The sequence below is a fragment of the Coptis chinensis genome, chromosome 4 (assembly GCF_015680905.1).
Source record: "Coptis chinensis isolate HL-2020 chromosome 4, ASM1568090v1, whole genome shotgun sequence".
Classification (NCBI taxonomy): Eukaryota; Viridiplantae; Streptophyta; class Magnoliopsida; order Ranunculales; family Ranunculaceae; genus Coptis; species Coptis chinensis.
This window is the reverse complement of record NC_141459.1, coordinates 106,877,131-107,021,309: the sequence shown is the minus strand read 5'-3', so window position 1 is coordinate 107,021,309 and position 144,179 is coordinate 106,877,131. Positions and strand designations below refer to the sequence as shown.

The window sequence follows — 144,179 nt, the reverse complement described above, 5'->3', positions numbered from 1 at the left end:
CAATGACTAATGGGTGTCACCAAAGCCGCGATGGAAAGACCTTTGCGGTAAATGAAGATATCGTCGGGAGATTTTCTCTAAAATACAAAATCAGAGCATCGAAAAGGATTCAAACAACGGACCTTCCTACGCTCAACGGCGAGGAGACCCAAACGATCATGTTATGGAGTTTAAAAGCGGGGTAATTCTATGGCGCAAAGATGACCCCCTCATGTGCAAACTTTTTCCGTCCACGTTAAAAGGAGAAGCTCTACGTTGGCTTTCCAAATTGCCACTCAATCTATCGCGTCATTTCAGAATTAGCAAACCGGTTCCACGATCGGTTTAAGCATAATTGGACACGTCCCTAAGGATGTCAACATCTTGCTCAACACCAAGCGAGCAAAAGGATGAAGCATTGGCAAAGTTAAGTAATTAAGTTTCCGCCAAGTGCAAGCAGAGGTCACCGATGTCCCTGACGTAATGATTATTCATGCATTCAAGGAAGGAGTCCATTTCGATAAAAACGGAATTTACAACTCCCTTGTACGGGACCCCCACAATCAAAATCCGATTTGTTTGCACGAACAAAGCCGTTCATTAACGGTGGAGGAAGATGTTAGATCAAAAGCCTCAAGAGACAAAGACTTCCGGAGTAAAGACTCAAACGAAGGTAAAGGCAAACAGAAGCAAAACATATCGGAAGGACCACAACAGAAGTTAGAATACAACAAGGTTAACACAGTTCGTGAGGAAATGAAGCTCACTCCATTAAATGCCAAGTACAATGTGATATATGAAAAGATCAAGGGGCGCAACTTACTTTTTCCACCACTACCCTTGCACCTGAAACACTAAGTCTACACGCATGACAAAAATCTTTGGTGTCACTTCCACAATGATTTCGCCATGAAACGAGGAGAGTGCAGATCCCTCAAGGGAAAAATACTGAGGGCTAGTCGACAAAGGGACAATTAGATGAGTTTGTGCTTTCAAAAAAGCAATGAAACAAAATGTAGCAATGATCGCCACAATGTCATACTAGCTGGTCATGCCAAAATCAATGATGTTTCACGAACAAGGCAAAAGTGTGAACAACGAGCAAAGTTTGGTTTCTTACGGGAATTTTATCACGTCAATAACATTGATTTTGTTGAAGGAATTCGTTCATAAAACCACAGAGCTTGGTCCCCTATGTTTTAGTGATAGAGATCTAATTGGCGTCCATCATCCTCATTATGATGCTGTCGTCATTTCAGCTTTCGTTGGATTATGGCGAGTTCAGCGCATCATGATAGATACTGGAAGCTCTCGGTAAACATTTTTTAGGTTGCTACAAGAACATGTAGTCATCGAAAATTTAATTACTACAGAAAGTACTCCAATCATTGGGTTTGACGGAACCGCAACAACTCCAGTAGGAAGAGTCTCTCTACCAGTCACGCTCATGGACAAGTCTATTGACATTGAATTCCTCCTGATGAATTGCAAGTCCCCGTACAATGCAATCCTAGGAAGAGATTGGCTCCACAAATGGGGCGCGAGTCTCTACCTTTCACCGATAAAAATCCCATCTCGACAAAATTTGTAAGGTCTTGGCGGTGACCCGGATGGCTTCCCACACTGTCACGAAAAGTCTTGGATGAATATCGTCGATCGGATATGCGGGAAATACAATTCTCGAATTACATGGCGATTAAAAATCGAGTTAGCCACGCCGATTTATCTTGCTAGTTCACAAAATGAAGGACCGCCGACTATCGACCGCCTCTTAGAAGTTCAAATTGGGAATTTAGGCGGACAAACAACTTTCATTTCGGAACCGACGGAAAATGAACAAAAGAAATGGTAGCACTCCTCCTCGGAAAAACAAAAGATCTTTGCTTGGTCGGTCGGCGGATGCGGGATCGACCCGAAGTTGCATGCCACACACTTGACATGGATCCTACCATCAAGCGGCCGCGAAGCCTAGGCGCATGGCCCCAGATAGAAAACTCAAAGTCAGAGAGGAAATTGATCGGTTACTCTCAACTCAGTTCATACGACCGGTTTCATCCGCGGTGGTTGTCTAACGTGGTTGCGAAGGCCCAAGAAATATGGTAAAATGAGAGTGTGCATTGATTTCCACGAACCTTAACAAAGCTTGCCCGATTCATCCCTACCCTCTTCCACGAATATCGAATTGGTAGATGCCACGTCCGCTACCCACGCTTATCATTTATGGATGCGTATTCGATACCACCGGATCCCGCTAGTCGTTAAAGACCAAGAAGCAACCGCATTCATCAGCGACCAAGGGATTTTTGTTACCAAGTTATGCCTTTCGGTTTAAAAAACGCAGGGCTACGCATCAAAGGATGATCAACACCATATTCGAGATATGTTGGGCAAGACAATGGAAGCTTACATTGATGACATGGTTGTAAAATCCAAGCACGAATCGATCACATCTCGACTTACAATCGGTTTTTGGCACGAATTGACCAAGAATTCAACATGCGGCTAAATCCTTTGAAATGTGCTTTCGGTGATATCGTGAAAATTTCTAGGGTATTTGATGACTAGTCGAGGCATCGAAGCTAACCCGAACAGATCCGATCCATTCAATCCATGCCCTCCAAAAAAAAAAAGGAGATTCAACAAACTCACGCATGCTTTAGCGACTAAATCGTTTCATCTCTAAATACTCTGACCGGTGTCATCCTTTCTTTCGGGCGTTAAAAGACTTCGAGCAAAGTGGAATGATGATTGTGAAAATGCCTTTCAATCAATTAAGAACTACCTTGTCGCACCACCAATCTTGGCGGCCAATTCTGGGGGCAACTTTGTTGGAGCTTACTTGGCGCTACTGATACTGGCGATAAGTGCAGATCTGTTCATCGATGGAGAAGACGGTCGTCCAATCTTCTTCATTAGTAAAACATTAACGGGCGGAAAGCGGATATTCGAGAATTGAAAAATTGCTCTAGCCTTGGTTCATCTTTGCCGGGCATTTCAAAGCCATATTTCCAAGGAAGACTGATCAAAGTGTACACGGAATATCCTCTACGCAAAGTTTTCCGAAGTGCCGAGGAATCAAGTAGACTCGCGGAATGGGACATCTACTTAAGTGCTTATAGCATCAATTTTGAACCTCGCATTTCAGAAAAGGGTCATGCACTTGCATCCCTAATGGCAGATTTCCCTATCGACGATTTTGTCCCCGAAGTCAACCAAGACAGCAGTATCTATAGTGAAACGGCTATAGTTGGGGGCGAGGAAGCCCTGCCAAAGCATACTGACCCTTCATCCGATTCATGGATTGTTTACACGGATGGCTCACACAACAAAATCCGCCTTGGATTAGGATGTGTTTTATCAAAAGCCGGATAAGTCAACCATTGAGCTTTCGGTTTTTTTGGGTTCAAGGCCTCCAATAATGTAGCGTAATATGAAGTCATATGTACGCAAATGCGCCTGACTTTGGACTTAGGAGTTCGAAAATTACAAATTTTCACCGACTCACCGGTTGGTGGCGGGGCAATTCTCGTGCTCTTTTGAAGCCCGAGGACGATAAAATGGCAAAGATACCTAGACCTAATTCACGACTTGCTCACCAGTTTGAAACCATCCGAGATTATACAAAGGCCTCCGAATGATGTTCGACATGCAGACGCTTTAGCATATCTATCCGCAGCAGTAGACATTGATGGACCAAGACAAGTTAACGTTGATTTCCAGCAAGACCCGAGCATTGACTTGTCCTTAGAACAACTCACATACATCTACATCAACGCGTGTTGCTTTTTCAGTATGGATAGGGAACATCTACCATCGGACATTAATATTGTCAATACGAGGAAAAGGAAGTATGATATTCCCCTACAAGACAAGCCCAGTGAAGACGCTTCCCAGAAAGATGGAAACATGACTCTTCAAGAAAATGATGCAGACTCCTGCTCTATACCTGAAAGTAACGATCAAGGTGACGACGAAATTACAGAAGATCCCGACAACTTCACTTACCCAAATATCGTGGCAGACATCGACGATTGGCGCACACCGGTCATTGCATTTCTACGCAATGGCATAGTCCCTGCAGAGCCCAAGATCGCAGATAACGTCAAAAAGACTCATGGAAGTTTATACTTGATCTTCATCCACGGGAACTCTGCAATTGTACGAAAGAAAGGTAATTCATTGTCTCCTATGCCGAGGTGTCTCACAACACACGGAAGAACAGCCGTGCTACAAGAAATCCATGCGAGGGATATCGCGGAAATCATTCGGTGGTCGGTTTGGCTCATAAGGCAATGACGCAAGGATATTGGTGGCCTCATATGCAATTGGATCTTAAAAACATTTCCCGGACATGTATTCCTTGTCGAAACACTATCATTTGGGTACTCTTCCAACCCATCGAGCTACACCCAATTTTCTCCCATGGCCATTTGCAAAATGGGGTTTAGACATCATTGGGCCCCTACCTAGAGCTCCGGGAATGTTAAACTTTCTCCTCATAGCTACTGATTACTTTACCAAGTGGGGCGTAAGTACAACCTTTGGTGCACATACAAGCTTCGGACGTCGACGGTTCCTATGGAAGGATATAATTTGCGATTTGGTATCCCCACCGAGCTAATATCGGACAATGGAAAGCAATTTGATCGCGAAGAAATACCGCGACGGGCTTTGTGCTAGTCTCCATATTCAGCAATTTTTCTGCACCCTATCACCCCAAACAAATGGGCAGCCGAGGCGACAAATAAATCCATCTTAGCAATCCTCAAACGCGTCGACTCGAACAAAGCAAAGGCAAGTGGACAAGGGAGTTACCAGCCGTTCTATGGGCTATAGAACAACTCCAAAGCTCGACAGGAATGTCACCATTTAACCTTTGGCGTTATGGAGCGTACGGTATTACCCACGGAAATTTTTCTTTGACGACGACCAGCACCGCTGCCTTAAATGATGGCCATAATGACCGAATTAGTAGCTCATTCAAAGGCCAATCTAGATGAAGTCTTGAGGAAAGTATTGCTCGTCTCCTCCATTACCAAGCCGCAATGAAGAAGCAATATGACAAGAAGCTTCGGCGAAAGTTTTTCATCCAGCGTATTTCTCTTGTGTAGACAATCAAAGATCATCGAGGCGGGGAAGCTAAGCTTAAAAACCGGGAAGGACCTCTTTATCATTGACCATTATTGCCTCTAAAGCTTATATTTCCTTCGCACAATTTCGAACCCTCTCCGAAACCATGGAATCGCGCTCCATCTTAGGCGTTTTTATCGTTAAATTAGTTTCCCATTAGTACAAATTGGTAGCTTGAGTGACGGCTCCTTAGTGTTTGTCCATGAGACGGACTAGCTATGTTGTTTCAAATTTGAAATCATCAATAAAATTTCATTCTTCCATATTTGACTTCCATTCAAGAAGACACATACGGTGTATATAAATTCCTCAAAAGCAATGTACAACAAAGCACTCTAGTTCAGTCACCACCACCTTAGTTTAGGTGAGGTTGGTATTTAACCTACACAAATTCAAAGTCGTGGAGTTTTCGTTTGCAAAACCTTACTCCACGCATCAAAAAGTAAATTGGAGTTTTGCGTTTGCAAAACCTTACTCCACGCATCAAAAGTCGTGGAGTTTGAGTTTGCAAAACCTTACTCCACGCATCAAAAAGTCGTGGAGTTTGCGTTTGCAAAACCTTACTCCACGCATCAAAAAGTCGTGGAGTTTGCATTTGCAAAACCTTACTCCACGCATCAAAAAGTCGTGGAGTTTGCGTTTGCAAAACCTTACTCCACGCATCAAAAAGTCGTGGAGTTTGCGTTTGCAAAACCTTACTCCACGCATCAAAAAGTCGTGGAGTTGGCGTTTGCAAAACCTTACTCCACGCATCAAAAAGTTGTGGAGTTTGTGTTTGCAAAACCTTACTCCACGCATCACAAAGTCGTGGAGTTTCGTCCGCAACACCTTACTCCACGCATCAAGAAGTCCGCGGGACTTGCATATGCAATATCTTGACCCACGCTTATCAGAAAATCGTGGGGTTAGCATTTACAATACCTTACCCCACTCATCACAAATCACATAGCAATCAAGCGGGAATGACTATATAAATGCAAACCGGTTTATCGTGTCTATCAACAAAATGAAATTTCTGTTTCCCAAATTTTACATTATCACCTAGGTGTTCTTCAGTATAAAAGAGGTTGTGCACGCATCGACACTTAATTCAAAGCATTCTAAGTTAAGTACCTTAACTAAGTTATTCGCGTGGCATCGCAGAAATTGTGACCACACTGTTTCATTCTTTTATAGTAATATGATGTCTATTCTTCGCCGTAAGGAACTAATTCCATCCGCAAAGAGGGGCGTGTATGTACCACCATGTACTTGTACCCTACGAATCCACAATCATTGGGTACCACTATAAGAGCCGCCATTTCACTAATGAGGCGGGCTTGCTAGCCCGCCATCGCGTGGCAGCCCCGCTTGTCTACTAATGTGGCATTCGGGCATGCCCTCTATTAAAGCAATGACAATCGCCCACTAATATGACACCCAAGTTATATATAGCGGGTCGGAGATATGTCAAGGGATTTTTTCCATATGAAGCTTTAGGAAAGATTTCATACAAAGAGAGAAATATCTCGTCAAATAAGAAAGGGTATTTTTAGCAATAAGATTCCTATAAATACCCAACAATCATTTCAAACAAAGAACTACGTGCATTTTTGAGACTTGATTCCAGAGAACAATTTGGATACGTAGGCAGCCATTGGTGGTACAGTCTCTCTCACTCCATATCAACCTCTCCAACAAGATCATTAGTGTGTTTGCGTGAGTTCTCACCCAAACACATGGCTCATGGGCTCATGACCAAGGTAATGGTTCGGACCCAACTGGCCGAGCCCAACCTTAGAACCCGAAAGTTTAAACGTTTAAAGACCCAAGTAGATCTATTTTAAGTCCTATGGACTGGCCCCAAACAATATTAGAAACGGGCCCAAAAACTTTAGACTGAACTGGCCCAAAACACAACTGAGTTCGGTCCGAAAAATAGAACTGAAACCGGCCCAACAAAACAAATAAGAGGTTGGCCCAAACAACTAAAACAAACCGGGCCTAAACAAAATATTAGAATGAACTGGCCCAACATAAAATATGGGGTTTGGCCCAAAAACTTTAGACTAAACCGGGCCCAAGCCTCAAGAGAAACCGACCCAGGCCCAAGCCCAGCCGGTCATCTTCTCCAACAGGCTCCTCCACCACCAGCAGCCCAAATCCGGCCACCACAAACCTCCACACAACCACCCATTTCAACCAATCGGTTTTACTCATTTCAACAACCCCTACAACTTTGTCAAACACCAAAAACCTCAAATCATCAAATTCCTATACTCCCTCAAAACTAGATCTAGGAATTTCGGCCTCCATTAAAGCTTGTTTCAAGCTTCACCCGACCCCATACAAACCCAACATTCAACCCAACTACCACCATCAACAAAACAGTTCATCACAACCAAAAACATAACGGTTCAACCAAAAATTACTGGAGGATGGGCGTGCCGCCATTAATGGTGCTTCAAGCTCCCCACCAACGCTCTCCAGCACCCACTCATCCCCCCACTACAACCAAACGTGAATCCAACCCAAAAACAACATCGTCAACATTTCACACTACAAAATCGTCCCACCCCAATATCCCAGTAATGGCAGTAACTGATAGAAGAGTGATTGAGAAGAAAAATCAGTTTATTCTCTTCTTACATAAACTATTACATTGCTCTTATATACTAAAGTCGATTCTGAAGATTAGTTACTAATCACTACTAAACGTAATTAATTACGATTCTTTGGTGTCATAACTTTGATCGTGCTTGGATTTTTTCCTTTGACTCACATATATCCTTAATATCCCCCTTCAAGCTGAAGGGAGATGGTTGAACTGATAGCTTGAAAAGTAAAAACTGAAATCTCTGACATGATAGACCCTTTGTAAAAATATCTGCCAATTGATCCTTCGTGCATAAATACTTGACTTCTAAAAACTTGGATGTAACCAACTCTCTAACATAATGATAGTCAATCTCAACATGTTTTGTTCTTGCATGGAAGACTGGGTTATTGGCTAATGAAATAGCACTGATATTATCACAATGGATGATAGGTCTCTGTAAGAGTGAAATCTGAAGATCCTTGAACAAAGTGCATAACCAATACAATTCGGCAGATGTATGAGCTAAAGCTCTGTACTCAGCTTCTGTTGAGGACCTTGCCACTGTATGTTGCTTCTTTGCAGACCAAGAAATAAGGTTGGAGCCAAGAAAAACACAGAACCCTGTGATGGATCTTCTGTCCATTGGACAGCCTGCCCAATCAGCATCAGCATAAGCATTCAAATGCAGTGTTCCTTTAGTAAACCAAAGACCATGAGAGATAGTGCCTTTGAGGTATCTCAGAATTCTTTTCACTAAACTGAGATGAGTCATTCTAGGTTTATGCATGAACTGACACACTAGATTAACAGCAAAAGAAACATCGGGTCTTGTCCAAGTTAAATATTGTAGTCCACCAACTAATGACCTATAAGATGTAGGATCTGCAAGCAATTCTCCACTGTGATCATCCAGTTTACAAGAACTTGATATAGGAGTAGATGATGGTTTGGCATTTAACATATTTGCCTTCCCAAGTAGATCATATATGTATTTTGTCTGAGAAAGAAATAACCCATGAGAGTTTCTTTTAACTTCTAATCCAAGAAAGTAATGAACTGAACCAAGATCTTTCATAGAGAAAGTACTACTAAGCTGTGTTATAATCCTCTGATAAGTGTTAGGGCAATTTCCAGTGATAAGAATATCATCCACATAGACCAGCACATATGTAATAGACTGAAAATCCTTGAGAATGAATAAAGAATGATCAGCTTCTGAAGTAGTAAATCCAAAACTGAGAAATGCCTGATAAAGTTCTTCATACCAAGCACGAGGTGCTTGTTTTAGACCATAAAGAGACTTTAACAATTTGCACACATGATTAGGTTTCTGAGGATCCACAAACCCTTGAGGCTGAGTCATGAACACTTCTTCCTTTAGATGGCCATGAAGAAAGGCATTTGAGACATCAAGTTGTCTGACATCCCAATTGAAGTGAACAGACTAGAGAAAGAATGATTTTGATGGTTGCGAGGTTTAGCAACCTGGACTAAATGTTTCATCATAGTCCAACCCACTTTTTTTCTCAAAGATATCCCTTTGCCACTAACCGAGCCTTAAACTTATCTATAGAACCATCTTCTTTCTGCTTGAGTCTGAATACCCATTTATGTTTTAAAACATTCTGCTCAGAGGAATATGGAACAAGAATCCAAGTACCAGTTTTAATTAAGGCATTAAATTCTTGTACCATAGCTTCTTTCCAATTTGAATCTTTGATTGCTTGACTGAAACATGTTGGAGTAGAAGGAATAGAGGTCATAGTGGCTTGTAAGGCAACAGAAATAGGATGTTTTGTAGAAATAAGAGTTTTAGGTTTAAAAATACCATGTTTTGATCTTGTTGTCATAGGATGAGAAGTTGGTGAGGATAAACTTGAATCAGGAGATATAATATTTGATGATGATGATGTTACATGAGTAGAAGGAATAGAAACAGATGATGACAATGAGGGTGATTGTAAGACAGAATCAGAGGGAAATGTGATGTCAGTAAACTCTGGAGTGCAAAAAGATGAAGTAAGAAATGAAGTGATAGATGTGGAATCAGTTGAAGAAGATTTGAACGGAAATTCATTTTCATTGAATATGACATGCCTAGATAGAAAAATACGACCAGTTTCACTATCTAAACACTTGTAGCCTTTATGATGTAAGCTATACCCTAGAAATACACATGGCTTTGATCTGAGTTCTAACTTATTTGAAGTGTAGGGTTTTAACCAAGGATAACATCTACACCCGAAGGCTTTTAGTATAGAATAATTTGGCTCACTGTTATAAAGCTTTTGCCATGGTGAAATATGAAGCAGAGAAGAAGAGGGTAATCTGTTGATGAGATAAACCGAGGTAGAAAAGTTCAACCCAGTATTTAGGTGGAATATGAGATTGAGAGAGTAAAGTTCTAGACATGTCAAGAATATGCCTATGTTTTCTTTCCACTACACCATTTTGTTCTGGTGTATGTGGACATGAAAACTGATGAATAATACCACAAGTGCTTAAAAAAGTTTCAAAAATGGTACTAGTAAACTCTCCACCAGCATCTGTTCTTAAACACTTTATTTTGATGTTAAAATTATTTTCAGCAAATGATTTGAAGTTTTGAAACACAACAAAGAAATCAGACTTCAATGCCATAGGAAAGATCCAACAATATCTAGAAAAATCATCAACAATACTTGCATAGTATCTCATGCCATTTACAGATAAAATTGGTGAAGGACCCCAAAGATCCATGTGAAGTAATTGTAGAGGATGAGTACTTTTACAAGTAGAGATAGTAAAAGGCAACCTAGTACATTTCCCTAATGCACAATCAGAACAAAAAACATTATTGAATGAGCCTTGAATGTTGACACTCTTAGCTTGAATGAGCTTTTGCAGGGTGGAATAAGCAGGATGTCCCAGCCTGTGATGCCAAGTAGCAGCAGAGGCTTTTGTGGATATGAAAGCAGTAGAAGAAGGATGAGCAGAAAGTTTGTGAAGATGAATTGGATATAATCCATTTTCAGTTGGACCTTGGTATAGCATCCTCCCCGAGGCAATGTCCTTAACATAGAATGTATGAGGTGCAAAAATTAGAACACAATGATTATCCTTGACAAATTTATTGACACTTAATAGATTGTGTGTGATATGAGGAACATGAAGAATGTTATTGAATTTAAATTCATGAGTGGAATGTAAAGGAGATAATAGAGAGGAACCTGAGTGAGAGATTCCAAGTCCTTGACCATTACCAACAAGAATTTTATCTGAACCTTTATAATCAGAGTGAAATGATAAGTTGGAGAGATCAGATGTAATGTGATTGGTTGCACCAGAATCAGCATACCAAAGAGAATCCTTCTGATTGTAGGAGCAGGATCCATTATAATCTGAAATATCTTCATTCATACTAGCCATCATTGCTAGTTTGGCGGGGAGGAATCGACCAACAAAAGAATGATTCATTCTATTGTACGATCAAAAGGCAACATGTCCAAATTTATTGCATATTTGGCACCGAGGTCTTGATGTGGTAGGATTGATCGAGTTGTTAGGTCCCACTAGTATTTCCACATACGACCGATAACCACCATTACCACTTGGCTGATATGAAGAACCATTGTTTCCTCTGCCATTGTTATATCCTCTACCCCTGTTATTGTTTCCTCTGCCATTACCTCTTGCATTATGATATTTCCCATTTCCTCTACTGTAACCACTATTTCCAGAATTATTATAACCATTATTACCAAAGCTGCCTCTGTGTGAGTCTTGCCCAGCATAAAAGACTTGATGTGAGTTTTCAGTGTTAGCCATTGTAACAGATTCTTCTAAATGTAACTCCTCACTTAACAACAAATTATGCAGATCTTCAGGTCGGATATGAGCATGCTGTAAATGAACCCTGATTGATGTTTTAAAAGCAGCATACTCATAACCTAATCCTTTTAAGATATGAAAGATTAAATCCCTTCATCACCGGAACTCCGGAAAAGTTAACTTGTCTGAGATACTCTTGATCTTTTGAAGATATTCATGCATTGTAGAACCTCCTTTCTTAATATCTTGTAATTGGCCTTTTAACTGAATAACATGAGACCTAGATATTGTAGAAAGTCTAGCTTCTAAAGCTTCCCATAGTGCTTTTGAAGTTGTCAATCCAACAACATAAGGTAAAAGTTCTTCAGACAATGTAGCACTTATCTAGATTAAAAGCATTTGGTCCTTTTTAACCCAAGCAATATATTGAGGATTCACTTGAGATGTACAATTTCCAGCATGATTAATCAAATATTTAGATGGACAGGTATCAGTACCTTCAATAAGACCAAGAAGATCATAAGTGTTGAGAACGTAAAAGAAAAGAGTCCTCCATAGCAGATAATTCTCCTTGTTGAGCTTGATTGTAACAAGATTACAAATATTCTGAAACGAATAGGAATTTGTAACTGGTGGTACGGCCATTGGATAAACAGTTTGATTTTGCTATGAGAAATCTTGATTCTGCTGTGAGAAACCGTGATTCAGTGAGAAACCTTGATTCTGCTGTGGTTGTGAAGAATTTAGGTTTGGAGCTTGAGGAAATTGAGAAAACTGAAAGATTGGAGATCGATTTGAACTCGTGTTCATAGGATTGAAACTTGTTGTATTGCGATCAACAAGATTAGGGTTTGGTGGAAGTTGAGCTTCAACCAATAAAGCTGGAATTTGAGCATCAGCCATTAAAACTGAATTTGTTGATTCAGTATTGTTTACTGGAATGTTAGCATCAGTAATTGAATTAGGGTTTGTTGAATTTATAGCAACACCTAAATCAGATTGATTGTTCATCATTGTAGAGGGTAGATTTGTTTGGTTTGTTCTTGTCATTTAGATTTGAAATGAATATTGAATTGATGATGATCAATTGGGTTTTGAGGATAAAGAAATTTTAATGGCGGATCGAACACCAATTGGTGATGCGCTCTGATACCATGATAGAAGAGTGATTGAGAAGAAAAATCAGTTTTTTTATTCTCTTCTTACATAAACTATTACATTGCTCTTATATACTAAAACGATTCTGAAGATTAGCTACTAATCACTACTAAAAACAAATTAGTTCTGATTCTTTGGTCATGTCATAACTTTGGTATGCTTGACGGTTTTCCTTTGACTCACATATATCCTTAATATACCCATGAAGAAAGGCATTCTTGACATCAAGTTGGCGAAGACTCCATCCTTTTACGAGCAACAATGAGAACAACAATTCGATTAGTGGCAACTTTGATGACCCGGACAAAATGTCTCCGGTGAAATCAAAACCTTCTTGTTAATTGTACCCCTTGGCTACCAATCGAGGTTTTAATCAATCCAAAGACCCGTCAAATTTGAGTTTTGCTCTAAAATCCATCGACAATCAATGACATTCATTTGAGGGTGTCTTGGAACTAGAACCCAAGTCTAATTTTGATGTAATGCTTTCATTTCATCAACCATTGTTACACGCCATCCAAGGTGGTTTAGGGCACTTTTGTGGTTTTGGTTCCAGGTAGAATAAGTGGAGTTGTGGCGGTGGTGAGTGCATATTTCGGGTTGGGTTGAAATATACCGGTTTGACCACGAGTAATCATGGTGTGTGTTAGATTTGGGTTGAGTTAAGTAGGTGGTTAGGTTGAAGCTTGCTCATGAAGTGATATAGGTATAAGGGATGGGTTAGAGATAGTTTCAATAGGATGTATGTCATGGAGAGGAGGAATGTAAGGGTGTTCGGTAGTAAAGATGTGATGTCATTAGAGTTACTTGGGTTTGTAGTAAGTTCTAGGTCAATGACAGAGTGGATGTAGATGTGTTTGGTAGTGAGGATGTGATGTTATTAGAGCTACTTGGGTTTGTATTAGGTTCTGGTTTAATGATAGAGTGATGGATGCGGGTGTTGGTAGCAGGGATGTGATGTTATTTCGGTTTGAAGTAGATTGTGGGACAATGATAGGAGTGCGTGTAGGTCAGGGTGTTAGGCAGTAAATATGAGGTTGGATAGGTTCTTGCTTAAAAGACTTGCATGATTTTGGTCAATAGATGGTGATGATTAGTTAGGAGGTAGCAACAGTTGGTAAACTAGGAGATGATAACCAATTTAGAAGAGTTGTCTTGTCGCAGGAGTGATAAAGTGAAATTAACCTTTTACTCCTACTTAGCTAATTATACTAGGAAGAAGTAACTATATTTTCATTCTTTTTATATCAAAGTTCTCCTATCAATTATCATGTAATAAACTAGAGTAAGAATTGATTCCACTCCTAATTGCTTAGATAATACTAATTCCACTAATGATTAACAATTAAACAGCATGAGAGTAATGATTCTAATATGGTGAAAACTAATATTGAAGATATTCTAAATTACACTAAGACAAATAAATATTAAGATGTGAATATGAAGAAGGAATTAATGAGATTTGAAATCTACCTTGATTAATCCCTAACATGATAGTATAGAGTTTGTTGCAACCCTAATCTTTATGTTTTCACACAAGGTTCAACATAAAGGTTAGGTCTTTTTATCCCTAATTATTCATAGTATCTCTAGCCAACTAATAATTAGCATGAGAGAAAGTTGAAACTCATTCTCATGGTGAATGAACTAACCTCTAGTCTAGGTTTATTTTACTTATTGTTAAATAGAAAACCCTATACTTGAAGGTCTTTAATACAACTATTCTATACTAACACATTAAGTCTTTCTCAAAGCTTCAATCAAACCCCTCTAATGAAGGTTTAGCTATGGTTCATTAGACTATCATGGAATAAATAATGAGAAGAAGAAGACATAATTAAAGGAATACTTGTATTAAAATAATTTGAATTGTATTAATGGTGGCTAGGCTAATAAAACATAAACTAGGTTAAACTAAAGAGAAGAGGTTAGAGTTCCTTGGAGTTTTATCTTAGCCCTCTTTATATAGGCAAGGGCTAGGTTTACAATTTTGTGCATGGGCTTTGGAGCTATGTTTTGGGCCACTAAATCAAGCCAAAAACCTAATTACTTAAGTCCAAAAAGGGTTTCTCTGTTGAAAATTACTGCAACAATATTTTCATCCACTTTTACTCCTTTTATTAGATTAGATATTATACCATTATAAAGTTATTTCCGAACCGGTCGTTTTGACATATAATAGGCCCAGTTCTGAAGTTTGAGTCCAAAGATATGGCCTGCGGAAGTTCTATTGATTTTTATGCTTTATTTCTGCCTGCGTTGACTTTGACTTTTAAGCTTTGACTGGGCTTTTAAAATGTTTTTTCTCCTTGAAACTTGGGCTTTAACCATAGCATTTCTTAGCAACCAATTTTTGCTCCTTTCTCTTGCAAAAGTGACATATTTCTTCATATAGTTAACTTCAAGACCTGGAATACACAAAAGTACGTAAACAGTACTAACTCTCATTTATTATAAACATAAGGGGTTAAAACTACAGTTTTTGGCTCTTATCAAACCACCCCCAAACAGCATTTTGTTTGTCCTCAAGCAAAGATGAGAAATTAAAATAAGTGACCAAAAATGGAGTTCTAACTAATCTCGTTTCGCCGAGTGCGATTGCATTAACCATATGCAATAAGGCCTTAAACTACTAGGATTTTCCTATTGGATGAGTTATAGTCTCGTGAGAGTTTTACAAAGAATATACTCACAAACTTCATTTATACTATAACGACTAAAAAATAAAATTAATGTTTCCTTATTTATTCTCAGATATCTATACATATCACTAGCAATGAATAAAGAATAATCAATTCAAAACCTAAGCTAATACGTGCATAATAATCAATCATCTATGGATAAACATATATATAATGAACTATGTTATGAAATGCAATAACATATCCGTTTCTGAAACTTTGGAATAGCGTCCTTAAATAGGTCCTCACAAATATGTCAAGACAAAATACTCTGATTTTTCTACTCAAGTTTCGCTCACTTCAATGTGCAGTGGGCACACTTTTTCTCACAATCTCAATGACGTACAAGGGAGCCAAGGTCGATCAAATACATCTGCCACTTACTATCACACCAGCTTATTCCTAATTAAGCAAGAGGTCTTTATTAGGTGTTGGGGGGATTAGGTGATGGTTTAAGAAGGAAGGAAATGAATATTCAAAAGAACAAGTCTGAGATAATAGGATCTTCAAAATATGTAGAGAAAACCTTGTTCTTACTTTGCTTCCACATTTTTAGCTATTTTTTTTTTCTTTTCTTTTGGGTTTTGACTCCTTTGATTCTGTTTTTGGAGTTCTAACTTTTTTTTTCTTTTCTTTTCTTTGGATGGAAACTTTCTTTTCTTTTCTTATTTGAAGCAACTAACAAATTCTTGGTTTTCCACAGGTTTTTCTCTTTTCTTTTCTCTATTTCATCCTACTTCTCAGACTCATTCAAAAATGGGTAGGCTAATTTTATTTTTATTTTTATTATGTTTTTATAAAAGGGTAAAGGATTTGTGGTTTATGAAAAGGCTAAGAGGGGCGACTAGCAGAAAATAATTTCATATAAGTTTGAATTTCTGGCTATATCGATCCAAAAATGGCCTAAATTCTCGCTTAGGATATGGTATAGTGATCAAGCAAGTGGATGTGTGATTTCTCTATTCGGAATTTACTTCTCCCTTGTGTCATTACTCAGATATTTCACTCATATAAGGCTTTTAGGCTATATTCTCACAGGATTTGTAGAATAAGTATTCTAGCCTAGGTTTTAAAAACTTATTGCCAATACAAACACAGATACTCATACAATATATTTATGGAAAGATGCAATGACTATTACCAATATATTAACCTAAGTTTCTAAAAACTATTCTAATTTAAGAGCTAACGTGAAACTTCTAAACCACTATCATCACAGAAAAAGAAACAATACCAATATTCCTAAGTGCATAGTATAAATACTTTTTATTTATATTTTTTTAATTTTTTGGGCGTGTTCTTTTCTGATAAAAGAAAATTCTGCGATACTGGAATTACAATGTGGGTGCACTCTATGTTAATGCAATATAAGGGTGTGTGCGCTTTGAGCAAGACTTGTGATATGAATTTGAGAGGTGTAGAGTGAAGTACATATATGGCGTGCCATGTATTTATAGAACACTAGTTTCTTAAACAAAGGTCCCTAAGGTTCCCAAATTGATAAGGAAAGATATGGAATAAGAAAATGGCTTCTAAAACCAAAATAGAAACAGCCGAGAGCAGACTCCAGTACCAAACCTACATGGTTTTAACATCCTATCAAAATAGCAATCTTAATGTTTCTAACCCTTGAGGTTGCACCAAACAACAGTAGCTAATTCTAGCTACACTATATTAGCAGGATGCTCATATAAACTATATTCCTTAAGCATTGTAATATTAATTCCAAAAATATATGGATATGGTAAAATACAGTGCTAAACAAATAATGTCACCCCCAAAAAAATTGGAAGGGTGGGATTCATGAAAAATAAATAGCATGCATAGACAAAAAGTAAACCAACTTAAAATTCAAATAACAACCAACTTACATAATCCAATATTAACTACTTAACTAACAACTGGGAATACGAATTCTACTGAACAAGGAAATTGTTCTTAAATAACAACAACAAGGAACTAGCCACGAGAGAAGGAAGGGATAAGAATAGGAAGTTGAGTGATCAAGAATAGAAAGACCAAACACCCCACTCCCAAACAAATTTTTGAAAATAGGGTTCAGAAAATTTGTTTTAAACGTGGGTCTTTTAAAGTCAGATTCCCGAGACTTACTAGACTAATGTTTATCGGATTTAAATATTTTTTTACTCTTTATGAATAAGGTTTAGTATAACATAAAACAATAAAGCAATAAGGACGTAATTCACTCTGTAGAGAAACACGACTTAAAAACAAGAAAACATGCAAAAGTGGAGAACGTAAATTATGTTGGGTTTGGACTTAGGATCTGGTACTTACAGCCACACACTCCAAAGAGAGGGTCCGGTTACCTTAATGGTGCACTCCCATAATATAAGATTGGAATGGAGTACACCGAAGAATAAAATGAGTCTTTTATAGTCAGATACTCGAGACTTTATCTAAAACATGTATTAACATGTAGTTTACCATATATAAATAATCTAAAGAGTTGTGGGTCTGTCCATAAATAATTAACACAGACTGCAAACCCAAACAGAATTAGGCACCAAGATTTCCTATGACGTGGCGTAGCGGAATAAGAGTGAATATTTATGGATCTAGAACCTAACCTAGCATACAATTTCTTCTTCTTTCTCCAACGAAAGGGTGGCTAAGTGAATGATCGTGAAAAAATGGATGGTTGTAGAAGATATGTGGGATATGGATAAGTTTTAGAAGGAAGGAATGGAAAAAATGAGAATGTGGGTTTAGCACAAAACTCATTGATGGCGTGGGTTGGTATAATCACACATCTTAAAATGAAAGGGTCGGGTGGCTTGTCCTTGGGTAGTATTTTCTTACTAGGAGGGTTTAGAAAATCATGAAGCACAAGAAAAACAAAAGGGAAAGTGCAAACTCAAGGTTCCTTTGAAAAGGTGGAGGGCGGGGAACATAGATGGAAGGTGAATGAGTGGTAGGATGATGTGAGGTGGGTAAATGGTGCTCAGCTAGTGCTTTCAGTTTTAGATCATCAGAAGCTTTGATATATGTAAGACATTCCTCAATAGGTAGGTTAAAAGAATCACCGGAATAGCGGGTGAAAAATTCTTCTTCTGTCATGGCGTCATGGGATGAATGAATGTTGATAGGGGGACTCGCGAGGTGGAAAAAGAGAGTTGCAAAAGAGTCAAAGGAAATCTTCCTCGATTTCATCAACGTCCAGGGAGTCATAGTCGAAGTCAGAACTTCCGAAGGAAAGGAATTAGTACATCTGATTCTCTAAAAACGTGTTGTTGAAATAATCTTGAGCTAAGCTCCCGATCATGCTAACTTCTCCATCGATTGTCGTTTTAGGTAACTATTGCATCATTTTGAAAATATTCACCTCAACAGAAAGGTGTCCAAAAGACATGGACATAGAACCATAGTGGCAGTTTATGAGCGCGTTGGCAGTTGCCAAGAAGGGACGCCCTAAGATGATAGGAACAGAGCCTTTAGCGACTTCTGTGTTAAGGATAACGAAGTCGGCTGGGTAGTAAAAATCTTGAACTTTAACAAGCACATTTTCAACAACACCCTTAAGATACTTAATAGAACGGTCAGCTAATTGCAACGTCATTTTAGTTGGTTGCATCTCTTGTAGACCTATTTGTTTATATAGATAATAAGGGAGTAAGTTAACACTTGCCATTAGGTTTAATAGAGCAGTTGTAGTGTGGGTATCCCCTAAGATGCATTGTACAGTAGGACGACTAGGGTTCTTGTACTTAACGATTCCATTATATTCAGATAAAGTGGGAAATTGTTTAGTTAAAAAGGCGTCTTTTGGAATGTTTGTTTTCCGCCTAGTAGTACACAACTCTTTCAGAAACTTAACATGCTGTGGTAATTTTTTAATAGTTTCAAGAAAATATAGGTTTATCGTTAGATTTTTAAAAATTTCCCTAATCTCATCAAAATTTGTATCATTTTCTAACATTGGTAGTCTCTGGGGAAACGGTGGTTTCTCTCTATATTTAGCATATAGGTCAATAGGATTTTTAACCTTGGCAACTTTTTTCTTGGGTTATGGTTTAACTGGTACCTCTATAGGGGTATGATCTTCAGTTTCTATTTCGGTATCTAGTAAATTTTCATTTGCAATGACCACTGGTGGTGTATCAACAGGCATAGTGACGATGTTAACAACCACTCTGCCAGAACGGAAAGTGGTGATGGCATTTAACTCACCTACATTTAAATTTTTGTTACTAGTATTACCGGTTACTTCAAAGGCTGTGTTTGGTGTTTTAGGATTAGGTATAGCTTGACCTGGAAACACACCTTTTGGTTGGGCTGTATCTTGGGTTAACTATTGTATGGATTGTTGAATAGATTGTAGAATCTGTTGTTGAGCTTGCATCTAGGCATCGAAACTATCCAGTTGTGAAGGTGTAGTGACCACAGGTGGTGTGACAAGAACTATCTCACGTTGATTATTAACGGGTGGGTTGTGATAGTTGTTATTAACGGGGACGATACCTCTATTATTATTATTATTATTATTATTATTATTATTATTATTATTATAATTACCTGGTCCTTATACTTGTCTTGGTGGAGCTGGGTTATAGTTGTTTGCTGGCCTAACATTTTGATTATTAAACCACGAAGGTGTAACGGGTTGATTATTACGCCGACTGAAGTTGGTACGTTAGGAAGGCTATTTAAGGAGCAAACATTGTCCAGCTGTGCGGGTGGTTGTTCATAGATGAAAGGACAATAGGAGTCAGTATGCTCAAGACTAAAACAGAAATTACATTGAAGAGAGTTGATATTCATGACAGGAGTAGGCTTATGTTGAATAGAAATTGCTTCTATCTTTTTTGTGAGGAATTCGATTAGAGTTCTAAGCTCGGGATTAGGTTTAACCTCAAACATACTGGTAGCCTTGGCTATGAAAGAAGAAATAGCAGAGCAGGGGATGTCGTTAACCCCCCCCCCCAGTTATTATTACACTTGGATTGATATTCTAAAAACCTATAAGCCTCTGAGGCTCCTTTACTAAGGAAACTACCCATTCATTATATCAAGAACCTCCTTATGATGATGTGAAAGCCCCTTGAAAAAGGCACGAACAAGCGTGTCTTTCACAAGGTTATGATGTAGACACTCTATAAGAAGATCAGTGTACCGGTTCCAGGCCTATGAAAAGGATTCATGAGGGTTTTGGCGGAAGAAATGAATCTTTTGAATCATTTCATCTATCTTCAATGGTGGGTAAAACTGTTCCATGAACAATTGAACAAATTTGACCCATGAGTGCACGGAATTAGGCATTTGGGCAGTTAACCAAGACACCGCCTTATCGGCTACCAACTCAATTGTAGAGAACCCAGATATATCCAGTGTGTCTACGAGATGGAACCAATCACCATATACAAATGCTGAGAAGGTATATACCATCATATACTATTCACGGTCCTTTCAAAATTAAATTGAAGCATAATTAGGGCTTGCATCCTTTACAGTCGGCACCATCCGTATCAACACTCTGAGAACCGGTTGTTTTACGATTTTCAAGATTTACATGAGCTTGTCTTTGCTTGTGAAAGAGGGTAAGTGTGGTTACGCGAACCCCGCAACACACCGATCTGACATTGGTAAACAGTTCTCCAAAGACTTTTAGTAGCTTATCTCGAGCTTCTATGTAGTGAAAGAGTGAGGGTTTTGTTAAGAACAACGATTTTGCAGCAAAGAAGCTTGACAACGGAATGGGTCTATTAGACTGGCCTTTTGCCAAAGCTAACCATGTATCCGTAAGTCTTCAAACATGCTAGTGATCCCCGAAAAAACGTACCTCCAACATAAGAATCAGAAATCGGTACAATAAACCAAAACATGGATTATTTTTTAAAAAACAAAAATTGTATCTTATGAGGTACTAAAACAGTTGGTAAATGGTATACACAAAAGCGTAGAAAACTATTTAGTTTACTTGTCCTCATGTAGTCATCCATCAAGTAACACAATATGAATGTTTTACAAATATTTTCAATATTTTCTTTTTTGGAACATGATAAAGTTCCAATAGATAGGAATACTCACGGGCTAACAACTCTTCCCAATCTCCTAAGTTAATACAGAATTTAAAAGTGGTAGGTCTTTCCTATTCAAAATCCCTTTTATAGTAAGACTAATCGATCTATTATCTAAAACACACGCAGACAGTTTCCATGGCATGTGTGTTTTCTACAAAGTCTACATCGTAAAGTATCTTTTCTTACAGAGCCTACCTGGAATGTATCTTTTCCTACAGAGTCAGTCGTAGACAACATCAACTCTTTTGCCTGATGTTATCGTGTTGACCATAGCAACAAAATCCTCATGAGTGTAGATTATGATGTGGTGGCTTCCATCTTCTTTGGCTTGAGTTGCCTTCTCTTCTGTTGATACAGTTCCAATTACAGTGGCGCCAAGGGCATTTGCCCACTGGTACAAAAGATACCCGACTCCTGCTGCTACTGTATGAATAAGGATTGTGTGTCCAGCTTCTACCTTCATAAACATAAACCACACATCTAATAACAAAAAGATCACTAACTAAACTATCTAGGAAAAACATTCAGGAGGAGAGCACTATAAGCAGAAACAATTCATTAAAGGAAACACCCTCAGTTTAATTTGTTCAGAACCTACGTTAGGATGATGGAATATAGTGAGAACTTGTTCTATCCTACGTATATGCTGATAAGGCTTTTCATGGTTTAAACCATGAAAACGGGTAACAAATTAAAAATATTGGAGGAATTCAGAAATCCCCCACTGGGTCTGCAAGAACGATGCATGACTTAGGGCCATCGTTTAGGGCATTATAAAAATTAGAGTGAGGAGTCTCTGCTTCTTCAGCCATTGATGTAGGTGTAGTGTGTGATATTCTAGATAGGCATGTGCATTGACGTTTACAATAGATAACGTTAGATGGTTTTCTCTTACCATACCTTAATCTCATGCAAAGCTAAGTCCAATATAAAAGAAACATGACAGCAGTCAAACAACAACCTGATATACTAGAATTAAACTCCTCTCATAGAAGAGAGTACGAGGAGTGAAAGAAGGAGAACTTGAATGCCTCCTTGCTACGCTTATGAATAACGTCTTTAATACGAACCTCAGTGTTCTGTAGAAGCTTGGAACATTGAATCAACAATTATTTCCAATGAAAAGATTACCTATAACTAACCTGTGTAAATCGAGCTTTCTTTAGAGGGGCGCGGGCGTGCTCAATTATAAGGTAACAAGGGCTCGTACGCGCTCTGTAAATTTATTTAGAAACAAAACTTCACGCAATTTCTTAATGGGCTGGGCCTTAAAACTGGAAAAAAAAACAAAAAAAAACTTACTAGAAGGCGGTATGTCGGCCATCCCGAAAGTGTACTGACTTCAAAAATTTCCATGGAGACTTCCCGTGAGGCCAGCTGACAAAAAATCCTATTTTTAGGAAACAGAAAACACAGTCAGAAACACAAACATTTTCGAACAATAGGGTGGGTGGGTGAATTGGGCTATTTGTAAAATTGAAAAAACTAAGAGAATTTAATTATAAAGGCAACTAAGATGGCAGCGGCACCATTTGATAAAGTAGAAATTAACTTTTTACTCTTACTTAGCTAATTATACTAGGAAGAAGTAAAGTATACTTTCATTCTTTTTGTATCAAAGTTCTACTCTCAATTATCATGTAATAAACTAGAGTAAAAATTCGTTCTACTCCTAATTGCTTAGATAATACTAATTCCACTAATGATTAACAATTAAACAGCATGAGAGTAATGATTCTAATGTGGTGAAAACTAATATAGAATATATTTTAAATTAAACTAGGACAAGTAAATATTAAGATATGAATATGACGAAGGAATTAGGGAGATTTGAAATCCACCTTGATTAATCCCTAACATGATAGTATAGAGTTTGTTACAACCCTAATCTTTATATTTTCACACAAGGTTTAACATAAAGGTTAGGTCTTTTTATCCCTAATTATTCATGGTATCTCTAGCCAACTAATAATTAACATGAGAGGAAGTTGAAACACATTCTTACGGTGAATGAACTACCCTCTAGTCTAGGTTTATTTTACTTATTGCTAAATAGAAAACCCTAGACTTGAAGCTCTTTAATACAACTATTCTATACTAACACATCAAGTCTTCCTCAAAGCTTCAATCAAACCCCTCTAATAGAAGCTTAGCTATGGTTCATTAGACTATCATGGAATAAATAATGAGAAGAAGAAGACATAATTAAAGAAATACTTGTATTAAAAATAACTTGAATTGTATTAATGGTGGCTAGGCTAATAAAACATAAACTAGGTTAAACTAAAGAGAAGAGGTAGGAGTTCCTTAGAGTTTTGCCTTAGTCCTCTTTATATAGGAGAGGGCTAGGTTTACAATTTTGTGCATGGGATTTGGAGCTATGTAATGCCTGTATTTAAAATACGTATTTATTTATTAATTAATTTATTTATTTATTTATTTAAAATTTGTTAGATTGGATTTGGGATGCGTGGGCCTGATTTCTAGGCCCGAGTCTGTGTTGGGCTTAGGTTTCAAACCCAGATATATATATTAATATTTTTTTTCAGAGAATAGGGTTTTTTAGATAAAAATAAAATAAAATGGAGGCGGCTCACTTGCTAGAGAGTTGGAGCGCAACGATTCGGACGATGAGGGATTCGTGGAGTTTTTAATACAAGTGAGTAGATATTTTATGGATTTTTATTTTATAAAATTCTTGTTACCATCAATTTCTTTTCTGTTCACATACTGTATTAGGATTCTATTTTGGTGTGTTATGGTTCTGTTTTAGTATGGCATGTTATTTCGGGTTAACTACGTTTACCATATTGATTATTGTTTAAAGAACCAACTCTATCTCCAGAACTCTGTCTCCGGAAAACTTGTCTACAGCTATTGATAAAATGCGAGACAAAGAAGTCGTCCCTATATACTGTTTGAACTTTTATTATGTTTTGTATGTGGTGTGCTGGTTGGACGTCGGGATTGAAATTGGATGGGCTGTTGGAGCTTGAAAGGCCGGTAATGGCGTCGCAAGAAATCGTCCAGATTATGATTTGAACTCCTTTTTTTGTTGTTTGGTTGGTTATTGGTTGTTGAGGGTTGATTGGGGGCTGGACAGTAGGGCGGATTGAAGCTTTGAGTCCGGTGTTAATGGTGGCACGAAACCAGGTCTAGATTTGATGAAGGGGGATCGAGGTAATGAATCGAGTTTTTGTGTGTATTAAAGTGGTAAGGTTTTTCATGAGGGATAAAACCGGTAGAATGAGGAAGTGAGTAGAGGAGGAGAAGAATCGATGGTGGCGGGATTGAGCTGGTGCACTGGTTTGGGTGACCGAGATCGCGACCCAGTGCACCCAGTCTCACTTCCAATTTTCAGTGTCTTTTGGTTGGGTTTTTCCTCCTGAGTGGTTTTGGTTAGTTGGAGTGCCGGTGGGTGGTCAATGGTGGCTGGTGGAGGATAGCTGCTAGAGCTACTGGCGCTGGTGAGGTGAGGGAGACAACTGTTTGGCTGGTTGGGCCTTGGGCCAGAATCTATTTGGTTTGGGCCGGTTTCAATTTTTGGGCTTTAGTTTTAGTTGTTGGGCCGAACCAGTTTAGTTAAGTTTTGGACCAGTTTTAGTTTAAGTCTTGGGCGAGTCTACATTAGTTTAAGTTGTTTTGGGCCAAGTTTCTTTTGAGTTTGGACCAGTTTGGTTTAGTTCTTTGGGCCCGATTCTATTTGGTTTGGTTGGGCCAGTTCTATTTTGTTTGGTTGGGCCGAAATAAGTTAGTTGTTTGGGCCTTTTCAGTTTAGTCTTTGGGACAAAATTTCATGTATTCTTTGGGCCGGTTTCTAATTTTATGTGGGATGGTCATTATGTCCCCAATTGGGTCGGGTCGAATAAATAAGTTGGTTTTAGACTTTTGGGCTTGGGCCACAACTAACTAGTGTTTTCTTTGGGCCAGTTTCTAAGTTTGTGTTGGGGCCGGTTCATATAACTTAATATAGATCCAAATGGGGTCTTTAAATATTTAGATTTTTGGGTTTTGATTGTGGACGGTGGACTATTTAATTGTGCTACATTTTATGTTGTAAATTGTATGGACAAAGCAAATGCTAAAATTTTATGGAAGCATGTATAAATTGGTTTGTCATTATCTACTTGAGATTTGACGTGAGTAGTGTGTAAAGCATATAAATATTGGACGTAACAAGAGGAAAATTCTTATAAGACTTAGATATATACGTTTTTATGATAATTAAATTATATACGGACTTTAGTATTGGGCTTTGATGGTGAATTGAGTTCACATAAATATATTGAACGAATACATTACATGATTGATTACTTTTATGAGTTGCTACTTAAATGAATTGTAGTATTTATGAAGGCTTGAGATATTCCATATGGTGTAGTGCAATATATGATTGGCACGTGAAATAATAAGTTTCAAGATTTGATATAGAGATACTTGGATATCGTGGAATGAATAGTATTGGCACGTAATAATGTGGATTGTATTATAACGAGAAACGCTGAGCTTCAGTACAATTAAGTATACTTGCATGAGATAGAACAAGAATTATTCTGAGATATAAATGTATGACACCTGAATAAATTACGTAACGAAAATCCTAGAACCTAGCTACCACAACTCATGTGATTGGCCCATGTGAAGGGCGTATGTGATATGATTGGCCCTTCTGGCGTTTCAGTGAATCTGAATGGCCCTTCTGGCGTAGCCGAATAGTGACTTGATTATTTCGTTCGCAAAACTAGAACGAGACGCGCTATATTTTATGCTGAATAGTGGTAGTACTCACATAATGGCTTTCGTGTGAAGGTTACCTAGTATGCGATATCCCGCTTAGGGTAGCTGCGCACGGAGTGGTTCATTATGTGAGGGGAGGCATGTGGATGTACTTGTTCGGCGTTGGGAAGCGATTGTGGTAGCCAGGGAAACTAGGTAAGACATAGATACGACGTGATTTTAGGGACACGCAAAGAAAACCTTAAATAATATAATTATGGTAATATGTTGGTTAATGATATATCTTTAAATATATAATGGTATATGGTTTTGCATAAGAGTGGGTCAAACTAATTACTTGTGCGAGAGGCGACCCACTCAGAATTGAAAGCATGAAATCGCGGTAAAGTATAGACTATGCTTGGTCGGGTTATTAGTTTAGTTAGAACCTAAAAGCGTTCGATTGGAGGAACTAAATGTCTTTGTATTATTGTTGGGAAGCTAAAGCCTCAATGGAGGAACTACAGGCCTTATTTATTATCGCGATGGTATGTTGTATTAGTCGTTGGAAGTTAAAGGAGGAACTAAATGCCTTATGGATTATGTATACATATGTATAAGTATAATTTATATTTTAGGGCTACTCACACCAAAGATTGTTTATAATCTTGACCCGATTTGCATGTTCACTTATCGGTGTGTTCATTAAATGAACATAGTTGATAAGTTTTAAGCGGGGATTAGTGTTAAAGAAGGTTGGTTCTGCTTGTGGTTTGTATTAGCGTCGCATTCAGGATATGTTTTGTTTTCCCTTAAAGTGTAATAGATTTTAGTTAAGACAAATATTGTTTTGTATTTTCAGTTGTAATTATAATTAAAGATGGTTGAAAGAAGATTTGTAATTTAATCCTATTTGTGAGTTCTTGGGAAATGAAGAGGACTTTTGTTTATTTGAAAATTTTTATTGGTTTTTAATTATCCACGTATTTAAACTGATTATGGGTTTTTGAGAGTTGAGAGTGCATCACACCTCGAAAATCGAAGAGTCAGGAACAAATATTGTTTTTTCCGAATTCTGTCGAAATTCAGGGTGTGACAAGCTATATTTTGGGCCACTAAATTAAGCCCAAAACCTAATTACTTAAGTCCAAAAAGGGTTTCTCTGCTGGAAATTACTTCAACAAACTTTTCATCCACTTTTACTCTTCTGTTTGGATCAAGTTATGAAGCATTAGAAAGCTCTTTCCGAGGCGGTCGTTTTGACATATAATAGGCCCAATTCCGATATTTGAGTCCAAAGATACAGCCTGCGGAATTTCTATTGACTGGACTTTAAAAAGGATTTTTCTTCTTTAAACTTAGGCTTTCTCTCAGAAACCAATTTTCACTCATTTCTCTTTCAAAAGTGACATTTCCATGATCTAAAATACACAAAAGTACCAATTTTCACTCCTTTCTCTTGCAAAAGTGACATTTCCATGATCTGAAATACACAAAAGTACCGTAAATACTACTAACTCTTATTTATTATAAACATAATTAGTCTAAATGTAATATTATTAAGGGGTTAAAACTACAGTTTTAGGCTCTTATCAAAGAGGTAGAAATTGGTGAAGATTGCTAGAAAGGAAAAGTATTCTCATCGAACACAACATGTCTTGTTATATATACCCCCTGTGGGAGAGGTTCGAGTTTATCTTTTGCGTAGTTTTGGAGATAAGGATAGCATTGGCAACCAAAGGTGCGTAAGAAGTCATAAGTAGAATGTTTTTGATAGAGAAGATTGTAAGGTGTGTTCATGCCAAGGGACGGTGAAGGTAGTCTGCTTATAAGGAATATGAGGAAGGCTTCCACCTAAAATTTCTTAGGCATCGATGCATGCAGCAACATTGCGAGTCCTAGTTCAACCACATAGCGGTGTTTTGTTTCAGCCACACTGTTTTGCTCAGGAGTACCAGGACATGATAATTGATGAAGAAGCCTTTGTGAAGTAGGTGATCAATAAATTCACGCTTCAAAAATTCTCCACCATAATCTGAGTGAAACACCTGTATTTCTCTTTGAAATTGTTTCTCAATCATAGCTTGAAATTGAAAGAATATCTTGTAGAAATCTGATTTATTTTTAAGGGGCTAAATCCATGAGAAACGAGAGAAGTCATCAACAAATAAAGATAGCATAATAACGAAAGCCTTGATTAGACAAAAAAGGTGCCCTTGGCAATTGGCACACATGCCCTGCTACTTAAAGGTAAAAATGGAAGCTTAGAGCTTTTGCTTAATGCACAACTCTTACAGAGGCCAATAGTCTTTTTATAAACAGAAATGAATTTATTGTGCTGCAGATAATTCAAAACTCGAGGTTGGGGATGTCCTAGCCGTCCATGCCAAGTATTTGTATCCACCACACGAAATCGATTCGAGAAGAAAGCTTTGGCTCTGGCATTCTCTAGGACATACAATCCAGCTTTCTTACTCCCTGATGCCATCATCTGATGTGTCTTTTGATCTTTAATAAGAAAACCATGATCATTAAATATAACATAACATGGATAATCGCATGTAAGCTGAGAAATAGATATCAAAATTTTCTTCATGGCAGGAACGACAAGCACATTATTTAGAGATAATCGGGAGTCATTCGAAAATATATTAGCTTGTCCAGTGTGGGTGATAGGTAATTGTTCACCATTGCCCACCATAATAGAGTCGGATCCCATATATGGCTTTATATTAGAGAGTATACCTGGATCATCAGTAATGTGAGTCGTAGCCCCGCTATCTGGGAGCCATTCACTTTCAGTAGGTGAATTGAGATGAAGTGCAGCTAGAGATTGAGGAACTTGATCATCCTGATAGCTATTGTCAAAGCGATACCAACACTTAAGGGCGTTATAACCTCTCTTTTTGCAAACCTGGCAGTAAACATCATTGGTGGGTGCACGTTCAATTTGTGGTGGTGCATTGTTTGGCTGAGAATTGCGTTGGTTATATGATGGACGTTAGCTAGACTGAGTGAAGCCTCGTCCTCTTGAGGTAAACGAAGGATTATATCCGCCACGCTTATTCTGATAGCGTGAACTAGAACGTTGTCCAACAAATGCAAGTGCAAGATTTGCATGCTCAGTTCATGACTATGCAACAATGGAATTAAATCAATATAAGAAGGAATTAAGCATACAGTGGAAAAGGATTCATACCGTGGCCCTAGACCATTTAAAATCCAAAATACCTTATTCTGATGAAATTAAGCATAGCAGTGGAAAAGGATTCATACCGTGGTCCTAGACCATTTAAAATCCAAAATACCTTATTCTGATTTGGTACTGGTTTACCTATGGCATTGAATCGATCACAAGTTGACTTAAACTCCTTGATGTAGTCATTCAGTGAGGTAGAATCCGTCTTCTTCTCTTGCAGTTTGACAAGTAATTCAAATTCACGAGCCTGAGAATTTTGCAAGTAAGCACTAGACAGTGCCTTCCAAACATTGCACGAAGTGGTAAGGCAAACAACTGTTCCAAGTGCTTCTTCTGAGATGGTAGCTATGATCCAAGCTTTAACCAACCTAATTGCGCATATCCATGCCACCAGATCTGGGTTTACAACACCATCAATCTCTCTTTCTGATGGATCGTACTCTTTAGAGTTTAGAAGACTCTGATACCATAAAGAAAACAATAAACTGAGAAAGATTTATTTGTGATTGACTTGGATAGAATTTACATTGGCTGAGTCTAGTATATATAAACTCTTGTACATATCACTTTCCAAGGATACTCTCAATGTAGTTTGTTGTTACAGAAATCTCTCACGTTTTTACAAGGAAGTGGGAGAGATTGCCACCTGTTTGATGTCTATCATATTGTTGCAAATACTTAGGAGATACTACCACCTGTTGATATTGCTTGTACGTCATTAGAATGCGGCTAGACAGTTGATGCCTCCACCTAGAGATGCTTTATTCCGAAATTCCAAATGGTGGAGGCCAATAAGCAATTGATGCCTCCACTTATAGATGCTCTAAATAACAATATCTAATTTTAGGCTTGCGTGCTCTTAGGTGTTGTAATCCTAAACCTTTCTGCTTAGAAGCTGTGTGGTTGAAACATTCCATAATCCTGATCCGTCCAATAATTAGACTCTGTTACGAAAGGCCAAAAAAATAAGCAAAACCCATTAGGAAAGCCCATACCATCTAAATTATTTACACCGTAAAAGAATTAAAGACTAGACCCATAAGTGTGTCTGTTGACGACCCTCAGATAACAGAGGCCTAGAAGGGAGAGGCACTGGTTAAATGTCAACATAATATTTTCCATTAGGGGTGGGGGGTTCAAACAATGCCAATGTCAGGAAGATTGAATACATTTGATTGCCTAAAGGATTCAGGAATCACATCATATTGTGATTGTGCAACTAATTTTATTTAGTTTCATACTTTCTATTTTTTTTTATTTTTTTCAATAAACATTTGTTTTTTATTGATAGAGAATATTATGGTTGTACAAACAAATATCAAGACCAAGATACACATGGAATATTAAAGCAATTAAAAACAAAACCAAGACAGCAACCATGTAATCTTGAATTTCATAACCAAGATCCACTATCAACCACCAAGCCCATTTCTTCACTTTTGCTACAGCAACAAACCTTTCCATTTGTGAAACACAATCCTCCAAGAAGAAGTCTCATTACTGGAACATGTGTCGGATTAGTACCTCTATAGGAAAGTGCCCCACCAGATACACAACAACGGCGCGGTAGTGGCCCAACAAGACCACTCAAGGCACCAATACACCAAGAGATAAGATATGTAGGAGCAGAGGACCCATTCCACTATTTTTCGATTATGGAACCAGTAACTATAGTGAAGATACAAGCTAACAAGATCTTTTGGCAAATCTAAATGGCTACATCTTGATACCACAACCAACAACCAAACTCTATGATAAAAAACAACCAGAGATTGCGTTTAATCTCTTTGCTTAAAAAACCGGTACATTAAAACCCCCTCAAATCCTAACCACTCACAAAACCTCCCTGTTTTTTTTAAAATAAGAAGCTGACAAAAATACCCCCCTACTTAATGTAACCCGTGAACACCTGTGAATCCTTCTATTTTCTCTCTTCCTTCTCTTTAGCTTTTTAGATCTAAAATTTCTTCTCCTACAAATCTAAATTCACATAGTTAAGATGGCAAAACAAAAGAAATAAATGGTTGAATCACCAACAAAAACTATGAAAGCAACAAAAGAGAAAATGAAGAACTCTACAATCTCGAAAAAAGCTGGAAAAAAAAAAAAAAATCAAACTTTCAAGTTCTAGAAGAGATGGAGATGAAATTGAGAAGATGACTGCTCCAAAAACTTCGGCGAACAAACCAAATCCGGTGAGAATCTTCAACCTTTAATCATATTTCTATAAATTTGTATGAAAAAAATAAATTTTCATATGCTTGTAAATACGAATTTACGTTTGTTTAGTGATTTTACTATGTATTTTCTAGTTTTCATAGTTTTGCAATTTCATTATGCATTTTTATGTTTGTGTATACTTAAGGAGGAGAGAACAGCAACCATGGCGGGCAAAGCATCTGATGGACGAAATCCAGGAGTTGATAGGGAGATTAGATGTTTTTTCAGTTTGCCATGTATATAGAGAGACAAATAGACTAAGCTGATGCATTAGCAACTACTATTCCCACAGTTAGTTACATAGAGATAGTACCCAGTTCTTTTTCTGAGGATGTAAAAAAGATTATTTATAAAGATGCCACGGGCAAATAGTATTTAAGAATGTAACCAAGACATATGATTATTTCTAATAAAATAGGGGTAAGGGACCTCTCAAAAACCCTGTTTGCCTTTCAAAAAAAAAAAAACATGCCATCGATTAATTCACATATGAGTGCACATTTTAAGTGATCTAACTACGAAAAATTGATACCCCCAAATGTAACTGATAATAAGTATAAATACATGCCCAAGGATCCAACACTAGATAGAATGCAAAGCAAATAGACATATAGAATACCCAAATATAGGATGGAATAATTACATAAGCAAAGACCAACACAATCTCAAACAGAATCCTCTAAGAACTAAGCAAATCTTTATGTTTGCTAAAATATGTGCACTTAATCAGAACTTCGATATCAGTTTTAGGAAGGCTCCAATCTAAATATAAAATAAAGGTACTAATCTCACAATTCAAAGCTTGAAGATTAGGCCGACTGCGAATCTGTGATAAGCTAAATTCCGTTATCCAATCCATTTGCAATACCCTGGGAAATAAAATGAATGAAACAAATTGCAGTCCTAGTGAATGCATACGAGTTGGAAAACCAAATCAATTATAAACGAATAAAAAAAAATGAAAAATAGCATTCATACCAAGTGGAATAAAAGACATACTTTAGAAAAGAGTGCTACTAGCTTACAATGTTAGCCTAGCTAACTTAATTAGGGCAGTCAAAATAGTTACAGGTCATGAGCCCCTTGGTATCACCAAAGGTCTTGATTCCTGTTTGTTTTTTTTGCAATTCTACAACTCTACTGAAACTTATAAGTTCTTAGATAGATGTCATTTAGCAATAAGCCTTTCACATAAATGGAATCATATATACTAACAGCCCCCACCCCCACCCCCACTTCCATCCTAACTGAATAAGTGGAACCAAGCACGTTTTAGTTAAAACATAATTCTATAAAAGATATGAACAAGAGTGCATTCAACGTGGAACTCTAACAATTACTTGGTGCGACTAATTAACGTAATCTAGTATAAGTCTCATAAGCATATAAACACTGCACCATGAGCTGAAATTTGGATAAATAGAGACTATTAGATAAGAAATTTTCAACTACACAATTAAACGAATCTATCTTAGTGTGAAATGTAACTAAGAATTAATAACCCGGCCTATACAAACATCCAAAGTTGCTGAAAGTGTAAACTTGGGAAATAAGAATGATACTTGCTAAAGCCGATCATTCCTCATCAATAAAAGAACAATATGAGCCTTAAGAGTCTTCAAAAGTTCAAACTTGACAATGAAATCAAGAAATAAGTTGAAAAGAAACTTGAACTCACCGTTGTTTAAACAAACGAAAAATCAAGAGAGAAGATACACAAAAAAATATTCATACCTAAATTGAAGAGTAATTGGTGGGATATCTTTGTCTTGAGCTCTTCATCATCCTTCGTCTCATTGAAAGTGGCGAGATTTAGGGCTTGCTTAAGAGATTTTCTTTTTTGTACTAGTTATAGATGATTCATCCTAATTAGTAGGGTCAAAACTTTACTAAAATTTTCTAACAAGCAGGACTAAAAGAGATGTATCAGAACATCAGAATATCACAAGACATCCTTTTTCACTTATGTAACTCATACAACTCCCATTTAATCATCAGATCATGTTGCCAGTTTGTTTTCTAGAGCATTTTTTTTTAATAAAATTTATTTTCCAAATAGCATACACTTATTTTGATGTATTTTTTCCATCTATAATTAACGGAAAATTTGAGTCGTCTGTATAGATATTGCTGCTAATTTGTTTAATTGTACTCACCTAAAGGTCTAAAGAATAATTATTTGTTTCAAAGGGCAATTGGTAAATCAAAGTGGGGATGAATTGCATGTTGCAAAATAGCATAACTTTGTCTATTGTACTTCAATTCTAAAGTCGGTTTTACACTGAATATATACTTTGGAGATATAAAAGATGAAAGAGTAAAATTGAGTGAGTTATACCTGGATACTCATAACTTTCTTGTTAGCTTCCAACTGACTTCCTGTCAAGCACAAGTAAAAATAGATAAGTTTCAATCCAAAAGAAGAGTATCTCACAACAAGTTAAAAAAAACTACAGATTACCCTTGCCCGGTGACCTTTTGCTTCTCCAAGTTCTTCTCATGAGCCATCTTGGCTTCGATCATTCCTCCACCCATCGGATCAAGATGGCTGTGGTGTGTGGTGAGAGAGAGAGGGTTGAAAAAATATTGATGAAGAAGAGAAAAGAGACGCAACTTTTAAAAGAGATGATCAGAACATCAGAAGAAAATTTGCCCTAGTTTAAAAATAGCACAGTGGCAGTGAGAGACAAGAGAAAATACCCTAGTTTAGAATAAAACCGATCCAAAAAAGAGAGAGAGAGAGAGAGAGAGCGAGAGAAGAGGGGTACCGTTGAGAGAGAGGTGGAGGAGACCCGAAAAGCCTTGTGTGAGAGAGAGAGAGAGAGAAAAAGTAAAAAGTTATGTTTTATATTTCGATCGAAATAATAGAGCATTTCAAGTTTTTAATTTGTAATACTTCTCACACGATTTTTAAGCGTTAGAAATTAATTCTTGAAATTCACCCTAATTAAAGTAACACTTTACAACATTCCTAACGCTTATATGGCGTTGGCAACTTGCTAACAGTAAATAACCGTTACAAAGCAAAAAAAGTGTGTGTTACAAATATCCTGTTATGGTGTAGTGGTAGTAGTTATACTATGCATTTTTATATTTTCGTAATAGTTTTTACTCTGCATTCTTAATTTTTATTGTGTTTGTTTTTTCATGTTTGTGTAATGTGTGGTGATAGTTTTACTCTGCATTTTTAAATTTGCGTAGTAGTTTTACTATGCATTCTTAAATTTACATAGTAGCTTTATTCTGCATTTTCATGTTTGTGTTGTAGTTTTACTTTGTATTTTTAAATTTCGCGTAGTAGTTTTACTATGCATTCTTAAATTCTAGTGTAGTAACTTTACTTTGCATTTTCATGTTAGTGGACACTAGTAGGCTAGCAATGACTTAGGTCTTAGACTAGTAAGGCTACAAAAGCTAAACTCCGATCCACTATGTTCCAGTCCAATCCTCTCTCTCTCTCAATCGATCGATCGAAGCGAGAACCCTACAATTTCAAGCCTCGTCTACTCCAATTTCTAGTGAGATATCCACCAAAACGAAGTTCTCTTTTGGGAGGGGTACTATGAAGTCCACAATTTCAAGTTTAGTTTTTAGGTGTTTGTAGAAGTCTTGGAATGAAATACTATGAAGTCCTTTTACTCTCTCTCTATTTCCGACACCACCATAAACCCTCGCCTCTCTTTACTCTCTCTCTATTTCCCGACACCACCATAAACTCTATTTACTCTCTTTTTATTTCCCAACAAAAGATTACTCAAATCTTTTGAAATGAAAAAACTTGCAATTTACTTATTTTTCTTACTGTTTATGGTAGATTATTGATTGGATGTTCTCCACCAAAGTGTCTATATTTCCTATCATTTGCATGGGTAAGCATCTTCCATGTAATTTAATTACTGAAGTTGAATGGGTAGTCTGTAGTTAGTCTGCATTCTTATATTTGCAAACTAAATTCACAAAATCTCTGAAGATGTAGTCTGTGGTTACTCTGCATTCTTATATTTGCGTAGTAGTTTTAGTCTTGAAGTTGGATGTGTAGTCTGTGGTTACTCTGCATTCTTATATTTGCATAGTAGTTTTAGTCTTGAAGTTGAATGTGTAGTCTGTGGTTAGTCTACATTCTTATATTTGCAGACTAAATTTACAAAATCTCTGAAGATGTAGTATGTGGTTACTCTGCATTCTTATACATTTACATAGTTTTGGTATTTTTTTTTTTTTGTTCAATTGAATGCAGCAAGAGAGGGTGGTGGAATCTATTAGATGTAGGCGGCAGGAGCTAAGGTTGCTAGATGTGGATTTGATGAAAGATATCAAAGTTGGAGCATGCCCACAACAAGGAGCATCGTAAGAACTTCACTTCCCAAACTTAAATGTCTTTTTAATCTCTTATCTCTTATTTGAAACTTCTTTTTTGGCATTTTCAGTTCAGATTGTGGATTATTCATCATTATGTTTGTGAATGCTATAATATGTGGAAAAGTTATGCAAGATATAACGGTAGAAGACGCGAGACAATTGAGGGTTGACCTGACATATGAGATTGTATCAGCCAACAAGAAAAATGGGATCCAAAAGAAGAATGCAAGAAATGAAGAGCTGATTTTCCGTATTTCTAGTTGATTACGTTGTGTTTATTTGTGGTAAAATATTGGAACCATTCTAACTTAGGAGTGTTCGATTATGATGTACTATTACTGTTAATGTGTTGGAGTTGTTTAGTATTCATGTTATGCATATTCAGTCTTTGCTGGATTATACTTTTTTGTATAATTACTTTGCCAAAACATTTTATTATGATGGATGAAATGTTTATAGCTTTTCTGGAAATATTATGTGTACAGAGTCCCTTTCTCTATCAGGTTAAACACCAATATAATTATCTATATTTGTGAATCCAAGATTACTTGAAAAATCACTTTTTGTCATAATAACATACTTCATTATGGTAGTTATTAAGAAGCTATTTATTGTCGTCGCAAACACATAATCTCCAAACAACCGATCACCATTTCATCCTCTATCGCTAAATTGGATAGCAAAGCTAGCTTAAACATCTACTAGTTGATGATATGTAAATTTAACTAGTGTTTGATTTATATATATTGACTATGTAAAAATACATTTACATAGTTTCGCAATGAGAGTAATCCAGAAAGTTAAAAAAATTACTATGTAAATTTAAGTTTTCATAGGTCAAGTTACTATGTAAATATAGATTTACATATATAATGACTATGTAAACATACATTTACATATATTACATCAGTGTCACGGCGTTAATTTAATTTCCAAAAATTACTATGTAAATTTAAGTTTTCATAGCTTTAGTGACTATGCAAATATAGTTTTACATATATTTATGTATGTAAAACTACAGTTCAATTAAAACCTTAGGCATCACACATTCGCACCCCACCAAAACTCACACTAGACTCCATTCACAGTCCATACCCGCCCATCAAAAGACATAACACACGACACATTGATACAAACACAACTACAAGTCATAACCAGTACTGCGAGAAATATCTTCACACATTAACATTCTCGGCCCGAAATTTTAAGCGATTTCACTTTTAGACTTCTTGACTTCTTCCTTGGGAATGCGATGCTTGATTAAAACTCCATTTTCCATACTAGCTTTCACTTCATCAACCTTAGCATTTTCAGGCAACCTAAACCTCCTCAAGAAACTTCCACTTTTCCTTTTCGGTACGCGATGCCAAGTGTCATTTTTTCTTCTTTCTCTTTATTTCTCTCTCCACTTATCCGTAACACCCTTCCTTCTTCTACTTCCACTTTCACTTAATCTTTCTTGAATCCGGGAAGATCCGCTTTGAATATATGTATTACGGAGTTTCTTTCCAAATCAATCTGAAGTGTTCGCAAACCTGGGTTGTCTTGTTTGAGCGAGGAAATGATAGTGATGATGAGTTGAATGGGAAGTTTTGGAAGGGGTCCCAAACATCAAGTGAGAATGGATCATTTCTTCGACCACCAAAGAAGCTTGGAATTAGAGACATTGTGGTTTTTTGGGCTTGTAAGGAACTTTGTTTTGGATATAAAGAGTGTTTGAATTGAGATTACTTGACGATGAATTAATGGGATTTGAGGTGGGGTTTTTATAGAGAGTTGTGAAGTTGTGAGGAGCAGTTCAATTAGAAATCGGTGTGTTATTTGTGTCATTGTTGGTTAAAAATGGCGAGAATAAAAACCCCAAAACAGAGTTGTGTGCTGGAAAAGAAAAATGATAAAAAAGGAAATAGATTTTGTTTGGAATTTAAAAGTAGACCGAAATTTTATTACTTTAGCAAAAACAGAGAGTTTATTTCATAAAAGCTTAAAAATATGGGGGTTTAATGGGTTGGGCCAGCACGGGGAGGTTTTGAGTAATGGGTTAGGAAGGCAGGGGTGTGAGCCACATTTCTTGAAAAAACAACACACAAAACATTAAAAACTACAAACAAAACAACAAACGGATCTGGCATAGTATAGGTCTTAGCAAACCCCAAAGTGATGAAGAAAGAATTCATAAAGAACCCCTTCAAACAGCCTTGAGTTGGGCTGCAAAAGGAACCTTGCCGATCGACATACATATCAACGAACCGAAGAAGAAAAGCGTCATTTTTTCCTTTTCTTCTTCATCTTCACAACAACTATCTAAAGAGGGAGAGTAGATCTGGAAAGAAAGGGAGAGACTTTGCTCTAGATCTAGAAAAAGATGGACTTTGCTCTAGATTTAGAAAAAGATGGACGTTGCTCTAGCTCTTACTAATTCATACTTATTCAATAACGATAAAGCTGCGACAAATCAGATTTGAAAACATACATAGAAGAAACCAACCAAACTTTAGAAGATTCAAAACCAACCCACTTCACATAATAAGTCATGACTCATGACTATGGAATTTAATCTACTACATAGTTTAAGCCAACAAGAAAAAAAAAAGTACCCTTCTTTCAGGCAAAAGCCCATTGGTGGTCTTTTCTGATTTGCTCTTCTTCTTCAGGAGTGAAATCATTCTTGATGTTTAACGTCTTACGAATCTCGTCCAGTTTTTTCCCTTTAATCATGTCAGCAACTTTTTGGCAACATATGTTCATCAAACTCTTGATATTGAGATAACTTGAAGCCGATATAAGGTCATAAAGGGTTTCTTGATCCACCTTCATAAACCTCTCATGGTTCTTGCAGTGATCTTCCTTCTTCAATTCTTCATTATCCTTATAACCAGACTTTTCAGCATTTTTCTTGCATTCAGCATGTTGCTTGCAATACACGATCACTTTGTCCAAGATTTCCCCAGTCACGTTCGCCAAAGAGATACCATCGTCTGCGCAGTCATCTTCAATAAGGTGCTTGATTGTCTGAGATTGAATAATAACATCCTCTTCAACCTCGAACACCTTTCCATCTGAACTTTTGAGTGTTACTTTCCTACGAGTCGACATGATTGCAGCAAAGAAAAACTAAACAGAAAGAATAATAATCTTAAAGAACAATGAAGAAACTCGAAGGACTGATAATGAGAGCAAATCCTCCCTTATTTATAGAGCGCTTTGTTAAACTTTGTTAAACCAATACTAATACGTTTGGAATTCTTATTTGGTGCTCAAGTTTATTTTGGAAAACATATCTGTTAAGATTAGTTTCTAAAACTACTTGGAGTTCAAGTTTGAATAGGTTGGTAAATGTTCTTAATCTAAGTTTCTCAAACTGAACTAGAATTCTGAAAGTCTATCGACCAATGCTTTTAACTAGATTAGGAATTTAGCGCAGATAGGAAGTTTGGATTTAAATGAATTTTCAAAACATCGAGTTTTTCACGTAACACTCTGTAATATTTCAAGATGCCATCACCGCCATCACGCTTTTCATTCATAGGTGTCATATATCATACTTTTAATGCAGCATTCACTGATCAATTTCACACACCCTTGCTTCGGTTAAAGTTTAAAGAAATTTGTGACAGTTAAAAGTGAAGAAGTAAAGACCTCAAAACAGGATCAGCAATTGGCAACCAGCTAGTAAACAGAGGACTGAAACAGTTGTTTGTAACAATATAGACCAGCTTCTCTGATTGTGTTGTTATTAAGGATCAGGGTTAACTAGATCTGTAGGCGTGATGTAGCTACATGGAGATTGCAATGTGGAGCTCAAAAAATAATGAGATCATGAGGATGCCCGGTAAAGACAATAGCTATAGCTAGAATACCAACTCGTAAACAAAACTTAAAGATGCATCAAATCATCAGTCTCTCAGAACTCGTTATCTGCTTTCATCGGTAAGAAAAAATATTAGAGAGAGGGCAAGTGAAGTGAGCAAATGACCAAATGTGCGGTAATAATGTTTTAGATTGTTGAAGGGAGCTAGCAACCTCACTACTGAATAAACATCAAGGTTGTTCCTCGGGTATATATAGAGTGTGGACACGAATAAATTCATGCTTGTTAAATTGTGAATTGAATCAATAGTATGTTGACAGTAGCGGTGGCCCCTTGCTTGTCTGTGCCAAGTGCCGCCTGAGTAGGGGCAGTAAATGAGTAACAACCTTGAGAAGAGGCCGGCTCTCAGGGATATATGCAAAACTTAACTTCCAACAAAAAACATTAGATCTATACAAGTTTCCTAGGATTTTAGTTCATTATATTGTTTAAAACCTGCAAATATTTCAGTTTACTGTATAGTGGTCATTGACTCGTCTCATGGAGGATTTCCATGGGTATTCATCATGCGCCAAGTGTATGAGGGTTTGGTCATAATACTAACAAGTGCCCTAATATGTAACCCCTTCTGCAACCACCACTTTTAGGATAGAACATGGAGTGGGTACTAGTACTTCAATTGTGGTAGGACTTACAGAGCAACCACGTTATCATTCAAAATTCCCCTTGTGTGGAGGAACCAACTGCACCCACAACAGTGGTGGTACTACCAGCTCCAGTAGCTTTTAAAATGGTCAGGTAGTGCCCAAGTGGCCAAGTTGCTGCTCCTGCAGCTCAGATAGCGATGCCTGTGCATGTAGCCCCTTACTACTAATGGTGTTGAAGCTATTATTGAAAACACACCTTTTAGGAAAAACTCAAGTGGCGCTATTAGAACTTCTGCCAGTACTGCCTCAAGTAACAGACAAGGTGGAGATCACCTTAATATTGAAAACCTAGTGCAAGTTAGTTTTTTATGCAAATATTGCTAATGGAAGCTTCTATACCCAATTTGTAGTAGCTGAACCAAATGGTAGGACAAGTGCACAGCAGAATAGTAACCTTAACAGCCCTGCAAATCGGCAGCAAATAATTAGTGCAACTGCTAGTGATTTGGATGTGCAACAGCAAGCAGAAGGATGTCATGATCAAGTGGTAGTTGTTCCAGACAGTCAGGAGCAATTGATCAATGAAGCTCATCACATTCTTCATTCTTGGTAGATTGGCAGCAGCGGTTTCCCACTTTCACCAGCTCAGCAGCAAATTGTTCATGGAATCCTATTAGTGAACTCATCAAGAATATCGAAGCTCATAGTTACTTTTGCAGAAAAAGGCACCCAACTCGGTTAAGTCTCATTACTCATACCAACAAGGCCTATAGTGTACCGCTTTACTGTCACATATATAAGAAACCTAACAGGATTACTTATACGTATACTAGTTGTGGTATGCTTTCCAAAATGCTTCTGCATTCAATACCACCCCAATTCTATGGAGAATGTTCGGTGGTGATATATATGAACAAACTATGAAGAAGAAGAAGAAATGAAGAATGAGACTGAGGAATTTTTTCTCATTAGTTTCACTGAATGATTACAATCTCTTTATATAGACAGAGTTCTCTGATGTAAGAATATGGTTACAACTAATTCTAATACGGTTATAACTAATTCTAATATTGTTATAACTAATTCTGTTAGTTTGTTATAACTAACTAATTAGGTGGTTGTTCTAGAAGTAGCTGAACTAGAGCAATACGTGGCAACTGAAGGTCTTCATACTCTAGTCTTCTATACACCCCCTCAAGCTTTGATGAGTATTCAATAAAGCTTGATAGCAGCTGAAGGTCTTCATACTCTAGTGGAAAAACACCCCCTCAAACTGAAGTGATTTCTATCAGTTTTGCAGTAGGAAGAACATTGAGTCTTTGTTGTAACATTATATATCTCGTTGTGGACAATCCTTTTGTAAAGATATCAGCAACTTGGTCTTCTGTGCCCACATACTGTAACCTGAGAACTTTGTTAGGAACTTGTTCTCAAATATAATGAAAACCAACCTCTATATGTTTTGTTCGTGCATGAAACACTAGATTCATGGAAAGGGCAATAACACTCAGATTATCACACCATAAAATAGGTGAATCCTGCAGAAAAACTTTCAGTTCTTTTAGCAATATACACAACCACTAAATTTCAGCAGCTGTATATGCAAGAGCCCTGTATTCAGCTTCGGTTGATGATTTTGAAACTGTTGTTTGCTTCTTAAAATTCCAAATTATAGGATTTGAACCATAAAAAACACATAGGCCAGTGGTAGATCTTCTATCAAAACGACATCCTGCCCAGTCAGCATCAGAAAATGCTCTGACTTAAGCATTTCCTTTCTGTAACTTGATACCATATAGTGTATAGTACCTTTTAGATACCTAAGTATCCTCTTGGCTGCAGCAAGATGAGTACTCCTTGGTTGTTGCATAAATTGACAAACATGGTTAACTGAGAAACTAATGTCTGGTCTTGTCCAAGTAAAATATTGCAGTGCCCCTACTAGAGACCTGAATTCAATAGGGTCATGAAGTTCTTCTCCACTAGTTTTATCAAGCTTAGTTGAAGTAAAACAAGAAGTAGAACAGGGCTTTTCTCCATCCATCTTAGTTTTCTTCAGAACATCCCAGACATACTTTGTCTGTGTTAAGAACATGCCATCCTTATCTTTTGTTACTTCTAATCCCAAGAAAAAAATGTAAGTCACCTAAATCCTTCATGACAAACTTTGTACTTAACTGATCAATCAAAGCTTGACAATAAGATTTAGAACTCCCTGTCACCAGTATGTCACCAACATACACTAGAACAAATGTAATGTCATGAGCCATGGATCTTATACATAAGGAAGGATCAGCTTGAGATAAGGTAAATCCTATATCAACCAGAACATTCATCAAAGCTTCATACCATTCTCTGGGTGACTGTTTAAGTTCGTATAAAGACTTATGTAGTTTACAGACATTATGAGGTTTCAGAGGATCAATGAAGCCAGGTGGTTGAACCATATACACATCTTCTTTGAGAGTATCATGCAAGAAATCTGAATGAGAGCATTGTACTCTGCTTACATTGCTTGTCTCCACTCTAAATGTTTACCTACTTAAGTATAGCATGTAGGAGTTGGTACTTTAGTTTCTAGATGTGAAACCAGAGCAGATGGTAAATGATGCCTTGTAGCATTCAAGTTAAAGATTTTCTTTGGTTTAGATATTCCCGCCTTTGATCTTGTATGAACTGAGGGATTGAGTAAAGTGCTTGACACCTGATTAGTAGAAGATTGTAGTTGACTATTGGGATATGATGTTTGAGCGATAGGAATTGATTCTAAGATTTGAAGATGATTATTTTCAGACAATTGAGAAGGATTGTCTTCTGACAGTATAATAGGAATAGTATTTGCAGAGGAAATTATTGCAGTAGGAGTGGAAATAACTTCAGTAGGAATAGAGGTGACTACAGTAGGATTTGAAGTATAAATAGGAAGAGTATTGGATTGAGAATTGGCAGAATGAAGAAAATTGAAAGTTGATGGAACAATCATAGATGATTTTGTTGTTAAAGGAATTGATGGAATTGAAACTGGTAATAATGTTTTGAAAGGAAAATTTGTTTCATCAAAAACAACATGCCTGGATATGTATATTTTTCCTGTTTTGGAGTCTAAACATCTGCAGCCTTTGTGGTCTAAAATATAACCTAAGAACACACACTTTGTACTTCTAGGTTGGAGTTTGGATGAAACATATGGTTTGAGCCATGGGTAACAAGCAGACCCAAAAAAATTTAGGAATGAGTAATCTGGTCTTTTATTGGTGAGTTTCCCAAAAGGTGTAACTGACAAGGTTTGAGGGATCATTCTATTTATTAAGAAAACTGAAGTTTGAAAAATATCAACCCAGTACTTTGGAGAGACATTGCTTTGAGCAATTAAAGTTCTGGTAACTTCCGTAATATGTTTATATTTTCTCTCAGCAGTGCCATTCTGCTGAGGAGTATGAGGGCAAGAATACTGCAAATTAATGCCATGAGTGGTTAAAAAATTGCTGAAAACATTACTCTTGAACTCACCACCTTCATCACATCCGAAACTTTTATTTTTGTATCAAACTGATTTTCAACACTATTTTTAAACACTTGAAACATAGAGAAAAAATTAGATTTTCTATACAATGGAAAGATCCATGTATACTTTGACCAATCATCAATAAAAGAGACATAATATAAGAATCCTGAAATAGAATGAATAGAAGATGGCCCCCACAAATCACTATGAATCAATTGTAATGGTTTTGAAGTACATTAATAGAAGATTGAAAAGGAAGTCCGACATTCTTTCCTTTATTACATGCGAGAACAAAAACAAGATCGAGAGGTTTTACCAACAACAAAAACTATATGTAGTCATTATTTTGGAAAAGGAAACATTATTTGGATGCCCTAGTTTGTGATGCCAGTTTGAGCAGCAGTCTTTACTCCAACAAAGGCAGCCAGACTTATCGCGAAGCGAGGTAGAGTTGATGAATGATGCATGAACTTCATGATGGTACAGTCCATTCTCATGATTCCCTTGGAAAACAGTCTTCCCCAAAGTATCCTTCACAAAGAATGAAGTTGGAGTGAATGTAATAGAATAGTTATTGTCTTTGACGAATTTATGAACAAATAGCAAGTTTTGTGATATGTGAGGCACGTGAAGAATATTTTTCAAGTAGAAGGAGGAATTTAAAGTATGAGCATAGGAATTACCAATGTTGTTGTAGAGAAAAAAGATGTTTTCTCATTCTGGTATGAAGGGCCGACCCGCTCTTATACCTTTCGGGACTTCATTAGGCTCTTCAGTAATTCACCAACTTTGTTAAGTCGAGGGCCAATTCGCCCACACCTATTTCAAAGACGAATTTGCCCTTTTTAAAGTTTTTGAAATAGTATAAATATAAGTTTTTCCAGAGAAACCCAACTTTTCCAAAACCAAGAAAGAGAGAGATTCTAAGAGAGCAATTCTTTGTGAGTTGAGTGTTCATTCTTTGTGAGTGGATTGAGAGACTTGTAATTTGTTACTCCGACATCTAGTAAAGCTTAGAACTCAGTAATGTGGAAGTAGGCAAATCGTCAACCATAATATATCTCGGCCTTGTGGTTTGTTCTTCTTTTACATTAATTGTTTTACTTTATATGCTTATTAGTTGATATTGAGAAGTGTTGGGATATTACTTAGAGGGTGTTGAAGTCTTGTCTAGTAAGAATGATTGATCATTGTGTAGGATTGATCTATTGTAGTGGGTAACGTTGTTTCCGCAGTATTATATTCACAACAATTGGTTTCAGAGCGTAGGTTTACGATCTAGGATTTTGAGTTTAGTGCTCGAAATTTGTGTAGACAAGGTGTTCGATTAAATTCCGAAGTTAAATTATTTTTGGGTTATTATGTGTAACTTGAAAGATAGCTCCCAAGATGTCAAACGCAAGGTTTGAAGTAAAGAAGTTTAATGGGAAGAATAACTTTGGGATTTGGCAAGTCCAAGTAAAGGGCATCCTCATCCAACAAGGTTTGCACAAGGCTTTAAAGGGGATTAAATCTAAGACGGCGAATATGAGTAATGATGATTGGGAAGAGTTTGATCTTCAGGCTTGTTCATCAATCCGGTTATGTCTTGTTAATGAGGTCATGTATAGTGTAATGGAAGAAAATACCGCTTCCGGTATTTGGCTCAAACTAGAGTCTATGTATATGACCAAGAGCATGACGAACAAGATATACCTTAAGAAGCGTCTTTATCGGTACATGGTGGTTGATGGTTCAACGATGCAAAAGCACGTTAGTGAGTTCCGTCGACGTCTAGCGAATTATTTGAATGTTGGTATGAAGATAGATGATGAGGATCAAGCAGCATGTTTGATATTCTCCTTGCCAGAAAGCTATGAGCATCTAATGACTACATTTATGAATAGAGAAGTCGTTGATCTTGACAAAATTTAGAGTGCACTTCTTTCTTATGAGTTGATAAAGAAGACACGTGTAGAGAATAGCATTGATGCAGGTCAGGGGCTAGTGGCAAGAGGAAATTTGTATGAACAAAATTCTACAAGTAATGAGAATTCTAGGTCCAAGTCAAAGAAACCTTTAAAACATGTACAGTGCTACAATTGCAATGAAAATGGACATTACGCAAGTAATTGTTCTCACCCGAAGAAAGAGAACAAGAGAGATGGTCAGAAGAAAGGTAAGGCAAAAATTGAGGCAAGTTATGCTTTAGGCTCTGAAGAGGATGAGTTCAGTCTCTGTGTGTCCACACAAGACTATATGACCGAAAGGTGGATTCTTAATTCCGGATGTTCCTATCATATGTGCCCGAATAGAAAGTGGTTTACTTTTTTGAGAGCATTGATGGTGGTTCCGTTTTGATGGGTAATGACGTTGCTTGTAAGACGGTAGGAATTTGAACTATACGGGTCAAGATGTATGATGGTGTAGTGAGGACTTTAACTGATGTGAGACATGTTCCTGAGCTAAAGAAAAGTCTTATTTCTCTTGGTACCTTGGATTCCAAAGGCCACAAGTTTGTGGGCGAAGGTGGAGTCCTAAATATTATTAATGGCTCTTTAGTTGTTATGAAGGGTCAAAAACATGGAACCTTGTATACTCTGATAGGTAGTACGGTGATAGGTGATGTAGCAGTGGGTGCATGTAGTAATGATTTTGAGTGCACTAAGATATGGCATATGCGTTTAGGGCATATGAGTGAAAAAGGTTTGTCCGAGTTGTGCAAGCGGTGGTTCTTGAAGAATTTGAAGAAGCCAAGTATGACGCTTTGTGAGCATTATTCGCCTATGGGAAGCAAAGTCAGAGTCAAGCTCAAGTCAAGCAAAGCGCGACGACAACAAAGCATCCTTGACTATGTGCATACGGATGTTTGGGGGACCCTCCGTGGTGGCTTCAAAGGGAGGTAACCGATATTATGTCTTATTCATTGATGATCATACTTTCGCTATGTGGGTGGGTGTATATGATGAAATCGAAAGATGAAGTGTTTGAGACATTTAAGAAGTGGAAGGTAAGGGTTGAGAATCGCATTTAAGATAAGTAAAGACATTACGGTCCGACAATGATAATCGAAGTATACCTATGGACCTTTCCAAGAGTTTTGTGCGAACAAGGAATTGCCGCATTAATCGGATCGTCGAGACACGCCTACGAGAATGGAATGGCGAGAGGATGAATAGAACCTTACTTGAAAGAGCTGAGATGTTTGTTGTCTAATGCCGCCTAGGCAAAGAGTATTGGGGCGGATGCGGTGTCCATGGCGGTTACCCGCATAATAGGTCACCAAAGACTAGCTATAGATTGCGGGACACCTTATGAGGGTGTGGTCGTAACCCAACCTGATTATAGTATTTTATGAAGTGTTTGGATCGACACTACTTACTACCATGTGAGAGAAAGCAAGCTAGATCCTAGAGCTAAGAAGGCCATATTCTTAGGCTTTGCAAATGGGTTAAAGGGATACAGATTATGGTGTCTAGAAGACCACAAGCTCCTAGTCGAGAGATGTTACCTTTGATAAGACTACCGCCTTATCGCTCAAGATGTTCGGAAGTAGTCGGGCGTAATGGTGAGTCTATAAAAGTTCAAGCTACCGAGATCGAGTTGTCTAATGCAGCAGATGACCGGTTAGATCATGATGAGGTATCAAATCATGCAACCACACAAAGAACAAGAAGAAGAAGAGCAAGAGCATCCGCAACTTGTAGTGGTTGACCCTAAGCCAAAGAGACAAGTTAAAGAAGTGCACAAGTATGGGCATGAGAAGCCGATGAAACACTATGATCAGGTGGATTTAGTGGCATATGCACTGAATATCGAAGATGATGAGCCAGATAGCTTCAAGGAAGCTATCAGAGATGCTCATTACAGAGATTGGTTGGTAGCTATGCAAGCAGAGATGGAATCTCTTGATAAAAATCACACATAGGACCTAGTTTTATTGCCAAAGGGCAAAAAGGACTATCGGCAAGAAATGGGTGTTCGTGAAAGAAAGAGGTCCTTCCCCGAAGTTTGATGAAGATCGGGTACAAGGCAAAGAGTTGTAGCAAAGGGTTTCCACCGGAAGAAGGAGTCGACTACAATGAGGTATTTTCCCCGTGGTCAAACATACGTCCATTCGCGGTGTTATTGAGTTTAGTTGCTCACTCGACTTGGAGTTAGAGCAACTTGATGTGAAAACTACTTTTGCATGGGGACTTGGAGGAAAGAGATCTATATGAGACAACCCGAAGGTTTGTCGCTTCTTGAAAGAAGATCATGTATGCAAATTGAATTGGTCATCATCTTGGTTAAAGCAATCGCCTGCAATGGTACAAGCGCTTTGACACGCTTCATGATGCAACATGAGTACACCTCGGTAAAGTATGATTGTTGTGTTTACTTTCGTAGTCTTCGTGATAATGACTTCATCTATCTCCTGCTTTATGTGGATGGCATGCTTATTACTTCCAAAAGCATGGTGAAGATACACAAGTTGAAATCTCAACTTAGCTCTGAGTTTGAGATGAAAGACTTAGGTGGAGCCAAGAAGATACTGGGCATGGAGATTGACAGAGATAGGCAGAATTGACGGATAGTTGTATCTCAGAAAAAATACCTTCAGAAAGTCTTTTCATGTTTTGGTATGGAGAATGCAAAGTCGGTTTCTACGCCTTTGGCTGGGCATTTTAGGCTTTCAGCTAAGTTCTCTCCTAGTTCGGTGGAGGAACAACAGCATATGGCACATGTTCCTTATGCTAATGCAGTCGGCGGTTTGATGTATGCTATGGTGTGCACACGCCCAGACATTTCACAGGCCGTTAGTGTTGTAAGCAGGTATATGGCTAACCCTAGGAAGCAGCATTGGGAGGCAGTAAAATGGGTATTAAGGTACTTGACGGGTACCTTGGATGTGGGATTAGTTTATGGTGGAGGCACTTGTTATGTCAGTGGATATGTGGATTTAGATTATGCAGGTGATCTAGATAGACGACGATCGACTACTGGTTATGTGTTTATGATGCATAGTGCACCGGTTAGTTGGAGGTCTATGCTACAGGCTACAGTTACTCTATCTACTACTGAGGCAGAGTATATGGCTGTGGCAGAGGCAGTGAAAGAGGCATTATGGCTTCGAGGTCTTATGGATGATATGGGTATTGAGCAAAACAGTGTTGCTTTGCATTGTGATAGTCAAAGTGCTATTCATTTGGCAAAAAACTAGGTTCATCATGCTCGGACCAAGCATATTGATGGTCGTTATCACTTTATACGGGATGTCGTTGAGGATGGTGATGTTGCACTTGAGAAAGTAGACACCCATGACAATCCTGCTGATATGCTGACTAAGGTTGTCACCAGAGTTAAGTTCTAACACTATTTGGACTTGCTCCAAATCTTACATGCTTGATAGAGCCCTTTGTGGGCATGGCCCTTAGGGGCGGATGGACTGCGAGTTTCTGAATGGATGTGTTCTTACTGGATGTGTTCGGCTTGGTTTTATGTTTTAAAACCTCACCGAGGTGGAGAATTATAGAGAAAAAAAATGTTTTCTCATTCTGGTGTGAAAGGCGCGACCCGTGCTCCATTTACACTTGGGCAAGGCGCAACCCGCGCTCATACCTTTCGGGACTTACAGGCTCTTCAGCGCGACCCGCGCCCAACTTTGCCTAGTCGAGGGCGCTACCCGTGCTCCACCCTAATTCAGCACGAATTTGCCCTTTTTCGGAAGTTTTCTGAAATAGTATAAATATAGGTTTTTTCTGTAGAAACCCAACTTTTCCAAAACCAAGAAAGAAAGAGATTATAAGAGAGCAATTCTTTGTGAGTTGAGTGTTCATTCTTTGTGAGTTGAGTGTTCATTCTTTTTGAGTGGATTGAGAGAATTGTAATTTGTTACTCCGGACATCTAGTAAAGCTTGAAACTCGCAGTGTAGAAGTAGGCAAATTGCCGAACCATGATATATCTCGTCTTGTGGTTTGTTCTTTTTTTACATTAATTGTTTTACTTTATATGCTTGTTAGTTGATATTGAGAAGTGTTGGGATATTGCTTGGAGGGTGTTGAAGTCTTGTCTAGTAAGAAGGATTGATCCTTGTGTAGGATTGATCTATTGTAGTGGGTAACGTTGTTTCCACAGTGTTATATTCACAACAGTTGTTGATGTCAAGACTTTGAACACATCACCCACTAAGACTTTGTCACTTCCAGTGTAGGGTGAATGTTGTGCCAAGTTGTTAATATATATCAGCAGTCATGTGATTTGTTGCCCCTGTATCAGCTACCCATTGTTCATCAGATAAATTTGTGCATGTTGGACTAGATCCTCTTTAGGCAGCCATAGCCTGAAGCTTGGATGGTGGTTGCCTTCCTTGATAGGCATGATTCATCCTATTGAAACAATCTATTGCAACATGACCAGTTCGTCCACATATTTGACACTAAACCCTTCCTATGCTACCAGACTTTGCCCCTTGTAGAACTGGAGAGTTTGAAGAATATGCTGAACCAAAGTTCTGATAACTCCGTGAGTTCTGAGAGTTCTGATATCCTCTTCCTTGATAATTATTATATCCTCCTCTACCTCTTGAACGACCTCTTCCTCTATTCTGATATCCAGATCCCTGATAACCATTACCTTGATAGCCATTGTTCTTATAACCATTTTGAGACATATCTTGCTTAGGAAATCTATTCACATTGAATGTTTTAGGTGAGGAAGCAACCAAATTTCTTGTTCTTTCACTTATAGTAACCTCCTCACTCAACAACAAATTGTGTAATTCATCAAATAGCACTTGTTCCTTTCTAACCCTCACTGCTGTGCAAAATGCTTCATACTCATATGGTAATCCATTATACACATAAGAGACTAAATCAACATCACTTATTATAACCCCTGCAGCAACTAGACTATCTGAGGTTTCTTTGATATTTTGTAAGAACTCTCCCATCGAATCATTACCTTTCTTGGTAGCTTGGAGTTAGTTTTTCAACTGATGCTGGTGTGACTGAGTAATTGTTGAAAACCTTCGCTCCAACACATTCCATAACTCTCGTTAAGTAGTCATTCCAATCACATATGGAAGCACACTTTCAGATAATGTTGCATTAATCCAAATTAAAAGAGTCTGATCTTGCTTTTCCCAATCAAGATAACGAGGATTAACAGTTGTTGCACCATCAACACAAATAACCTCTTGAGGACATAACAATAAGCTATCCACATAACCAAGAAGATTATTACTTCTATGAATCCGCAAAAACAATGATTTCCATAAAAGAAAATTATCCTTGTTGAGTTTAATAGGAACAATGCAAAATTACTAATGTTGATTGAATTCATATTAGATGATGACGTGCTTGCGAAAGCAGTTACAGCAGAATTTGATGCCATTATAACAAAGATTGAATAATCAAGAAATGAAATAAAACCTTATGATTCTATTGAATTAGAGAACTCTTGAATTGATTGAAGCTTCTTTCATGGTGGATCATGAAGAACTTATGTTCAATGCTCTGATACCATGAACAAACTATGAAGAAGAAGAAGAAATGAAGAATGATACTGAGGAATTTTTCTCATTAGTTTCACTGAATGATTACAACCTCTTTATATAGACAGAGTTCTCTGATGTAAGAATACGGTTATAACTAATTCTAATACTGTTATAACTAATTATGTTAGTTTGTTATAACTAACTGATTAGGTGGCTGTTCTAGAAGCAGAGCAATTCGTGGCAGCTGAAGGTCTTCATACTCTAGTCTTTTATAATATATACTTCAACACTACACTAATTTAGGTGGCTGTATGAAATCTTATTCCAAAAATATACTTATTGTTAAATAAAGAAAAAATCAAATTGATATACAAATATATCATCAACAAACATTTAGTTCAACAAATGAACTTAATTTACCAATGATTAAATCCGAGCCTAGTGATGATCACTATTTTCTTAAGAAAAATTTGCTCCCTCTCGGTGCTCAAGGTTGATGAACAATTGTCTCCCAAAATAGAACGGATTTCAATCCTATGAATATAGCATTCCCGACTCAACGAATGCAACATTGTGTTTGTACTCGAACAACAAAAAACTTGTAGAGAGAGAGAATACACGAAAAAACTAATGCAAAAGACTTTTTCCTTAAATTATTTCAAAATATAATTTTGGTTGGTTTTATAGAAGAGTATGCACCTTTTCAAAAAGTTGTGCACCTCTTCGAAAGATATATTCTTAATGGATGGTGATAACCCAATTTGGGAATAAAAATATAAGTTGATGACCCATTTTGGGTATTTTGATCAGTATTATTATTATTATTTGTTTAAGTATGGAAAGTATCCCACGTTTCTATAAGTGTGGATACGCATTTAGTAGTTGTTGTTTTGAGTAGCTTGACACCCAAGTAAGTTAAGTATAAATATATAAACTAAGGGATAGAGAAATAATACTCTAACTCTATTTTCCTAGCCTCCACTCTTCTCCATTCTTCTCCTTCTTGGTTTCCCTATTACAACAATGTCACAACTCTCCTAGCATCACCACTAACATGGTATCAAATCATCAAATTCAAATATAAGTTTAGTGGTATGCTAGGAGAGGTATCCCCAAAATCAGTATACAAGAAAAAAAAATCAATTCTTTTTCAGTTTTTAGTATTCAAGTTTCAATCTTTCTCATAAGAAGAGACTAACAAAGTTTGAAGTTCTTCTACATCTCGATTTATATAAGACGCGTGGTGTACCTATACTTATGCCCTCAATCATTGGCATGCACCCATCTGTGTGAAATAACACGTTTCCGCTGGTGTTTGCTGATCTAGTCTTCTCTTTCTTTAGCTAAACTCTTTTTTGAAAGCTCTTTAGTTGACAAGGCTCGAGTTTATCTGTCTTTTATTATTTTTGGTGGTAATTGTTTCTTTGAGTTGGAGATTTTATTTTCCGACAAGCAAATCTGGTGCTATTCTTGTTATTTCTTTTATGCTCTCATGTTACTGTTCACAGGCACTATTCACAATTGCTGTTTGCGGTACTATTTACAGTTACTATTCATCGGGTACTGTTCACACTACTATTCACCGGTTCGAATATTTTCTAGCCTATGTTTTGTCTATTGGAGTATGAAGTATTGTTATTTGAAGTGGGCATTGGTTGGTATTTAGTCGTATAAATTCGTCTTTGCTTGTTCAAGTTGGTATTGGTGAACAAAGTATTTGTCTTCCGTTTCCGCATCCAAGTTACCTGTTTGTTAAAATGCTTAGCTATGTTTTGTGGTAGTTATCCACTTACTCTGAGTATCTCTTGTTTTGCTTTGTTCTTTGAAGTGGGTATTTGTTGGTTGTATAACTTTGAGGATGGTTAGTTTTTTGTTTGCGTTGGTATTTGGTTTCCTCTGTTTCAAGTTCAAGTCGGGATAAACAAATCTTTGTATATTCCAACTTGAGGGGGAGAATATGGAGATATGAGGACATTAAGTAGTATTTGAGGCAAACAGAATATGGAGATGTATATGGAAGAGTACTCATGTCTTCATATCTCGCCTCGTGTCTTGGCGTGTTGCACTCATGAGGACATGCGCCCCTCATACACCTCATGCGCCCCTCATACAAGGCATATCCAAGGGCATGTGCCCATTTGCATCTCAACAGTATGGGCAATGACATCCCCACTATTAAGTATTCATCTCTCAGGTTGCAGTCATGCCTTAACTGCACTATTCAACTCTCAGGTAGCAGTCATGCATAAACTGCACTCATCTATTTAGGTAGCAGTCAAGCCTAAACCGCACTCATGTTTTAGGTAGCAGTCATGCCTAAACTGCACTTATCTATTCAGGTACGTAGCAGTCAGGCCTAAACTGCACTCATCAATATTCAATATTCATGAGTACCTAAAATAGTATTTTGTTGACTTCAACAGTGATATTGATAGTAGCAGCTAAGAAGCGCACATCAAATCAACGTTATTGTTTGCAATTTGTATTGTGACAGTCATAACAGCAAATGGAGTGAGCAACAGCCAAGCAGTGCGCCACTATACATGTATTATGTGACTGTGGGACTACTTCAGTATTCAAGTTAGGCCATTGCCTAAACCGACAATTTCACTTTCTAGAACGTCTCAACAGTTGTTCGAGTTCTTCAACTAAAGACAGTTCTATGTATTATCTTTATTTTTGTCATCTAAGTTGTAATATGCATAGTTTGCGTAATTACAGCTTGAGGGGGAGTGTTGAAGTATGGAAAGTATCCTACGTTTCTATAAGTGTGGATACGCATTTAGTAGTTTGACACCCAAGTAAGTCAAGTATAAATATATGAACTAAGGGATATAAAAATAATACTCTCGAACCCTATTTTCTCAACCTCCACTCTTCTCCCTTCTTCTCCTTTTGGTTTCCTATTACAACAATGTCACAACTCTCCTAGCATCACCACTAACATTATTATTATTGACTTTGTGTTCTATTTGATTGTTTTTGGAGTTGGTGAATTAATTCTTGGCACCCAATTTTCATCGGTTCCTTCATTATGATAAATTCAAGATCTTAAGATATTATCCCTTTTTGTAATCACTTCAAAAGTCATATGTTTAATTTGATTACAGAACTTTGAAGTTTGAACTCATATCTCTTGGGGTTGCAGATTGTTGGAGATTGCAATGACGATAAACTACAAAGTACACACCCTCAAATCCTCGATCACCATCTCTATCTAACATGTTTTCTCCTCTCAATAATCACTTTTAGTTTCTATGCGGTAAGTAGGTTTTTCATGTTATCCCGTTTTTATCCCTGCCATGAACGTTATGAAGGTTGCTTTTTTTTTTAATCCTTACACTTTGTTTCTTCATATCTACTTTTGCTTTTGTATGTATTTTGGAAACTAGAATTTTTGACTGTGAAGTTTGTGTGTAGGTATTTCATTTTTGTTTCGTATAATTTATGCATCTGAAGTGGTTGTTAATCTCTTTCATCTTAATAGCTGGGGTGTCCCTTTTGCTCACAAAAAAAAAATAAATAATAAATAAATAAATAAAAGGCTGGAGTGAGCGCTCTTCTGCCAAGACAATGTAGCTCTTCTATTGTGTGTAAGAAACTTTCATGATTATAAAGTTACTCGGTAAACAGAAAAAATGTTGATGTTTAAGCCTTAATTTAATGACAACATTATATGAACAACTGCTTAAGCAAAGGTTTTGTTTAATTTTATAGTTGAATAGCGCTTTATTTGCTTTTAATAGCATGGAGTCTATTTCTATAGGTGTATAGGAGCAGGGGTCAAAAGTTGAATTCAGAGTACTTGAGAGAGAACTTTGATAAAGAGTCTTAGGCTATTTGAACTAAGTGTCTACTTTCTTTATGTTTATAGCTTTGAAATGTATAGTCTAGACATTTTCTACTGAACCTTGAAGCCAATACTTAGGATTGGTGTTTAATAGTTTACCATATAAGTGGTTTTTTGTTCTATTTCGAATGGTCCTATATTTGGAATTCTTTCTATGCGCTTGAATAACTTACTGCTTTTGTATCGTTGAGTGTAGTATTAGGATATCATTTATACATGTGTTTAGTGTGTCACCTATTTCGGCCATATATTTTAGTCTAAATCAATCAAAAATAGTCTATGCATAAGGCCTATAGGTCTTCACACATGAGTTGATAAGAAAGAGAACTTATAATCTAATGTGGACTAACACTGCAAGAGTAATTTATTCCAAGCAGCTTTCATGGTTAATTAGAATGGAAAAGTTGTCATGTTGGAGTCCCTATAGACTTAGTGATACAAAAGAAGTGCATCGGACTGGCATCAAGATACCACGTGTGCACACAGACAGTCGAGACTACTGACCACCACTCATGGGGTTACAAGGTTTGTGTGGACTATGGAGATAGCCAGCAGGTTACCTATTCCACTTCAAGTTTGACTTTAACAACATAAAGGACATAATTGGCAAGGGTTGTTTGACTTTAACAACATAAAGGACATAATTGGCAAGGGTTGTAAGGCGTCCAGGTCCTCCACATAGATCCTATCTATGTGGCTCACTTGGAAGGCCAGAAACATAATTTGTTTTGATAGTAAGAGCTATAATAACTCAAATAAATGTAAATAGGCTAGAAAATCCTTTTTTGCGTCAACTGTGCTAGACTATAGCTATTGCCAACAGCCAAAATGCACCGAGCAAAAAAACTGCCAAAATGTTTTTGCCAATGATTTAGTGCATCTCTGACCAAAATGCCCTTTTTGCTTGGAAGAAATAAAAACTTAAATCCGCCACATTTCTTCCTTCTTCATGGGCAGTGGCGGAGCTAGGAAATTCATCCAGGGGGCCTAGCGTGAAACAGTTGGGCCTGACAATTTTTTTAAAGAGATTATTTGGTTAATTTATTGTTTTAATTTGCACTGTGATCATGTTAGTAATGATGTAGCAGTGTTGAAATGGTCATGTTGTTGACATCACAGTGCACACAACTGTGTGCACCTTACCAAATTTACTTGATTTCATTCAAGTCTTCTGAACAGCAATACTTTGCAACTGTTGGCTTGCTTTGCTTTGCTTTGTTTACAAGGAAACAAACATCTCTAATTTCTTTTGGCAAATATTCCTCTCTCAGATAATTAACCTATGCTTTCACTAATGCTATTTAAAGTATGTATTGGTTTTTTTGACTTCAAAGGACTTCATATCTTAGATATAAGATTGAAACCTCTACTTATAACGTGGATTTTAGACTTTTAGTCACTTTCTAATTCTAGCTAGAGGCACTTCATTCCGTAAACAGAAATGAAGTCTCCTATTTAATTTTCTTGTGTTATAAAGTTGTGGAATCTTTAAAGGGCGTGCACTCCATTCCGTAAACACATACAAAATCTCCTATTTTCTGGGGAAAGTTGTGGAACCATTAAAGGACATGAAAGCCCAAGTACGTGCAACAAATTTCAAACTCTGAATTGATATCTAAAATCACCTAGCTAGAGACATCATACATATAGTTTTTTTCGTAACTATACATATATTTAGTTGAAAGCTCATTTCTAGGTTTGAAAGATCATTTGGTGAACTTGCATGGTAAGGGAGGGAACAAAAGTGAAATGATCTATGAATCATTTGTATGATTTATTGTTTTCAAGTGTGGGCATTGGATGGCTACCCACATGGGGTTAGGACAGGGACATTTGTGAGGAGAAGAACATTTGGTTTCAAACTTTCAATTGTAGGAATGAAGCTCGTGACCAATTGAAATCAATAGAGTACATGGTGGTTCTTAGTCAGTTAGCTTCAATGAGGTGAGTGGCTAATCGAATAATTCGACCTTGGATATGTAGCAATTACAAGTCAATAAAGCTTTGGACATATGCTATATATTTGTTAGTAGATTAGGTATTACCCGTGCCTACGGCACGGTTTGTTATGAAGTGCTTATTATGTTGTAGCATAAATCTTGGTACCACTACTACAGAATAACACATTTACCACGGTAAGGAAGAAGTTTTATACCACTGTTCTACCAAAAATAGTGGCTAATATAGTTATACCACGGTCGAAATTTTGTTTGTTATTTGTTTATTAGTTTACACCATCGCTTTAAATGTAAACCGTGGGGTCTAGTTTGCCATAAGCCACGGTTCCAATTATTTATGTATTTTAAACTACATAACCGCACAAGCTCCCTCAAACAATGATTTATAACTTTTTTTATTTTGGGCAAAATAATTAGCTACCGTGGCTTTTGAAGTTTTACACCAAAAAACCTCACTCTCGCAGAACCGCCTTGCGCTATTCACTCTCCATTTCTCCAACTTCTACTATTCTTTTTAGAAACCATTTTAATTTAATTGTGTTGAGCATCTTTCAATCGTCGATTGAAGTGGTTCTGGAGAGACGAAAGCAGAGGCTCGAATCCCACTAATTTAATTTACCTCTCAACTGGAGCTTCAAAGTGAATCAGAAAGGAATTGAATCGGTTAAGCCTTATATCTCGAACTTGATTTCTATCTCAAATTCTCTTCCGCCAAGGCAAGCTATTCTGGGTTTCTCGTTTCTAAATTCATATTTGTTTTTTTTTTAATTGTGATTATAAAGTCTATCTATTAAATTTCTGAATTTTACCTCAAAATTCATGCTTATTTGTTCTTTTGAGGAAACCTCATGAGTCTTCTTAGCAGTTAAATTAAATAGGGTTGGATACTTAATTAGGGTGGGTTTTCTCTCTGTTCTTCCTTGTTGCTTTCTAGTGATTTATTTTAGCTATACCAATCTGCAAGTTTGATTATATGTACTCTGAGTTGCTTGCCTTAAACTGTTTGATTGAACGAGTATGTTGGTTGGATGATGTGTCTCGAAGCAGCAACAATGACCAAGTAGCAGCTTATATCTGTGTTTTCGGTTTATTGTCGATATATAAAGTGTTTGATAAAATGTCGCAATAATGGGGATTTTATTAAGGGTTAATAAATTGTCTCCCCAAGGTCTTTGATTAATCATTTCAGCACAAATTTAGAAGCAAGATTTAATCAATGGTTTAATTATCTTTGATACTAGTATTGTTTTGCATAAAGCTTTAAACTTTGCATCGTAGAATTTTATATGGATATAGTAGCTCAGTGAAATAAAATCTACTGGCATATCAACTTTGCCTAGGATGATAACCTATTACTTGTCGGTTTCGTCTTTATACCTTTTGCGCCTCTATTACATTTGACTATAAATGGCCCCACTTATAATTGATTTTGGCATGTAGAAGCCCACCTGTGCTCATTGTTAGCCAATATTGTAATTGCTTAGGATTAGACTATATAAAGTATTTTCTTTGGACTTAAGGTTATGTAGTTTAAAATCTAAGTTGGTAGATTTGTGTCTTAGCATGTGGTATTAGTGTTTTTGTTAATCATTGGTATTAACATAAAGGCTTTTGGGTGTAAAAGTAAATCACTTCACCTCGTTTAGTTTAACTGAAAACTAATTAGGGAACTTCACTATTTTTTAAGCAATTTCACAATTCACAAATACCTTTTAACTGGGTTATCTTATTGTTACTTTAGATTGTTCCTCTTGTTACCTCGATCTGTCCTTGTGTATCTTGTACTTAAGCATAGTATAAATTGCTTTGGGAATGTCTAAGCGACTTCCCTGCAGTATGCATTTGGCTATGTGGCTTACATTTTGCTGATAGAGGTATGTGAAGTGTTATTGGATTTCCTTCCCTTTCATCAGTATCTTTACTGTTTTCTGGTTTTTATTTTTTGTAGTACCTGTATAAGCTCGACCTTTGTGATACTTGTAGCTATGCAGAACTTGAAGGTTCACGAAAACATAAGGCAATTGTTTTCCTCTTCTGCTTCAAAAGATTCCGCAAGTCCTTTTGTTCGACAACGTCCACTGGCGGCCAAGACAGTTGCAAATGCCTTAAACCCCCCTCCTCCCCCATGGGCCTATGGGTCAATGTCATCATCCAATTAATTATTTCTCAGGTAAGTGCATGTTCTTTCCTTTTAAATATTTTAGTAGATATTAGCAACTAATGAGAAAGTATCTTCTGTTCTTAGTTTTAATTGAGCCATTTGAGGGTTGTAGAGGACTAGGACCACTTTATCAGTAAGTAATCTTGATACATATGACTTTGGTTAGTTGCGACTTTGGTTAATCTATATTACAAGTACATATGGTTGTAGGCTGCTGGTAATTGGTATGTGTGTTGTGTTGTGTAGTGCTGGTGCAAGTGCAGGTGTGTTGTGCTTGCGAAGGAAGAATTTGTCCACATTCTTCATCGCCATGCATAGCACTGGATTCGCAAGGGGGAGCTCCAAATACATAGGTGTCACGCTTCACAAATGTGGTCGTTGGGAAGCTTCGTATATGGGACTTGTTCCTCGGCAAGAAGTAAGAAATCTCCAACTCGACTCCATACATTTCTGAGATCGTGCAGATGTAGCTATTAGGCCTAGCTATTGGGCGGTTAGCAATAAAAGAGGGGTTTTTGTTGTTGGTGTTGTTCTTGGTGGGATAAAAAATAAGAAGGAAATAGAGTTCTTGCAAAATACTAGAATTTCATTTGTGGGTATTGTTGTATGTAGCTGTTGTTGCAATTGTTGCTGGTGCTTATTATTTCCACTTTTCCAATTCAAAGGTATATAAAACCACTATTCTTGAGCTTAATGTTGTTATTTCCTTATTTTGGTTTGTTGAAATGTTGTGTATGGTAGCTAGAATTCTGAATGTGTTTTTGATTCAATTAATTAATTGCATTTGCAGCATTACCTTTCATTTGGGGGAATTTTATTTTATTTTTTTTAAAAGAAATCGATAGACTATAGGCTATGGACAGTTTGTTTTGAAGTCTCATTGTGAAATTATGCAAACTCATTCTAAACTTTACTGCAACTTTCCAAGCATTGAACTACAAATAACTTAGTTTTCCCCACCATGCAGTTACTTTTAAGTGAGATTTTATACTAAGAAATGACCACGCACTTAACCCCCTGGAAATAATCTATTACTTTATACTAAACCTATAGGAATTGAATTTATAGGCTCTCGAAAGACGGGATACTAAGCCTATAGGAATTGAATCTCAAGAGTACATGTAGGTATTACATAACTCTTTTCGTTGTCGATGTTTTTACTTGGTTATATGTCGTGACTTGCCTTGTTATAAATCATTAAGGCCTTTCTTGTATTTAATTTTGTGGTGCAGATGGCAACTTGGATAGAGATGAAGGATACTTGAAGCAATTAGTAGTCGGTTAGGGTATACGTAATCCCCTCGGTTAGTGTTTTCTCTTAGCTATTTGAATAGGAACTTTTGGTGTATTTAAGTGATGCATGTGAGGTTCGTGATAATTGGAATTTATTATTGTTATCGCCACTCATGACTATGAGAACACTCTGGTACATACTTTTTTCTCTTGCAATTCCTTATTTATAAGATTGTACCATGGATCACTCTCTTTTATGATTTTCATATATAATTGGTTAAGTTAAAGAGGAGGCCGATGGCTATACTAGTCTTCTGTGTGGGCTATTTCTATTAGTGACTTGCTAATGCCTACCATAGAGGCAAAGCATCTGATTCATGCCTGGATGGAGGACAAGGTGAAAAAAAAAAGATTAGCTGATCACGGTAGTGTACGCGAGCCCTTGTTTGCTATGTAAGTTTTTTGCAGTCTTATGTTTTTTCAGTGGCATTTTTCTGGTCAAGTATGTTGTGATGAGCTCGGCAGCATCAATTTTTTATAGTGCTGGCCTGGTTGTGCTTTCTTTTTAAGATATATTGTTGCTAATAGAGCAGGTTTGTTTTAGCTTCCATCTGCAAATTAAACTACTTAACTAAACTTAGGGGTGCTTAATATATTTTCTTAACCCATGCAGACACTGCATACAGTTGCGATAGCAAATCTTGTGAGTGCAACTTCTTGTATACAATATCTTGTTCTTGCTTCTTTGGACCACGACTTCTCTTCATATTATTTAATTATGTCCTTTCTTTTATATTCAGCAGAAGAGACTACCATATGCATCCAAGAGCTTCGTATGTTGTTTTTAAATTTATGAGAATCTGGCGTACTAAGTCTTAGTGTTGTAGTGATCTCATTTTGCAAACCGGTTACTTAACTGCTCTGGCATTGGTCGAAACGGTTAAGTAGCTGGGTTAATCAATGAGAAGAATATTGCTTAAATTTTCAGGTTATGACAGGATTTTTATTTATGAAATGTTGAAAATACAGAGGAGATTCTGCTAAAAATTTTCCAGAAAAAGTCATGTATCTTAGGTATATATAGTTGTTTGAGATTTGGGGCGTGACACTTTCCTAGCTCGATAGATCATTTTGTTGTCGTTGAGTGTGTTGTGTAGGGTATCAATTCGATGAAGGGGAAAAGCAAGAAGACCAAAAAAAAAAAAATTGCATGCTCTCAATCGGCGATCATCATCTTTATTATTTGAGTAAGGTATTATCCGGGTTCTTTATGCTTATATTATCCGAGCTCTATGTACTTGTAGCATATTTATTTATATCATGCATTCACTTACCTTCGTCTGTTAGAAAGGTGCCAAATGCTGCATTTTTTTTGTAAGCTTGCTTGTTAAAGAGTCCACAGGGGGATAAATTCCTTGAATGAATATATGCCACCGATTTTAATTGTTTTGATCCTTGAATGAGTACTTTTTTATTTTATTTTTTAATCACGACTATTTCTTTTGTAGGGTGACCAAATTTTGTTTAATCTTGGCTGAATGTTCTTGGGACGAGAATGCCAACATAGAGGAGGATGTTCTTGGTGAAGTTATTTCGAATACAAAACAAAATAGAATAAGTTGGTTTGGAGGTTTTTTATAATATATTTGTATTAATTATAATTTGGATTTTCGATTGGGAATGGATTGTTTTCAAATTGTGTTAGCAATTCAATGTCTTTGTGTTGGATGTGTAAATTTATTTCTTTTGTTTGTGTTGCACTATGAATTGTTTATTTGAGCAATGTGTTTTTAAATCCAAAGTGGATATATATGGTGAAAATGGGCAGGTTGAGTTGAATAAATATGATTGGAATCAAATAATTAGGGATTTTTATATAAAAATATATATATATATATACTATAAACCACGGTTTGATAAGAACCGAGGTATAAGCAATTTATATAACCCACGGTTTGTAATGACTATACACCACAGTTTGATAAGAACCGAGATATAATCAGTTTATATAACCTACGGTTTGTATCCAACTGTCGTATATATTATCACTATTTCCCACGGTTTGTAAATATAAGACCAAACTTTTCGGACTATTAACCACGGTTTGTAAATCCTAATACCACTGTTTTACTTAAAACAGTGGTATATAAGAGGTACTTTTCCCCACGGTTTTGTTAGAAGTATTTGTCACGGTGGTTGTTACCACGGTATGAAAACAGTGGCTAAAGGCTTTTTACCACTGTAAATAACAGTGGTATATGAGCTTTTCTGTAGTAGTGTACACTCAAGTATTTCAAACGTGGGAATTTGTAGACATTTTACTTGAATAAAAAATGAGATATTACTGAAGTTAGTGATGAAAAAAATACTCGTGACATTAGCAATACAAACATGCATGTCTAAACAGTTGGCGACACAACAAACGATATCTTAGAACATTGTTCCTTTAAATATGCCTTCAATTAGCTGCTGGAAGCAACAACGTCGCCAAGGTTCAACCAATGGCTGTAAAAGGAAGATTAAAGATGTATAAATTTAATAAGCAACAAAAAAAAATGAAATAACAGGTTTCATATTTCAAACCACGACATGAACTACTTGTCTCTCAAGCTCGAAACAACTAAGAAAATGGAACTATCAAAAATTACCACAGGATTCACAAGATCCAAGCCAAACTCAAAAAATGAATGTCCATAAATGGAGCAAACAAACAAATATGGTTTAAATTTGAGAAATCAATAAAACCAATAGATGAACACATCAACATAGATTAACCAATAAAGGTAGCCAAGTAGTGTTAGAAGGGATTAACCATACGATTCAGAGTACATGGAAGACAAAAATAAAAAATGTAGTAAATAATACCTGTTTGGGGAGAGAATCTTAAAACTATTGCAATAGTGGAAAGGGAAGAGTTGTCATCGTATTTTTTGGGAAAGTGGACATGTCAGAGTCATGGAGAAAATTGGGTGTAATATGAAGGGTTGTGGTTTTTAAAAGTTGTCTTTGAATTATAAAGCCCACATATCATGCGGTTTTAATGCATACTAACCGTTCGTTCAAACCGCTCGTTCGGCTTGAATAATGATGTGATGTCATCCTGCAATTGCGAACTTTGGAAGTACGTGCAAAGAGTACCAAAAGATGCAATGTATTAGGATACCAAGAAATAAACTCCCACAAACTAAACTAACAACCCCAAAAAGATAGTACTTCACCTTTGAACAATAATCCATTGTAATGAAGTATAAAAAATTTGGTCTAGAATGGAAACAAAATTACAGAAACCAAGATCCTTAATTAAGGGGGAAAAAAATACAAAAGTCTAGGACTATATAGTTGTTGCAAATCTTGTCATTTTCCTTTAAAAACAAAATATATATAATGGTCTAGCATGATATTTTATGTTGGATTCTCCACTCTACAAAATTAGCAAGAATATAAAGCAAACTATAAGTACAAATATGTAGAAAATTGATCTCTATTTAACATTTGAAAATTTTCATTAAAGATTGCAAGACTATTTAAAATGATGACTCCAAGCAACAACATAAGCATCTCCGCTTATTCTCAACACCATTTAGGCAATAAATTAAATCTAACCATCTTTCTTATAGGTGCATGCTTAACTATCCCTAACTACAAACTCCATTCAAAGGTAAAAGATAAGGTGTAACCAATATGAAAGATCAGTACACTACACAATTTGAACTCCAGGAAAATAAAATGTCGAACAAAATTAGACTATAACTTGATGCCTTGACCATAATGAATTCAAATTTTACAAAGCAGGATATTCAAAAAGGAGGGAAAACTAAGATAAAGGGAATCAAAGCCACGATTAAATAGCAAACTATGTGAAAAATATGATTTTAGAATTAAGTTATGCAAGCATGCCATAATAGTGAATATCGATGATATCACAAGAACCTATTGTAAAACTAAGATGATATGCATGCATGACTTCAAACAACAAACTCAATCAAGAACTATCATACAGTTATATGAAAAAATGCAACACCAAACTTGAATAATTGTTTTACCACAATTTCCTCTGAATTCACTCGGCTAAACTCATAAGAGCACATTAACAATTAAAATGGGAACTGGTATAATGTCATTTAAAACTAAAACATGAACATCTTTTTTTTTTTTGCACACAAGTAAGGATATTTTATTGATATAATAATATAGGTACAGGAGATAAAGGTCTTAAAACTTAGGGTGCTACATGATCATAGCTAATTAAAACCGGTAGTAGGTTCTATGAGGATCTTCTAAGCATCGATGTAGTCCGGCTTTGGTGCGGCTCAACGGTATGTGCCTCTTTGCATTGATGAGCCCTTCTTTGATGCGGCGTCGGCTCAAAGTTAGCTTCCGATAAATATGAGAGAGTTTCCAAGAATCCATCTTCCGAGTTGCTTTCGTAGCCATCTTGCCTTAACAACCCACGGAATGTTCCCTTGCTAAATGCTATGATGGCGGGTTGTGAATCTGCTTCAATCCATAGACTTCTCCAACCTTTTGCTACTCCCGACTCTCCACCGCCATAACAATAGCTTCACATTCAGCATCAAACCGTGGTAACTCCTAGCCCGAAAAACCATGACCCCGAACTTGACCATGGTGATCGCGAAATATAATCCCCACCCCGTTTCACTGGTTTCCCACTGGATGAGCCATCGATATTGGCTTTTGGTCGCGTTGGTTGGGGAGCTTCAATGCAGACTTCTTTTGGGTAGCGTGGTGGCTTAGAGATGCCTCGATATGAAGAGAGTGAAGAACTTCCAGCTCTTCCGCTGAATTACGATGTGCCCGGTGAGCAACCAACCACTGCGGCTTGAATTCCTTTGGTCACTTCATACTTGATGAGAATAATATTTATCTTCTTCTCATCAAATAGGATGCGATTCCTAGTTTTCCAAATCTGTGCCATTAGGTGCGCAGCTCCTACATTCCATAGTTCTTTTCTGATTGGACTAAGAAGCTTTATGGCCGATATCACTTCCTGCAAGTTCAATGAAATCCTTACCTTGAAGACATCCGCAAGCCAGCCCCATAATTCCTTTACTGCCTCATATTCCCAGAGTAAGTGGTTAACACATTCTTCCTCTTTTTGACAAAGCCGACATCGAGAAGCCATGGGAATTCCCTTCTTCTTGACCTTGTCATCAGTGGGCACTGCCTTTTGTAGGAGTTTCCATACAATCCCTGCTGTTCTCGGGTGAAGAGTCTTGTTCCAGACCCATTTGTTCCAATGTACCTTTTGTTCTTTTTTTTCTAATAGCATCAAAAGCCTCCTTCACTGAGAACTTCCCATCCTTTGCTGGTTTCCAAATCCTGATATCGGTTGCTTCGCCAGTTGGAGGTTGGATTGTATTTAGATCTATTCCCACTTTTCCAAAAACTTGGAGCACTTTCGATCGGAATGTTCCAATCGGTTTGATTATGATGTCGACAATGTGGCCTTGAAGTTTCTCGGTTGGCCTTGTACTCATGCGCTATTGCAACTCCTGCCCAATTATCACGCCAAAGTCGATGTCCTTACCTTGACCCACCTCCCAACCCATGTGAGGCGACATCTCTTTTAGAGCCCATTGAATGCATGGCCATACTGATGACTTTTTGAAGTATGTAAGCCATTGACCTGATAATATAGAGAATTTTGCCTTCATAAAGTTACTCCATTCAGAATTTCCAGTGAGAAAGCTCCAAGTGAGCTTCATGAGGAGGGCTAGATTAAGCTCTCTGAACTTTCGAAGCCCGAGGCCTCCTTCCTCATATGGCTTACAGACCTTCTCCCATTTGAGCGTGATGCCTTTCCTTACTGTAGGATCCCCCCCGGATAAAGTTTACGATAGCTGCCTCCGCGATCTTTGATACATTTAGATGGCCACCTGTACACTGACATGTTATACACCGGAAGGCTGTTTAGAATAGATTGAGCAATGACTACCCGACCTTGGAAAGATAACATTCGACCAGCCCATCCACTAGCCCTTTTCCGCACTTTGTCGACCATGCTCTGAATTTTTTCCCTTGTGACTCTGCCTTGGAATATGGGAGCACCCAGGTACTTTTCTGGAAGGTTGCCTTCTCTAAACTCAAAGAGATTGGAGACTCTTTCTTTCTTTGCATCATTCATAGCCCCTAGAAACAGTTTACTCTTAGAAGGGTTGAAATACTGGCCTGCTGATTTTTCATAGGAGTTGAAAACTTTCTTGAGCATCTTGAGACCTCGGATTTCTCCATTTGCAAAAACAAAGACATCATCAGCAAATAAGATGTGGGTGGGGCTAGGACATTTTCCTGCTGCCGTCATGTGTTTGACCTTGCCTTGGAGGAATAACCAGTTTATTCCCCTGCTGAGAACATCTTCAGCGATGTCAAAAAGGATGGGAGAAAGGGGGTCTCCTTGCCTGAGCCCCCTTCCTGCTTCGAAGAAGCCACAAGGCCCTCCATTAATCATGATAGAGATATTTGCACTCTGCAAGATGGTAGTCAGCCACGAACACAAGGTCTTGCTGAATCCAAACCTACTAAGCACCTCAATCAAAAACTCCCAGCTTAGAGTATCAAAAGCTTGGGTAATATCCAACTTGATGCCAACATTCCCACCTCGAGTTTTCTTGTCCAATTCATTGATCATTTCAGAAGCCAAAGCAATCCCCACAGTACCTGTTCTGCCTTGGATAAAAGCCAACTGCTCTCCGCTAATGATTTTGCTGACAATCTGCTTAATTCTCAATGATAGAAGCTTAGTAATTATTTTGAACAAAAAATTACTTAAACAAATAGGCCTAAAATGGTTCACCTCAATAGCATTTACAACTTTAGGTACTAGGACAAGAAAACTGGAATTCATGCCTTTCGGGAGAACATTATCTCTAAAGAAAGAAATAATTGCATTACTTACATCCCGATAATGGTGCTCGAAGGTATGGTAAAGATACCTTGAAAACCGTCAGGGCCAGGGGAACTGTTGGCATCCATGGAGAAAACAACTTCCTTGATTTCTTCCCTTGTTGGAGTGGCTATTATGGAATCATTCTCTTCATCAGTAATCAACTTAGGAATCAAATCCAGAATAGCCGAGTCCATTGTGACACTCTGAAACTTGTATTTCTCTTGGTAGGCAGAGACTATATATTCTTTTATTTTCTCTTGTTGCTTGATCATGACTCCTTCTTCGTTCTTAATCTCAGTTATCTGTGCTTTTGCGAGTCTCATTTTGATGGTGGCATGGAAATAGGCCGAGTTTCTCTCTCCATTCAAGGCTTCTGAGGTTCTTGACTTTTCTTTGACCATAGTAAATCTGATTCGTTCAGCTTCCTCCAACTCAGCAGCTTTGTCAATTTCCCTTTGATGCAAGTTAGTCTCAAAAGGATTTGTTTCTTGATCCTTAAGGATCTGCTCCATATCCTCTTCTAGCTGCTTCATGTGCTGCTTGTGACTTCCAAAAACCTCAAAGCTCCATTGCTTCAGGTTTTAGTTTTAATCTTTTTAATTTCTTCACTACTTTCCGATCGAACATCATAGAGTGGCTCATTCCAAATTGCTTCAACTTCTTGCTTTGAGGTTCTCATGTAGTATCAAGCTTTCGAAACCGGAAGGGATATTTTTCGGCTTGGGATGCGAGTTCCAGCCCACAATCGGTTGTGGTCCGACAACTTAAACTTTTAAGGATCTTACTTCTCCATCCGGTGCTTACTTCAATCCATTTCTGATTTACTAGCATTCTATCTATCTTCACGTAGCATTCTTTTATTCCCCACCTCTTGTTGCACCACGAGTAATTGAATCCATAAGTAGTAGAGTCAATCAGAGCATTCGAGTGGATAAAGCTGTTAAATTCATTCATGGCAGTGATACATGGAGATCGACCACCTCTTCGTTCTATTACAGAGCTTACTATGTTGAAGTCTCCTACCACAGCCCAAGCATCCACTGTATTTCCCAAACTCCCGAGCTCTTGCCAAAGCCCTCTTCGGGTGTCGTATGAGCTACTTGCATGAACAAAAGAGAGCAGAAAATTCCCTACCTTTACTGTAATTTGCTGGTGAGATACATCAACAAGATCAACTGTTAATTCATCTTTCCAGAAAAGCCATAAGTTTCCTACTCTCGGAGGGGTGTCGTTGTGTAGGAATCTAGCACTGAAACCAAGCCTACTGAACAATGGCGGTAGAACAGTTGGTGGTTTAATAAGCGGTTCAGCAATACATAGGAAACAAGGATTATGTTCTAAGACCAGTTCCTCAATAAAGTGCCAAGGTCCCTGTCTCTTCATTCCCCTCACGTTCCAAAATAGTGTATTCATTTATAGATGAGAAGAGTTTACCTTAGCCCTTGTATTAGGTGTAGGCAATGTCTGAACCTGCCACAGAGGCTTGTAGCCTTTCTTAGTTTTAACTTGCCACTCTTCCTCTTCCCCTTGGTCAGCCCAGCTCCCATTCAGTAGCTTATCAGCTTCATCCTAGGCCCGATAGTGGTTCGAGGAGGGAGTGATACTCGAGACCAGTTCTGTTGTTTCTGCTTCATCTCGTCTACTTGTGGGCTCACACCCTTCTATAATGCTTTCGTCCGAGTTTCTGACAGCCGAGGCCAAAGTTGACTCGATAGCTTCCTGTGCATCAAAGAACTCCCCTTGCAAGGTGCCCTCCTCTCTATTCGGAAATTGATTCATTTCTAGATCCTGACTCAACTCCTTAGATTTCCCGGCTTGGGCCGCCCAAGTATCCACTCTTTGGAACAACGGGACCTTGAAGAGGCACGATGGCCATTCGGTTAATGCGCCCGGGGATGTCGCCAAATCAACAACTTCCAGAATAGTTGGATTTGAGTTTCGCTCTCTTAGTTCCTGTGTCGGGATGAACTCTCCATTTGAGTCCTTGGTACCGCTCGTACCCTCATCTTTCTTGTTCTTTTTATGTGGCCGGTTTCTCCTCTTATGCCCTCTAGATACTGCATGGTATGTCTCAGGCTGGGCCACTTCCTTTGCTGCTTCTTCTATTCTGATGTTCTTGCGTACCATCTTACACTCTGCTACCAAGTGTCCTACCATCTTACAGTGGCTACAAAACTTTGGCATCTTCACCACCTCGATATCTTGCATAAAAGATATGCCCTCTTCTTCCTCCACCCATATCTGATTTGGGATTGGCTTGGACAAATCCACGTCCACGAGCACACTCGCATAGTTGCCGAAGTCTCTTTCAAGGGTGTGCTTGTCAACTCCTATTGGGTAGCCAACAGTTTTCCCCATTAACATAAGGATCTCATAATCCCAGTACTGATGCCTAAGCTTAGGGAATTTGATCCATACTAAAGCTTTTGTCCTAATGTGGACTGCCGGATCAAAATCAGGTGACCATTTAGAGAGTCTCAAAGTTTGATCTCCAAACCTCCAAGGGCCACTTCCCCAAATCTTCTTCCAGTCCATTTCACACGTCAGTCTAATCATGAAGAAGCCCTTACCTAGTGGTATAATCTTCCAATCCCCTTGAGGCCTCCACATAGTAGATGCTATGGAGCGTACCTCATCAAGCTTGATTTTGTTAAAGTCCAGTCTTCCCACTAGGCAGTACTTACAGTAGAGCCGACCTCTTTCTACTGCTTTCTTTGGTAATTTGATAGACGGCATGTTCCCTTTGATTGTTGGAACTGGAAGATCATCAACATCAATATGGTGGGGCTGTTCTCCACGCTTTTTGTCTGCAAAAAGAGATGTTATACCGTTGTGGTTATCTTTGCGCATTTGTCGCAACAACCGGTGATTCCCATCGCTACCTTTTCGAAGCTTTGCTTGGGTTCTCAAGCTCATAGAGATCCATGATGATTTATCCCTTGTAGAACTCACACCGTTAGCAGTGTAGGATTTTACCCGCAAAGGAATGGTCTTTGAGTTTGAGAGCGACTCCGATCTTTAGAATATCTACCACAATTGAACAGTGGAGGATTTTACCTAAGGGTTGGAAAAGATTCACACTTGCAATATACTACTATCAGAAAAGAGATTTTTTTTTTTTTTTTTTTTTTTTCTTTTTCTTTTTCCCGTCAAGCTCAAACTCACAGCGATGGAATTCTTTCCCGAAAAGGAACGGAACCTCAAAGGTTTTAGGATAAGAAAGTTTTTCCAGACAGGTTTTTAACTAAACGCGGCAAAGTTTTGGAGTACGGGATCACGAAGACACTTAAGATATGTCCCAGCCAGTCGCCCAAACTTTGGTCCCCATTTTCATTTTTTAACCTTCCTCCTTTTTTAAAACATGAACATCACTTAATAGAAAGAACAGATAATAATCGAAGTCCACTGATACACGTAAAATCAATAATTCTACTAATGAATAAAGCGATGAAACTCTAAACGAAAGTAAAACTAAAACTGCTTTGTTACTAGACTTATCAAAGATATTTTTACTCTCAATCTTATTGAGATATAGGGGAGTAAATGATTAGTTCACTCCTAGTTCTTTAGCATCGCGATGGTTTTGTGTTAACTAATCAGTCAAAGTCTAATGAGAGATTTACAAGGGAATTCTATACTACGAGGTGAATTCAATTAACAAGTTCTGAATAGCGAAATGATAGAATGCTAAGGGTTTGAATCTAGATAAAGAATTAAAGGGAATTGAATCCACCTTAACTTCGACTTAATCAACTAACAAAGACTTCGTTAAGTGATCCAAATTGAATGATTCGCATATCAAAATAGTAATTCTAATCCCTAAGTATACATGGCATCTCTACCAATCAATAACTAGCATGTGAAGTCGTCCACCCATTCTCATGGCTAATCAACGACCTTCTAGAGTGGAATAAACTCTCCGCGGCGATTTCTAAGTTAACAAGGATCAAGCTTCATCAAGGCTTCTTCAACCCCCTCTAATGGAGGTTTAGCCTTAAGTCATACTACTATCATTTCCCATTGAATTAAAACTAGACATCATATAAAACTTCTATCTTATGCAATTTTACTAAACAATAATTGAAATCTCAGGTAATAAATAGGAAATGAATAACAAGTAATAAAGGAATTTAGATCTAAACAATTGTAAATGACAAAAATCAAAATAAACAAGAATCTACTATTGTATTTATCTAATCAAGCAATAACAATATTTTCAAGGTTTAATCTAAAACAAGGAATGAAATGAAACTAAACTTAATTAAAAACAATTAAAACTAGATCTAGAATTATCTATATTTTAGGTCTAATTAGCTACCATTTACAAAGAGCTAAACTTTTCTTTTTATATGCTTCAGATCTAAAAATCGTGTATGGGATTGGAGCCATGTTTTGGGCCGAAAAATCGGGCCCAAAACCCAATTCTTTCAGTCCGAAAAGGGCTCTTCAGCTGGATTTGGCTTCAACAGACTTTTCATCCACTTCTGCTCCTCTGATTTGGCCAAAGCTTAGACCATTGGAAATCTCTTTCCGAGCCGGTCGTTTTGGCATAAGGTAGGCCCAATTCCGAGGTCTGAGTCCAAAGATATGGTCTTCGGAGTTCTCAGCTTGCTAATGTATTTTACGCCCGTGTTAACTTTTCAGCTTTTGACCGGCTTTCTGAAAGGCTTTGTCTCCTTGAATCTTGGCCTTTATCACAGAACTTCTTAGCAACCAATCCTTGCTCCTTTATCTCGCTAAAGTAGCACATTTCTGCACATAATTGACTTTCTTGCACGAAATACATAAAAACACGTGTCGGTGTTAACTCTTATTTATTACTCACATAATTGGTCTAAAAAGTATGATTGTTAAAGGGGTTAAAACTACAGTTTTGGGCTCTTATCAAACCACCCCAAACAGCATTTTGCTTGTCCTCAAGCAAATATGAGAAATTAGAATAAGTGACCAAAATGGAGTTCTAACTAATCTCGTTTTAGTTGAGTCGCGATTGCATTGACCATATCAACAAGGCCTTAAACCACTAGGAATTCCCTAGTGGGCCGAGTTATAGCCTCGTGAGAGTTTTACAGTAAAGGTACTCACAAACTTCATCTATACTACAAAGATTAAGAAATAAAACTATTGTTTCCTTATTCATGCTCTAAATTAACTATACATCTCACTAGCAATGAATATAGAATAATCAAGTCGAAACCTAAGCTAATATATGCATAATAATCAATCTTCTACAATAAACATATATACAATGAGTAATACTATGAAATGCAATAGCAGGTCCGTTTCTGAAAACTTCGAATAAGCGTCCTTAAGTAGGTTCTCACATAAATGTCAAGACAAAACCACTCTCGATTTTTCCACTCAAGTTTAAGCTACTCTACTCCGGTGTCGATGGGCACACTTTACCTTAAACTCAATGACACACAAGGAAGCCGGTCGATCAAACACATCTGCCACTTACTATCACACTAACCTATTCCTAATTGAGCTAGAGGTCTTTATTAGGTGTTCGCGGGGTTTAGGAGATGGTTTAATAAGGAAGGAAATGGATATTCAAAAAAGACCAAGTCCGAGATAATAGAGTCTTAAGATTATGTACCTAGAAAACCTTGTTATTCACTTTTGCTTCTACACTTTGTTTCCATCCTTAGCCATATTTTTCTTTTTCTTTGGCTTTTGACTCCTTTGATTCTATTTTTGGAGTTCTAACTCTTTATTTTCTTTTTTGTTTCTTTTTTTTTTTTTTTTTCATTTGGATGGAAACTTTCTTTTCTTTATTTTAAAGCAACTAACTAATTTTTGTTTGCACAGGTTTTCTCTTCTTCTTTCTTCACTCATCCTATTCTCCGGACTTATTCTAACTTGGGTAGGTTGATTTCTTTTTTTTTTGTTTTGTTTTTTAAGAACAGGGGTAAAGGAATTTCTGTTTATGAAAGGCTAAGGAAAGGCTCGAGAGGGGAGACTAGCGGAAAATAATTTCATAAGGGTTGAATTTAAAACATATCGATCCAAAGAAGGCCTAAATTCTCGCTTAGGATATGGTATAGTGATCAAGCAAGTGGGCGTGTGATTTCTCTATCCGGTTTTACTTCTCCCTTGTGTCATTTCTCAAATGTTTAGCTCATATAAGGCTTTAGGCTATATTCTTACAGATTTGTAGAATAAGTACTCTAGCCTAGATTTCAGAAACTTACTGCTAACATTCATAGATACTCATGTAATATATTTATAGATAGATGCAAAGATTATTACCTACATATTAACCTAAGTTTCTAAAATTTATTCTAATGCAAAAGCTCATTGAGACTTCTAGATTATTAAGAGCATAGAAAGAAAACAATACCAATATTCCTAAGTGTATAGCATAAACTTATTTATTTATATTTTTGAATTTTTGAAATTTTAACTAGAAAACAAATGCATATTATACATATCTATATCCTAACAGATGCCTTAATTACACGTGTTTCTATACACCCCCCAAACAAGAAGCATGTTTTGTCCTCAAAGTATTTTAAATAAAGAGGATAGGAAAAATACCATTGAAGCGCGTGAAATTCAGGAACATCTGCAAAACAAAGTTATAACATACTAATATAGAAAATAAAAACTGACGCAACTATATAGGAGTTCCACCCGTTATGGGGTAGTAAGAAATTACTTGCTTGGGACATAAATAGACACTAATTGGAAATAAAAACTTACATGCACTCCCGCTTACTCGTCATTCTCTTCTCTTTCAAAGGGGCGAGGTTCTTTCGCATCCTGCCATGCCATAACAACTTGCCACGCCTTCCGTCGTGTATTATCAACCATTTCTAATCTCTCGAGTGTTACTTGGTCTGATGGGGTGTAAGGGGCAACCAAATGAGGTTGCACCTGCCATCCCGGCCAAGTCATGGCTCGGAATGATCTGACTATGCGATTTGTGGGTCTCATGATTTCAACCTTTTTCCAATCCGTGAGGCTGGATGCAGATTCGGTAAATCAGCGCATAATCGCGACCAACCAAAACAGGGCATAAGAAGATACTTATGTCTCATGGTATGGGTTCTTTTTTTTAGAGTAGCCACTAAAACTTCGGGGAATGTCATATCGGCGGCGTCCCTCAGCTAAAGCAAGGGAAAACGTCACCAGTGGTACTATTGGTAAGAAAAGCGTGTTCCCCTAAAATATTCATCATAATGAATAACATGGTTGTACCTACGTTGAGAGATAGGCTACCAAGGGCTATGCTATATAAGCCCTTGGTCCATGACACAAAATACCCCTCCTCCATAATACTCATGAAAATATGCATATTCATAGAGGTATGAGTTATCGGTCATATACCCCCATTGAACATAGGGTCGGGCAAGGGGCAATCCGAAAACCAAAGCTACCAAATACTTATTGAATTCTATAGTCGTGTCATTAATTGCAAGGGAAAATTTTTGTTCTCCTTCTTGGTTACAATAGAATGTAATATGATTATAGAAAAATTCAGTTAGGCGAGGTGAAAAAGAATCGTCATCCCTCACTTTGAAGATGCCGCCATCCTAATCGCACGATCCGGCTCGAGGAACGATGCTCCATAGGTATCGGTTCCCATCAAGTCTTCGAACGATTTCGGGAATGACTATAGGAGATGTCATCTCAAAACTACTCTCTGGAATATCTCGACGATCCTGGAATAACTCACCCAAAATTAGAAATTTGGCGTCTCACGAAATCGGTAGCGAATGCTCGGATGGGGGCGCGGTAAGCGCTCGAAGAATTGGACTTCAGGCACTTGGTAGCGGTGAAGCCATTATGGGGCGCGCAGGTGCGTTCGATGGTTTTGAGTTCTGATTACTCTAAGTGCAGGTGCGCTTGTGTTGGCGCCGGTCGCTCGACTAGAATTTGTGGCGATGCCAAAAGCGCAAAGTGGCGGCTCCACAGGCGAGTGCGCCCGAGTTCTTGAACCGCGGAATGTGAGAAGGAAAAGAAGGGAAAACGTGGGAGTGAAAGGTGATGGTTGAATGTGGGAGATGTGAGTTTTGTGTGGAGAATGAATGAAGTTTATATAGGGTTTGGGTTCCTAAACCGATTCGGCAAGTTGCCAAAAAAATTTAAGGCAATTGTCGGAAACAACAAGTTTCCAAACCGAAAATGGAAACAACCCATATTCTGGATTCTATTCTAAATGTAATATATCTTATGCTGAATCTAGAATAGTAACTTCTAAATTCTCATAAATTTCATGTTGCCATCAAATATAATCATAGATATGCCGATATCGGCCAAATTGTCAACCCTCACTCCAAAACAATTTTACAAAAGATGAGCATATAACGAATTGTGCTAGGGTGAAATAATACCACCCCCAAACGATTCGGGAAGGTGGGATTGATGATAAAAACACGCACAATTTGAACATAACCAAAATTATATTAAAAAAATGTAATTCAAACAACATCAAACCCAAATTCTAATTTAATTACTGAACTAATATCCAAACTAATAAAACCATAAAATAAATAAAGACAAAATAACATCAAAACACAACATTCTTCGAAACACCTAGCCACGTGATGAAGCTGGACCCGGAGATGGAGATTGGTCCTGGAGTGATGAATTGCCTGCGCCATCTGTTCTTCGGCGACGACGCTCATGCCTCTTGGACTCATCGAAATGAGAACCACTCCAAGGGTGGCATCGCGTCGTAGCATCTCTATTCGAACAAAGCATGCTTTCCATCTCGATCTTGAGTCTCGCGCATCTTGGGCTTGGTGGCCGTGGATAGTCTCCATGTTAGACAAGATATCTTCCCCTACCCCTTTCGAGCATTTCAACTCTCGTCACGAAGGTTAGTTTGTTTATTTCAAACTACAATCTGTCTATCTCGGATATCTTCACAAATACCATAAACCTAACGCCTAAGCAAGTTTCTTGCACTTGCATGCGTTCTAAATTAGAACTTCAACTATCTAATGCATCTTCATCCGGACATGTCATATCTTCCATTTCATCCTCCAACTCAACTACATTTCCTTGGACAACGGCCAAGTCATTTGGATGCAATCCAGATAAATACTTGCATTAGAATGCAATTTGATCTTAATAGGGCAGATTTTGCGGCGACTCTAAAAGACAACATGATCTTAGTGATCAATCTTTGGAAGGGGCGCGATGCTCTGTCCCTCCTCTAATCACATTTAAAATTAACTTCGAGGATGCAGAAATTATACTTATTAGTTTTGCAAAATCCAGAGAACGTCACGGACATTGCGGACCCGATGTCGCTGACTTTTTTCTTCCGAGGGCGTTCCTACCAATCCACTGAGCTATAGTCGGTTGGTTGGTTCTCGAACTTTCTGGCGGACCTTAATGAGAACTTCGGATTGTATTCACCGTCCCACGATAGTATCTTTCATCAAAGCGGGAACTCCGGTATCTTGGGATTCCTGAATGGTAGTTTCTAGGTTGCTTTTCGGTAACATCCCCCTAACAACTCGGACAACAACTGTCTCCGTTACTTCCTCCTCGTTCCTGCTACCTTAATGAAAATCCTATCCCCTCAATTCTAAGCTTCTTATAAAACTGTTCTACCAAATCGTAGTGATAGAACTCCTCGGTCGAGTACCACAGTCCATTCCAATCTCTCTAATCATCTCCTCAGCGCGATAGAATGGTAGCGAAACGGGGCCTAAATGCTTGTTCCGGCAAAATTCTTCGTCGTCGTGGCGCCATTGAAGTTTTGAAACAAACAATGGTTTTGTAGGCGGTGGAGGAGACGAGTTTGATGAAAAACAAACTAAAACAATGGTGGTGGCGATGGTGGATGCGGTGGCGGGTTGGAAGCTTGAATTGGCGGCTGTTTTCCGGTGGTGTGGGAAATTTGTTTGAGAGAACTTCGGGCAGGTGGCTAACAATGGGCGTGGTGTAGATAGGTGTTTTTTTTTTTTCTTTTTTTTTTTTTTTTTTTTTGTTAGGTTTTCCTTTTAAACTTTGTTAACCGCTGGCGGGATGGAAAAGGAAACACGACTGTTTAGCGTTTTGGGAAGGAAGGAGGCGCGCATGTGCCCACGCGTCGTCGTCGGTTTTAGACCAAGCCCAAATCGAATTCGAACTTTTCGATATTTTTCGCAATTTCAAATTCAATTTGCGGCCGTTCTTGGTCCGATTTTGGCGAATGAGTTATGGAAATTATCGATGAGAATTTCCAATCCAATGATCCATAAAACACTCAATTCCAACCATGGGTGGCGTATAAGAAGGTGGAAAAATGCCCGAAGTCGCGTATGTGACATAAGTTATCTGACGAAAAAATCTAAGTTATAGATAGCGTCAACCCGAATGAACTTCGACTAACGGGCCTAAGCAACACAAATGGAAAGTTCGAGCAATCTGGATGGAAAGACCGATTTGCCCACCCCAAACAAATTTTTATACACAAAATTTGTTTTAAAAGCGTCAGGTCGTTTAAAGTCGATTCCCAAGACTTGTTGGATTGCTATTTCTATGATTTTAGAATTTTTTTTTTTTTTTTTTTTTAATTTTTATAATAGTTTATTATAAGAAAAATGAAAAACAATAAATACATAATTCACCCCATAGAGGAACGTGACTCAAAAACCGAGAAAACATGCAAAAGTGGAAAACGTGAATTATGTGAAACGTGAACTTAGGATCCGGTACTTACAACCACACACTCCATAGGGAGGGCCCGGTTACCTGAATGGTGCACTTACCATTATATGGAAGTGAAAGGAAGTACCCCAAATGACAAAGGTCAGTCCTCATAGATAGGGTCCTGTAAAAGGACTTCCTCTACATCAGGGGACAGAAGCTCATGAAAATATTTTAACCGTTGGTCATTGACTTGAAAGGTATTGTTGTCCTTAGGATTTACCAAAGGTGATTGCCCGTAAAGGTGACTTGATAACGAAAAAGGACCCGGACCAACGGGTTTTAGTTTCCACGGGAAAATATGTAGGCGGGAGTTGTAAAGCAAGACCTTTTGACCGACTACAAACTCTTTCGCGCAAGATTTGCTTATCATGAACACGTTTCATGTTGGCTTTATAATCTTTAGCGAGATCGTAAGAATCGCTACGATTTCCTCAAGCTCATTCAATTGCAACTTGCGTTTGACACCGCCTCATCAATATTGAAGTTAAGGCTTTTTATAGCCCACGAGCCGGGTGCTCTAATTTCAATTTCACAAATGACAAGGTTTCCCAAATACAAGTCTAAAGGGAGACATACCTATAGGAGTTTTGAAAGCCGTCCTATACACCCATAAGGCATCCGATAGAAGCCCGACCCGATCTTTCCTATCGGGATTTCTGTTGTTTCTAAAATCTTTTTGATTTTCCTATTAGAAACTTCTACTTGTCCGCTAGTTTATGGATGATAAGGAGTTGCTACCTTGTGTGTAACTCCATACTTTTTCACTAGAGATGCAACAACTCTGTTGCAAAAATGTGTTACACCATCACTAATGATGGCTTTAGGAATGCCAAAACGACAAAAAATATACTCTTTAATAAAAAAATACAACCGTCTTATGGTCATTTACTCACAGCGAAGCCATGGCCTCTATCCATTTAGACCGTAGTCCACGGCAACTAGAATATAAATGAAACCGTGGGAAACAAGGAAGGGACCCATGAAATCAATGCCCCAAAAGTCAAAAATTTCTACTATCATGATTGGATTTAATGGCATCATATTACGACCGTGATTAAGCCCAAGTTGTTGGCAACGAATACACGTCTTGCAATGCACTTGGGAATCCTTAAAAAAGGTAGGCCAATAAAATCCACATTGAAGAACTTTAGCGGCTGTTTTCATTCCACTAAAATGGCCACCACACTCTTTGTCATGGCAGAATGATAGAACTTCATTATATTCCCAATGGGGAATACTGACGATGAATAATCTAATCCGCCTGATACTTAAAAATGTAGGGATCATCCCAGTAGTATAACTTAACTCCGGCCAAGAACTGCATCGTTCATTTCTTGACCAATCATAAGGAATAACATCAGCGGCTAAATAATTTACAATGTCGATATATGGTGGTTGAAAAATAGCATCTGGATGCTCATCGGGAAAAGAGTCCGTATGGACTCGGGAATCACTATCATGGAAATCGTTTGTAAGTCTAGATAAGTGGTCGGCAACTCGTTTTTCAACCCCTCTTTTGTCCTTTATTTCTAATGTGAACTCTTGCGGAGAAAGAATCCATCGGATTAATCTACGCTTAGCATCCTTCTTTGCAAGAAGGTACCTAAAAGGCTGCATGGTCCGTGTAAACTAAAGTTTTAGAACCAACCAAATAAGGACCGAAACTTATCTAAAGCATAAATGACAGACTAAAATTCTTTTTCAGTAGTTGTATAATTCCGTTGAGCATCGTTTAAGGTTTTACTAGCATAATAAATAAGCTGTGGACTTATTATCTAGTTTACGTCCCAAAGACGACACCAAGCTGCATAATCACTAGCATCACACATGAGGTTGAAAGGTTTAGACCAATCGGGAGGCTTTTGTATAATTGGTGCGAGATTAGGGCAGCTTTTAAAGTTTCAAAAGCACGCTTATAGTTAAAATTAAAATCAAAGATGGCATCCTTTAAAAGCGGATTAGTTAAAGGCCTAGCTATTTTAAAATCTTTAATAAAAAGCCTATAAAACACATGGCCTAGAAAGGCTCTAATATCCGCGGACGGTCCGTGGTATAGGTAAATTAAGCTATCTTATCTATCTTCGATGTCATCACTAGATCTGATGTGACCTAATCTTATGCCCTTTTCACCATGAAATGACACTTTTCCCAATTTAAAACAAGGCTCTTTTCTTCACACCGTCAAAACAAAACCTTAGTTTTGACAAGCAATCTGTGAAGGAGTCTCCATAGATAGAAAAATCATCCATAAAAACTTCCATAAAGCTCTACCATGTCACTAAATATATGAAGCATACACCGCTAGAAGGTACGGGGAGGCATTACAAAGGCCAAAAGGCATTCATTTATAGGCATCGTTCGAAGGGACATGTGAAGGTAGTCTTTTCTTGGTCATCAATATCAATAATAATCTAAAATAGCGGAGTAGCCATCCGGAAAACAATAAAAAGCATGACCGACTAGGCGTTCGAAAGCATCGATCTATAAAAGGTAAAGGAAAGTGATCCTTTTTAATGTCATAGCATTTAAGCGTCACATAATCAATCTGATTCTCCATTTCATAGGACCTTGTGTGAAAACATAGTCACCGCTTAAGCGTTCACGTACCATGGTAACCCCGATTTCTTAGGAACTACATGAATGGGACTTACCCATTTGCTATCGGAGATTGGGTATATGATACCGCGTCGAATAATCGTAAAGACTTCTTCCCAACCACCTCTTTCTTGGCGGGGTTCAAGCGGCCCGAGGTTTTCCGCGAGAAGTCTTCCGCGTTATCCTCAAATGGATCACGATGAGTGCAAACATTAGGGTCAATTCCCTTAATGTCGGCTAAGGACCAACCAATCGCGAACCGATGTTCCCTAATCACCACGATTAAGCGTGTCTCTTCATCCTTAGATAGCGAGAGAAGATATAATTACGGATGACTACCATCCGGATCAAGTTGAATATATTTTAACTCGGGGAAGAGGTTTAAGCATTAGGGTGGAAGGAATGTCAATAAATGTTTCATCGGGGTCCTCATCTTGCGTAATGAATACTTGCTTAGGTACCAAGTCTTCATACTCGATATATGGAGCAACGAAGGGGTCTATATTGGTGTGGACTCAAGGATGGTGTTGACTTCCTCTAAGTAGGAGTCATTTACAAAATCTGAAGTTCAAAAGAAAAGAATTTATACATATGGTTTTGGGAAGCGTGTTGTTAAAATAATCTTGAACTAAGCTCTCGATCATGCTAACCTCCCCATCTATAGGCGCGATTAAGGTAGCTGTTTCATCATTTTAAAACATTTACCTCAATGGAAAGATGGCCAAAGATAAGGACATCTTACCATCGCGGCAATTTATAAAGCGTTGGCGGTTACCAAGAAGGGGCGCCTAAGATAATCGATGCAGTCGTTAGTGACTTACGTATCGAGGATAACAAAATCTGCGGGATAGTAGAAATCCTAAACCTTAACAAGCACGTTTTCCACTACACCCTTAGGATACTTTATAGACACGTCACATTGCTACAACGTCATTTTGTAGGTTGCATTTCTGTAGACCTATTTGTTTATACAAATAAAATGGGAGTAAGTTAACACTTTCGCCCCGAGGTCTAATAAAAGCGGTTGTTGTGTGGGAATCTCCTAAGGTGCATTTCTGATGGGGCGACCGGGGGTCCTTGTACTTAACAATTCCATTATTTTTCGATAAAGTTGGGAGCTGTTCAATTAGAAAGCGACTTTAGGTATGTTGGTCTTCGCCTAGTAGTGTACAACTCCTTAAAAACTTAAGCGTGGTTAGGTAGCTTTTAATAGCCGAGAAAAGGAAGGTTTATCGTTAGATTTTTGAAAACGTTCCTAATCTCCTCAAAGTTTGTATCCACGGTTAGCATGGCTAATTTAAAAGCGGTGGTTTCTCTCTATATTTAGCGTATGGCTCAAGTTGGATGTCTAACCTTGGGTATCTGTTTCTTAGGTTGTGGTTTAAGCGGGTACCTCTACGATTGGTAGGCTCTTGGGTTCTATTTGGTATCTAGTTAGATATCCGGTGTAGGGACTCTTGGTGGGGTAACTATAGGCATAGTTACTTTCTTATCAACCACTTTACCCGAGCGGAATTGGTGATGGCATTTAGCTCACCTACGGTTGTAGTTTCCGTACTAGTATTACCGTTTACCTCAAAGGCTGTGTTTTCTTTGTTTTTAGGGTTTGGTATAAAACGGCACGGAAACCGCCTTTTGGTTGGAGGCTTTCTCTTGGGCTAAGCTAAGCATATGCCCCGATTTATGGATTGTAAAGATCTGTTGGTTCGATTGAGTCATTGATTAGAAAAGTTGTTGGGTAACCTGTATAAAGGCGTCGATCTGATCGGGTTGTGTAGGTGTAGTAGTCCAAGTGATCACATTGGAAATATCTCCGTTGATTATTTATGGGCGGGTTGTGATAGTTATTATTGTTAACTTAGGAGCGATACCTCTATTGGTATTATAACTATTATAATTAACGACCTTGTGCTTGACCTTGTAGGTGGTTTAAACTTGGTTGTTATAATTATTATAATTCCCACGACCTTGTCCTTGTCCTTGCCTAGGTAGAGCTTGGTTATAATTGTTTGCTTGCCTAACATTTTGGTTATTAAACCACGGAGGTGTAACTTGTTGATTGTTTCTGGCGGAAGTTGGGATTTTGTCTCCATGGGGCATTAGGAATAGGATAGCTATTAATGGAGCAAACATTATCTTGCTCGATTGTTGTTGTTCATAGTTGCGAGAGGACAATAGAATTCCGGGTGCTTTCGGGACTCAAACAGAAATTACATGGGTTGGAGTTGACATTCATGGCCCGAGGGATAGGCTTTTGTTGAGCGAAATAGCCTCTACCTTTTTAGTTAGAGATTCGATTAAATTTTTAAGTTACGGATCGGGTAAGCCTCAGGGGCTCCTTTACTTAGGAAACTACCACCATTCATTATGTCAAGGACTTCTTTATGGTGGTGTAGAAGTCCTTTGAAAAGGCCGCGAACTAGCGTGTCTTTTGCTAGGTTATGATGTGGACCTCTATAAAGAGATCGGTGAAAGCGGTTCCAAACCTCGAAAATGATTTATGAGGATTTTGTCGAAAAGAAATGAATCTTGGAAAACATCTCATCCGTCTTTTTGGGGTGGGTAAAAATGTTCCATAAACAATTGAACAAGTTTAGCCAGCACGAGTCCGCAGAATTAGGCTTGGGCGATTAACCAAGGCGTCGCCTTATCAGCTAAAGGTGAAGGAAAATACCTTGGTTTAATTTGTTCCGCACCAACCGGTAGGATGGTGGAATGTTATGGGACTTGTTCAATCCCTACGTATCTTTGATAAGGTTTTCATGGTCTAAACCATGAAAAGCGGGTAACAAATTAAATATGTTTGGGGGATTGAAAAAATCCCCACTAGGTCTACTAGAGCGATACAAGATTTAGGGATATCGCTCGAGGCTTTGTAAAAGTCGGGAGAGGAGTCTCTCTTTCTTCACCATTATGTTAGGTGTGGTGTGTGGAATAGTAGCTAGAGGTGTAGTGATTGGTATACTAGATAGGCGTGTTTGTTGGCGTTGGCCGGTTAATTCGTTCGGTATTTTTCTCCGACCGGACCTCAATCTCATGCAATGGTAAAGTCTAAACCGACAACACTCCAAACAATCTTGATATACTAGTATAAACCTCTAGCGGAGATCGCGAGGTGTGGAAGAAAAAGTACATGAATGCCTCCTTGCTTAAACTTACAAATAAAATCTTGTTCTGGCGTGCTTTCGGTGTGTATAACAAGTTAAACAACGAAAACTTGAAGAAATAGAAAGTTTAGAAACAAACACGAGGAAATCGGGCAATTTCAGCCCCGTTGAGTCTTTCTTCCGGAACAACTTCGGAGTTCAGTCTTTAGAGCGCGGGTGGCTCGTTTTGAAGCGCGGAGGTAAGCTCCGTTACAAAATGAATTTCGGGCATTTGGCCCTTGAGGTAAGCTCTATTTGAAGGCGCAGTAAACTCCGTGTATTTTTTGGAGGAAAATTGAAGTCTTTGAAAGCGGACAACCACGGTATGGATCAAACAAGGGTGGGTGGGTTTAATGGGACTTAAAATGACTAATTATACTATGAAACCAATGCTAAAGGGAACTAAGATGGCGGGCGTAATTTTGATAATCGTAAAATGAATAATTTCTACTAATGAATAAAAGCGGTGAAACTCTAAAGCGAAAGTAAAACTAAAAGCTGCTTTGTTACTAGATTTATCAAAGATATTTTTACTCTCAATCCTATTGAGATAAATGGGAGTAAATGATTCGTTCCACTCCTAGTTCTTTAGCATCGCGATGGTTTCGTGTCAACTAATCAATCAAAGTCTAATGAGAGATTTCTGAGGGAAATTCTATACTACAAGGTGAATTCAATTAACAAGTTCGAATAACGAAATGATAGAATGCTAAGGGTTTGAATCTAGATAAAAGAATTAAAGGGAATTGAATCCACCTTAACTTCGACTTAATCAACTAACAAAGACTGGTCGTGATCCAAATTGAATGCTTCGCATATCAAAATAGTAATTCTAATCCTAATTATACATGGCATCTCTACCAATCAATAACTAGCATGTGAGGTCGTCCACCCATTCTCATGGCGAATCAACGACCTACTAGAGTGGAATAAACTCTCACGGCGATTTCTAAGTTAACAAGGATCAAGCTTCATCAAGGCTTCTTCAACCCCCTCTAATGGAGGTTTAGCCTTGAGTCATACTACCATCATTTCCCATTGAATTAAAACTAGACATCATATAAAACTTCTATCTTATGCAATTTTACTAAACAATAATTGAAATCTCAGGTAATAAATAGGAAATTAATAACAAGTAATAAAGGAATTTAGATCTAAACAATTGTAAATGACAAAATCAAAATAAACAAGAATCTACTATTTTATTTATCTAATCAAGCAATAACAATATTTTCAAGGTTTAATCTAAAACAAGAATGAAATGAAACTAAACTTAATTAAAACAATTAAAACTAGATCTAGAATTATCTATATTTTTAGGTCTAATTAGCTACCATTTACAAAGAGCTAAACTTTTTCTTTTATATGCTTCAGATCCAAAAAATTGTGTATGGGCTTGGAGCCATGTTTTGAGCCAGGAAAATCGGGCCCAAACCCGGTCTTTCGATCCGGAAAAGGGCTCTTTAATTGGATTTGGCTTCAACAGACTTTTCGTCCACTTCTGCTCCTCTGATTTGGCCAAGGCTTGGACCATTGGAAAGCTCTTTCCGAGCCAGTCGTTTTGGCATAAGGTAGGCCCAATTCCAAGGTCTGAGTCCAAAGATATGGTCTTCGGAAATTCTGCCGACTTGTGCACTGTTTCTGCCCGTGTTGACTTTTCAGCTTTTGACCGGGCTTTACGAAGGCTTTGTCTCCTTGAATCTTGGCTTTTAACACAGAACTTCTTAGCAACCAATCCTTGCTCCTTTATCTCGCCAAAGTAGCACATTTCTATACATAATTGACTTTTCTTCCTAAAATACATAAAAACACGTAATCAGTATTAACTCTTATTTATTACTCACATAATTGGTCTAAAAGTATGATTGTTAAGGGGTTAAAACTACAGTTTTGGACTCTTATCATCCACACGTGAAATTAATGATGATCACTGAGATTCAAATAACAACACGAAGCATGTTAAGGAAGACATATGCAAGAGAAGATACCTGGGTGGAACCAACAGACGAAGAGTTATGACTTTCTCCATGGTTCACCATACCTTGTAAAAATTCAAGGGGTACACAGTCGATCAACATGAAACACTAAACTGTCAAACTCAATTGACCATTGGGCATAGAAAACTAAAATAACCATGCTAAAATTTTCATTGTGATGAAAACTTCATTGCAGAAGAAGTAAAACTAAAGTCGCTATCAAGAGCAAACCTTCATGCATATATACAACTTATCAATCATAATGTAAGTGCAAATTGAGTACTAAAATAGAACATTGCATCTTTAGTGTAATGGTATAAGCTTCACATCACTCTCTGGTACTTTCGAGGCAATATGCCAACACCATTGAAAAAACTGGAATCATACATGAAATAGAAAAAATAAAAAAGTATATTAGATGCCAAAAACCAAATAAGATCCATATCAAATGAATATGGAAAACTCATCAGTTGCTTGCCTGCTTGGAACAGAACTCCTGTTTGCAATCTCCGCTTTCCATAAAAAAAAAATGGGATGAGAATAGAGAGGTTGCGCAGTTGTAGTAATTTAAAAGATAGTGAACATGAATGTTTGAGTCAGAAGGAATCTTGAGGGTTTCAAAACAAATTAGTTTTGGTCGCACAATCATTAACAATCGAATAGGATTTTCACTGAAATGGAAATGAAAGAGAACTTATAACAGTCTCAGTAACCTGAATCGCAATGGTACAAATCCCGCATCAATTGTCAGCATGAAGCAACCTAAGAAAAAAAAACCTTTTATGAAGATTGATGAGTTTTTTAGGGAATTCTTAGAACCATGAATTAAAATCGATCAATCACTGATTGGAAGAAGATGGGCCGGTTCCTACCAAGAAGATAAGAGTAAAGAAATTGATGATTGGGCATGAATTATCTTAATGGCGAGTGAGGAGTTTTGGGAGTTACAAATTTATTCAAAAGAAGGGAGCTGAGGGGAAGTGAGAGAGACTGAGATAGGATGGTTAACGAGGATTTTATAGTGAAGACATTTAGTTATGGACTAATAAGAATTAAATAAGTTGGCGGTTTTCCACAAAACTTCATCCAAGCAACAAAAGATCATTTTCAACCATTACCTTGGAAATATTAGAAAATTTAAATTGCTTTGTCAAATGACAAGGTTTAGGACCCATACTTTGGTATAGATGATTTGCATTTGTAATTAAAACACATTCCGTGTCGAGTGTATCACGCCCATTCACATAGAATCAATTGAAAACCATTTCAAGGGATTAGTTAAGTCGGCATTTCTTGCGTTTTTACTATAACTTATTTTCCTTTATGCTATTTGTAGTCATTTATCAGAAGACATTTCAGCCGTATCTCATCACTACTACTATGGTATTTATTACATCAATGTTGACTCTTTGTAATGTTTTGGTTATCACGAAACCGCACCTTCACATTCTGGGAAGAAATGCATGACCGGGGAGGGTGATAAGGATGTCTATTATTAATCAACTATGCTACTTTTTATCTTTGATAACTTCAAGTTGGAAAAGAACTCAACATAACTTAACAAAATTTGCTTTATCTCCACAAATAAAGCTCCACCTTGTAGCGAAGGATCGAGAATGTCCTTTTGCTATGGCAACTTACTTGATCGGTTGTCATTTCATGTTTTCTCTCATGCCGCGGTGGACCAAAATTCAGGCACATTGAATAAGTTAATAAGTTGTAATACTTTTATTTGTATGTTGAAAATTGTTTGCTCAATTTGACATTGTCTACCATCCCTTGTATATTCTGGTACATAAGGTCATGCATCTCCTTTGAATAACATATTCTGAAATCTTATTCTTTTTGGCTGATGTAGGTCTCCATGCTCAAGAGGCGTGTAAATATTGCTAGTGTTCGCCAAGCAGGGTAAGCTTTTTGACTATTTCTGCAAATTGTAGCCCTTGGCTCAAACCTTAAAAGGAATATTTTCCTTAAGCACTAAGTTTTTAGGGGATAGTGTTGAGAAGACAATTAATTAATAATCAACATCGTTGTAAGTGCGATGTGGCTCTTTTACAACACTTTTTTTTTTTTCAGAACCAACTTACATATTGAAGATTGTAGGAGTTGACTAATAAACATCGCATCAGTATGATGTGGCCCTTTAATCAATACTTTTTTTTTGAGAACCAACACATTTTGAAAATTGTAGACATTGATAGAAAAGGGAAACTTCAATGCTTGAGGAGTGATCTTGTTGCTAGTTGTGCATGCACTCTTTAATTAAATACCAACTTACATATTGGAAAATTTGAACTTGATAAATAAAGCGTCACGGGGAAAAACTTGATTAGTTGTGATAAGTAGCATGCCTATTTCAACTTTAAGAAAGTTCTGGGACCTTTCATATTAGCAAGACTATCTAGATGACATCACCAAAACTACCAAAGCCTATTAGCCAGTATTGATTGATTTATTTTGCTAGTGATGGGCTTGAAAATTGGAATCTCTTGTCTAACATTGAATGTAGTTGGTTGGGAGTTATGCGTCGGTTGTCATAGGCGTAACCTTTATTAAAGGAGTTCTTTAGAGCGGCCACTAGGACTTGGGATGTCGGTCTGCACCATGTTAGTGAGATTCTCCCTCACATTTGTATCCTTGTTACATCTAATTAATAAATTTTACTTACAAAAGAAAATCTTTCCTAGATCAATCTATTATCAGATCTTGATGGCAATAGGGCTTTTCCATTAGAAGTGATAAAAATTCAGTAATGTATCACATTAGGTTTCTGTTGTTTGGTGTAGGCTAACTGATGGTACCGAAGTAATCAGTGAAAAGATCTTAATCAAAGTCCAAATTAAGCGAAATAAATTAAGTTAACGATCTAATTGTTTTAAATAGATTAAAGGAAACCATAAGAGGGGGCCTCAGATTGGCTATGACAAGTGAATGAGTGATTGAGCATACTTACTGCATCATTTGATTTATATGTCAACAAAATCGACTCCAAATTTTGGATCTTCTAAAGACTTAGCGTCAATGTTGAGCACTTGCTACACCTCCATCTTGTAATGTGTGACTTAGTGTTAAATTTTATGTCCAGGATTAAAAAGTTAATTGACGTGGATGCTTTGGGGCTTTTGAGGCTATCAGTGATTGTGATGGACATGCACACAGATGCAAAAGGCTATTCATTGCTTGCTCTTCCGCAAGTCAGGTATAGCTATGGAACTCTATAGATTTAAAAAATTCCGAGCCTTGGTTTTTGTGTTATTAATTCTGCTTGACATCCATCAAAACTTTTTTGTATTAAAATCCTCACTCTATAGACTTTATTGTTGTTTCCTTTGGCAGTGAAGAGTTTTGGGACTTGTATAAAAGCCATTTTCACCAGCTAAAGGTCAGGAGATCTACGCATCTGTCTCTACGGCCCAATATCTTGTGCGTGTGACAAAAGAGTGCAGTAACTCATGATGAGTAACTACCGTTTATGAAGCCAAGGTATTGAACAATCTGTTGTACTAGTATACTGATGAAGATTCATTGCACCTCAGTTCGTTTCTGAAAAATTAAAGTCGGCAGGGTTCTCTACTTATTTTTGTCGGTTTTGTATAGTGCACATCTAATAGCTATTCATGAATCTATGTACCACAAATCAAAAAGGTCAACTACTTCTGCCACTGAGCACATAGTATATAAATTACTTTTTCCATTGAACACATCTATATTTGCTCGAGTTTTAACATTTTATAATATATACGACTGGATGCGTAAATTGATTCTCTCAGCATAACGTTTTAGCTCTGAAGTAACTGATAAACAAACACATACTGGTCTGGCAGCAAATCAACCAATTCTCATCTAAATCCATGTACTGAATGCTGAAACCACCAAGTGCAAAAATTAAACTCGTCAAATCATAGATGCAAATATCATAAGACATTGCATCTTATTCATCTGAGTCAATTTTTCAATTTATGAGAAAATTTAAAAGAATACATTCAAGATTTTTTGTTTGTCCCAAAAATAAGGGTCCTATAAAACTTAGTACGAATGAGAGTATAGCCATTACTACTACAAGTTGCAATAAAGGGAAAACAATTTTGATGGAAATCAAGCCAAAAAGGAAGAAGATTCTAAAATATGTTGGTAACCTGCAACACCACAGGCGAAGATCAACGTTAGATGTTTCCAAACAAGAGTTGAACGGATCTCTTCATTCTGAAAAAGTTTAGACTCAGTAACTCATAAGAGTTTTGACTGTCAGCCTAAATGCAATGGATGAAGAGGATTATCCAGGTATATACTAGAGGATTAACAAAGAAGAAGACACAGCTTGAACAAAAAACGATTGTTGAAACAATTTAAGTCGCATGCAGAGTCATAGATAAGCATTCAAGCATAGAGACACAGGATCGACTCTCTTCAAGACACAGTATAAAAACACAAGCTGACACGTACATGTCTGCTTTAGAAGAAGTGTTCTGGTAGTGGCCCTTCGAACACTTTAGTTTATTAATTATGAGAAACTGATAAGTCTTAGCAGCAATCTTAACAGGGTTATAATGATAAAGACAATTACAGATTCCGAAGAACTAAACAAATGCGCACAAGGAGGATTGAAACATATTTTTACATATACACATATAAACATGGACTTTCATTGCAGTTTTTTCCTCTGTAGCAATGGCCAATGGAGTATATGGCACAACGAACATTGAATTGTATAATTACTTTTTAATTTCACAGCAATACAATGTGAACTTCATTGTTAAGCAACAGCAAGTTTCTTGCAAACAAAACTAAGGGCAAGCAAGCATTATCTCGAAATCGGTGCTTCTCTTCGTTCGTCGCTATCGTATATCAGAAGTATGTAATCCTTTTCTGGGCAGCTCTTATTTTCTGCTAAATACAAGTCTAAGCTTCAAGCTTCTCCCGAACGTTCACTGGACGTGGATTCATCACTCCCATAGTTCCAAAAGATGTCTCAGCTCTCCCTAATGGAACCCAGTATAACAACCACCCTGGACCGAAAAATCAGGAAAAGAAATTATAGATCAAGATAAAAAAAAAATGTAGTCTGTAATCGAAAACAACTTCAAATGGCATCTAGCATTTCATTACCTAAAGTACATGGAACAAGGTAGAGGAGTGCAGGTTGGCCATGCCCATCCATCAAGTATAGACCAAGATATGTAAGGAAGAGACCTGCATGCAATAGGTGGAAAAAACCCTCTGTTAATAAATGCACAAACGGATATATAAAGAAATACAGAGAAAAGGAAACTGAAAGCATTTTGAGATTATTGTATTTTCGGAATGAGAAAGAGGACGGGTGGAAATTATTTCAGAAACAGATTTTCAAAATTCTGCTGAATTGAGACTCACCAAGTCCATAACCAATCACCAACCACAGAAAGTATCCATTGAAGATGCCCTTCTTACTTTTTTCTGTCATATCTGCATAAACCAAGTGAACCCATAAAACATACAAACAGTGAAACAATAGAGCACTATACATACTTTCATTTCTATTTATAATATAATGCTTCATCCTTATATTCCTCAGCTAGAGAGACTTATAGCAACTATAGAGCACTTAATAGCTATTGTGAGCATTTCAAACTTTTGTTCTTTACCAAGAAACAAAAATTAGTTTAGTTAAAGAGGGGGGTCAAAAAAAAAATGACCACATAGCATAATAGCTATATAAATCTTTTTAGTTTCTCCACAAATTTCCTTATTTGTTAAAATAAAGCACTTCTCCTTCAACCAAAGGACTTCTTCAATAGTTTCATAGTACCATCCGACAACTTTCGAGGATTACAATTAATTATTTCATCAATTTATGGAACAAAATAGTTCTCTTTTTACTATCTACTGATTTATTTGCTCTGTTATACTTTCCCATCATTCTCTAGGTTATCGAACATCCATAACAAGTTTCCTAGTAAAATACTACATGAAATAGTACCTGAAAGCAAATGAGATAAGTAAACCAGGGAAGAGAATATCTCCAAATCCTATCATATCGTAAACGCCCCAAGGATCAAAAAAAAAAAATCGAGGATTCTCAATAACATAGGAATGGCTTCTCCACCACTATTATCACCACGAGCAACCTATAAGTTAAAGAGGTGTCAAAATGAGATTTTGCTTGAAATTCGTACATCATAGTTCTCAACATGAACATTCCGCATTTTACATCATTTGATGAAGTCATTAACTGATGAACTGTGAAACTATAATACTAGATCCAAGAGGATTTCTATGTAAAAATTACTATGTTCATAATACTTTCCATTATTATCATCCATCTTAATGATAACTATATCTATTTTGACATTTTCTAATTTTCCTTGGAAATCCTGGAATTCATAGGAAGTAAAAATCCTCGCCAGGTGGAAAGCTCCAAATTTCACTCTTTTCTTGATATCCAAACCTATACCCCTACATCCTCTTGCAACAGGCTCTCTTTTTAGCACACGATTACAATAGATGAGAAGGTTACAGGTCTTGGGTTTGGAACTCTACACCCTGATGTGGGAGAGCCGTTCCCATAGGTTACCAGAGAAGAACCGATGAGCTCAGTAAACCAACCCTCCATAGTCAACACCCAAGGGCTAACATCTAAGACTGGGCAAAAACCCAAACATGACATATGAGGACAAACTAGTTGATATGCCTGATGAGGGACACATTAGAAAAGAAAATTACTACTTAGTCCTCCTCTACTGAAGACCCAAGACCATAATAGGTCGAGCCATCTCAATTCTTAAGAGAAAGTAGAAGTGTGTGTAAGGGCATATGCTTCACGCCTTCACATAAAAACAGCATTGTTTCTATCCAAATAACATCGATGGATGATGCAACCTCAAGAAAGAAAAAGGCATTCCAGGAAAAATGTCCAAGACAGACAATAACTGGAAGGTATATGAATTTTTTTTCTTGATAAAATAAATGAAAACCATTACCTAACGTGGATGTCTCAGTAGGTCGTATGTGATTGAAGAGGACAAATAAAAGAAGAAAACAGAGGAAGTTTGATAAAGATGATTAATGTTTACCCTGATGACTGATAAGCGTTGTAAGCAGACTTTACACTCAACCATGAATCTAGTGATGGCATGTTCTATCCCAAATTAAAATTCAGGTTTTTCACATCCTAAATGCAGACACATATATAAAAGGCGCCAGAAGTTAGACTTACATAATCATAACACTGTCTTTGAAAAGAAAGGCTATATGAATACCCAAAATATATAAGTACACAAATGCCAACAAAAAAAGTACTGAAGCAACCTGAGAAAGAATACAGTGATTATTAACAAACAGAAAATTCACGAAGTTTGTAAAAGAGAAACATGTCAGTCCTTTCTTTACCTTGATATTTGGCAGTCGAGCCGTTTGCAGAACTGTGATCATCAAACAGATACCCTATCAACATAAAGTTAAACAACTAAGTAAAACATAGTGGAATGGTTAAGAATTGTAAATCAATTCAGTACAAAACAATAGTGTCAGAATACCATCCAACATCTAAAGAAACCCTTTCCCACAATTCCACCATCCAAAATATTTATAAGTGGCCCTCTTTCACTAAAAAATGAAAATATTGCTAAAAGGCTTCAAGAGCTATATACAATTTATGAGGAATCTGCCAATCTGATAGAGTTGTGATGGTCTGAATGTTCTGGTCCAAAACTAGGAGAATCCTTTATCAAAAAGTGTTGTATCAGAGCTTCATTCAAAAAATCACAGTTTAGGTTAGGATGAGGTATCCAAACCAGTACAAGAAATCTCCTCTGAGAAAAACTGAAAAAAAAAAGAAAAAAACTAAAAGATTACAAAGATCCACTCAAAACATTAGAGACTCCCATCTACACACAAAATGCTCAAAGGATTCTGCATGTCATCATTACCTTCTCCATAGTCACCTTGACTCCCTCAAAAAGTCTCTTATTCCTTATTCAGAAATTACAGTTAAAGATTTTATTTTTGTTATTTTCTGATAGTTAGAACTTTAGCAACCTAAAGCATCCCTAACATGTACAACATCCACATTTAAAGCATGGGCTCACTCCCAACTGAGATTTGTCAGTAAGACATGCTTTTAAGATTTTTAAACCGTGCTCTCTGACTCTTGAATTCGTCACTCACCAGTTTTCTTGACTTTTGTGGGCCAAATTGTGTCAAACTAAACTAATCCAAACGTAACATAATCGCAAAAAATAGTGAAGAAATAAGTCGGACTTTTGAGGAAGAGTGTGATAGTAGAGTACAAGGGCCTAGAAGTAGACGCCTGTGAGTTCTTCTTTTCAGTCTATACATCAGATCAAAAGAGTACCTAACTACGTACTTTCCTTGATTATACAGAAGTTTCTAAATCGATCTTTTACAAAAGTACTGAATCTAATATATATTTTTTAAATTTATTATTGAAATCCATAAGTTAACTATCCATGTAAGACATTTTCTAAGAATATATCTAATTGTATAGATTAGAACATTGGCAAGTGTGTTATAGACTGGCTCTCCAAATGCTTTGAACAATAGGAATTTTTTGTTAGGCACTCTAACGCCATGCTTCTGCATTCTCTCTCACTCCGCTTTACGTTTTTGGTTGCTAAGTTTAGATCTTTATTCCCTAATCATATAATTTCCCTTTCCCAGTTTAGATCTAATATCCAACCCAAGACCTTCAGCCCAACCTCCCAAGTCTTGACCAGTACACCGCAGGACACCTTCACCAGAGTTAACAACCTCAACTTGATTTCATAAAGAACTTACTTGATATTTGATAACATTTTTTTCTTAAACGCATTGCTTAAACCATAAAAGACACCAAGTCAGGTATAGATATGGATCATAATTTTTAAAAACATATTCCTCAATGAGCAAGGGAACTAATTTTGAAGAGAGAATCATAACTTACAAGAACATCCTGACCAATCCAGGCATATGATGCATGCCGAGTTGCAGCCCAAAAGATGGCAAACCCCAGACAGAAAGGTAACAGTGCAACTGAAAGAACCGAGACCTCCCCAAGAATGGGAAGGGATAAAGACTTGCGACCACAATTTTTACATACCCTGTTCAGAGCAAAAAAGAACAAGTGAGCCAAGGAAATGAAGAAAGAGAGATCTGGCAAGCCTAAGTGTAAAACATTTTTATACTGGACTACCTTGAAATCAGAGCTACCACACAATTAAGCATTCCCTGAGAACAGGAAAAGCGAAAAAAGATTCAAATAAGCATCAGATAGAAGTTCAGTTGTGTTTGTGTGTGTTGGGGGGCAAACGTTAGTCCATGTCTAATTATCTTAACCATCATAGTTAAAAGCTTAATGAAAAGGATATTCCATTATAATGCAGCATAATCCTGAAAACAGTTCTCCAGCTATGTATCTGATTTGGCCTCCAGAGGAGTATAGAAGCATATGTTAGGGGGTGGGGAAATCAACCTAGTCCAAACATATTTCTCTTGATCATTGTTGTTAAAATCGTATGAAAAGGATATTTCATTACAATACAGCATAATCCTGAAACCAATTCTCCAACTACATATCTGATTTGGCTACGCATATGTGCGGGGTGGGAGCTGAAAAAAAAACCCTAGTCAAGACATATTTCTCTTGATCATTTTTGTTAAATTTCGTATGAAAAGGATATTTCATTATAATACAGCATATTCCTGAAAACGGTTCTCCAACTACGTATCTGATGTGGCCTACGGATGAAATGGAAGCATATGTTTATGCTTGTTTGTTACGAACTGAAATTCTAAAACTCAACTCAGGACAACAAGGCAATAGAGAAATTGCTGGATAAAGTGAAATATTACCTTAGGTGGCCCTTCACAATAGTGCAAGGTAAGTACATTTGTATCTCTTTCATCTTCTTGTTATGAAACAAACATGGATGAAGAACAGAATTGTGAAGTTTTGGTGAGGTATGCAATCGACTAATCATTAAGATAAAAAATTATCTTAAATTACATTGACTACCAAGGAAGGATGGTTTTCACCATTACCATGGCATGCATGAATCAACATATTATGTGAGTATATGTTTGTCATGTTTGTCACGATATAGTCATCTATTATTCCAAAGCAAACAACTAAAGATGCTTTTTACAATTATTATTATATTTAAGTTGCAATTTGAAGCTTGATACTGCTCATCTCTATTTCATGCAACCATTTGTATTCATAAAGATAGCATAAAACACAAGTATGAGATGAAGTATGAAATACACAAGAAAATCTGGAAAAATTTATACCTGGGAACCACCAATGCAAAAAGAATGCGATTAGAATCCAAATGAACCATGACGACATGAAAAAATACAGTAGCAACAGAAAAGTGGAAGCCACTACGACAAAAAGTACAGCACCCTTTACACTGATATCTATAAACTCTTCATCAGAATCATTTTTGACTGCATCAGAAGCAGAAGAATCCTGGACAACAGATAAAAGGCTGTAATTAAGTTCTTCATCTAATATTTATAACATTAAGTATGCAAACAAATGTACTCGATGTCTCATATCACTCTGGTCTTAATAAAAGGATACAAATATCTCACTGTACCAAAAGATCCAAATCAAGTTTTCCAAATGATACGACGTTATCATTAAGTATTATTTACTTTTTTTTTTTTTTTTTTTTTTTTTTTTTTTTTGGAGTGGTACTAATTATTACGTACATACTAAACTACAATTATAACTTAATTCTCTTAAGAACATATCCTGCTAAAATTAAATGTCCGACACATGTGCCCAACAGCTACTCTGAATCACTCTAAATTTACCACATACTCTGCAAATTCGAGAACAAACCTTTTCGGACAGTTGATCATATGGCTCTACATGCTGCTCACATAATATTACCTCCGACCAAACAGATGCACATACAATTGTCCCCACAGCCATGAGCCATAAGAAGATCACGGAATAATCCACAACAGGACGACTTGGAGAGTACAATAAAAACTCCACTGCATTGGAAAAAAAACATGGTTAGCGAAATCTTATTTATGGAAGATCTACAAAGAGATATCAAGAGTATGTGTATGACTTGAAGGGGAAGCAATGGTGTGGGCATAGTATCTAGGTTCATTAAAGAATGCCAGAATTTGTGTGTAGTATAAAAGAAGTGGTTTACATTTTGTAATGTTGATTTCCAAGCGATATATGATGTATATTGTCATTCACATTCAATTAATACCATTAAGAACTTGGTCACAAAAACACATTTGTTGGTGGTGTACACCAGTTTGATCAACTGAAAGCAAAACTTTAAAACTCTAAAAACACAGGCATTGCAGTGCATTAATGTCAGGCCTTCATATATCAAATTAGTTACACTCACTTTATTTACTTTTAACCTCTTCATCTTTTTAATTTTGGCTTGTAAATGCTCACATAAGGAACTTCTTACCCAACATCTCAACATGTCAGACACATTGTCTACACAAATACGTAGTGACTCAACAACCAACTGGTCCGAGCAATAACAGAATTTAGGACATCATACTTGGCAGTAAAACAGTTAACACTGATAACTATAATCCAAGACAATAAACCCAATAACATTCCAATTAAAGGAAGAATACCAAATCATCCTACCTCAAAAATCACTCGCTTCTCAAAGGTCTTATCCTCACAGGTTTTCTGGTAATCACATATAGATCGAACTAATAAACGTTGTAAACATTTTTCTAACACAGCCACTACCTAATATATTACCCAAGTGGTTCATGGATTATTTTCACAAAGAATAAACAAAAAGAATGATGATCTCAGATTATACATAACTAATTTGACTAATTAATTCTCTAATTTCTATTCACATGAAGAGTATTAATACATATTATTTTCCAAACATAAGCACAACATTAACATCATAAGCTTGTGCAGTTGTGCAAGACCAAAAGATGACAACTAATTACACAAAACAATAATGAAAATTAAAAGGCTCACTCTTCTTTCCAGCTACCATTGCTTTTCTGATAGCTTCTCCTCCAGACTTGGGAATCATCACAACGGAATCCTAATATCTAGAGAAGTATCATTTTCAGGACACACCATCTTATAAAGATCTGACAAAATGGAGAACAGAAATTTTTAGTCAGAGACTTCATGAAGTTATAATACAGGAGTAATTGACAATTTATAATTGAAGAATCAGCACCGAGTAAGTTTTGGTTAACACAAATGGCTACCTTCGTTATCATTTATAACTAATAAGCCAGCAGCACCTCCTGACTGTGCAACTTGTGCCTTATCAGTGAAGCCACAATCTCCACGCACAGACAAGGCAAGAGAATTTGATAACTGCGGAAAAAAATTGATCCAAACAAAGAAACAGACTAAAGAACAAACTAAAAGTAACTTGAAGAACAAGTGGAGCATATCAGAACAATTATAATGATAAAACTGTGGCAGGAAAAACAATATTACAGAGATAAGAAGGTCTCTACAGATGTCCTAGCTAGCAAAGTGAGTGTGTGGCAGGCACCTGGTCCACTATTTAGATTGACCAATGCTGTAACACTGTTAATAATAACAATATGTATTGCAATCGCCAGACGGACGGTAAAGGAGGGTTTGGGTTGATGATAACAAATATGCTTCTAATAGACATTAAAAACAAGCATTATAATATGAGCTATGCAAATATTATTTATTAACTTTTAGAAATTAATGTCGTTAATTCCAGACCGTTAGCAAACAGATAAACAGGATTTTAGAGTATGGAAAATGACCTTAACAGACGAATTAGTACAACAATTAGCCGGATCAGCGAAAACAGCAGGCAATTTAATAGCTTTATCCATGTGACTTGGCAATGAAACACCAAATCCAGCGCTTAACCCATCTATGGTTTCACCATCAATGCCATTAGCCCAATTCTTCACCTTAACCTTGAAATTTAAATTTAAACATAAATAAACAATCTTTGGAAAATTTAATGAAACAATGGTGAATGGGAGACTTACCAATTGAAAATTGTTGTTACAGGAAGGAGATTTATGGTTTAGTTTACCATTTTGAGACGTGTCATTAGCTGAAACAAAAGAGATGGGTGAAAATGCAATAATATATATAAGAATGAATGGCACCGGGGAAAAGAAACGTGGTGGCAGTGGTGCTGCCATGGCGAAATGGGGGAGGTGGGAGCTCTTTTCTTGTTTTGAGGAGAAAGAAGAATGGAGAAATGAGGACCAGCCAAGTCATTTTGTTCTATTTTGTTTCTGTTAAAAAGGCCTCAATGGGCCATATTATGGGCCGAATAGGAAGCCATGGCCATGGGTAGGTCCATGTAGGTATATGATTCTGCTATTGTGAGTTTTTTTTTTTTAAACCAATTTCTAAAATAAATCATATAAATGATTTAGAGGTCAAGCCCGCCACAACAAATTGAACTGGGCAAGACCTTTTTTGAATATTATTTTTTGTTTTGTTTTAAAAATCAATAACATAAGCAAACTTAAGTATAATATATACCACGAATATATAAAACTTAAGCAAATTAAAGTAAGAATTTCTTTCATACAAATGTTACAGCCACAGTAACTCAAACTATGTCCTGAGAATTTTAACTTAACATGATTACTTACTTTACTAGCACGATATCAAATCAAATGACAAAAAATGATATCGAATAATTTTAATCAAAAGTCTACCAATTTTAATCCAAGTAACAATAACATAAATATTTTCAGTCTAAAGAGTAAAACTCGTGAGAAAGTTAACCGAGAAAATAGACAATAACTAAGGTGATGACGCCGATGGCATCATCTGTTGGATCTAACACATTCAACAGCTTGTCTAAACACATGCATTGGTTGTTGGCCGAACCATTATGCACATAGTCAAAATTGTGGTTTTGGCAGGCATAAAATAGTACATGAGGACCATCCTATCACGCCGCTCCATCAATATTAACATCATTATCTACTCTGTTTCCTTACGAAGGACCAAATCCCCATACCTAATCCTCACTAACTCATCCACAACATGATGAGTAATATTATAATCTGGCCCTTAATGTTAAGCCTTCCAAATTTTTTATCGTCTGGATTTCTCATTTTATTTTTTTCAATAGCGCTGATAAAAGTGAATAAATACTCACTTCTAGTCTGATTGTAAATCGTTTCAGGTTCAGACGGTAAATATTCAATATTCCTAGATGCACCTTCAGACTAGGATTGGTTAAGAAAATACCTTCACGCTTGAAATCTATAGCAGATGCAGCTTCTATGCTTGATATATTAACCGAGTCGATGACGCTTAGATGACAGCATCCACTAGTTTAACACATTCAATAGCCTAAATTGAGTCGACAATCTCCCCAATTACCGCAATTTTCACTTCCGCTTCCCCGCCATCTCATATTTTTTAATGCGATTAAAAGATGCGGTTTTGGAATTGTAGTTTTATGGCTAATTTTGTCCTTGGGCCTAGACTTAAGTGAGGGATATTGTCCTACGCCCGCCTTCTTAGTCCCACTCTAAGAGAAACATTGTCACATTGAACAACGATTCAAATCTTTATGCCATCTTTGAACAAAATACCAACATAATTTATTATTTTTTCAACAATGAAAATGATAACAGATTCTGCATTGAAAAGTAGTGTAACCATATATGTAAATATGTTGCCAAATAGTAAGTTGCTTACAAAAGTTTGTTATTTTTGCATTCTGAATGTTTCAATTTTTCAATATTTATTTGAAGATACAATATAAAACTATAATGTATGTGACAAAAAGTTCAAAAAGGAGAAACAACAATACAAAATGATGCTAAATAGTCCTGTCTTATAAAAATATCAAAAGGCCAACATTTTTTTTTTTCTCGATAACCCAACATAAAATATTTTAAAGATAACATACTTTGCACTTAAAATTAGTGTAGGCATGCATGTAAATAATCTACCAAACAATAGACTACTTACGTCTATTATTTCAATTGTTCAAGATCCAATATCTTTTTGAGATAATTATCAAGCTAATAAATCCCCTAAACACTAACATAAAATCATCAAAACACTAAAATTCATTCCTTATTAGAACAAATAAGGGTAGTTCTATTTGCAGGGGGTAGAAGTGTTGGTAAAGTATATATTTTTATTTCTTTGCACTCTTTATCCCTCCTCCCCATTCTTCACCGTAGCAAGGCAAATCATGTGTTTAATAATATTGTTTTGAGTAACTTAATTAACATAAAAATACGTAGCCAGCCTTTTCTATATAATCACTATTTTTTTTTAAACTTGTGTATACTTCACTATAGAGTTCTCTAGATTTACAAATGTCATGTGGAGGTTAGAATCCAATTGGCAGAATTTGCAGTACACAAGACTACAAGCGGATATTGGCCAGAGTAGTAGTAGTATGTAAATTCAAATTTTACATATGATGATATCAGTCAGGTTTGTCTTTGAGCTGAAATTATTAATGAAAATGTGTGATTGAGCCGAAATTATAAGTAAAAATGATAATATATGATGACGTAAACCTGGTTAGTGGACTTGAGCCCGAAATTATTATTGGGCTTTTTTCTTGGGCCGTAATCACTAAATAAAGAACAGAAGAAGAAAGAGCAAACCTGTCTCATTCCACTGCACTCAGTAGTAACTCTCGTTACCATGCTATCATCAGTAACAGCAAAAAATTTACAGAAACTAGTCTACCATGGTTTCCAACAACAGCAATTAAGATGGGCAAGAACAGGTTCTGGTTCAGGTTCATATACAAGGAAGAACAACAAGTACCCACCAAGTTTAAGAAAAGTGGATGAGAAAACAGAGTGGTGGGTTTTTGATGGAGAAATGCATGAGATTGGTGAAAATGTTCCACCAAGAGAAAGGTTTGTTATTCCACGAGATAACATTCCTAATAAGCGTAGGAAACAGATGAGAGAACAGTTCATGCGGAGAACTCGTCTTGTTCTTAAAGAATCGGTATGCAGGCTTCTTTTTTACATTTTTTTTTGCACTTGGTTTGTTAGTTTTGCTTATTTTGAGGTTGGGCATTGTTTGTTTTGGTTAAAGTTTCTGTCTTTGGATTGAAAATCACTTTATTGGAAGGGTTGGAGTTGTGCATGTATGTATAGGAAGATTTTAAGTGCAATGAAGTTTTAGAGCATATCCCTTTTTAAATGCAAGTTCATTGGTGTAGGAAAAAGTATACATCTTGCAAATATACAACCTTTTGTGAAAGAAAAAGAACCATGGATTTTACGTTCATGCTTGGTTCCAAGGGTTGACAATGTCTGTAGAAAATTAGTTAGGTTGGAGAAATGTTATTGAGGGCTTCTGAATTTTATCATTTGGTAGAAGGTGCTACTGCAAAATTAAATAGCATTTACCTAAATATATGAATCTGCAAACGTCCGGTGGATGCCATGACATATGACTATATGAGGGCATGACTAGCTTGATGATATGCACATTTTTTTTGCTTTACATAGCATGACCTATCAAGAAAATCGTTTGAGTAAAATGTAGAAAAATTGTATGTTACTTCACATGTTTATGGATGTATGAGCATTTGGGGTTCAACCACTCCAGTTATATCTCAATTGATATCTTCTGGCGAATCATGAAAGAACTATAAAAATTTGCAAGGCATACGATTACTTATTCGCTGTGTTATTATCTGTGTGTAGCCTTAAAACAGTTTTCCCCATTTACCTTCTATCCTTTTTCTGCTTCGACGTGTCACAGTATTGGTTCTGACAATTGTGTGCATTTTGGATGTAAGATTGTGTAATGCTGTTAGTAAATATGCGGGTTTTTTATTTTTCATAGGAGCACGAGCCATGGTGTAAAAGATATATGGAACTCTATCAGGAGCTTAGAGAAAATTGGGAAAGGCTGTACTGGGATGAAGGCTATTCCAAGAAGCTTGCCAAGGATCATGCCAATTATGAATCTGCGGAAGACGATGATTTGGATTTTTCACCATACAGGTCTATATATTTCTTTATTTCTTTCTTTTTTTGGATAATTAAATTCATAACTGCCATGACAATGATAGCATCAACAGATTGTGCATGGCCTCTTGTGTTACTTTATAGGCCTAACTTTTTCATGAATTCGTTATACACCTAAACAAAAAGAACTATAACATTTTGCTTGACCTAAAGTGTTCTCCTCAGTCGGCTTAAATCTCCAGGAAACAGCCTTACGAGGTGGATGTAGAGCATTGATAACAGCTCCATTACCTCCTGTAAGTATGAGGCTTGGAACCTGGTATTGTTTCCCTAGTTGGACTGCAAATTCAGCAGTCATAAGGCCAGGTTCCACTGCGTGTACTGGATGTTTAAAAAAGCACATCAAAGCCTCAAGGCTCTCTGCCTCTGTGAGCCTGAAGCCTCAACAGGAAAAAAAAGTAGAGAATGATGAAAAATAGGGTTTGGTGATGAAACATTGTGATTTTTAATAGAATGAGGTGTTTTCATGCTCAAACATAACTTTACAGGGAGTTTTAATATTTTTAAAGTTATGAGGGGTTCATGCATAAAAAAATGAGAAAAAAATGGAGAAAAGAAAATTGATAAACAAAATATAAAAACAAGTAAACAAAACATAACAACATGTAAGGCTTAAGCCTTAAGCCTAAACCCATAAAAGGTTTAAGGCAAGCCTCGCTAAACCCATAAAAGGCTTAAGGCAAGCCTCGAGGCTTATGCCTTGGTGTATTCTTGTGAAACGTTGGTTGCGTCCATGATTTGTCTTCCTGTATGCTCCCTGATAACCACAGCACAAATAGCAATATTTTAAGATTTATCAATTAAGACTGAGAAGATAGTCTTAAACCATCCTGGGGGAGGAGTTAAACATTCCTCAGCAGGAACAGATCTTAGTCATGCTGTTAGGGTGTTAAACTCAATTACTTCCAGTCTATACAACTAGTCCATCCTTTAATTAGTACTGTATTTTGATTAGGCTGCATACCTGACATCGCGCCATCCTGGGGGAGGAGTTATACTTTCCTCATCTGGAACAGATCTTACTCATGCTCTTGGGGTGCTAAACTCAATTGCTTCCAGTCTATCCAACTAGTCCATGCTTTAATTAGTACTATAATTTGATTAGGCTGCACACCTGACATCCTGCAATTGTTCTTTGGTAAGGTGGGATGCAGTAAAGAAGAGAAGCTAATTAGTGTGTTCTTATTGTAGAGTGTCCGTTCTTAAGCATAAGACTGAAGAGAACCAGAGTTTTTGGGACCAAGGGCATTGAGAGAAGAGATGGTCAACAGTGTCTGCCTGGTGTGAGCAAAAACCACATTCTTTATCCATAGGGATCTGATGAGAGTGTAGTTTATGGTTTGTGGTAATAGATCTAGGGCTACTTTCCACAAAAACAGGATGACCCTAGATGGTATTCATTTCCCATATTTTGGAAAAATGTATAGGTGAATTGCCATGAGAGAATTGGCCAATATTTTCCTCTCAATCATAAATAAGATTATAAGCAGATTTTACTGTGGATATACCCATTCACAGAAGGAATCCAAATTATGAATTCTTCGGTGGAGTGTTTGGCATAGATGTTCTGTACAGATTGCAATATTAATGGATGGAGGATTCCTCTTGGAGAATTACGATTCCACTCTCCTGTGGGGGTAATGAAATCGCTAACAGTCAAAGCAGGGTCATAAGAAGGTGGTGGATGCCGACAAAGGCTTGAGACAGTAGGACTTCCATTGACTAATAGCCAGGGATCGGTCCAGAATAACTTGGAGACCATTCTCAATACTCCACATTAACGTTCTTTTTAATTATTTTTTAGCTTCCAAGAGTCCTTGAGGAGATATCAGTGGTCTTAGAGAAGAAATTGAATCTAAATCCAGTTGATCTTATAACTTGGTTCTGTATAGAATTTTGTGTAAAAATTCTCCAACAGAGCTAGCAAAGAAGAGCCATATTAAAATAATGTGGATTCCTAAAGCCCAATCCCCCAAGAATCTTAGGTATGTTTAATTTCTCCCAGGAGCACAAGTGAGGAGCCTTACTGTAACTGGCTCCTCTACCAAAAGTTACAGGCAGAACTCATTTGTTCTGTTAATTTATTTGGAATAGAAAAGGTGGACAATACTGGACATAGTATAGGCCGGCGAGGTGTAGTATTATTACTAAGTAGAATAGTTGATTTGTCTACATTAATACATTACCTGTAGCTTTACAATATGTGTTACGAGTAGACTGGATTGTATGCACTTCATATAGTTTTGTTTTCCCAAAGATAATGAGGTCATCGGCATATAACATATGATAAATGCCAGATGAGCCTTTAGATATTTTGGTAAGTTTATTTTCTTTTCAACTCGAGGTTTATGAAGAAGTCTAGAAAGAGCTTCACTAATAAAGAGATAGGGTGATAGAGGGTCACCCTGTATAAGTCCTCTATTTGGTTTAATAGTTTGGAGAGGAGAACCATGAAGGAAGATTTCATAAATTACTGTAGATATGCAAAATCAAATTACACTAATCCACTTATAAGAAAACCCTCAAGTATAGAGAAAATGATTAGTAAAGGAGCCCATTCAACTCTATTAATCCTCTTTTTTAGCGTGTAAGGTATTAATAAAGAGTTGAGGAAGAATCAAAAGGGAGGAGAAAGAGTGACGAAGGTAATCAGCTATGTCTTCCCTTTTAAGAAGCCAATCACCTGAATCAATTTGCAATTTATCATTTTTATTTCTACTCCTTCTAACATTAGCAGTAATATACTAATATGGAAAGGTTGATCTGTAAGTATAGTTAATCTAGAGTTCTGTCTCCATTAATCCTCTTCTTTAGCGTGTAAGGTATTAATAAAATTAGAAATAGACTTTACTTGAGACAGGGCTTCATTATCCATAGGGAGGGAACGGAGATGATTTAATTGATGTTTAAGAGTTGAAATTTGAGAGAAAAAATCCCAAAGGTTTCCTTGTTCCATTTTAAGAGATTTTTGAAGAGAAATGACTTTAATTAAGAGGAGTAAATGAGTAAGCAAACAAGGAATAAAGTATGGTGTGTTTAATGTTTGTTGTTTATTCTGGTTCGGAAATGTTTCCATGTTGAGAAATAACATTCTAAACAATTGTATTTATCTTCTGACTTGGTGCATTCAAAGCCATTTTGAGTCCAATGTGCAGCATCTATGCACCTCCTTTATGTTCAGAACTCAATTTTAGTTTATTTTCTCTACTAAATTCTTTGTTGAAGGATGCCATTGTCAACTTTATCCTGCCAATCTTTTTTAATTTCATCTTATTCAAATATATTATGAATGGAGCATTAGGTATTTGTATTTACATATGCCAGTTTTTGTTTTCCAGGAGAAGGCCCAATTCTGAACAAGTTAAGGTATTAACACTACTAATGTACAATGTCCCATATTTTTCCTGTGGTCTTCTGTTTTTCGGCTTATAATTTGATTAGGAAGTCACCTCTCATGCAGTTTTGTTATGATGACATTATTGACTACTAAGTAACTATGCATACTTCATTGCTTCCAGTTTCAGATATTGTAAGGTAAGAGCGGAGAATTTAGGGTTACCGTCATACCGAAACACAGTGGTGCTTGTATCTAGTGAGTGATAAGACTAGATTCTAGATTTGATATTAGAACAGTTAATCTGATTATACTCATTTCTCCCATGCTGTATATTTCTAGGCTGATTATTCCAAGTTACATACATGTGTTCGGAATTTTCCAATAATGTTAGAAATTGTTGTGATGTTCAAAGTCGGTGCAATCTGAAATGGATGAAGTATACCGATTGAAAAAATAAACAAATAAAATAAAGGATGAAGTATCTTTCTGTTGTGTCAAAGTTTGTAATATACTCCCCGTGCAGAAGCCCTGTCTTCATTGTTTGGATTAACTGAATGAATCCTCTGGTTTAATTTGAATGACTGTTTCTGATTCTAAAATGTAGGATCAAGGTTTTCAAGGAGGAAGCAGGAATGGTGATACTTGGGAGAAGGTTGGCCGCATTCGGGATAAGTTTGAATATGACAAGGAGAGAAGAATGAGTGAGAAAGGTTGGTTTCGTGATCAATAATTAAATTATTTGTTGTTGTTTTTGTGAACAATATGCATATGCATCATAACACTTTCTGTTTCCTCTTTATAATTCAGATTGCATCCAATTTTGCTTAGTCTACCATAAATTCATTTCAAAATCTTCCTCAAAAATGGCCTGTGTATCCATTTATGATATGATTTCAAAAGTTGTTTTTCTGTCTGACTTTCATAAACTTGGCATCTATATTTAAACTTCTAACATATATTGGCATCAAAATGTAAAGAGTGTACACCACGAAATTTATGCAATTTAAACACCATCATTCTTTGGGCTTTAAGCTCTTCGTCATTATATGATTCCCTGTTAAAGTGAAGACCACCCGGATTGATCAAGTCAAAGGAAGAGAAAAAAAAAAAATTGGAGAACCCTGCCTCAAACAATATGAATCACAACCATGCTTGTTGCTGAGATGTTTAGCATAGTCCCACATGGGAAGTTTAAAGCCTTGTAATATAGTATAAAAGTTCATGGGCCTCTCCACTCATTGCCATTTGGTTTTGAGTTGGATGCTCATAAAGTTTGAGACTTGTTAAATGCAGACACATTCTTTTCTACACACCCTCAATCCAAGCCAAACCCAAAGAATAGTTTACCATCCCTGTAAGGACCTTTTCAATTAATTGTCTTAGTGTCCATTTCACCATTTGTGCGCTTGACACAGTCACTGTCTTTGCAGCGTTTGCTCCAATGAATCGGGGAACCAGCTTCAATTACTCTGAGTCAGATTCCAGGATTCAGCCGTTTGATACCCAGAAATACTTTCCTGAGTCTGAAAGTGACCTGAACAGAAACTACAGGTAAAATGCGCAGAGAGTTCCAGGAGGCGAAATCCGTTGTTGCACCACCATTGGGTTGTAAAGTGATAATAGTAATGCCGAGGGACTTCAAAGAATATTAGGTTCAAACCCGAGGAAGGGGCAAACAATGAATTCTAAATGAGATTTGCGGGGATATTCCAACTAGTCAGTACTTTCCATCTGTAGTAATGCTGGGTGTTTCTGTCTTCATCTGTAACTCTTACATGCTTACTGATAAATCAGATAGGCACAGACTACATACATTTGTTGGGTGCTTTTAGTGTCTCAATCATCCTGTGAACCTCACATCAGTTGTCATGTAGTTTTTCTTGTGATACTGTGTCCATTGATAAATGATTAAATGTCCTTTGTCATTTTCATTTATGAGCTTTTAAAGGAGAATGTTCTTTATGATTGGATCGAGTACCATATCTAAATTCAGTATAAGAATTGAAATTAACTTAGCAACGTTTTTGGGATTGTTCATTACTGAACTGCTTTGGAATAATTTTACGAGTCTACAGAATCCCGAAGGTATGATTCTTGATGAGAGATTTGATAGGCTCATTAGTAATTCCCGTCTTGGTGTGAGATAATGTTCTTTGAAAATATTTTGCTTGATATTCTGGATTGACCTACTGCAGCCATTGTGTAGGTGGAATCTGATTTGATTGCAGGCGTTGTGAGGCAATGCAGGTGATGTCTGAGTTGGTAATGCACACTGCCAGTACATACGAATATCAATGGTGCATACCAACGAAGCTTAACTACGTACTGGCAATGTACTGTAATAAAGTTCTATATCTTGACTATAGGGAGAAATACTAAAAAGGCTAGTCCTAGGAAAACGTCTGAGATGCCTATTTCAAGAATATGAAATTAGCAAATGAAGTAAAATTAGTCAACTAAAGTTTAATGTGGTCCGCAATCGGTCTCCAATACCAATCAAAACAATACCAATCAAAACTTCCATCTGGTTCTGCCAGAAGCTGCATCAATCTCTCTAATTCTCCATCAGATATAGCTACAGTTAATCCTTCATGCTTGGCTACAATTACTGCTAATTCAGCTACCAAAAGTTTTGCTTCCATCTTTTTTATTGGCTTCTCCACCTGAGCTGCTGCAGTTGCAATGTTGCCTTCAGAGTCCCTTGCCACAACAGAGACCTGTTTTTTTGTGGTTTTTATGAAGTAATCGGTAGAAATGTGATAGATTACGGTGCAACATCTCTTTAGGTCACACAACTACTTGGCGGTTGGCTTCTTTCGTTACCGCAAAATAGAGTAGATTGGGAACTCTCTACCAAGTTCTTACATTCTGTGGACAACTTCCCCAGATTAGCAAAGAAACAACTAAAACCAGTATTGAGATCATCGCATATAAATCTGGTACATAAAAAGCAACGCTAAAAGGGATTTGGCTGTGCTCATATTGAGACAAATGATCATATTGAGACAAATGAATGAATGAGACGCAGGTCACAAAATTGGAGAAATAGGTATGTTATAACCATTACAAGGCATCTAACAAAATGCAAGTCACAACATTTGAGGCAAACACCTAGCGCACTGCATTTCTCAGCCACACCTACCTCGTGAAAGTAAAGCCAAATCCACGCGATTATTAGATAATGCCCTCATAAGATAATTTCATGACTGCTAACATTTACGATATACCACTATTGGTAGACTTATTTAATGTTTGTATTTTAAACATATGACAAGTGTAGTCTGTCTAACTAGATCCACAATTCCACATAACCTAACCTAATTCACATGAAAGTATCAGTGCCATCGCAGATAAACTGAACCATATAAACACATTCACAACTTAAATTTATGAGTGCACAAAATTAGTAATCAAATCAGAAGGGCAGAATGTTGAAAATATCCATAGAATGATTCTGTAACAACCATAATATCCGGTACGCAAAAGAAAAAAAAAACATTGTCTAAACATTAAGTTGCCATAAGAAATTAAATGATAACAAAAAACATAATTCTCTGCCTATGCAGCACCAGCACTGCCCTTGCCCTTCTTCCTCTGGAGCTTTTTCATGTAGAACTCAAGCTCCTTTCCCTCCAAGATGTATCTACACAAAAGAAAATTTATTAAGATATTAATCTATTTAAACAAGAAAGAAAAGCAATTGATACAATAAAAGACACGAAAGGTAGTATGTTGTACTACTCACCCATCAGCTCTGCCACACTGACCAGGGCGGGAAGAGATACAGGCCAGCAGCCTACCACCACCAAACTGCTCTTGATGTGAGAATCCAGTTTCTGCTCTTCCTTGCGCTTCTCCAGTTTCCTAAGCACATGCTGACTCTTCTTAACTTCTTCTACAACAGCAGCCTCACCCTCCTGAGCGTTTAAACAAGAAACACAATTAGCAACCATACCATGATGATACTATAATAGTATCTGAATCAATCACAACCAATATGTACGAAGTGTGAAGGCTAGAATACCAGTAATATAAATGTAAAATCATTCCTAATTTAAGGTCACAATTAGAGAGCTCACATATGAAGACATCAACACCAACAAATCTTGCAATTTGAAAATATTTTATAAAATCAGACAAAAAAAATCGACAACTACTCAAATACTCATTGTTCTCTCTACTAGTTATTTGCCCCAAAAGATTCTGAGAAAAAACTAGATTGCATGCACAAGTTGACAAAAGATCAGACATTGCTAAATTTCAAACAAAGTACTGCAAAGATTCGATAGCTACATTTCAAGACTAGAAAATACCGGACATTCCTGAACTATAATACAGCTGTTCTACGAACTATACAAACATACATTCTAGTATAAAATCAATCTCCCTAGGTAAAACATTATCACTCGACACCCACAAGTCAAGAAGAACAGAAAACAGTGTATTAAGGGTGTAGTCATCCAGTATAAATAGTCATCAGCAAAAACACCACAACATCATAATAACTAGGATAAAAACTATACCTCAGCACCTTCCTTCTTGGCAGCAGATTTCTTCTTCCTGCCAATTTCTACCCCATAGTGCTGAAGATACCACTGCCTAAATGGTGCAGCGTCTACTTGAATGATGGCGCTCTTCACCAAAGTCTGAGTCCTGACAAGCTCATTGTTAGAGGCATTGTAAACCACATCAAGAAGACGAGTCTTCCTAGTGACAGCCTCACTACCCCATGAGAAGTTTCCAGTGTCCAATCTGAGAGCCCTCCACTTAACATTGCCTCCCCTGACACGAATTCTTCTCACAGTTTTGTTGCTGGAGAGCTTAGTGTTAGCAGGCTGGCGACCGAGCTCATACCTTCACAGAAAAATGAAACAGTTAAATAAATTAAGATTGGCATTAAAACACATTCGTCTATATCTACATTCTGAGCAATATACCACACAGTTCATCCATAGAGCTATTCATTAGCTTCGTATCTGTGTCACTTGAAAAACTCCAAGCTAAATTACACTTGTAACTGATCGCAAACTTTACGTCATTAATTACAGAACTTCAGATAGTTCATATTGTTTATTTCTGGAAAAAACAGGTTGTCAATTAAATCTATATGCAGGTTCTACTAAAAAAGATCAGATGCAAAGGAAAATGTTCATTCTTGCCAAAGTGGTTGGAAAATATAAAAGCCTGACAATAACTGCATCATTCCTATAAAAATTCTGGTCTACAAATCAAATAAACACAAAGTCCAATAAACTGTGTCTACTTAATTAGTTACTAACATGCTTTCTAATAACCTCAAAACACAGTTTCATTGATAAAATCATATAAAAATATATAAAAATCAATACTTTATATAACAAATAAACAGATCTATTATTATAAAAACAAAATGAGATTAAACAAAGTAAGAGGATTTGTTTACTTTCGCTTCTTCCTCCAACTCTTCTTCTTTCCACCAGTTGCACGTCTCTTGTGCATCGAATCACGGGAGATACCTGCAAAAATGAGACACCATCTTCACTCATTCAATGATTAAAGATGAACAATAACAACATAAAGGATTGGTTTGCTTTGCTTTGCTTACCCATGATTGCTGACTATTGAAAGAGGCGGCTCCTCTTTTCTTCTTCTTTCTTCTCAAACTCTCAAACTCTCTCTCTCTCCTCTGTGAGTTTCTAGGGTGAGACTGGGGGGCAATGATTTCATTTTATAATGGCTAAAACCCTAGGGCTTGGTTTTTCACATAATGGGCTTGGGTTTTACTAATGTTGTGTTGGGCTCATCTCGGCCCAAGCCCTTTCGGTCGGTAATTTTTAAAGTCAAACTTGTTTAAGGCATCTTTGATGGATTATGAGATTATTCAAGCTTTTTTAAACTATAAATAGAGAAGGGTAGTTTTTTTTTTCTAATCGTCTCAGAAGATGGGAGCCATAAAATGTTCACATAGACAACTCGAAATGCTAATCACAGTTCTTCACTTGATTAACAATGTCAAACCAATATTTATATCAAATTTCCTAAAAAAATATGATTATTTATGATTGGAAAAATAGACTTTTTCGACAAAACAACTTTTTTTTTCTAGATTGAGATACCTATTTATTCTAAAACCCTAACCCTAGGCTTTTGTTTTCCATAAAATGGAAAGCTTTTGTAATGTTTTTTTTTTCCGGCTAATCAAGCATGGTGTCTTGTAACACTTATTTGGTTTGTAGGTAGTTATACTATAATATTTTGCTGAATTATGAGATTATGAAGGGTGATCTTTAACACACTTATAAAAACATTCTCGTACTCAAACTTTAAAATAAATAAATAAAATTATAATAGACACATTTAGGTTCATAAATTATTAGTTTTTTTTATTAGGTGTACTCAAGACAAAAACAAACTATTTATTTAATATACATTGTGGGACCCCATGTTAAACCCTAGATACTATTACTATACGTTATTTTTTGTTTTCAATGATTCGTTGTTTTTTATTGAACGGAAATATTGTGGTTATACAAACAAATATCAAGACCAATATACATACGCAAAATTTAAACATATAACATCAAAACATAAACAATATCCATGTAATCTTCAGTTGTGTAACCAATCAAAATCGTCTTCAACCAGCAAGACCGTGTATCCGATATCGCTACAGCAACAACCCAATCCAACTCCAACAGAAAATACCCGAAGGCCAAACCAGCACCAACAAGAGATCTCATTACTAGAATAAGTGTCAAGTTAGCACCTCCATAAGAGAATGGCCCACCAGATGCACAGCGCTAGCGCGACAATGGCCCAACAATAACACTAAAGGTAATAGATACACCAAGAGATAAGATACGAATGAGAGAATAACTCATTCCACCATAGTTGAATAAAAAAGCAGCAACAACAAAAAAACACAATCATACCTGATCTTCTAACATATCTAAAAAGCTATATCTTTATACCACAACCAACAACAAATTTCTACAACAAAATACACTAAAAACAAACATCATATCGGCCTTATGATAGATAATAAACGATGCTAGAACAGCTAACACCTTACACTTGCTGATCAGAACACGAGTTAAAGAACTCCAAAAGAAAAAGTCAATTTTTTTTTTCTTCTTCATTGCAGATCTGGAGCCAAAGAGAGACTTTGCTAAAAAATACTTTATGTAGAAAGAGAGACTTTGCTCTTGCCGGTCTAAGTCGGAAAATGATGGATTTGGTGGGAAAATGAGATTTCTAAACCCTAGCTGTGCTAGGATTCGAAGAAGCGTTTTACCCTCTCTCGCTATCACCACTTTCTCAAACTTTTTTAGCAAAGGAAAAATGAGATTACTATACGTTATTCACTTGTATGTAACTGAAAAATAACATGTTATCATTCTTCTTATTTCAAAAGAAATAAGTGTTATTGTTTTCTTCTTTCAAAATAACGGTTATCCAAAAAACGTGTTGTTATTTTTGATTTTTTTTAATCGTTTTGTCTCTATTAAAAATACCCCAAATTAATTTGGGAGATATTATTCCATTATTTTTTAACTGAATTAACAATGTTAAACGACTATTTCTCTCGAATTTGCTTACGAATGATTTGTTACGATTATAAAATTACGTACGCTTATTCAACAAAACAACTTTTTCTACTTAAAACTCTCAATTTCTCTCATAGTCGCCTAATGATATCAATATACTCATTCTAAACCCTTAACTATGTCAATATTAATTTTCATGTCATTGTAATCTAAGTAGGTAAGAAAAGTTTTATTTATTTATTTATTTTGTTAAGCTCAATACTGATGGGGCTTCTCTTGAAAATCCAGGATATGCGGGGGTGGATGTATTATGAGGGATTTAGCGAGGTAAATTTTAATGGGAGCGACTATTCCTATATTTTATGCAACCAACAATGAAGCAGAATTCCTTACTCTGTTGTATGGACTTCAAATTTTGACAACAACAAGATATAGGAAGGTCGAAGTAGAGACAGATTCTCAATTGTTGTTTAAGGTTATGACAGACGAAAATTTTAATTGTAATTGGTTATTAGCTAGAATCGTTACTCAGCTTAGCTATTGTTGCATAACTTTCAAGATGTACACTTCAATTGGTGTTATAGGGAAGCAAATTGCTCTGCAGACACTCTTGCTTCACACGCTGCTGCTCAAGTAAAGAACTTCCGCGTGTTAGGACAACCAACTGTGGAGTTCTCAATTGGCCCTTCTAGAGACTTGTCTTTCCTTCCACCTTTTTCGTCTATATGGTGGCGTAAATCCCCCCTGCTTATACATATGCATGTTTTCTCTGATGTTATGGGCATTTGTAAATATCGTTTGGTTTAATAAAAGATTTAGTTTGAAAAAAAAAAAAAAAAAAAAAAAAAAACATAATCGTACCTGATCTTCTAACATACCTAGAAAGTTATATCTTTATACCACAACCAACAACAAATTTCTACAACAAAATACACTAAAAACAATCATCATATCGGCCTTATGATAGATAATAAACGATGCTAGAACAGCTAACACCTGACACTTGCCGATCAAAACACGAGTTAGAGAACTCCAGAAGAAAAAGTAATTTTTTTTTCTTCTTCTTCATTGTAGATCTGGAGCCAAAAAGAGACTTTGCTCAAAAATACTTTATGCAGAGAGAGACTTTGCTCTTGCCGATCTAGCTCGGAAAATGATGGATTTTGTGGGAAAATGAGATTTTTAAACCCTAGCCGTGCTAGGATTCGAAGAAGGGTTTCGCCCTCTCTCGCTATCACCACTTTCTCAAACTCTTTTAGCAAAGGAAAAATGAGATTACTATACATTATTCACTTGTATGTAATTATTTTTAATTATTTTTAATCGTTTTGTCTCTATTAAAAATACCTCAAATTAATTTGGGAGATATTATCTGATTAGTTTTTTTACTTAATTAACAATTTCTCTTGATTTGTTATGATTATAAAATTAGGTACGCTTATTCAACAAAACAACTTTTTCTACTTAAACTCTCAATTTCTCTCGTAGTCGCCTAATGATATCAATATACCCATTCTAAACCCTTAACTATGTCAATATTAATTTTCATGTCATTGTAATCTAAGTAGGTAAGAGAAGTTTTATTTATTTATTTAAAACTCTCTTTATGTTTCTAGGATAAGACTGGCCAAGCTATTCATATTTAAAATTGCTAAAACCCTAGACTTGTTTATTTTTTCAGGCTCGGGCTTTACTACTGTTTTGTTGGCCCATCTCAGTCCAACCTGTTGTGTAATAAGATCTAAGGTGGAGATTTAATCTTGGTAAGTGATGACGTGTTTTGACCTATTAGCTAATGACGCGACACACGTAAGCCACATTATTAACTTGCATTAGAAAGTACCTGAAAAACTTTCTCAATTCTCAAACTTCTAGAACCATCTAAACCCTTGATTTTTCCTCGAATACATCAATTTTCTTTAAAATAAAATAGAACACTCTAGAAACTCACTTCATCCATAAAACCCCCCTCATTTCATTCCCAAATCCTCAAAACCCATTTTTGAGTCCGCCTCTATTTTCTAGGAAAAAAATGGATGAAGAAGAGATGATGATGAATGATGACATGATGGATCTTCAAGATGAAAGTAGTCCAGTCTATAAAGTTGGTGAAGAGAAAGAGATCGGGTCACAAGGTTTGAAAAAAAAACTTATTAAAGAAGGTGATGGTTGGGATACACCTGATAATGGTGATGAAGTTGAAGGTATATATATCTATATATATTTATACATGTATATATATTTTTTTTGTTGATTTGTGTTTTTAGATTTGTTTATTTTGCAGTTCATTATACTGGAACATTGGTTGATGGTACTAAGTTTGATTCGAGCCGTGACCGTGGTGAAACATTTAAGTTCAAGCTTGGACAAGGTATATATAATAAATAAATAAATCACACCTCTTTATTTGTTTGTTTTGAGTGTGATTTAATTTAATTTATTTATGGTGAGAAATAATGTGGTATTAGAATGAGTGATTATAAATGTTATTTTAATATTTTATACTAATCTTGATGTGATTTCGATTGGATTTGCATGTAGTCATTAATAAAGTGTTTTGAGAAGGCTTTATATCTTTTCTGTTATGTGATTTTATATACTTTTTTTAACAAGTTAAATGAGTGCTGTACAGTTTTATGATAATCTTCCACATGTCTACTTTAAACTAAGTTACATTGACACGGATATGATATCCAACACAGATTATTTTCAGGATATGGCGTGTCCATGTAACTTAGACGTTAAATCTTAGGACTGGGACACTCCTTGTTCATATTTAGAAATGTAAGACACTTTGATTGTCCTCATTTATTGTAAGAAGCTTTTCTTGTACTCGGTTTGATGTACAAAATGGAGAGTACTACACTATTTTGGTATAGTTTGTCACTCTGTTACCTAGGGACAGGCTGGTATTACAGTCAACAATTAGAGCTTCAATATGGTCAAGCTCGGCTCGTTTATTTGTTTCTAAATAAGCCTGAAGATGTTGTCAGGCTTGACTCATCTTGCAATATGTGTGAGCTCGAGCGAGCCGAATTTGACTTGATCCCGAGTAACTCAGTCAGTTCACCACTGTAGAATTGTAGTGAATTAAAACCTAGTTGTCCTCAAGCCCTGTTAGTTTTCTAAGGAGCCTTAGAATATGTGTAGGATCAGCTCATATTTTAACACGAGCTAAGTCTGAACACACCAAGAATGAGCCAAGATTGAATAGCGGACTCTTTTACCAGTTCTATTTGGGCGTGGGGGTGTATGGCGTATTTCTGCCCATTTTCATATAACTGTTTAATTGCTCGTTCATAGCCCGTTACTTACTGGTTTAGACATCCAGTCTTACAAATGTGAGACGCTCTGGTGTCCGAATCGTCCGAATATTTTAACATAACCTTTAGTGGTCATTTGTGTTATATTTTCCATGGTGACTGTAGATAAATATGTTTGAGAACAACTTTTTATCATGCAAACAAACACATATCTGGTACTGGTCTGTGATATTCCTTGCTAGTATTTCTTGCCTATGGAAGAAAATTGTTGATTTTGAAATGGATTTAAAGTTTCTACCCAAGTAAAGATGTGCATTGTTCTTGTGTTTCATTGTGAAAATACAGTGGAAGGTTGATCCTTTGTTGCTTGCTAGTCTTTGTTGTGTATATTGCATTATGAATTTTGTTGATTGGAATAATGATTTCGAACCTTCCAAGTATCAGAATCCTAGCTGTAATTACCTTTCCACTATAATTGATGATTCCTGTGGTATCCATGGCAGGGCAAGTGATCAAGGGATGGGACCAGGGTATCAAGACCATGAAGAAGGGTGAAAACTCTTTATTTACAATCCCCCCTGAGTTGGCTTATGGTGAATCTGGCTCCTCTCCAACAATTCCTCCCAATGCGACACTTCAGTTTGATGTTGAGCTGCTTTCCTGGTCTAGTGTCAAGGACATTTGCAAGGATGGAGGAATTTTCAAGAAGGTACTTACCGCGGGAGAGAAGTGGGAGAATCCAAAGGACCTCGATGAAGTGCTTGGTGTGTTATTGACCTGCATATTGCATCATTTAGTTGATTTTCGTGAGATGGAATTGCGTGGTTATTTTACCTGTTTTCTTTTTGTCCATTCTGCAGTTAAATATGAAGCTCAGCTTGAGGATGGTACAGTGGTTTCTAAATTTGAAGGGGTGGAGTTTACTGTTGGAGATGGTGCGAGTTTTGTACCTTACTTTAGTGTGAATGCTAGTTGCTTATCTTTGTTCCGACTTCTCTACTTGGGATCTGCATGTTCTGCCTTTGCAACCAGGTTATTTCTGCCCAGCACTATCAAAAGCAGTAAAGACAATGAAGAAGGGAGAAAAGGTTCTCCTAACAGTGAAGCCACAATGTAAGTTTGCTTGAAGTGGAAATCACTGAATTGTAAGCAATTGTGGAACCTGTCACTTACATTGCATTTCTGTATTTTCAGATGGCTTTGGGGAGATGGGTCGACCAGCCTCTGGTGCTGAAGGCGCTGTGCCACCAAGTGCCACACTTCATATAACTCTTGAATTGGTTTCGTGGAAGACTGTGACTGAAGTGACTAATGATAAGAAGGTTATAAAGAAGATCGTCAAGGAAGGAGAAGGTTATGAGCGTCCAAATGAAGGAACAGTGGCTAAAGGTGAATTTTAAGCATCCAAATGAAGGAACAGTGGATAATAAGGAGTATTAATTCAATTTTTGTTATTGTAATAAATTGTAGGAGTTCTTAGTGGAATGGGATGCATTGTAGTGTGCATAATAATGTTATCTCATTTGTCTGACAGTGAAACTTATTGGGAAGTTGCAAGATGGAACTGTATTTCTGAAGAAGGGGCATGACGATGATGAGCTATTTGAGTTCAAGACGGATGAAGGTAATTTTTCATGTCGGTGGATTTTGCATGCTTTCTTTGTTAACAATATTAAACTGGATACTGAAGTGTAGTCTCTACATTTTGCAGAGCAAGTTGTTGATGGACTTGATAGAGCTATCATGACAATGAAGAAAGGGGAGGTTGCAGAGTTGACTATTGCTCCAGAATATGGTTTTGGTTCATCTGAATCCAAGCAAGAATTGGCTGTTGTTCCCCCGAATTCAACATTATACTATGAAGTTGAGCTTGAATCCTTTGTCAAGGTATCTTCAGTGAGATTTCTCTTTGTGTGGCTCTTGCATTGTGCTTGGTATGAGTGAGTTTAAAATTGTCCTTTTCTATCATTAGGAGAGAGAATCATGGGACATGAACACACCTGAGAAAATTGAAGCTGCTGGTAGGAAGAAAGAGGAAGGAAATGTAGCATTCAAAGCTGGAAAATATGTTAAGGCCTCAAAAAGATATGAAAAGGCAAGATAGTTTTTAGTAGGATAAAATCATTTTAAATATGATTTTGTGTTATTGCATCTGACTGAAAATCTCCTTGTAATCAGGCTGGTAAATTTATTGAATATGACACCAACTTCAGTGAAGACGAAAAGAAACAGTCCAAGGTTCTGAAGGTAAGCTGCAATCTGAACAATGCAGCTTGCAAGCTGAAGTTAAAGGACTACAAACAGGCAGAGAAGCTTTGCACAAAGGTAACTGCGGACCAATTTATACCTACAACTCAAATTGCATCAAAGCAAGGGGTCTGAGGATTAATGTTCCGTTAATAATATTGTAGGTACTAGAACTTGAGAGTACGAATGTCAAGGCACTCTATAGACGAGCCCAAGCTTACATCCAACTGGCTGATTTGGACCTTGCTGAGATTGATATTAAGAAGGCATTGGAAATTGATCCCAACAACAGGTATGTATTGTGCCTTTTTCATTGTACCAGCTAATTCATTGATGTCCAATGTCTATTGACTGAATGTATGTTGGGGTTGAATCTTTGTTGAAACAGGGACGTAAAGCTTGAGTATAAAGTCTCCAAGGAAAAAAATGAAGGAGTACAATAAGAAGGACGCTCAGTTTTATGGCAACATATTTGCCAAGATGAGCAAATTAGAAACACTTGATACTAATGTAAGTTGCTGACCTTCAATGAAAAATTGTGAGGGCTACTTTTCTTTGGTTTAAGTTGATTGTTCTACTGACGAATATTATCTATCCGCAGAAAGCAGCAGCATAGGCAGCAGAGCTCAAGCGTTGACAGTGAGGTGTGATGGACAACTGTGTTCAGTTCGTTGGATGCCTTCTGTTTGTCGTCTTAGTAGTTAGAGTCGCAATATTTCTTAATCTTTGCAGTTGGTAGGGTTACGGTCTGGAGTTTAGAGAGTCTTTGTAAAACTCTTATGATTATTGATAAAAGGATATTTATGTCACATATTTCTGATTATTGATGAAAAGGATATTTGCTCATTACGTATTTCTGATTATTCATGAATGGGTAATTCATATTTTCCTATGCTTTACTTGCTCCTCTCTGCTCAAGGGGTGGAGTCTTGAAATTTAGTGTCTTCTGCTTGGTTTTTCCCTTTGAAACCAGATGTCATTTGTTAGGGTTTTATGTACTGCAATGCAATGCAATGCTCAGATGTGAAATTTGTGACATGATGAATCCCGTTAGATGGAAGATCTTGATTATGATTATTGAGGTAGAATGACGAAGGTGATACCTCAGAATTCTGACTATCCTAAAATGGGCCCAAATCATGTGGAACATTTTACAGTAGGTTGCCAAGATTTTTGAGGGATCACACTATCACAGTTACAGTCGGAATGCTTGTACCTTCCAGGGAAATTGCTTAGTTGGCATTAAAACTAATCTGCATACAAAATATATGGACACTTATTTCTGTTTGGCAGGTGTGGCGTTATTGTGTCATCTTATTTCATCTTCCATGGTATAATGTCGACCGATTGAAACCAAAACATATGCTGCAAAAGGAACGACTGTAAAATATAGCTCCTTCAAACTTTCCTAAATAATATTTCCTCGGTGAATTGCTGATTCCAATATTGCTATCCGAGAGAGTTTCAAGTAAAGTTGCAAGCACATTCTTTCAGTACGCACATACAAACCAAGTGGAAACAATGTCTCTCCTGGTTTGTGAAAAGTGTAGCAACTCAATCAAACACGAGGCACAACCTAAAAACTCCTAATTCATGCAAACAGATGGATTCAACAAAATAAAACATTTACTCTTGACTAATGACATGTATGCGCCTGCTCTTGGTGGAATGATGCTATTAATTGGGATTCGACTGTCCGTGGATGATTTCACTCTTGTAGTTAAGAGGTGAGATTTTTACTTTCCAAAATACCATTTAAGGAAGACACACGATTCAACTTCTAGTGTTGCGGTATAAGCTATGCCTATAAAAGTATAGGAACTGATGCATTGTATTGTCGTGATCTTGTAAGGGTTGCAAGAGAAATCATTGAGCAAGCAACTGGAAATAATCCACTAAGGTTTGTGCGATTAAAGCGCCTGGGTTTGGAGAAAACAGGAAAGCGGGTATGCAGGATCTTGCCGTTCTTGTTGGGGGTCAAGTGAGTTAAACTTTTGCAGTTACATTTTAATTCCCATTTGTTCCTTAAAATTATGAACAGTTGAAAAGATTCTCCCTACTTTTGGGTTGCAGCTCATAACTGAAGAACTTGGTATGGACCTAGAGAAGGTAGAACTGGAGATGCTAGGCACATGTAAAAAGGTCTGTATCTAAACCCCAGCTATGTGCTTCAGTAGTCTGTAGGATACTATCTATTTGGGTGATACGGTTTACAAGATTACAAGAAACTCGTTGTTTTCGATGCTGAATATTGATAAACTAGTTCCAGTGACTTATTCCCTTTTTATGTTTGATCTTTCTACAATTCATTGTCTCACTGATCTTGCTGTGCAACTTATGGCATTTTCTTCTCTTAAAAACTTCTAATTGTAATGAGTTGTGTGTTCTTTGGTTGATGTGAATGGAGTCAATGGACTGTATTAGGAAAAGGACTAATTTTAGAAAAGTAGGATGGGAAAAGTAACAAGTCAAAAGCCAAGTAGGAAAAGACATAAAGGAAACAAAAATGAAACTAAAACACAAAGCATGTATGGATTGAGTTGTCGACAAGCGCTAGGGAAGCTCTCTTGTCCCACGGCATCTACTTGCCACCTTAATTCTTGACTAAAGTGCCTTCTGAGTGGCTTTTGATTTGATCTCTGTAGTCCAGACGTGTTTTTCTCAAGGAATTTCTTTTCTTAATAACATTCTTGGAGCTATATCAATAATCTTCTATCCTGTTCCACAACAGAACAAAAGAAACTAAGCTACTTGGTCAGTTGAATTCTATACTGTGAGTCTGTGACTTGTTAGATGCATAAAAATGAACTCCTGAACAAGGTTGTAGAGAGTTTTCGAAGTTACTCATTTGGATGTAATTACCTGTTGCTGTCGTTCTCTTACATCATTGGCAATTCTCTCATCAAAGCATTCCCAGTGCACATGGGTGCCATTAGGACATAGTGACCAACAAAACAGTTCCAATGCAGAAGGTAGCTCTGTTTTTGGACGAATTCTTTCATTCTGTTTGAGCATTTTAATACAAAATCCCACCAATCAATTTGCATTTTAAATAAAGAAAGAAAAATTGCAAAGAGTGTCGGACGGATTCTTTCATTCTGTGTGGGAAGTTTAAGTTTTGTAAACTTGGTAGCTTTCTTGGTAAATAGAGCTACCAAGTTCAGAGCTACCCTTGCATTGGGACACTCTTTTTTGCCCACCTAGGCAGTCGATTACTCACCTCGTAAGGCTACCTTGCATTGGGAATGCTCTCAGTGGGAGTTCTCCACATCTAGCAAAAGATGTCTTCTGTCTATCATCTTCTATTGGTGTTTGTGCCATTTATCCTTTATAATCGAACAAATCAATATAGTATCTTATCGGGGGCTGGTTCTCGAACTTAGAGCACTATCTAGATATTTGTGAATCTGTGATTTGTACTGATGTTCACAGTGATTGAGAATTCTAATGACAATATGTAGGTAACAATCTCAAAAGATGAAACAGTTGTTCTTGATGGGGCAGGTGACAAGAAAGCCATCGAAGAAAGATGTGAGCTGGTATGTTGCATTTCATCACTCAATGTCAACGTGAGACCTATAGTAGCCTTTATAATTGATTTTGTTGTCTTTGTGATGACAGCTTAGGTCTACAATTGAATTAAGCACTTCGGAATATGACCAAGAGAAGCTACAAGAAAGGCTGGCAAAGCTTTCTGGTGGTGTTGCAGTTTTAAAAGTATAGTTCCCTCTTCCTGGTCAATGATATACTTAATTTCCATTCATTTAGACGATATCAGATTCATGATGCTTGCAAGTCCATAAGAACTGACTTTCAGTTGTGCTAACTATTTTGCAGATTGGTGGAGCTAGTGAAGCTGAAGTTGGTGAAAAGAAGGATAGGGTTACTGATGCTCTAAATGCAACTAAGGCAGCTGTTGAAGAGGGTATTGTGCCAGGTAATTTTTAATTATTTATCTGTTTTCCATAGTTTGTTTCTACAGTACAGTGAGATCCTTAAAGATTTTTTTTTTCAGGTGGTGGTGTTGCTCTTCTTTATGCATCAAGGGAGCTGGACAAGCAGCAGACAGCCAATTTTGACGAGAAAATTGAGGTTCAGATAATCCAGAATGCTCTGAAGGTAAATACTAAACACTGCCATATTTCTGTTGCAATTTGTTTCTCAAGTTTTGTTTAAAAAGGAAGACTTTGTGTTGGCTCAGTTTTCTAGCCAGCATAAGGAGATACTTGATCATGATACTCGTACACTATCAATTCGTAATCCCAGTGTATTTGTATCTGTGATTATACCCATGCTTTGTAACGTGCTAATGTAAATGTTCTTCCAACTTTAATATGTCAAAACCTTCTTGAAGTGTCCATATTCATTATGTAATCGTTCTTGGACCCCACTGGGATATGTCAGTTGTGTTACATGAAGGGTTGTGTACGATTGTGATCATACTTAGCTGATTCTTAAATTGCAATCACTGTACAAAAGATGCCAAGTGAAGTTCGCTGTCACGTTTATTTGTCGTGCCTGATTACTGCTGTTTACTCTATACATGACTTTTTTGGGGGGAATTTTTTTCTTCAGACCCCTGTGCATACGATCGCTTCCAATGCTGGTGTGGAAGGGGCTGTGGTTGTTGGCAAGCTGTTGGAGCAGGATAATACCGATCTTGGATATGATGCAGCCAAAGGTTTCTAATTTGTTTTGTAGTTTTAGTTTGATTCACTGTTCGATGTTTGATCTGATTTTAACTTTTATTCCCTGCTGCTTTGGGGATCAGGTGAATACGTGGACATGATTAAGGCTGGAATTGTTGATCCTTTGAAAGTAATAAGAACCGCATTGGTGGATGCTGCTAGGTAATTTTAATCAATACTGTAAAATGCTGATTCTCTTCAGTTACATTTTCGGATTTTCCTCTTGATTCATAGATTATAGTTGGTTCCTTCTTTTTGATTGGTTGACTGAGTTTTTTATTTCTTTTTGTACAGTGTGTCATCTTTGATGACCACAACTGAGGCTGTTGTAGTTGAGCTTCCAAAGGAAGAGAACAGCAGTGCTTCAGCAATGGGTGGTGGTATGGGTGGCATGGATTATTGAAGGCGGTCGTGTACCTGACATGTATCCCTTTCTTTTGAGGAGTGACATTAAATTGGAGAGAGCATTGAAAATCAATCGAGTCAATTTTTCGATTTAATTTTGATATACCAATATGATTTGATAAATCTCTGCTTTGGAAAAAATGTTTCTTCCCTTGTCATGTCAAGAGGCAGGATGTATTCATAGTGAGAGTGCTAGCTCATGGGGACGTTTGTTCTATAATAGTTGGTTGTTTCACCTCCGTTGATTTACTACTCATTGATTCTCAGATTTGAGGCAAAATTTTACTGAACATATAATAATTAAATGTTAAAAAAGGTTTTTGTTCACTAGGCCACTCTGTAACATGTGTATTAGATTTGGAATTGATAATGAAAATAAGGTTGAGCTCGTTTGCAAGCCAAAACAATGTGGGTTTGAGCTAAACAAGATTGATTTGCAAGTAGTTAATGGGCTATATCACCCTCAAAACTTGAAAGAAGGGATGCAAAATTAGTAAGAACTTAGCTGGTGTCTACAGTGAGAATTTTACTTGTATTTTGCAGCTTTTCGGAAGGAACTTTGGGTAGAATAACTCAATTGCTGTTCAGCTTAATACTAGATTTGATCATTTGATGACATGGTCGTCCACAATCTTTTAAAAAGAATTGGCGTCACGTTAACAGATGCTCTGGGTTGCTATAACTTTCGTGGTCTTTCTTTTCACTCCAACAAAGAAAGAGAAGTTCGTAAAATTTAAACTGGTATAAGCAACTCGAAGCAATATGCAAACAGTTCAGCACTATAAGCTTTGCCTATATTGCTAGAGCAGTCACAAAGCAAAATTATGCATTTTTTACCCAAATCAGAGATTCATCTATCTTAACCGATCAAACTTTTATGGGCTCTCACCTTTACAAGACCTATGATTAGCAAATTGCAAAGTGCTCCCCAACAACTTGAAATTGGTTACCATGCACATCAATAAACGTTCCATTTCTTCAAATGAATAGACACGGTGTTCAATAACCAAACTAAAGACAGATTAGTAAGGTGATAAAGCATTCAGTAGGACAAATGAAATCAAAGAACGAGGTTCAAATCCTTAGAGGGCCAGGGTAAGCCGTAGCTCAAAAGTGTATATGTGTCAAGTTCTGTCCAACAAAATGTAACCGACTTTGGGAACAATGATTGCTGTGACTAGCGTTAACACCTAACATTCATAAACATATAACCAGGATTTTAGGCAAAATACTTAGCATGAACTAAGAACTTGCGCAACAATATCAGATATGTATGGAAATATAGACAAAGGTAAGAGAATGGCCTTAACAGACGATTTACTACAACAATTAACCGGATCGGCAAAAACTGCAGGCAATTTGATAGCTCTATCCATGTGACTCGGCAGCCAAACACCAAATCCAACACTTAAGCCAACTATGGTGTGCGTTATAACATAGCTCTATCTAAGTACATGCATGGTGTAGGATTTCTAACACTATTCTAAGATTGCTTCTATTCACGAGATGGAGAATTAGTAGTGAATATTAGACTGCCTCAAGGCGACACCTCCATGATCGGTTCTCTTAGAGTCTTTGTAGCATCATATATAATTTCTTATTAGCACGAGGAACCATGTATAAAAGACAACATGCTATGTGACAATGTGCAGGTAATGGCAGTCAAAGGTTTGGAAATCCATACTACGGGCATTATCTAACTACTATTAACACTTTAAGCAAACAGAAAACAGTAAATAATATATATATATATCTCAAAAATTATATATAAAACCAACGTTTATCCTCCATGAATTCGCATGTGACTTTTTAAATGTGGGATTCATCTATTTTCTCTATTGACAAGAAAAGAATACATTTTTAGTCTTTATCAAAAGGGGTTATGCAAAATTGAGGAAAGGAATGGAATATATACTTTGAAGTACCTTTCAGCGAAGGAAACGTCAGTGCAAGGGATACTGCCAAGTTTCGGAAGGGAAGGAGATTCTGTTCTTGTGAAAAGTTGAGGTTGTGGGGTTTAAGAGGTGTTAGTTGTTTATAAGTTGAAGTGAAGTTGAAGTCATTACTGCTTGTGAAGAGAGAAATGAATAATTCATTTGGCTTTAAATATTCGGTTCCTCCACAACAAAAAATATCCACTTTTCCACAACCTAACATAAATAATTCATTCGACCTCCATTGTATCTCTCCTTGCTTTCGTCTTCCTTCCCTAAGCTTTTTGTATCTCCTTGATTCAAAAAAGAAAAACAAAAATGGCTGAAGCAATAGTTTCTGCTGTCATGGACCAGTTAGCCTCACACATTCTAAAAGAACTTGAACGGAAGGTCAGCTTAGTGGTTGGCGTTCGTAAAGAAAAAGAGAAACTTGACGATCATCTCACTCAGATCAAAGCGGTGCTTGAAGACGCTGAAAATAAGGAAATACGTGATAAAGCAGTGAAGGTTTGGTTGGGACAGCTCAAAGATGTGATGTATGATGCAGAGGATGTTTTGGATGAATGGAACACACGAATTCTCATTTCTGCTAATAGCCCTCACGTTGCCAACAGGGTGCGCTCCTACTTGTTATCTCTGTGTGCTTGCTTTAAACATCTTGGTGTGTGCCATGCCATTGTCATTGCTCATAGGATTAAAGACATAAGAGAAAGACTAGATGAGATTGCTCTCAGGAAGAATCAACTAGGCCTCGTTCAGAGTCTTGGTCACAAGGAACCTCCACAATTCACTAGCTCTGTTGTGGATGTATCAGAGGTATTCGGTCGGGATCATGACAAACAAGAGATACTTAGCATGCTGCAATGTGAGACTAGTCAACAAGAAACTCGTGTTCGTATACCTATCTTGTCAATAGTTGGAACTGTTGGGTTTGGCAAGACAACTCTTGCGCAGCTAGTGTATAACGAAGGAACTATAGCGACCACCTTTGAGCTGAAAATATGGGTTTGTGTTTCTGAACCTTTTGATCTTGAAAGGATTGCCAGAGAAATCATTGCACAAGCTACTGGAAAGAAGCCACCAGAAAATGTGGTTGGGTGGCAACTTCTACATCAGCATTTGTGCAACTCTGTAAAGGGGAAGCGGTTTTTGCTCGTGCTAGATGATGTTTGGACTGAAGATTCCGGTCTTTGGGAGCCATTGAAGTTATCTCTGGATGGTGGTAAGCGAGGAAGCAAAATCATCGTTACCACACGTAACGAGGCAGTTGCGATAATGATTGACTCAATTTATATGCACAGGCTTGCACAGTTGTCCGACGATGATTGTTGGCACATATTCAAACAAATAGCTTTTTGCGGAAGATCCGAAGAAGAGTGCGAAAGATTAAATGGAATTGGACAAGAAATCGCAAAAAAATGCAAAGGTGTTCCACTAGCTGTCAAGACATTAGCAAGTCAAATGCGATTCAAACGAGCAAAAGAAGATTGGATGGGTGTATTAAAAAGTGACGTTTGGGAAACACAAGAAAAAGGTATTTTACCTGCTCTTCTGTTGAGCTATCAGGCTTTGCCGTCAGTTTTGAAACGATGCTTTATGTACTGTGCAATTTTTCCAAAAGACCACAACATGGAGAAGGATCAGTTGGTGAAGCTATGGATGGCTCAAGGTTATCTCGGTTCTGATAGAGCAAGAGAGCTAGAGAGGGTTGGTGAGCTAGAGAGGGTTGGTGTCGAGTATTTTGATGCTCTGGCGATGCGATCATTCTTCCAAGATTTTGAGAAAGACCATGATGGAAACATTGTTGAATGCAAGATGCATGATCTGGTACATGACTTTGCCGAGTCCCTCACAAAAGCTGATTGCTCTGTTTTGGTGAATAATGGGAAAATTTGCAGTGACAAGATTCGTCATTTGACAGTTGATGATGTAGAGAATCCATCTATATATGAAGCGAAGAAGTTACGAACGCTGGTAGCCGAATCGTCTAGGTCGGTACCTTCTGCATTACACCAGTTGACATGTCTTAGGACCTTGGACTTGAGTGGTAAAAACTTATTTTCTGAGTCTGTCTTTGAAGTACTTCCAAGTGAAGTGAATAGATTATTACATCTTCGGTACCTTGATTTGTCGAATAATTCAAATTTGAAGGAATTGCCTGAGACAGTGAGAAGTCTAGTTAATTTGCAAACATTGAAGCTTAACTGGTGTACAAGTCTTTGCAAACTGCCAGAAGGAATTGGGGAGCTTTCTAACCTAAGACATCTGGAAGTTGAACGCACTAATCATCTAAAGTATTATCCGCGAGGAGGCATTGAGAGATTGAGTCAGCTTCGAACATTAAGTAAGTTTGTTGTGAGTGATGGAAGCAGCAAAGGGTCCGTGATTGGGGAGCTAGGAAATCTCAATTTTCTAAAAGGAAGGCTACTTATTGAGGGGTTAAACTATGTAAAAAGTGTGAATGAGGCCAAGCAGGCAGAATTGCATAAAAAGGAAAACATCTTAGAGTTGGTGTTAGATTTCGGATATTATCGATATATTGGAGACGTCAGCAGCGAAGAGGAGATACGAAGGATGGAAGGTGTTCTTGAAAATCTGGAACCACATAAAGAAAGCTTGGAACGATTGGAAATATATAACTATGTTGGCTCCACGCTCCCTACTTGGATGAGGATGATGTCCAATATTACATACTTGTGTCTTAGTGATTGCCCAAATTTGAAGGTGGAACCGCACTACCTTTTTCCTCCTCGGCTTGAAACTCTGGAATTAGGGGACGATGTAGGTGTTCTTTCAAAATCGTTAATGTCCCTCACCCACAACAACAACCTCAAGACTCTTTCTATCATTTGGCTTCCGCATTCCTCTCTCCCCCAAGGATTAAACCAACTCACGTCACTTCAACAATTGGGTTTTTATGAGTGTGATTTCCTTGATTTCAAGCCAGAGGAGTTGAAACCACTCACCATGCTTCGCGAATTGGACATCGATGACTGCCCTATTATTACTAGGAGAGAACGTAGCAGAGAGGAGGACTGGAGCATCTTAACCCACATTCCCACCATTAAAATTGATTTGAAAGATATTGAGGCGGAAAATTAATTTATCATTTATGATTACACAATTGAACGAAAACATGAAGAAGATTGGTGTTTTACAGAAGCCCAATTGAAGGAGAAGAAGAGGTCCTTCCCTTTTTCTTCATTTCAGTATTCATTAATTAATAATAAAGCTTAATATTATCTCATTTGTCTGACAGTGAAACTTATTGGGAAATTGCAAGATGGAACTGTGTTTCTGAAGATGATGAGCTATTTGAGTTGAAGATGGATGAAGGTAATTTTTCACGTCGCTGGATTTGGCATGCTTTCTTTGTTATCATGATTAAACTTGATAGATTCAACACCGAGTCTCAGCTACGTATTTCTCCTGAGCCAGACATGAACTTTGATGAAGTTCCTAAAACCCTAAGTACAAATGCTATATCTGATTTTGATGGGAAAAACTTCAGGAATATTTTTTTGTTTTGTTAACATCTTATATTTTGGTCCTAAAGCTTTTCATTCATTTATTTTCCTTTTGCATGTGGGTTTTGATGGACTTGATAGAGCTGTCATGACAATGAAGAAAGGGGAGGTTGTAGAGTCGACTATTGCCCTAGAATATGGTTTCGGTTCATCTGAATTCAAGCAAGAATTGGCTGTTGTTACCCCGAATTCAACTATGAAGTTGAGCTTGAATCCTTTGTCAAGGTATCTTCAGTGTGGTTTCTTTTTTGTACGGCTCTTGCATTGTGCTTGGTATGAGTGAGTTCAAAATTTTCCTTTTCTTTCAATAGGAGAGAGAATTGTGGGACATGAACACACCTGAGAAAATTGAAGCCGCTGGTAAGAAGAAAGAGGAAGGAAATGATGCATTCAAAGCTGGAAAATATGCTATGGCGACTGAAAATCTACCTGTGATCAGGCTGGAAAATTTATTGAATATGACACCAACTTCAGTGAAGAGGAAACAAAACAGTCCAAGGTTCTGAAGGTAAGCTGCAATCTGAATAATGCAGCTTGCAAGCTGAAGCTAAAGGACTACAAACAAGCAGAGAAACTATGCACAAAGGTAACTGCGGATTAACTTATGCATACGACTCAAATCACATCAAACCAAGGGGCCTGAGTATTAATGTTGTGATAATAATTTTGTTGGTGCTAGAACGTGAGAGTACGAATGTTAGGGCACTCTATAGACATGCCCAAGCTTACATTCAGCTGGCTAATTTGGACATTGCTGGGATCGATATTAAGGTGTTGGAAATTGATCCCAACACAGGTATGTATTGTGCCTTTTTATTGTACCGACCAATTCATTGATGTCCAATGTCTCTTGACAAAATGTATGTTGGGGTGGAATCTTTGTGCAATCAGGGACGTAAAGCTGGAGTATAAAGTCTTGAAGGAGAAAAATGAAGGAGTTCAATAAGGACACTCAGTTATGGCAACATATTTACCAAGATGAGCAAATTAGAAACCCTTGATACTAATGCAAGTTGCTGACCTTTAATAAAAAATTGTGAGGGTCACTTTTCTTTGGTTTAAGTTGACCGTTCTCCTGACAAATATTATCTATCCGCAAAAAGCAGCAGCGTAGGCAGCAGATCTCAAGCGTTGACAGTGAGGTGTGATATGATGGACAACTGTGTTCAGTGCATTGGATGTCTTCTGTTTACAGTTTACTGGGCTGTGTGTCTGGTTGATGTCTTAGTAGTTAGAGCCGCAACGTTTCTTAATCTTTGTAGTTGGTAGGGTTACGTTCTTGAGTCTAGAGTCTTTGTAATACTCTTCTGATTATTGATAAAAGGTTATTTTCGTTATGTATTTTTGATTATTGATGAAATGATATTACGTTTTTCCTTGGCTTTATTAGCTCCTCCCTCTGCTCTAGGGGAGGTGTCTTCAAATTTAGTGTGTTATCTGCTTGGTTTTTTTCCCTTTGAAACCAGATTTCATTTGTTAGGTACTTAAATTTATATGTATTGCAATGCTCTGATGTGAAATTTGTGTCATGATGAAGCCCGTTAGATGGATGGTCTTGATTCTTGAGGAAGTAAGAATGACCGAGGTGATACCTCAGAATTCTAACTACTCAAAAATGGTTTGCATTCTCAGATTCTCTTTCAGTGCACAACTGATTAGTCTTCAAGGCACAAGTCATAACTTCGTAAGCCAGCTGTCTGATGTGGAACATTTTCCAATAGGTCGCGAAGATTTTTGAGGGATTACAGTTACAGTCAGAATGTGTGTAACTTCCAGGGCAGGTTGCGTTGTTGGCATTGAAACTTATGTGCATACCGAACATATGGACACTTCAGAGTACTGTAGCTGGTGGTACTAATTCCCCAGATTTTTGGCAGTTATGGCGCAATTGTGCCATCTTACATTGTTTTCCGTTGGTTCTTTCTGTTGATGGATTACCACTTGCAATGGCCCCGAAGATGGAAGTGTGGTATGTTTACATCGCTTGTTGGATAAAATCTCCTGGTAAACTGCACAGAATAACTTCATAAGCTTCCATAGTTCATGGTATAATCTCGAGCAATAGAGACCAAAACATATGCTGGACAGGAGGAACGAGTGCAAAATATACTCCCTGTGCACAGATGACCCAACTCAACCAGACCATGCATTCCAACTTTGATTGGAAATATTTTAGTGGTGAAAACACCTACTACTATCTCAAGTGATACCATGTTAACCTGAGAAAATACCATATTTTAACTTTCAATTTGGGCCAAAAGTACTTCTGCAGTCAACTGTTGATAAAAGTTCCTTAAGCCTGGTGTATCAAGTTGCACCGTGCAAATACTAGTGAATATAACTGACCAGAATAATTGGACTAGTGGAAAACACAAGGCCTTAAAATAATTCACAAGATTTATGTGGTTAACCCAATTTCTGAACTTTTGATTGCTTTCTTCCGTTGTCATTGAGTTTCATCACACACCCTTCACATTGTTGCCATATTTTCCTAAGATATATTTCCTTGGTGAATCTGAATTGCTGATTTCTATACTGATTTAAATTCCAACATTCCTATCTGATTCCATAAGTAATTATTTGGACCCCAAAATTGGACTAGACACAACACAACACAACAACAAAGGACTAGAAGGGTCAAGGGTGCAAGATTCAAAAGCACCTCACATCCAACTTACAAGTTACAACAAGTATATACAAAGTTACAAACCAAGTGGAAAGAAAGAGTAGACAGACTTCACAAGGTGTCTATTGGCTTGTGAAAAGTGTTGCAACTCAATCAAACACGAGGCACAACCTAAAAACTCAAAATTCATGCAAACAGACGGACTCAACAAAGTAAAAACAATTACTCTTGACTTTGACTTCTCAACTGCTTTACAGCCGTTCATATTACTTTCTCTCTTAATTAACTATCACACAACTGTTCCCACCAGATATTTTCCACCCTCATCATTATAATATAATTGAGTTTCGTTCTCCACCTCTCAGTCTCTTACTCTTTTCTTCTCAAACTTTGTATTTCCATTTTTCCACTCTTTGAAAGACTGAAACAAGGCTAATCCTCAAAACCCAAAGTGTTGGTTTTGTGCAATATAGCAATGGTTTCAGTTACAACACAAGTGTGTTGTTGTCCAGTTTCTCAACTTAGTTCATATTCCAATACTAAATATACAAAATCTCCAAACATTTACATACCACCAAGGACATATAGAGATGGGCACTCAACTTTAAAGCTTATCAAGAAGAAGAATATTAATGGTGGAGTGATGGCTTATACAACTTTTGGAAGACTTGGTGCCCAGAGAAGAGAAGAGCATGTGCCAAGTGTGTCGTTTGGTTTGAAGAAGGAAGAAGAGGCTGAAGATGAACAAGTGAAGAATGATGCTTCTCAAGTTTTATCTGCAATGCTTCCTTTCATTGTTGCTGCTACTGCTGTTTCTGCTCTATCTAACCCTGCTACCTTTACCTGGTAAAGTTTTTTTTTTTTAATCCATTTGTAGTACTGTTTTTATTAAATGAATTTGGTTTTTGTTAGACAAGATTATGTTATAGTTGGAGTGAAATGAATGTTCTTGAAATACTTGGTGTTGTACTTGTATTGTATTTTTGTTTGATATGATATGAATATTAGAAGATAATGTTCCTCCAGTCTTTTTTGTATTGTTTTCAATAATGTATTATATCTTGTTTGTTTATTGTAATTGTGATATGCAAACAAATCCTCAATTTATTTATTTATGATTATTTGGAAGGGGGATGCTAGCTTTTTATTTAGGCAGTTTATTTTGCTTAGTTTCTTATAAGCTCAATTTTCTTTGTGACTTTTCTCTTTTCAGTAACATGGTTATACAAACAGCACTAAACCTTTTCTAATTATAAACAGATATAAAGAGAGTTTGGTAGTGAAGGTGAACTAATAGCTATATCTCAATGAATTAAATATATGATGACTAATGGCAGGGTATCTAAAGACATGTATGCTCCTGCTCTTGGTGGAATCATGCTATCCATTGGGATTCGACTATCCGTGGATGATTTCGCTCTTGTAGTTAAGCGGTGAGATTTTTTCTTTCCCTTCATTTTGTGCAATTCTTATATATGATTGAATTGAAATGTAGTGTTCTGTTTTTGCTCTAACTCAATTGGGATATTCTAATCTGATGCAATATTGGTATCTACCATATTTGCTGCAGACCTTTACCGATCTCTGTTGGGTTTGTTGCACAATACATGCTGAAACCAGTACTGGGGGTGTTGCTTGCGAAAGCATGTGGATTACCCCCAATGTTTTATGCTGGTTTCATACTCATGTCTTGTGTGGCAGGGGCTCAGTTGTCAAGCTACGCCAGCTTCTTGAGCAAAGGGGATGTTGCATTGAGTATTCTTCTTACAAGCTTATCTACAATAACGTCGGCGGTCGTTACTCCTCTTCTTACTGGATTGCTCATCGGGTCTGTTGTTCCCGTTGATGCTATTGCTATGTCCAAGTCAATATTGCAGGTAAAGAGATGCTTGTGAAGTCATTATTGATGATTTGTGCTCTGCATTTCACATGCTTTGAGTTGTTCATGCAGTCATTTGACGACATATATAATTTTTTGGGGATTTTTGCAGGTTGTGCTTGTTCCCATCACTCTTGGCCTTGCGCTTAATACATATGCAAAACCAGTTGTCAAGATCATTCGACCGGTGATGCCCTTTGTTGCCATGGTTTGTACTTCAATGTGTATTGGTAGCCCTCTTGCTATCAATCGGAATCAAATACTGTCTCCAGATGGTCTCCACTTGGTTCTTCCAGTGTTCATGTTCCATGCTATGGCATTTTCCGTGGGGTATTGGGTATCAAAAATTCCAATTTTCAGGTATGTTGTTCCTGACCTTGTTCTAAATTTTGTCAGTCTTTGGGAGGACTTGATGATTATAGCAATATTGCCAGAAACCCATTTGATGACCTAAACAACATTTGAAGTTGAAACGTAATGGCTTTCTTCAAGTGTATGTGATCCTTCTGATCCAAAGAATTCAACGCAGTTGAAACCTAGTCAAAAGACCATTTAATGAAGACACACGATTCAACTTCTAGTGTTGCGGTCTAAGCTATAGCTATACCTATAAAATTATAGGAGATGATGCAGTGTATTGTCCTGAATTCTTAAGTGTGATCAGTGACTGGTGATATCTGATGAGCATCATTATGTTAATCACTCTTCTCCCCTCCTCCTTTTCTTATGCCTTTCGGACAAGTATACAACAACAAAGAAATCTGATTCTTCAACTAGATACGGGCACAACCTTAGTTGTGTATTTATAATCCGTGCATTGTGATTGCAGGCAGAAAGAAGAAGTCTGCAGAACTCTCTCGTTATGCACAGGTATGCAAAGCTCCACACTTGCAGGACTCCTTGCCTCTCAATTCCTTGGAAGCAGCCACGCAGTGCCCCCTGCATGTTCCGTTGTTGCCATGGCTATCATGGGACTTAGTATTGCCTCATTCTGGGGCAGTGGATATCGATTTAGAGACATACCGCAGATACTCTTCCCTCAATCTGGTTCCGCTGTTACAGCTTAAGAAATTAACTCACGGTGCATTTTAATCATCACTACCCTTGCTCCACTGATTTTTCGTTCCCTTTTACACTAATGAATAGTCACAAAAGGAGTCGGCAACTGCATTTATTTGACAACATAGAGACCCAGCCGATGAACATTTTGCTGTGGAAAAGATGGTTATAGGACACATACCAACAGTCAGTGACACCTTCATTCTTTTTTTCATTTGTTACTTTCAATATATTACCAGCACTGTATTTGTACATATTACCCTCCATATACGTAAACATCTACCTGTTAATGCTATTGTCTCTTCTATCTATAGTTCCCTTTTGACAACAATACAGTAGTAGTGCTCTCTTCTGGATGTGATTATTTCGGAAGTTCAGATGGTGGTGTTCAGTAACATTTCCAGGAAAACCATTTTCTCCCTACGTTAGTTTTCAGGCCCACAGCTCAAGCCTAACAAGAACAAAGATTTATAAGAGTTCAGAGCATTCTGTTGACGAGCTTCAACATTATAAGTTTGATGCAACGTTTCTGCATATTCCACCAGCAATGGTGCCAGATGGTGTTCATTCTGGGTAGCCCAGTTTGAGGCTTCATTATTCATTCGTCAATCCTTGCATCAGGCCCACTTGGAGTTCACAATAATTTCAAGTGGTAGGGACGTAGGGTGGTATTGCCATGACATCGATAGGAGTCGCAATCGGAGGTGCCACTCGTCAAAGTTTTGTGCTATCAAAAACTAGCTCCCGTACTTAAAACATTTTCTTATTTCATTGTCAACTATTTGTTCTCTTTCGTATGTGATTCCAGAGTATAACAAAGAGCAGAATGCAAACATAAAAAATCTAGTAGTAAAATAAATTTTGTTTTAGAGGATGAGATGAGTGGATCATGACTCAATTCATTACTTTTACATTAAAAATCAGCTTCAGGAATTGAGGTGGTCCAGTATGCATTCCTTCTATTACTGACTAAAGGAATATATATTGTATATTTGTATTCTCAAAAAGACAAACATCTTAGCAAAATAGCATCGCACTCAACCTACAATCTGAAAGTCACGCTTTATGATATGAAAGGTTAAATCTACATCACAGTAGTCACAAGCAAAGTGCCCACAAAATTGGAAATGACTTGGAGGATTTTGCATCATTACTTGGCAACAGCAATTAGAATCTTCTTGCTCATGTGCCATTTGAAAGACGAAATAAGTTATCAGCTATTCACACTGCTATTCTATTACTAATCCATAGGACAAACAGAGAGACTCCAGACAAACAGCCCTGCACTTACCCTTTTTCTTCTTCCTTTCCCTTTTCATCCTTTTTATTTATTTAACTTATACACAACCTCCCAGGCCTTTGGAAAGGATGTTAACTTACAAGAAAGGGTACATGAAATTTAGCTCTTGGTTAAACCAAGCTCTCATAGTTGACCAAAGGTTGTGACGGCTCAAAGTAGAGCTTATGTAGAACTATGTTACTGATCAAATGGTTTGGAGAAGACAATTGCAACTTTTTATCAGTTAAGCACGCAATATCTATTCAGTAACACTGGTAATTTCCAGTTCGTAACGTATAATGTCATGACAACTGCCCACCTGGTTTCGGTCATATTAAGTAACACAAATCAACAATATGAACACAAAACATTCTTGAGCTAATTTTCTTTTCTTTTCTTATTATTTACTCAATTATTCATATATAGTTTAACAAAGTAGAAAGCCAACGCGAATCCTTCTCAGTTGTGTCACACAAATGAATCAAGATAACTATATACATGCTTTTTCCCATAATGCAGCAAGCTTGCGTATGTTCGATCCCACACTCCAATGAAGAGAGACTCATCATCTGGACTCAGAGATACCCCTGAAATCTCCCCAAAGAAGTCAATCTCTTGCCGCTTCTTGTAATCTGCTTTGGTGCTGTAGATATGAACAAAATCTGCAGGTTCTGCCACTGCCATGAACTGCCCATCCGCAGAGAAATGGATTGATCTGACTGCACCCAGGTTGCCTTTAAGAACTGCAGTGGGTGCCGACAAATTCCTAATATCCCACATCCGACAGGTTTTGTCCTGATTCCCTGTTGCAAAGGTGTTTCCGTCTGGATGCCATGCAGATGCAAACGAATAGTCCAGATGCCCTACCAACGGAGAGACTGTCTGTTCATCACCAAATAATTTTTCAGGTTATTAGTATGATCCCACATTACACGTACAACCAAATTCATATCGTTCTAGAGATGGTGAATATGCCTGTTTATGTGGCGCATGAAAACATGCTTGCAAGGCATAGACTGATAGACACGACTTGCGACATTCACTTCATTAACAAAACAACGAATAAATCAACAGACCTTTCCAGTTCGTGCATCAACTAGCAGCCCTTCAAGATGGTCTCCAACAACTGTAATCAGCTTACAATCTGGACTCATGGACGTGTGCTGCAATGAACAAGATGAAGAACTAGAATCTGTTAGTTTAACTGGAAAATATGGCAAACAAATTAAAAGAAATTACAATACCACCATTTACGAGAAAACACTGGCACAGAGCAACCCTACCACAAAAAGATCAGTAAGGAGAAAGAAATACATGACTTCAGAGGACTGATATCCAAACAACTTACATTCACTGGCCAAGGAAAGCGGAAGTAATTTGAGAGCTGAAATGTCTCCGCATCAAATTCTCGTATGCCACTATCGTTATTGGACGCCATGAAATGTACTCCACCACTGCAGCAATTCAAATATTATAGTTTGTACGTGATACATCCTGCTTAATAATTATTAGGAAGAATCTAATACCTCAAGGTATTGTATATATCAATGGAATTTGTGATTGAATTATCATCGTAAGTCATTCTCGTACAGAAGCTCACTCCTTTTCTGTCCAGACGCTACAACATGATTTAAAGAAAGCATGTCATCACCTTTCATCAGAATGCAGGTAGACTAATACACTTGAAAATAACAATAATCGAATGTCTGCAAAAACTGAGGGGTCTTTTCTCTTCATGTTTCACTTTTCATTTTTATGTGGTAGATAACTTTTAGCATTATGTGCATGTGGCGGATGGGCAAGCATAGTGAAGACAGAAAAAGCGGTTATACAGACAGCTTTGGTCTTGATAAAGCTATGGCGTCTCAGTAAGAAGGAAATATTAATTGGGAGTGTCCTTTGGTAGCAAGACGTTGTGATCAGAGGGGAAATTACGTAGTAACTGATCTTACCTACCATTTCTTTTATTTTTGATTGGTACAACAGAGATTTTTTATTTGAATCCAAGTAAGAAGCAGTGAGATATCCTACATAACAGATAGTATCTTACCTACCATTTGGCTGTCATTTCATGAGGATGGATTAGTGAAAGATACTTGTCATGAACAAAGAAATTATATTGTGTACAGATATGAACTTCAACTAATTTTAAGGACTTTGTTGAGTAATCCTACTGATTCTTGCTATAAGCAAGTGGCATTTTGAGCTTTGAGAACAAAATTAACAAATGTTTGGGTTAATATGGCATCTGAATATTCTTCTGTGCAATATACGCACCTTACAGGTGAGTTCTCCAAGGAAACCCCCGGCTACCAGTAAATTGTCCTTCACCGCGAGTGTGCTAATCTGAGTTTGTGAAAAACCTTCTAACAAACTACCAGAGTGTTTCTGGACAACAAAATCATAAGGAAGAACACTTTAGAAAAGAGAAAAATTGAGTTGATAAAACAGAGATAGTCTTAAAGAAAAGGAAGATAGCTACAATAACGCCTACAAACAAGTCAATAACTCCGGGAATTTCTATTTGACCATCACTTACATGCAAGTATGCAATAAAAGACAAGGTAACAGATGGGACTCATCTGGGCATATAATGTAACATGTAAGGTAGTGTCCATCATTTATCATTGACCTTTATTTTATATATGTTTTCTTTGCAAATGGTGATAATATTATATATGTATTCTGTGCAAATGGCGATAAAAAGAGGCTGAGAGATTCCACACACCATGGAAACAATATGGAGGGTTTATCACCTAGTCAAAGCAAATATAGTTATTTCATACTAGAATCTTTTCTATAAATTAGTTTATTACATACCAACATATGCAATTAACAATACTGCTAAACCATATTTTATCATTTATTTCATATTAATTACACACTTGATAAATCATGAAAAGTTCTTGAAACTACACCATATTACGTATTGCAATAAGAAATTCATAAGCTAAACTCTGAATGGAGTTAAATAATAAAACCTCAGTGGGCGCCACATGTCCTTGAAAGTTCAGGACCTCTGACAAATTGCGTGATAAAGAAGACCAGTGAACAACTGAGAAATGCGACATGAGATACACGTCGTGCTTTGAAGAAGCCCAAACCAAGTTCCTCAGCTGCAAAAGCAAAGGTAAAAAGGTTACCTAAGCTGGTAAATCAATCCATATGATTAACATTACCCAGCTATCAATTATTGCTGCAAAAAAATAAAAAAAAACTGGGTATATATGCGTTGCTATAGACACGAACATAGCATAACTTTGCTGACAAATGAAAGTTAATTTATCTAGCAAAGTAACAGCTAATATAGCATGCTGATCACAAGGACATGAGTGCCTTAGGGCTATTACCTGAACCCATAATACAGTAACACCTATTGAATTCAATTATGGACATAAATGGCACTTTATCCCAGACATGAAAGAGTTCAAATAGATTAAAAATCAAAAATCAAACATTAAAGCATCTACAAGCAAGCTATAGAACAGACTAACCAAAGAAGGAAAATAAAATTTAGAGATATTTTATCGAATGGTTTTGATTTGCACCACAAGGAAAGGGCAAAAATTGACATGTTCTTAAAATTGGTTATAAACCTTGAATTTGAAAAGCATTGGTTAAAAGAAGCCAACCGCAAGGGTTAACTCATCAGTTTAAATTAAGCCGACAATAAGTCAGAGTTTAGTTTGATCCACTGAAAATGATGAAATAGCAGATGAATATTTTCGGAGCATTTTATGACAAATCCATGAGACATAGTAACTCGGGTTCTAGAAAAACAAAACAATATACGACTTTCAAAAATTAAACAAGCACAAGCACGTCCGCACACAGTCCACTCTCGTAAGCAACTCTGACCTGGAAATGAAGAACTGTCGGCTTCACCAATCTTGTATTATGCCGAAACTCAAAGTAGTTACTACCTTTCTCCATTTGCTTGAATTCCTAAAGATCATGAAAACCAGGAAAACAACACTTAAAATTAGTGATCAATATTTGAACAAATTGTTAGGAAAGTATAAAACTTTTGGGCATCCAAGTAAGTTAAAGTAACAGACCTTGTCAATGAGTTCACCAGATGATGAGACATTCTCATAATTCTTGTAGTGTTCAAGCCTAGTTTTCCTGTAATTTTCCCTAGTTATATTCAATCTTTCCCAAGGGATTCCCTGGATATCTCTCCCTCTTCTTGCTTGCGCTGCTGACGTGTCTGTCTTGGTAACCTGAGTTTCCAGAGTACTTGAAAAATATTAGTATGAGATATTACTTATCAAAATTGTACTAAAACAAGAAAACTCGCCAAAAATGACCTAATTGACACTGTGAAGCTAGGTTACATTGACACGGGTAGGTGTGTCCGTATCGGACACGGATATGAATTGTCGGACATGGCAAAATATCAAAATTCGAGGTAAATTACATACAATGTGTCCGACACGGACATGTGGATACGTATACGACACGGATTTTTTTTCAAAATATGGCGTGTCCATGTAACCTAGCTATGAAGCCTCTAATAGTCAGTAAGCAGTCTACTGTGAAAACTCAGATCACTTGGTAAGCGTCTAGGGAAATTATACAATATATTAACACATGAAGATCAGTCAAACAGATTATAACATGTGATGTTGATACATCCTAAGCATATAATTAGCGCTACATGCCTCAAAAGGATCAGTCATAATCATCATTTATAAAAGAATGACTTCCTTCTTTCATATTAACTTCTAAACAGTGACATGCCTCAAACTTCTAAACAGTTATTTTAGAGATTTTTCTAAAATCGCCAAACTTTGTGACAATGGTTATGGTCAGAAGAACCCTCCGCGATTCAAACACCGAGATGAGATGCACAATCAAACCAATTTACTAATACCCGGACCAAAAATTCAAAAGCTAACAAGACCAAAAGCCTGAAAATGCAATATGTTTCCAAGGACAAAATCAAAAGCATACCGATTCATAGTCATCAAAAAGCACTTCGCCATCACTTCCATAGTAATACTCTTCGTCTGTTGCATCTCCAACGACATTACCACCCATGTCTTCCTCATCGTCTGTCATGTAATCAAACTCCTCTGCTCTAACTTGAGACATGATACAGACCCTCTGAAATCAAAGATGAGCCAATACATCAATCAATACGGTTCGTAATTGAAACTGTACTGAATTACCCTAACTCATACTTCAATAAATAATATTAATTTATAAATCAATTAAATCATACTACCTTTGATTATTCTTCAGAGAATAACTTGGTAATAGAATCAGGGCTTTTTCCTTGTACTACTTCTCTTATTCTTAGTTCCTGCCACTCATTTTCTCCACATAAAAATGCCCAATTGATCCAATTTACCAATTACAGATTCTGTTTAAAATATAGTTACTTTTCATTGACAAACATAACAAAACATAAACAATAGCTGAAATTTAAGAAAGCCCAACCTTTCAATTGATTCAAACAATTGAATGAAACGTAACCATCTGGAATCAAACAATAACTAATCAATCGATCAAATTAAACACTTGGGCTATCTAATTGAATCAAAATACAATAAATTAACAATTTTTCAATACATATGATGGGGAAAAAAAACATGAATCTAATAATAAAAAAGCTACCTTTATATGAATTCTGAGACGGAATGGAAAATTGAAAGTATGGGTATGTTTGTAATTGCACTAATTGTTGTTTTTCTTCACTCACTTTTTTGTCAGTTGGGTTTCTGGGATAAGCTTTAAGAAAAAAGAGAGCTTCTCTGTTCTGTTTTTTTGGAACGAAGAGAGATATAATACCGACAAAATAGAAAAATATATCAAACGAATTGAAGCAACTCCTCTAAAAAGAGTTGCACGGTGACACATCTGAAATCATGTGTTAAAGACTTCGGGCTGGACCACTTCCAATGATTATGGACTCTGTATCCATAAAACTGCACCGTTTTCAGGATAGGGAGGAGTACAATGTTTGGGTCCATTGGTTTGGAAAATTTACTACGCCACTTGAAAAATCTTATTAGAGTATATATTTCCAATGCAAACAGTTTTGAAGGGAAATAACAATTTGTCATCATTATGAGCTAAAAACTATGACTAAATGCAAATGTGACAATGAGAGTAGTCAGGGACGGCTAGGCTGCTAGGGCCCCAAATTTTTTGCTCATAACTAGGGCCCTGAATTAAGTGACAATTATTACTATGCGTTTAATGTTTTCTCACTGTAGAAAACCACTAGTTTGATCACAAGCCAGAAAATGTACTACACAAAGGCACTCTCTTCTTCTCTAACCTATCAATTCAACTCATTTTAATCAACTCTCTATGTAGGTTTTTCGTTAGATCTCAAAGGTAGGGGGCCTCACATTAAGTGTTTGGCTAGGGCCCTTAAGAACTCAGAGCCGCCTCTGGGGGTAGTTTTTCACTAATGAGAGTAGCACTTGCTACTGAGATAGTTGTTGACTTGTGATCTTCGGACGGTTTCATTCCATCCCGCAATTTTTTTAAAAAAAAAAATGTTTTTTTAACGATGTTTTTTCAATATTTTTTCATTTTTAACATTCAGCATCTTTAATGTGTTTTTCCATCCAAATTTTTTTCACATTTTAATATTCTTCTCACCAATAAAATAACTATGAAGAGAAATAGTCTTATATAGAAATAACAAGTTATTACTTGCATTGGGAATGTTCTTACAATGTATCTATTCTACACCATTTGAACAAACGCCAAATTTAAACTGGTGTAAATTCTACACTATATGAATAATCTTTATAAATTTTTTCAATGAAGAGAAAATAGTCCTATTTTATGGAACCTCCCTTAATTATTAATCGGCTCCCTCTTTTTAAACAATTTACCAAAAACTTGCTTTATTGGAAATATATTATTTAAAATAATGTTAAATCCATTCTTCACCATTTGAACAATCGCCATATTTTTTTTTAAACTGGTTTAAAATTTGAAAAAAAGGACATAGCTAGTTAAGTAAAATCTGCCTAGCTTTGGCTCCACGTACTTTTAAGAAGATAGGAAGCCCATTAGACTCAGCCTGAGTACAGTGATGGTTTAATCATGGATTTACGTTTTGTGCCAACCGAACTAACTCTAGAAAAAAGTTCGCGAATGTATCCCGATATTTCAAGCGTCGACATTTAACCTTCCTATCGAGATTTCGAACTTTCCATCTCGTAAAAGTCGGTAATTGCGTAATGTGAAAGCAAACGCGTTAAACGGACGTGCGTATTTAAAACAATTCGTGAAAACAAACAAACAACCGCTGAAAACGCCTTTTTTTTCTTTTCATCCGCTTCGTGTAAACCCTAATTCAGGTCATTTTTTTATCCTTTGTCTTAAAATTTGTTTTTTTGCACTGTGTTTAATTTTACCTTTTAGTCCTTAATTTGAATTGTTATGTTTTGCTTGTACTTTTTTGGTAATTTGATTTATACGCATAGAAAAAATTGGTTTCTTAAATCTTGATTTATTGAATTAGGGGTGTAATTAATGTTTATTAGATTGATGAATTAAACTACTGATTGTGACAATAAGTATTTGTTCTACTTATGTATGCCAGTTGTGTGGTCAATATTTGTTCATACATGTTTGTGGAGTTCATACTTGTAATTGCTATTTAGTTGGTAGATAATAGTT

At 37.0% G+C, this 144,179-nt stretch overlaps 7 protein-coding genes, 4 long non-coding RNA genes and 3 pseudogenes across 18 annotated transcripts; 6 read left to right on the top strand and 8 right to left on the bottom strand.

Annotated features, from left to right (window-relative positions):
* Nucleotides 1–28,267: 28,267 nt before the first annotated feature.
* Nucleotides 28,268–37,788, bottom strand: LOC147506753 (17.3 kDa class I heat shock protein-like; annotated as a pseudogene). Its single transcript, XR_015193906.1, has 4 exons — nucleotides 37,098–37,788; nucleotides 33,247–33,347; nucleotides 32,305–32,381; nucleotides 28,268–30,236 (listed from the first exon to the last, which is right to left on the bottom strand). The product of XR_015193906.1 is annotated as a 17.3 kDa class I heat shock protein-like (transcript).
* LOC147506754 (uncharacterized) lies at nucleotides 30,546–36,342 on the top strand. Its single transcript, XR_015193907.1, has 3 exons — nucleotides 30,546–31,487; nucleotides 35,750–35,859; nucleotides 35,940–36,342. It is a non-coding gene; the product is annotated as an uncharacterized LOC147506754 (long non-coding RNA).
* A 536-nt stretch (nucleotides 37,789–38,324) lies between the features above and the next one.
* On the bottom strand, nucleotides 38,325–39,609 carry LOC147506752 (SKP1-like protein 1B pseudogene; annotated as a pseudogene).
* A 25,688-nt stretch (nucleotides 39,610–65,297) lies between these two features.
* LOC147506751 (uncharacterized) lies at nucleotides 65,298–65,783 on the bottom strand. Its single transcript, XM_086605834.1, has one exon. The coding sequence runs from the start codon at nucleotides 65,781–65,783 to the stop codon at nucleotides 65,298–65,300; it is 486 nt and encodes a 161-aa protein (XP_086461960.1).
* A 23,068-nt stretch (nucleotides 65,784–88,851) lies between these two features.
* On the top strand, nucleotides 88,852–89,417 carry LOC147506750 (uncharacterized). Its single transcript, XR_015220848.1, has 2 exons — nucleotides 88,852–88,972; nucleotides 89,110–89,417. It is a non-coding gene; the product is annotated as an uncharacterized LOC147506750 (long non-coding RNA).
* Nucleotides 89,418–90,224: 807 nt separating this feature from the next.
* LOC147506749 (signal peptide peptidase-like 2) lies at nucleotides 90,225–98,974 on the bottom strand (annotated as a pseudogene). Its single transcript, XR_015221167.1, has 15 exons — nucleotides 98,758–98,974; nucleotides 98,524–98,682; nucleotides 97,981–98,092; nucleotides 97,739–97,857; nucleotides 96,596–96,753; nucleotides 96,037–96,217; nucleotides 94,940–94,974; nucleotides 94,691–94,847; nucleotides 93,139–93,192; nucleotides 93,009–93,057; nucleotides 92,324–92,391; nucleotides 91,715–91,857; nucleotides 91,144–91,199; nucleotides 90,880–90,963; nucleotides 90,225–90,779 (listed from the first exon to the last, which is right to left on the bottom strand). The product of XR_015221167.1 is annotated as a signal peptide peptidase-like 2 (transcript).
* Nucleotides 98,975–101,361: 2,387 nt separating this feature from the next.
* LOC147506748 (uncharacterized) lies at nucleotides 101,362–108,061 on the top strand. Its single transcript, XM_086558808.1, has 5 exons — nucleotides 101,362–101,725; nucleotides 102,575–102,735; nucleotides 106,098–106,125; nucleotides 106,701–106,806; nucleotides 107,527–108,061. The coding sequence occupies exons 1-5, from the start codon at nucleotides 101,411–101,413 to the stop codon at nucleotides 107,649–107,651; spliced, it is 735 nt and encodes a 244-aa protein (XP_086414934.1). The 5' UTR covers nucleotides 101,362–101,410; the 3' UTR covers nucleotides 107,652–108,061.
* Nucleotides 108,062–109,518: 1,457 nt separating this feature from the next.
* Nucleotides 109,519–111,803, bottom strand: LOC147506747 (small ribosomal subunit protein eS8-like). Its single transcript, XM_086558807.1, is given in 6 exon segments — nucleotides 109,519–109,739; nucleotides 109,842–109,917; nucleotides 109,920–110,013; nucleotides 110,620–110,950; nucleotides 111,519–111,591; nucleotides 111,681–111,803. Coding segments are annotated over 6 exon segments (663 nt in total). The 5' UTR covers nucleotides 111,685–111,803; the 3' UTR covers nucleotides 109,519–109,654.
* Nucleotides 111,804–115,579: 3,776 nt separating this feature from the next.
* On the top strand, nucleotides 115,580–119,978 carry LOC147506746 (peptidyl-prolyl cis-trans isomerase FKBP62-like). Its single transcript, XM_086558812.1, is given in 14 exon segments — nucleotides 115,580–115,826; nucleotides 115,907–115,993; nucleotides 117,389–117,649; nucleotides 117,746–117,820; nucleotides 117,918–117,998; nucleotides 118,080–118,274; nucleotides 118,420–118,509; nucleotides 118,597–118,772; nucleotides 118,858–118,980; nucleotides 119,064–119,210; nucleotides 119,297–119,424; nucleotides 119,521–119,554; nucleotides 119,556–119,642; nucleotides 119,734–119,978. Coding segments are annotated over 14 exon segments (1,671 nt in total). The 5' UTR covers nucleotides 115,580–115,654; the 3' UTR covers nucleotides 119,749–119,978.
* Nucleotides 119,979–120,425: 447 nt separating this feature from the next.
* On the top strand, nucleotides 120,426–131,072 carry LOC147506743 (chaperonin CPN60-2, mitochondrial-like). Of its 3 annotated transcripts, XM_086558811.1 has the most exons (15): nucleotides 120,426–120,859; nucleotides 120,985–121,113; nucleotides 121,206–121,274; nucleotides 122,594–122,671; nucleotides 122,754–122,849; nucleotides 122,970–123,069; nucleotides 123,148–123,251; nucleotides 123,708–123,813; nucleotides 123,904–123,982; nucleotides 124,115–125,516; nucleotides 129,419–129,495; nucleotides 129,768–129,911; nucleotides 129,998–130,272; nucleotides 130,366–130,482; nucleotides 130,578–131,072. In XM_086558811.1, the coding sequence occupies exons 2-10, from the start codon at nucleotides 121,081–121,083 to the stop codon at nucleotides 124,221–124,223; spliced, it is 774 nt and encodes a 257-aa protein (XP_086414937.1). In that variant the 5' UTR covers nucleotides 120,426–120,859; nucleotides 120,985–121,080; the 3' UTR covers nucleotides 124,224–125,516; nucleotides 129,419–129,495; nucleotides 129,768–129,911; nucleotides 129,998–130,272; nucleotides 130,366–130,482; nucleotides 130,578–131,072. The 3 variants fall into 3 exon arrangements, with proteins under 3 accessions (XP_086414937.1, XP_086414935.1, XP_086414936.1); XM_086558809.1 differs by lacking the exons at nucleotides 120,426–120,859; nucleotides 120,985–121,113; nucleotides 121,206–121,274; ... (4 more) ...; nucleotides 123,708–123,813; nucleotides 123,904–123,982 and having other exon boundaries at nucleotides 125,414–129,344; XM_086558810.1 differs by lacking the exons at nucleotides 120,426–120,859; nucleotides 120,985–121,113; nucleotides 121,206–121,274; ... (5 more) ...; nucleotides 123,904–123,982; nucleotides 130,366–130,482 and having other exon boundaries at nucleotides 125,414–129,344.
* On the bottom strand, nucleotides 121,549–122,587 carry LOC147506745 (uncharacterized). Its single transcript, XR_015193905.1, has 2 exons — nucleotides 121,995–122,587; nucleotides 121,549–121,849 (listed from the first exon to the last, which is right to left on the bottom strand). It is a non-coding gene; the product is annotated as an uncharacterized LOC147506745 (long non-coding RNA).
* On the bottom strand, nucleotides 124,947–125,668 carry LOC147506744 (uncharacterized). Its single transcript, XR_015193904.1, has 2 exons — nucleotides 125,536–125,668; nucleotides 124,947–125,415 (listed from the first exon to the last, which is right to left on the bottom strand). It is a non-coding gene; the product is annotated as an uncharacterized LOC147506744 (long non-coding RNA).
* Nucleotides 131,073–132,675: 1,603 nt separating the features above from the next.
* On the top strand, nucleotides 132,676–135,559 carry LOC147506742 (putative sodium/metabolite cotransporter BASS3, chloroplastic). Its single transcript, XM_086558806.1, has 5 exons — nucleotides 132,676–133,158; nucleotides 133,650–133,745; nucleotides 133,883–134,189; nucleotides 134,304–134,551; nucleotides 135,021–135,559. Exons 1-5 carry the CDS (start codon nucleotides 132,788–132,790, stop codon nucleotides 135,256–135,258), a joined length of 1,260 nt encoding a protein of 419 aa, XP_086414932.1. The 5' UTR covers nucleotides 132,676–132,787; the 3' UTR covers nucleotides 135,259–135,559.
* A 1,343-nt stretch (nucleotides 135,560–136,902) lies between these two features.
* LOC147506741 (putative WD repeat-containing protein C2A9.03) lies at nucleotides 136,903–142,382 on the bottom strand. 4 transcript variants are annotated; one of them, XM_086558801.1, is made up of 12 exons: nucleotides 142,152–142,382; nucleotides 141,975–142,013; nucleotides 141,760–141,897; nucleotides 141,486–141,638; nucleotides 140,588–140,752; nucleotides 140,388–140,474; nucleotides 139,511–139,645; nucleotides 138,807–138,917; nucleotides 138,056–138,147; nucleotides 137,878–137,983; nucleotides 137,606–137,692; nucleotides 136,903–137,411 (listed from the first exon to the last, which is right to left on the bottom strand). In XM_086558801.1, the coding sequence occupies exons 4-12, from the start codon at nucleotides 141,624–141,626 to the stop codon at nucleotides 136,998–137,000; spliced, it is 1,338 nt and encodes a 445-aa protein (XP_086414927.1). In that variant the 5' UTR covers nucleotides 141,627–141,638; nucleotides 141,760–141,897; nucleotides 141,975–142,013; nucleotides 142,152–142,382; the 3' UTR covers nucleotides 136,903–136,997. The 4 variants fall into 4 exon arrangements, with proteins under 4 accessions (XP_086414927.1, XP_086414928.1, XP_086414929.1 ...); XM_086558802.1 differs by having other exon boundaries at nucleotides 141,760–141,851; nucleotides 142,152–142,295; XM_086558803.1 differs by lacking the exon at nucleotides 141,760–141,897 and having other exon boundaries at nucleotides 142,152–142,370.
* Between the last annotated feature and the right edge of the window lie 1,797 nt (nucleotides 142,383–144,179).

Excerpts from the sequence above, each read along its gene's own strand:
- LOC147506751 (XM_086605834.1), bottom strand. The coding sequence starts at position 65,783 with ATGCTATTAGAAAAAAAAGAACAAAAGGTACATTGGAACAAATGGGTC.
- LOC147506748 (XM_086558808.1), top strand. The coding sequence starts at position 101,411 with ATGCTATCATCAGTAACAGCAAAAAATTTACAGAAACTAGTCTACCAT. Across the intron at positions 101,726-102,574 it reads GTCTTGTTCTTAAAGAATCG|GAGCACGAGCCATGGTGTAA; the intron begins GTATGCAGGCTT and ends TATTTTTCATAG. Across the intron at positions 102,736-106,097 it reads TTGGATTTTTCACCATACAG|GAGAAGGCCCAATTCTGAAC; the intron begins GTCTATATATTT and ends TTTGTTTTCCAG.
- LOC147506743 (XM_086558810.1), top strand. The coding sequence starts at position 126,478 with ATGGCTGAAGCAATAGTTTCTGCTGTCATGGACCAGTTAGCCTCACAC.
- LOC147506742 (XM_086558806.1), top strand. The coding sequence starts at position 132,788 with ATGGTTTCAGTTACAACACAAGTGTGTTGTTGTCCAGTTTCTCAACTT. Across the intron at positions 133,746-133,882 it reads TTCGCTCTTGTAGTTAAGCG|ACCTTTACCGATCTCTGTTG; the intron begins GTGAGATTTTTT and ends TATTTGCTGCAG. Across the intron at positions 134,190-134,303 it reads TGTCCAAGTCAATATTGCAG|GTTGTGCTTGTTCCCATCAC; the intron begins GTAAAGAGATGC and ends GGATTTTTGCAG.
- LOC147506741 (XM_086558801.1), bottom strand. The coding sequence starts at position 141,626 with ATGTCTCAAGTTAGAGCAGAGGAGTTTGATTACATGACAGACGATGAG. Across the intron at positions 140,753-141,485 it reads TTTTTGATGACTATGAATCG|GTTACCAAGACAGACACGTC; the intron begins GTATGCTTTTGA and ends CTGGAAACTCAG. Across the intron at positions 140,475-140,587 it reads CTGGTGAACTCATTGACAAG|GAATTCAAGCAAATGGAGAA; the intron begins GTCTGTTACTTT and ends CATGATCTTTAG.